This window comes from Mytilus californianus, unplaced genomic scaffold (genome assembly GCF_021869535.1).
Source record: "Mytilus californianus isolate M0D057914Y unplaced genomic scaffold, xbMytCali1.0.p SCAF_2, whole genome shotgun sequence".
In the NCBI taxonomy this organism is placed as follows: domain Eukaryota; kingdom Metazoa; phylum Mollusca; class Bivalvia; order Mytilida; family Mytilidae; genus Mytilus; species Mytilus californianus.
The window spans coordinates 126,876,643-126,987,266 of record NW_026262668.1 but is presented as its reverse complement, the minus strand read 5'-3'; the positions used below and the strand labels follow the sequence as shown (position 1 = coordinate 126,987,266).

Sequence of the window (110,624 nt, the reverse complement as noted above, 5' to 3'; positions counted from 1 at the left end):
CATTTTATTTTTTTATGAATTAAGTACTCACTACCCTACTGGGGAATTTCTACTTTGCATAATTATAGTAAACAATCTTATATTTTATTAGCATATAATATTTCATAACTTGCATCAAGATTACAAATTAAGATGTGGTGTTATATGTTTTCATGATAACTGGATGAAATATCATTGGTTGGTAGAGTTAAATGGGAGAAGGCTATGTAGTGGAGTGTTTTTGAAGATTGTTTATGTTGTTCCATTTTATAAAACATTTGTGTTTTTTGTTGCATTGATGACATATTGTCCAGTTAATTTGTATGGTCAAATTATTGTTATGGACGTCACCATAGAACAAACACTTTAATATGTGAGATATGCCCATTGATACCATTTCCTGTAAGAATGTGTTTACAGATAAATTTGTGTTAGTGTATAAATTAGTCAATTAAACTGGGCATGCCTATATAAGGTCTTTTAATGAATTTAAAGCAGTTAATGGTATTTCACTAATATTTTTTAAATCTTCATACTTTTTTCGATTACCAGTCTGCATAAATTAATTTACTGAAAGTAAATAACTTCAACAGAGACATTCATGAAAAGTAAAAGAACATATGCAACAGTTTTTAAGTAGCCTATTATTTATTTGCTTAAAGGAATATAAATTTCTTATTTCTTTCAGTAGTTGTTGGTAATTGGTTTTAATGGCAGTATTTTATATTCTTTTTTAAAGGAGTATGTTGGGTAAGTGCCATATTTGGCCCTGAATATAAAGTACATTGTAATCTAATAAAAATGTTTCAAGTTGATGAAAAGACGTAAGAATGTAAGAAAGGGAAATAGAATTTTTCTTATAAAGTTTCGACATTTACTCCCCAAATAGGTAAAAATAAATAGAGTTTGGTGAATGTTGACTAAATCATCCAAATTAGGCCAAATTGAGCACAGGCTTTGACAAATTAAATATTTAAATCAGATATGCAAGTAAAAACAAGCATATTAAAAGAGATTTTTTATTGACACATTTGCTATATGTTTCCGTTCCTTAAAATAAATGTTAATTAATCTGTTTTCATTGAAATTTTGTGGAAATCTAAATTTGTGCTGTTTGTGATGTCATGAAAAGAATGCTTATACATAAATTTTCAATAAAAATACCTATTTCCTATCTAGTCATAGTTTAAGCTACGATTTGATGAGATATTGGTCAATAAATCCTAATCTTAAATTTGAGTTAAAACGAGAGGCCATATTAGGGCTTTATCCAATCTACTCCTTTATTCACTACCTTTCTTGATGGGGGCAATCAAGCTTGACATATTATATAGACAACAGTTTATTGTTGAACTCTAGATTTCTTTTGAATTGTTTGTATTGTTGGGTATGGTCAGTGATAATTTGAAACCAGACACAGAAAATATTTCATTCTCATCTGCTCCAGTATCTCTTATTTATGGTTTGAGGCCTATTTTGTTTGTCAACATTGTAGCTAAATGTTTGCTGCTTTTGCAAGAAAACTAAACCTACTGTCTCTATCATTATTGTGGTTTTTAAGAACTTCTCACTTCTCTCAATGAGAAAAAATTGTTTTGTTTGTGATTTTGGTTGAAGAGCACTCAAATGATGTCGTACAAAGAGTGGTTTTAGGTGACATAATTTTTTCAATCCAACCATATTACTTTTCATTAGTTAAACCAAGGAAATTAAAATTTATAATTGTGAAACTATTTTAAGAAGGTACTCTTTGAAATAAGTAAATAAATGTATGTTGAAAAAATGGTTGCATATGACCTTTGAGCTTATTCTAAAAGTTACAAAGGTAAATTTTCTTACAGGAATTTGTAGTACAATAGAGGGTGGAAATCCCCTGTAAGTCACATGACAACACTGGAATTTGTAGTACAATAAAGGGTGGAAATCCCCTGTAAGTCACACAAGACAATAGTGTTAAATGGATTTCTTTAATTACTGACAATTTTTCCTACCAAAAGCAAAACAAGATTGTTGGATAGTTGTCTCATTGGCAGTCATACAACATCTCGTTATTTTTATATATAGAAAATTAATCTCTACTTTTTTTTTAGGAATTCATTCCAAATTAATAGGACATTTTTTTACTGTTTATATTGGATAAGACTTTTTTCTACTGTTAAAACACAATTATTTATTGGTAGTTCATATTACACCAACAAAACAGTCTTTCATACAATGTATAATAAATATTTGACAATTTACAATAGTGTTTCTTCATTAATTTGCCATAATAATGTCCATCAGTTCTCCAAATTAGAGAAAGAAAATTATTTATAAAAGTTATCACAGATGTAGCACAAACTGGTCAATATGGTCAGTAGTCCCTCTCTGGTAGCCAAACTGGTCCATATGGTCAGAAGTCCCTCTCTAGTAACGAGAAATCTGAAATACAATTACAATTCATCATTAAACAAGGACACAAAGCAGAAAACATAAAATCTTAGAATGCTCCAATGTTCATTAAGTAAAGTCTGTCAGTTACTTTAGGTATAGTGTGTAGAATGAATGCTGCCCAGGATATAACATAATAAACTGTAGTAAGCTTTAAATAGTGCTAGACTACAGATACATGCATTATTTTGCATACTATGGTCTGATGATTCATTGTGGTTTTTAACCGAATTTCCAAAGGAAAATATCAGTGAATAATTTGGTGATGTACAGCGGCCAGGTAGTCGGCTGCCAAACAGTGTCTGTGCAATAACTTGATAACGCTTTGACGAAATCTTTTAAAATTTAGATATGTTGTTTCCTATGACCAAAAAAAGGGTCAAGTTCGAATTTCAAGATTTAGCTTTTATTGTTGATGAGTTATAGACCTTTAAGTAGCGTAAAGAGATACTTAGAGTGTTGTCCATGTGATAACTTGAAAAGGCTTCGATGAAAATCTTGTGATACTTTGAAGAAACAAGACAATAACTTTTTGAAAGTGGGTTTCTAGAAATCTATTGGAGTGACCACAAGATTCTAGAGTTTTATATTAAATAAGGTTGCAATCTCATATACATATTTCTTTCAGTATTGAATTTATGATTTCTGTCTACCCACCGGGCCTGAACAAATGTGTGTGTACTTATATACTCTCCAATATTATGTCACTTAAGATTAATAGGTCAAGATTGATTTTGGCCTTTCCATTTCTGAACCCTATAAAAATTCATTTATTATGCCCCCGCAACTAAAAGTGGGGGGCATATTGTCTTACCCCTGTCCGTCCATCTGTCCCATTATGGGTATATAGTTATCCACATAACTTCTCCTACAGTTTGAATGCTAGGAAGTTTTCACTTTGCTGGCTGTTTGTACTTATATTGAAGGTGTGCATGTGGTCAGGGTTTTGATTTTTATTAATATTTGCTCTTTTGGGAGATAGTTGAACTTTGTCACTTTTATGCCGCCGCCATAGCGGAGGGGGCATTAAGTTTTACACATGTCCGTCTGTACCTCTGTACGTCCCAAAATTGGTTTCCGTTCTCTAACTTAAGTTTGCCTCAACCAAATGTTATGAAACTTATACACAATGCTTATTACCACAAAACACAGATCAAGTTTGAATTTTGGTGATGTCACTTTAACCGTTCTAGATACCGGTATATGCCCCTTAACAAATGGAAAAATTGCTGAATTTTTCGTTTCCGTTCTCTAACTTAGTTTGCCTTAACCAAATGTTATGAAACTTATACACAATGCTTAATACCACAAAACACAGATCAAGTTTGAATTTTTGTGGTGTCATTTTTAACGTTCTAGAGTTATGCCCCTTTACAAATGGAAAAAATGCTGAATTTTTAGTTTCCGTTCTCTAACTTAAGTTTGCCTCAACCAAATGTTATGAAACTTATAAACAATGCTTATTACCACAAAACTCAGATCAAGTACAAATTTGGGTAGCGTCACTTTTACAGTTCTTGAGTTATGTCCCTTTATAAGGTTATATGCAGTGGGGGCATCATCTGTGTCCCATGGACACATTCCTCATTTATTTGTATTTTAAAATAATACTTTGCATCTGCAGGGGCATCATTTGTGTCTCCCAGAAACAATAATATCTCAAAGAAAGTCCTACATTGGCTTTGTTATAATACAGTTACTTCAGAATGGAGTGCGGGGGCATCACTTTGTCTAGTTTTTTTTTACTGATCCTGTTAAGGAGTCTAGATTTGCAAATATCATTTTCATGCAGGAAAATCTGGTTTGCTGTCAATCTGACAGCCTCTTGTTTGTGATTCCACAAGTTTCTATAAAACATGTTATAGTGTATATATTTGGTTAAAAGATTCATTGTTGTGTGTGCATGCCTGTATGAACCTTTATTTCCATTGTTCATTCATTCCTATTTAGTTTTCAAAAGATCAGTATTTCAGTTATTGTAAGTGAAACATTAACAGGTCCTAGTTGTACATGGCTAGATAACATTGGTCACATCAACATATATATAGATAAATAGAGAGGTGGAGTATATTTTAATGCGACAGCAGCCTGGCAACACAAAAATCCTAATGACAGCTAGAGGTTAAAATGACCTCAGTTTTATGTTGAATGATTTTTCTAATTTTAATGCCAAATTAGAGTTTTGACCCCAATTTCATGGTCCACTGAAAATAGAAAATGATAGCATCCGTGTACTATGGACACATTCTTGTTTTCTGTGATATCATTATATAGGTCCCTATTCAGTAATTGATCTTGTAAATCTTCCTGATGCTGTCATATTAACTAAATGTATAACATTGATCCATCAAAATATCAAAATAGGTTTATGTCAATAAAAGTTTCCATACTTACACTACTGAGATTACTGGGTGCCTTCATAGCTTTCCTGTCCCTCAGGGTACCAGTTTTTGGATCATACTTTGCAAATGGACCACCAGTCAGATTATGTGAAGTACTCTCTACATCAACAGATTTTCCACAGAAAGTCTTAAATAAAAGAAAACTGCATTATTTAAGTCTTGTAGAACAGAAAGTCTAAAATAAAAGAAAACTGATTTCTTCGACAGTCTTGTAAATAGAAAGTCTTCAATGAAAGAACACTGCTTTATTCAACAGTCTTGTAGAATAGAAAGTCAACAATAAAAAGAACACTGCATTATTCAACAGTCTTGTAGAATAGATTTAGAAAGTCCACAATGAAAGATCACTGCCTGTTTTATTCGACAGTCTTGTAGAATAGAAAGTCTACAATGAAAGAACACTTTCTACTGTAATTTCAGAAATTATTGCGTGCATTTATTATTGCGATTTTTAGAGAATGGCCAAGAATGCAAGATTAATAATTGCAATTTCAGGAAAATCTTCATACAACTATATGTATCATATATCAGAATGTGAGTTCTTATTATTGCGATTTTCTTCCAGTCGCATTATTCGCATTAATAAAAACCTCGCAATAATTTCTGAATTTACAGTATATCTTTGATAATATATCAATCTTGATATTTAAATTTTTATTATCTTAAAATAAATATCATAATCAGTGGGTTATTACGGTATAATCTATTTTAAATAAACTTTGATTCACAAATTATAACTTAGTGTTAGCCTTACTCTATTATTCATTCTTAATTCTTCACAAAAGTGCATTGATCTTACTTTTCTTAGACTTTTTCAAAAATTGTCAGAATGAACACATTAACTAATTGTTTGAATTTGAATAATAATGGAAACTTGCCATTACTAGAAACTAAAAAGGATAAATCAATTGGTGAAATAAAACTGATGACTCAGCACAAATCAAATCTTGATGCCAAATAAGCATCAAAGTCAAATGCAGATCTATAGCTAAGTAAAACTGTGGTGATTTATAATCATGAAATCGTTGAAACATAATATAAATGTAAAACTTGTGCTCCCAAATACATGTATAAATAAGATTGATTACTATTAATGCTAGTGAGTCATCAGCATGTAGGATAGGAAATACTTACACAGAATATACAGTCTCAAGAGATGACTTGATTTTAGTTTTTTGTCGAGCCTGCGACTTTTGTCGCAGAAAGCTCGACATAGGGATAGCGATCCGGCGGCGGCGGCTACGGCGGCGGCGGCGGCGTTAGCTAACTTTTTAAAAGCTTTATATTTTAGAAGATGGAAGACCTGGATGCTTCATACTTTGTATATGGATGCCTCATGTTACGAAGTTTCCGTCAGTCACATGTCCAATGTCCTTGACCTCATTTTCATGGTTCAGTGACTACTTGAAAAAAAAGTTCAGATTTTTTGTAATGTTAAATTCTCTCTTATTATAAGTAATAGGATAACTATATTTGGTATGTGCGTACCTTGCAAGGTCCTCATGCCCGTCAGACAGTTTTCACTTGACCTCGACCTCATTTCATGGATCAGTGAACAAGGTTAAGTTTTCGTGGTCAAGTCCATATCTCAGATACTACAAGCAATAGGTCTAGTATATTCGGTGTATGGAAGGACTGTAAGGTGTACATGTCCAACTGGCAGGTGTCATCTGACCTTGACCTCATTTTCATGGTTCAGTGGTTATAGTTAAGTTTTTGTGTTTTGGTCTGTTTTTCTTATACTGTATGCAATAGGTCTACTATATTTGGTGTATGGAATGATTGTAAGGTGTACATGTCTAGCTGGCAGGTGTCATCTGACCTTGACCTCATTTTCATGGTTCAGTGGTCAAAGTTAAGTTTTTGAGTTTTGGTCTTTTTTTCTAATACTGCATGCAATAGGTCAGCTATATTTGGTGTATGGAATGATTGTAAGGTGTACATGTCTAGCTGGCAGGTGTCATATTACCTTGACCTCATTTTCATGGTTCAGTGGTCAAAGTTAAGTTTTTGAGTTTTGGTCTTTTTTTCTAATACTATATGCAATAGTTCAACTATATTTGGTGTATGGAAATATTTTATGATCTATATGTCAGTCACGCAGGTTTTATTTGACCTTGACCTCATTTTCAAGGTTCATTGCTCAGTGTTAAGTTTTTGTGTTTTCGTCTGTTTTTCTTAAACTATAAGCAATAGGTCAACTATATTTGTTGTATGGAAGAATTGTTAGCTGTACATGCCTGCCTAGCATGGTTCATCTGACCTTGACCTCATTTTCATGGTTCATTGGTCAATGTTTAGTTTACTTGGTTAATGTTAAGTTTATGTGACAGTTGTAATAAAGCTTTACATTTAGGACTATCAACATAATATCAATGATTAGTAAAGAAGGCGAGACATTTCAGCGTGTGCACTCTTGTTTATATATTGTCTTAAAAACTATAGATATGTAATGAAATAATGTAAGGATCTAATGTTGCTTTATGTTTAATTCTGTGAGTGTCTTATATGCAAAATATATTGCAATTTAATATCAATACTATTACGAGGAGCATACAATGTCATCATTATGGATTAAAAAAAAATCTGGGCTAAATGTCAATGTGAAAAGAACCAAATGTCGCCCAAAAAAGTCTGGGTAGTTGTCGATGTGAAAAGAACCAAACATCGCATAAAAAATCTGGACTAGATGTCAATGTGAAAGCAACCAAACATTGCTAAAAAAATCTGGGGTAGATGTCAATGTAAAAAAAAACAAACATCGCCAAAAAAATCTGGGGTAGATGTCAATGTGAAAAGAACCAAACATCGCAAAAAAATCTGGGGTAGATGTCAATTCAAAAAGAACCAAACATCGCCAAAAAAATCTGGAGTAGATGTCAATGTGAAAAGAACCAAACATCGCCAAAAAAATCTGGGGTAGATGTCAATGTAAAAAGAACCAAACATCGCCAAAAAAATCTGGGGTAGATGTCAATTCAAACATCGCCAAAAAAATCTGGGGTAGATGTCAATGTGAAAAGAACCAAACATCGCAAAAAAAATCTGGGGTAGATGTCAATTCAAAAAGAACCAAACATCGCCAAAAAAATCTGGAGTAGATGTCAATGTGAAAGCAACCAAACATCGCCAAAAAAATCTGGGGTAGATGTCAATGTGAAAAGAACCAAACATCGCAAAAAAAATCTGGGGTAGATGTCAATGTGAAAGCAACCAAACATCGCCAAAAAAATCTGGGGTAGATGTCAATGTGAAAAGAACCAAACATCGCCAAAAATCTGGGGTAGATGTCAATGTGAAAGCAACCAAACACCGCAAAAAAAATCTGGGGTAGATGTCAATGTGAAAAGAACCAAACATCGCCAAAAAAATCTGGGGTAGATGTCAATGTGAAAAGAACTAAACAATGCCAAAAAAATCTGGGTAATCAGGTTCTCAGAGGATTTGAGTTCACATAAAAAAAAAGAGGCATAAGATACAAAGGGAAATTCGTCATAAGTCATAAGAGACTGACAAAATCATGGCAAAAATGGAAAATAACAAAGACAAACAACCACCTACAAAACACTACATAAAAAACTAAGACTGAGCAACACAAACCACATCAAAGATCAGGGGTGATCTCAGGTAAGCATATCCTGCTCCACATGTGGCACCTGCCATGTTGCTCACATTCAAATTAAGGGTCAGTGGTACAACAGTTAAAAAAAAAGTCAAGTCTCATGACTCCAATTAAAAACGATTGAATCAAAATAACAGTACAATATGGTAAACTATACATGATAACAAACAATCCTACCAAGAATGAGAGCTTTCTGTCAAATGGTCTCAGATGAGTTGTGTTCAAAAGGGTCCTTGGGGTACAATAGTAAATAATATGATAAATGTCACACAAGTCCTATACAAGAGGCTGTCAGAGTGACAGCAAACCAGATTTTCCTGCAGAGGGCGAACCCTGAACAGTTGAGCAAGTATGGACACAACATTTAATCTGAATTTGGATTGTGATTGAATGTTTGACACAGCATAGGTTTGTGACACAAAATGAATGTGGTCAAAGAACTGAAAAATTTGAAATCGGACATTTACCTATTATGGTCCAATATCCAAAATCTAAGTACATTGTTAGAATCAGCATATCAAAGAACCCAAAGAATTCAATTTTTGATGAAATCAAACAAAAGTTTAATTTAGGACCCTTTGGACCTCAATGTGGTATTATATAATTAATAATGCAAATAAATACAGGTTTAGATTCAGCATTTCAAAGAACCCGATATATATATATTCAATTTATGTTGAAATCAATCACAGTTTAATTTTGGACCCCAATTTGGACCAACTTGAAAACTGGGCCCAAAATCAGAAATCTATATATATTTTTATTAATAGACAATATTAGCTTAGTTTTTAAAGGAGTTCGCTTCATCAAAAAAAAAATATATATATAGCATTAAGAAAATTAAGTTTATACAGAATAACAAACAAACCTACCACAAAATTCTTCAAACAATTTACCAAAGAAAAGAAAAAAAAATCCATAATGTCATTTATAATTAATACAATGTCTTTTAAAAATCTATAAAACTATCTGTAATTATCTTCAAAATGTCTAATAATGAACAGTAAATTTCAAACTATATTTATACAGTACTAAAGCTTATCATCATCAACACTTAGGAAACAGAAAATTTTCAAATAAATCTGTCACTCCAATTATATAATTGTGTAATTGATATATATCACATGCTTTCTTATCTGATAACAGGTGAAAATTATTTAAAAACACTTAGTGTAATCAAACTTTATATATATAATTAATAGTTCCCAATATTTTTTCTTTCATTTGTCACAAACTAATATAGATCTGCAACTTATCTATCAATGTCAACAACTTTTTTTTTATCTACACAATGTAATGTAATGAAAATTATCCTTTAATAAAAATAGATTATTATCTATTGAAAATGATATTTGCAAATCTGGACCCCCAAACAGGATCAAGTAAAAATAAAACATTAACACACACAACAAAAATAAAATAACATAACAACTGTCACATCTACCTTCAAAACACACATGACTTAAAAGAAATAGTTATAATTTAAAGAAATTTTTGACAGCTCCTGACTAAAATAAATTGAACAGATACAATCATTGATAGACTATCTATGCATAAACTTATTAATTACACCATTTCTGTTCAAAGGGAAATAACTCAGTCATATAATAAATATCACTTTTGGCTACTGAAAGGTCTACAACTCAACAAAGAAAAAGCTTAAATCGTGAAAATTGAACATGACCTTCATTTAGTCACAGGAAACAAAATATCTAAATTTGAAAAAATTTCGTCAAAGCGTTTTAATGTTAATGAACGGACAGTGTTTGGCAGCCGCCCGCCTGCCTGCCATACATCCCCAAATCAATAACCGATTTTTCCTTCGAAAATCCGGTTAAAAATGACGAGACTATATGGTCTGTCTATGGAGCTTTCTGTCAACTGGTTTCAGAGGAATTGGGTTGGCCAGGTGTCATTGTGGTTTGTGACCAATGGACACATGCAAGAACAGACAGACAAGCTAATTACTATATGCCTTCTGCTGATTGTTCTGCAGGGCCCTAATAAAATATGTCAACCTAAATTTTGTGATTGCTATCATTCCTTATGTAAACGTGAACATGCCTTAATTGTGTTATGTCCCCTGTCATGGTGATGTGATCACCCACCATTTCTATTCTATTTTTATTTCACTAGTATGACAATTCTTGAATGGCTTTATTTCATAAAAATATTAGAAAAATTTATTACCAAATTTATTTAGTGGACATCTACCTTAAAAACAAGTAAAAGAGGAATGTGTCTGAGGACACGAATGCCCTTGCTCAAGCTTTGCAACGAAAATGGGATAGAGGGAAAGATGGAAGGACAGACGTCAAGGGTAACACTTAATGCCCCTGTCGCCTACGGCAGGGACATAAATATCAGCAAAATTAATGGTCTTTAAACTCGATTTTAGAGACTAATGAAGCTTAGTTAAGTTGAAATTTTAAATATCAGCTTTAAATACAGTAGGAATGAAAACAGGACCTTGAAGTAATTTTTTCATTTTTTTTATTCACCTAAAAATATCAGTGGTTCAGTTTTAAATTAAATTTTGATGTAAATATAAAATTGAGAATGGAAATGGGGAATGTGTCAAAGAGACAACAACCCGACCATAGAGCAGACAACAGCCGAAGGCCACCAATGGGTCTTCAATGCAGCGAGAAACTCCCGCACCCGGAGGCGTCCTTCAGCTAGCCCCTAAACAAATATGTATACTAGTTCAGTGATAATGGACGTCATACTAAACTCCAAATTATACACAAGAAACTAAAATTAAAAATGATACAAGACTAACAAAGGCCAGAGGCTCCTGACTTGGGACAGGCGCAAAAATGCGGCAGGGTTAAACATGTTTTTTGAGATCTCAACCCTCCCCTATACCTCTAGCCAATGTAGAAAAAACAAACGTACAACAGTACGCACAGTAAAACTCAGTTTAAGAGAAGTCCGAGTATGTAACATATTGTAGACAGATATTTTAACTTACTGTTGTATGTAAATCTTTCAGTTCAGTATCATGATAGGATTCACTGTAAAACAAATTATTATATGATGAGTACTTATTATTATATGATGAGTACTTATTATTATATGATGAGTACTTATTATTATATGATGAGTACTTATTATTATATGATGAGTACTTATTATTATATGATGAGTACTTATTATTATATGATGAGTACTTATTATTATATGATGAGTACTTATTATTATATGATGAGTACTTATGCTCCAACATTGTAGTTAATATCTGTCATCTTTTTTATATACTTGATATGGTTTTACTTCAACAATCACAATTAGTTTCTTAAATAGTAATACAATGGCTATTAACCTGAATAAAAGAAAATCATTTTCCAAAACCAATATAACTATTAATACAAAATTATTTGAATACAAATTACATAATTGAAAATATCGCTTTACTTTTCTTTTGTTGTAAATGACTAAAAATGAGTCCAATCACATTAATTTCCCAGTTCAAAGGAATTAAATTATCTTTTTATTCTTGCACCAGCATGACAAACAATGACAAAATTATTTTACGATAAATTACACCAAATCAATTACCACAAATGACTACAAAGCTTTCTAATACAAACAGTCAAATATTGAAACAACCTACTACAAAAAATATCTTGTTTATTTTTATTGAAAATAATATCTCCTTTACAACAAAGTGAAACAAAAAAACCTGTTAATTACAAAAAGGACATTGCCCTATAAATACCAGAAGCACTTATACTGAGTTTAATCATCAAATGATTAAAAATAAGACTGCATCCAAATTATACCGTTTTCTTTATGCTGAAGTGCATAAAAAGCTGTTAATTTAAGGAAAAATGATCTGCTTGTGACCTACCATTATAGAATATGGTTATTTATTGAAGGTTTTACAAACTTTACGTAATGGATGAGACGGAAGTCCTGTCAGTTTTTCAATCCACAAGAGATTACGTTGATTAATGACGGGAAATAGACACGATACTTGTGGTATCAGTTTTCCCATTGTTTAGGTTTTTTATGACATCGTTGATTTCCTTCGGTTGTAATGTTTTTTTATCAATCTGCTATGGGTCTCTGGTACCAGTAGATTACCATATTAATATCTAACATTAATATGAACTGTAACATCATCATCTGTCATTTCTAACCTTTTATTCTTATTTAATGACTAAATGAGTCACACCTAAATATGTAATTAATAAAAAAAACTTCTCTTTTATATTCGTATTGTGGGACAACAAATAAACCACAAAAATAAACAAAACTTATAATATAATAGGAACTGACTTCGTAAAAATACTAAAAAAAATATTTTGGAGCATTTTCTTTTTCTTTAGACATGAAACTTTGTGAGCTTTGATTCTGATCTTCTCTTGATTATTTTTTGGGAAAAGTTGACAATTCCCAGAAATTCATATATTGCAGCACTCAGTAAAATAAAATTTTATTTTCCAGAGCTTTAAAAAAATGCATTCACAGTTAAAAAAAAAGGTGGATTAGTTTTTAAATACAGTGACTGAATCACTGCCTTTATGGACTTTATACTTACAGTTCCCTATAATTATTCTGTACTCTTGAAGCATCAACAGACAACTTCTGTCTTTCTTTAGCAGCCTGAAAATAAATATTTACAAATTGGCAATACTAAGAAAATTTAGTCTCCATGAAAATTTAAGCTAAAATTTAAAAAAAATCCTGATATACACATATAGGGCTACACAGATTCAGCATCATTCTACATATGTACAAACATTCTAAAAAGATTGAGGTTTGTGGTTGAAATTTGAAGGAGAAATTTCATAATACAAAATAGGTTCCACATACAATATGTATGAAAATTGACTACAGCTTCACACATCTAAATCTGTGAATTTGAGAAAAAATTTCTTAAAATGCTTACACAAGATAAATTGCATATCTTTAATGTATTATCAATTATTCCAAAAATTTGATGGATGTGATCAAAACTGTAGGACAAGTTGTTTTCACAAAAAGGGGATTGAGAATGTAGCTGATAACTGATTAGGTTCACAATTTAGACAATCTGCAATAATTCTACAATACAATGAGAGGTGTAAATGTTCAATGTATTTACACCAAGATGTTGTTAAATGAAATTGGATACCCTGCATTTATCATGCTTTCCAATAACACATGGTCAAATCGCTGAAAGACACCCTCCTAAATTATTGAAAACTATCATTCTGTATTGACAATAATATTAGATACATTTGTACATCCATTTAGGCTAAAGCCCTAAAGGTGTATCTGATACATTCAAACATTCTAAGGATTGAAAACAGTAGGAGGAGCTGATTAGACAAAAAACAGGAACCCTTTTGTCATCCCAGGCATTATTCACTATACAATGTGACAATTTGTCATCCCAAGCATTATTCACCATACAATGTGACAATTTGTCATCCCAGGCATTATTCACTATACAATGTGACAATTTGTCATCCCAGGCATTATTCACCATACAATGTGACAATTTGTCATCCCAGGCATTATTCACCATACAATGTGACAATTTGTCATCCCAGGCATTATTCACCATACAATGTGACAATTTGTCATCCCAGGCATTATTCACTATACAATGTGACAATTTGTAATCCCAGGCATTATACACTATACAAAATTCGTCATCCCAGGCATTATTCACTATACAAAATTCGTCATCCCAGGCATTATTCACTATACAATGTGACAATTTGTCATCCCAAGCATTATTCACTGTACAATGTGACAATTTGCACTTCATGTTACCCAGTCATAAGTAATCAAGTAATCATTGAAGAACAGGTTAAAATCCAGCTAAAAGAAGGACAAGATTGCAGATTGTAAGGTTTATTAAGACAATCTGCTAATTCTATTTACATGCCCCATACTTCTTCTGTATTACAGACCTATTTCAAGCTGACAAGGAAAGTCATCACTCGACCAACAAAAAATCATTTACAACCTAGTTGTCTGAGTGGTCTGCTGAAATTACAATGTTTACACAGAAGTCTGGGATCTAATATTGCTGACAAAAATTTGCCATCACAAATTTGCATATCTAACATTGTTGGGCTAAATTTCAGACAAAGTACATGTATATATTTATACAGATCTGCTTTTATTTTTTTCTGACAGTTGTGAGACAAATTAAGAAAAATCCATGTAGAAATAAAAAGAACATTGAATGGATATAAAACAAAATATATAGTACTGAAAAACTGTTTTAACATGCAGAACATTTTACAATTCTGTCACATGTCAAAGAAGCAGTGCCAACTGAGGTCTGGGGTTCATTGTTTTGCTGTCTACAACAAGTGCCAAATGCCATAAGTAATTGAGGTAGAAATCATTATCTATTTAAGTTAATCCCCACAAAACACATATAAATAAGCTTGAATTGGACAGAAATGATATATTAATGGAAATGACATGATATTTGCCAAGTTTTTTCTAGTACAAGTTTTGCACAAAAGTTGACTTAAAAAAAATGTTTAAGCTATACAAAAAGAGAGGCGAAAAATACCAAAGTGACATTCAAACTCATAAGTTAAAAATAAACTGACAATGCCATGACTAAAAAAAAAAGACAAACAGACATACAACAGTACACAAAACACAACATAGAAAATTAAAGACTGATCAACATGAACCCCACCAAAAACTAGGGGTTATCTTAGGTGCTCCGGAAGGGTTAAACATTAATGAGACAGCAACAAAACAAACCAAAATAGACATCAAGGATGCAATCCTCAGTGAAAAGCCTCCATTTTAATAGGCCTATATTGTAGTAGTCCAAATAAGTATTACTGTTGAACACAAAAAACCTGTAAAAACTTTGGAAGTCTGATTACTAGTACTTTAAAAAAAATGTTAAATGTCAAGGTTCAACTATGTTAAATGTCAAGGTTCAACTAGGTTAAATGTCAAGGTTGAACTAAGTTAAATGTTAAGGTTCAACTGTCTATTTATGCTGTTGTTGGTACAAATGTATTATGTTTTTATTTCTATACTTATAAATTACTGCGACATAAAAATAATGCAATTTGATTGGTGCAGTACATTGTGTTTCAAGTTTTTTGTACTTGCTTCATGTAATTGTATTTCTAAACATATATCCCTAGAAATTCATGAAAATATCAAGCACCCTAAAGGCAATTTTTTGGTTTCTCACATTGTTTAATTATTCTCACTATGATCTATTGAGGACACTGAACAATAGAGGGAGCAGTAATTATTCCATATGGTCCGAGTACACAGTTATTTCGTAGTGCATTTCTTTTAGAGAATAAATGAAAATTAAAAAAATCCCACCTGCGCTTTCTCAATAATATTTTTACAGTGTGTTGTACTACTTTTGGGACAAATTATATCAAAATTATAGAAAACTTCATCGGCTCTAACTCAAAATATGGACAATTTCATGTTAAGGGGGTCTTCAAATCTTTTGACAGCTTCCGAAGTGCTAATTTTTAACATTTTTCAGCTGGACCAAATCACTACTTTACTTTAAAATTCATGACCCAAATTTTTTTACAGTGTCATTTCACCCCCCTACTTACTATTTGAGTCATAAAACATGGAGAAATAAATTTGGAAGGGGTATAAAAAAAATCGACAAGTAACACACTGTCCACACTAGGGACTATATTCGTGGACAACGAAAATCAAAGGACGATAACTGTGAACCCGGACCTATTAGGGTAGAAAAAGTTGACCAATCTTAATGAAACTTGGTATGACCAAAGCTTATTAAATTATAAGACTGCTTACAAAGTTTCATGGCAATAGGATATATATTAAAGACAATATGACTAATTCTATATTCAACTTTGCGTGTTAAATTTAGACGTTAAAATTGAAAATTTTCAACTATCAACATTTGGGGCTTAAAAAAATTAAATATTGCAAAAAAATACCTTTGAAATGCCTTAATATATAATATATTATATATTAAAAGCAATAGAGTACTCATTTGATTTATCAGACTTATCATAATTATTAAAAAGTCAAATTTATATGAGCCTGTGGCTAAAAATGGAGGTTTTCCAATGAAGGGGGGCCTTACTTGAAGATGTAATATTTTCCAGCAATTTTAAATTTGTAAAGCTTTTTGGTTATAAATAATCCTTACATATGTATTTAATGTACTATAAATGGAAAGAAAACTTACAAATAACATATCACATTAGTTTAAAAGGGTCTTAGGCCAAGTAAGACTGAAAATAATTTAGGGTCCATTTAGGCCGTATCACATATTTACATTTAAAAATGCATATTGAAGCTATAGGAAATAAAATTTTGTGTCTTTTCTATCATTTTTATACTCAAGTGACATGATACAATAAATCTGAGCACAAAAAGACTCTTGCATTCAACTTTTTTTGCAGACAGTATGGTCTGATACAAAGATTTTTCACTTTTTAGTGAAAAACATGCATGCAATTTTAGTCTCAACAGGCTTATATTTGAACCACTTGCTATCCTACAGAAGAAAAGAAAGACATTATGTGACATAAAACAGGTACAAAAGACATTGTTAAGTGCTTTTTATACAAATTTAGTGAGGTCTTTATAATGGACTTCAACTTTTATGTTCCAAGCTCCTCACATTTAACTTGATCCAAACAGGGCGTTAGACGAGGATCATATATACAACACATTTTGCACATATTGTCCGAGGTAATCTTCTTTTCGGTAGATTCAGAGTTCACAAATGAGTAATACAACTGGATTGAAGCATAGAAACACAAATATTGACACATAAAAACCTGTCAGATAGAAAGTCAGAATGCCACTTATGCATCAAAATTGAAAAAGCTTTGAAATGCTTATTTTGACCATAAAATGCCAAAATTGGTCATTTTTGCAGAAAATCTATCAAATAAAAGTTTAAATCCTTTAGTTTTATGCTATTTGATAAATTGACACCATCAAATCATTCAGGGAAGTTGCCAAAGTACAGATTCTATATTTCCTGATTTCACCTCTTAGGTCCGAGTACACAGTTATTTCGTAGTGCATTTCTTTTAGAGAATGAAAATTAAAAAAATCCCACCTGCGCTTTCTCAATAATATTTTTACAGTGTGTTGTACTACTTTTGGGACAAATTATATCAAAATTATAGAAAACTTCATCGGCTCTAACTCAAAATATGGACAATTTCATGTTAAGGGGGTCTTCAAATCTTTTGACAGCTTCTGAAGTGCTAATTTTTAACATTTTTCAGCTGGACCAAATCACTACTTTACTTTAAAATTCATGACCCAAATTTTTTTACAGTGTCATTTCACCCCCCTACTTACTATTTGAGTCATAAAACATGGAGAAATAAATTTGGAAGGGGTATAAAAAAAATCGACAAGTAACACACTGTCCACACTAGGGACTATATTCGTGGACAACAAAAATCAAAGGACGATAACTGTGAACCCGGACCATATTTCTGAAATAACCCTAGAAAGCACAACCTAGTCAACATCAGAGCAAAATCATAAGAGATGCTGAAAGTGAAGGAAATTAAGAAACCAAACATGAATGTAAACAAATAGATGCATACTTTGTAGTGCTTGGCATCCTCCCACTCATAATTCAAAATATTGGAAAACCAGAAGTACATGTCGGTCAAATCAAAAAGTCATCACACATTACAACTCATCACCGTCATGCCACTGATCAATTATGGAGATATTCTGTTCAGTAGTCCTCAAGAAAAGTGTGAAGAAAAGTCATTCTGTTAAGTAGTTCCTATAGTTCCCACTGATTATGACTTAAAACTAGATTCTGACCTGGGCATAAAAAGATTCACCTCAAAACACAAAGAAGCAGCCTCCCAACAAAACAAAATAATAACAAAGACTTCTAGTGGTCACAAAGATTCAATGACGGACAAGTACCCAAACTATTTTACCATCCCTAAATTCCTATTGGTCTTGATGTAAAAAGAAATGAACTTGTATCTAAAATTAAAACAGTACCAAATTTGAAGCATACATTATAAAGGTACATTTAAACTTTATAATGTACCATCCATCATCATCTTATATCTTGATAAGGTTCAGGTTATTCTCTTTAAAGAATCATAAATATGAACATAAGAAAGTTATAAATAGAAGCTTTATGAAAAAAAAATCTTTTAGGGTCCAGATCAATGACCTTTGGTGCTGGACAACTCTACTCTGCACTGGTCATTCAATCTTCTCTGTTTTCCTCTTTGACATAGTAAATAATGATAACCTACCCCTAATTTTGGGAATATTGAAAGAGTATCTTATGTCCAAATTATGGTAAATGGAATTTACAGTCAGAATGGTTTGATATACTCTGACTGGAGTTTATCACTTGGTAAATCTTTAGCTAATTCTTAAGTTCCTATGTGTAGACAATTAACATGGTTAATGAGAAAAGCCCATTATATAATAATTATAAAGAACACCAACATAGATACCTGTCAAACAAAGCTTATTCATGAATATGAAATAATTTTTTGTAGCATGAAACATGACATTATTTGTTGTGAGTATTTGCAAGATTTTATCATTCAATGATCTGGATAAATTTGAGTATAAAGAGATCAAATGTATTCTTCATATGAAAATAAGTGTGAACACATAAAAATGTGACTCCTGCATACAAACTATGTTATCATTTTAAAAATCTTAGTGAAGAGAGTAAAAAGACAAATTCTATACTTAAAACAAGAATAAGTGTCCATAGGACACAATGCCCAACTCGCACTATCACATCTACATGTTCAGTGATCCAAGAATTCAAGAAACCCTAATTTGGCATAAAATTTTAAATAAGTTCAGAACAAAATAAACCTGTTTTTTAGTTTCAGGTTGATGTGACCACAACTTCATGTTATACTACCTTCAACCAAAACTTAGCCTAATATTGGATATACAAAGGGGTAAAAGGGTGGAGGACATAATAAAGACCAGACAAACTAACAGATGGAAAGAAACAAACATCAGAAAAAAATAAACCCCCATACTGATATAGACAGGGTTAAAAAAAAAACCCAGACTAAATCATTGATATATCACACTTACTATTAAAAATATCACGCTATCAAAATGAGAATAGATTTTCAATTTCCTCTAGGGGGGCATTTTTATTATTAAATCCTGACAATTAATGTGTTTCCTTGAAAAAATAAGAAACAAACCTTTAATAATTGGAAGTTTGAAGTCCTGGCCACAAAATCTGTCCAGTCACTCAACTGTTTCTCCTTCTGTCTGTAATTTTCTCGAATCTGAAATAAATTAACCCTATTATAATAACCTCCTTGTCACAAAAGTAATAAAATAGAGAAAAAAATACGATAGTACCGATTCCTTTTATTTTAGCACAAGTACTATTACAAGAACAGACCACCAAAGTTCTACATGTAAGAAATCCATTTTATATAAGGTGTATAAAGTCATGCATTTCAAGCTAGCTTTGATTTAATAATACGTTAACAAACTTTCCATTAGATATATAAAACCATGTATTTCTGCAGGCATGTGAGAAATTAGTGATTTTGTGTTCTCTTATCATTAATGATTCCAATGAATTTTACTTTTAAGTAACAATCTTACCTCTGCATAGAATTCCTGTTCATCAAGGACATCTTGATTTTGTTGTGCTTCCAGTAACTCTATCTGAGTACCACAGACAATCTGAGCTCTCTCCTCTATACCTCTAGATATTGCCTCTATAGCCTCCATGTCCGGGGTGACTGGACGTACACCTTCCATCTGTAGTTCTGATATCACCTCAGTCCATACCTCTCCAAGCTGAAATATTCAGTAATTTATACTTTTTAATTACAATATTTTAACTGATTACCTGTCTAATGGCATACCAGTAAGCAAATAGATGTAAAATGGAAATATCATGTCCTATGATTATGGTTACAGCTTTAGGGTAACAGTGACCCCGTTCTTTGTCTTCAATCACATAAGTTCTCCATTCAAATGAAATATTTTGCCTTACTCCACTGGTAAAGGAGCAGTTACCATCACCTAGCACCAGGGTTGGCAAAAACCCGGGTTTTATGAGTATTGCCCAGCCAAGTGAGAAATACTGGGAAAACCTGGGTTTTACTGGGTTTTACTGGGTAATAGGGGGCAATACTGGGTAGTATGAAATACTGGCCTGAATTTTTAAGAGGATTCATTGATTAATCACGAATGCAATACATAAAAGTCGAAGAATTCAATTTTTTTTTTAATAAATATAACTAATATTAAGAATTAACAATTCTATGTAAGGAAAATTACTTTTAAACATTTTTTGTTCATTACTAAAAATGTTTACTAAGTTTTAGGATATGTTTATGTACATCACTAATTAATAAGTAATTATTCAGATTATAACACAGATTTGTTTATATAACAATAATCAGCCTTGTGATTTCTATAAGTGTTCATGGCCTGTTCCCTGAGGATGTTTATTTAGCAATATGATTGTATAACAATTAAAATTTACAAATTTTTTTCACTTAAACACTGCAATAAAATGCATTTTTCAACTTGGATTTGATATTGAAACAAAGCTTGGAAATTAACAAGGTATCCTGAAATGTCCAAAACTTGTATTCTGCCTGCATAGAATTAGTGGAGAAAAGGAAGAAATTGAATTTTCAATCTTCAGGACTGACTCTCAATGGTTATCTGTATTAAATGTATATATTTAGCTATAATACTATTTAACTACAACAAGTCTGTACTATTTTGTATAAAAATAAGCTTGAAAAATCATATTACCCAGTATTGCCCAGTATAACCCGTTTCTAGGAGTATTGCCCAGCCTGGGAAATACTTTGCCAACCCTGCCTAGCACTTTATGTAATAACAGGCACCTTGTGTAAATAAGGTATACTGCTGTTATCTTAAGATAAATATTTCTATTTCATTTGAAAAAAAAACTGTTTTGTTTAATCTGATCGTTGTAGTAAAATGCCTAGTTTTCTGGGGATTTTAAAATGTCTGTCAAAAGAATAAAGGTTCATGAATTTTAAAATGTACCCCCATCCACCTCTTCCATACTATGTATAATTTGTTGATTTCCAGTGATAGATAGTTTCAGATGTAGAATAAGGAAAAAAAGCTTTACAATTTAATAGGGAATTAGCTGTAAAATTTGATCATTAAGTGCACGTGGCTAGATTCATTAGGGATGGTATCTGTTCCTTTCACCCATGAAATATCACACAAAAATCACCTACTCTTTTGCAACATGTTTTTCAAATACTTTATAGTTGGAAGTATTGATATAGGCCTGTAGTTTTCTGGTATGTTTTTATCTCCACTTTTAAATATTGGATTCACTTTGGCTATTTTTAGATTTTCTGGGAATACACCTTTTAATATACTTAAGTTAGTTAAATATGTTATACTTGGTGCTACAGCTTCTGTTGATATCTTAAGGAAAAATTCGTAAGGGTTCCGCGGAACCCAGTGTCTCGCCTACTTTTCTGTTAATCGCAGGCTCAACAAAAATGAGGAAGTAAATCAATAAAAATATTCCCCTTGATACTATCTTCTGATTGTAAGAAGCTTCTGTCCAAGTTTGGTAAAAATCCAGGAGAGTTTATGAATCTAATAAATGTTTAAAAACTTTAACTGCAGACTGAATGTAATGTTAATTGGAAGAAAACAAATTTCCTTCTAGATACTAGCATTTGATCATAAACAAGCTTCTGTCCAAGTTTGGTTCAAATCCAAAATAGTATAAGAAAGTTATTAAAATTTTAAAAACTTTAACCACAGAGTGAATATGTTGTTTCCTGGCAGAAAATCTAAGTCCATTTAAAAGTAAAATACGGAAAAAATGGATTTATTTTTTTACAAAATTTCCTTCTAGATACTAGCTTTTGATCATAAGCAAGCTTCTGTCCAAGTTTGGTACAAATCCAAAATAGTATAAGAAAGTTATTAAAATTTTAAAAACTTTAACCACAGAGTAAATATGTTGTTTCCTGGCAGAAAATCTAAGTCCATTTAAAAGTAAAATAAGGAAAAAATGGATTTATTTTTTTACAAAATTTACTTCTAGATACTATCTTATGATCATAAACAAGCTTCTGTCCAAGTTTGGTACAAATCCAGGATAGTTTAAGAAAGTTATTAAAATTTTAAAAACTTTAACCACAGAGTGAATGTAATATTTCCCGGCAGAAAAACTAAGTCCATTTATAAGTAAAATACGGAAAAAATGGAATTTTATTTTTACAAAATTTACTTCTGGATACTATCTTATGATCATAAACAAGCTTCTGTCCAAGTTTGGTAGAAATCCAGGATAGTTTAAGAAAGTTATTAAAATTTCAAAAACTTTAACCACAGAGTGAATATTTGTGGACGCCGCTGACGACGACGACGCCGACGGAATGTAGGATCGCTATGTCTCGCTTTTTCGACTAAAGTCGAAGGCTCGACAAAAATGGGCCAACATCATCTAGGCCAGTTGCTTTGGACATTTCAAACTTAGAAAGTAATTTCTTAGTTTCATCTATTTTGATAAATGGAATCTTAAATTTAACATTCTGAGGGATTTTATCTTGCACGAAATTATTTAATTCATCTGCTTGAAAGGATGTATTAGTTGTAATATATTTATCTCCTATTGTTGTAAAGTATGTGTTAAAGTTGTTTACTATATCTTGTATATTATCATATTTCTTATTGCTGAAAGTCATGGTAGTAGATTTCATTTTGAACTTTAGGTTTTAAATCTTTAGAGGATTGTTTTATTTAAATCCTCCAAAAAATTTTTTCATCAATGTAGAGATGTACTGTAAAACAGATTCAACTGCTTACCTTCAAATCCATGAATTTTTCGATGACAACCAAAGTCACGTGATCTTCAACAGTCAACCCAGGTAAATCTGTGAAACCTTAATTAGAAGATTTTTAAATAAAATCAAAAGAACTTCATGAGAGTGAAATAAATTGGAAAGTAGTTCCATAGCTTCTGGAGACTAAATGACTCTAAATTTTGTTAAATTCTCTTGCATAAAAAAGCATTCATATAAAGGGAGAAGGTATAATAAAAGCCACTATCTGGTTCCTGAAATTGCAAAAATTTCAATTATTCAATCCTTTCAAAATATGATAATTTTGTTGAAAATGAATAGGATTGTATAGTCTTGTCCCTTTTGTACATTAATGTCATTTGTGACATACCTGTGATGTCTATAACTTGTCATAACTGACAATGAGCAAAATTTATCATTTAACAAAGAGTTTTCTGGAAAATTAAATGTGAGCAACAGCCTCAATTCATACAATGCAGTTTTTTCCATAATTGCAAGTGGTTTAAAGGCCTAAATGAAATATGTAAATCAAAGTTCGAATATACAATTACTGATATCTGACAAACAATTGATGTTTCTTTTTTCAATATTCAAAAATCTTCAACCTTTCGTAATGTTAGATGCACAACTTCAATGTGTATGAAACCATGCTGTGAACTTTCAAGGATCCAGAATAAAAAGGGAAGCTGGAAATATTTACACCAAGTTAGCTTCTACATTTTCCACGTCCACTCAACTACCATATTATAATCCATATTACAAAATAAGAACTTCTAAATGTTGTAATTTAATGCTAAATGAAATTCATGTAGTTTAACTAGAAGATCAGATATGAACTGGTTTTGAAAAGTGTTGGCTTTATTTACTTACACAGTCCATCTTATATAAATATGAATAAAAAGAGATATATGTACATATTAATGAGACAGCAATCTGACAACATAATAAAATCTAATAAAATATCTTCAAATTTGAACTGAACCATATTCATATACCTACCAATTTTACAGAAAATAGAGTAGAGTTTTGCCCTCATGTTTTCTGACACATCTACTATTGATTGACTTGGGATTGTAGCAGGTAATGATACAATTCCTTGTTGTTCCTGCAGTATTCCCATCAATGGCCTGCTAATGTTCTTAATGGAGCCATCTGATGCTCTCTGAACACCCATGTCTTTCTCCTCATTTCTCCAGATTTCACAAAACAGATGAGCAGCAGTACAATTTCCTTTTCCTCTCCATGACAGAACATGATGTTGTGTTTTAGGGTTCTCACACAAGTCTAGCAGACAGCCCAAGATGATGTTATGCATGTTTTTAGGACATACCTTTAAAAAAAATAATATCATTTAGAATGATGAGATCTTTGCTTGTTTGTCCCAATATTGGTCAGTATATACATATATAGCTATTGATTTTTTACTGTAATATACATAGATGTTTAAAACATTTGTTATTTCTTATTCTTTGCCTTGCACAGCTATAACTACAAATATGTAAATGAAGACAAATAATTGTTATGTTCAATACTTTAAGTATTTCCTTTTTAAATGTGATAAGTAATTCTTTCAACTTCACTGTGAGATATTATTCAAGTTTTTTGCATATTTTTTCACAAATTTCAAGGATTTATTATCATAAAATTTTTTTATATTTCCTATGCCCTTAAGGTACAGTTGAAACCTGTCTCCAGTAAAATGTTAGTGTCAACCCAATCTTTTTTCTATATGCATAAAATTGACATAATTTGGTACAATACCAGTAAAAGATCAAAAGTATCAATAATATTTACATACCTCTAATAAGTCAATCAGTAAAAATACACCTTCTAATTCCATGAAAAATTCTTCTGTTGTGTAACAGCCAATTATTGAACACCTGTTCAGGTAAAATTTAAACATTTGAATTAGTCCCAAACATTTACCATTTAAACAAACTCCTTAAAAAAAAGCCAATGCCTAAGTTTTTCTTTGAAAATAAAACGAAAGTCAAACATATAACACTTTATGTTTATTTCTTGAATTGTTTCCCGATGTGAAAGTATCATTTAGTGGGTTTAATCCCTGTTTTTCATCAAACCAAAGACTTCATATATAGTGTATTGTGATTCTAGGCCAATATAAAATAGGATTTCTAACAAATGTTAATTCAAGTATTTCAGTTTAAACTGATGCAATTGTTCTATGCAATGACTGTGTACTTTCTCTCAAATAATAATAAATATGATTTCCCCTCAACTCTTAATAATCATCTTTTTCATTTTGTTAGAATTTAGATGTAGGGGAGATCACTCCCAACTAAAATATTGATATAAAGTAGAATAAAACAGTCCATGCTTACCATACACAATCTACAGCAGCTAATAACAATCGATGGTGACCTAATCCACTGTTTAACTGTCGACTGTCTGTTCTCAGATAATGTATACAAACTTCCACACCTTGTGTACCTAGAAGTTCCTGTTGAAGTACAAAAGTAAATATATAACTCATATTGGAACATTCAAACCATTTAAAATTACTTATCATGATATGCACCTTTCTCTCTGAAAGTAAAAATGAACATGTGATATCTGTATGCTATACGATGTAAGTGTTGTAGCAGTGAATGCATCACAACTGATAAAATCCTGCTCTGTCACAGTTAGCCAGTAAACATTGACAATTCAGTGATATCTGTATGCTATACGATGTAAGTGTTGTAGCAGTGAATGCATCACAACTGATAAAATCCTGCTCTGTCACAGTTAGCCAGTAAACATTGACAATTCAGTGATATCTGTATGCTATACGATGTAAGTGTTGTAGCAGTGAATGCATCACAACTGATAAAATCCTGCTCTGTCACAGTTAGCCAGTAAAATTGACAATTCAGTGATATCTGTATGATATACGATGTAAGTGTTGTAGCAGTGAATGCATCACAACTGATAAAATCCTGCTCTGTCACAGTTAGCCAGTAAAATTGACAATTCAGTGATATCTGTATGATATACGATGTAAGTGTTGTAGCAGTGAATGTATCACAACTGATAAAATCCTGCTCTGTCACAGTTAGCCAGTAAAATTGACAATTCAGTGATATCTGTATGATATACGATGTAAGTGTTGTAGCAGTGAATGTATCACAACTGATAAAATCCTGCTCTGTCACAGTTAGCCAGTAAACATTGACAATTCAGTGATATCTGTATGCTATACGATGTAAGTGTTGTAGCAGTGAATGCATCACAACTGATAAAATCCTGCTCTGTCACAGTTAGCCAGTAAACATTGACAATTCAGTGATATCTGTATGCTATACGATGTAAGTGTTGTAGCAGTGAATGCATCACAACTGATAAAATCCTGCTCTGTCACAGTTAGCCAGTAAAATTGACAATTCAGTGATATCTGTATGATATACGATGTAAGTGTTGTAGCAGTGAATGCATCACAACTGATAAAATCCTGCTCTGTCACAGTTAGCCAGTAAACATTGACAATTCAGTGATATCTGTATGCTATACGATGTAAGTGTTGTAGCAGTGAATGCATCACAACTGATAAAATCCTGCTCTGTCACAGTTAGCCAGTAAAATTGACAATTCAGTGATATCTGTATGATATACGATGTAAGTGTTGTAGCAGTGAATGCATCACAACTGATAAAATCCTGCTCTGTCACAGTTAGCCAGTAAAATTGACAATTCAGTGATATCTGTATGATATACGATGTAAGTGTTGTAGCAGTGAATGTATCACAACTGATAAAATCCTGCTCTGTCACAGTTAGCCAGTAAAATTGACAATTCAGTGATATCTGTATGATATACGATGTAAGTGTTGTAGCAGTGAATGTATCACAACTGATAAAATCCTGCTCTGTCACAGTTAGCCAGTAAACATTGACAATTCAGTGATATCTGTATGCTATACGATGTAAGTGTTGTAGCAGTGAATGCATCACAACTGATAAAATCCTGCTCTGTCACAGTTAGCCAGTAAAATTGACAATTCAGTGATATCTGTATGATATACGATGTAAGTGTTGTAGATGTGAATGCATCACAACTGATAAAATCCTGCTCTGTCACAGTTAGCCAGTAAAATTGACAATTCAGTGATATCTGTATGATATACGATGTAAGTGTTGTAGCAGTGAATGTATCACAACTGATAAAATCCTGCTCTGTCACAGTTAGCCAGTAAAATTGACAATTCAGTGATATCTGTATGATATACGATGTAAGTGTTGTAGCAGTGAATGTATCACAACTGATAAAATCCTGCTCTGTCACAGTTAGCCAGTAAACATTGACAATTCAGTGATATCTGTATGCTATAGGATGTAAGTGTTGTAGCAGTGAATGTATCACAACTGATAAAATCCTGCTCTGTCACAGTTAGCCAGTAAAATTGACAATTCAGTGATATCTGTATGATATACGATGTAAGTGTTGTAGCAGTGAATGTATCACAACTGATAAAATCCTGCTCTGTCACAGTTAGCCAGTAAAATTGACAATTCAGTGATATCTGTATGATATAGGATGTAAGTATTGTAGCAGTAAATGTATCACAACTGATAAAATCCTGCTCTGTCGCAGTTAAGGATGTTTGCTACTCTTATTTTTTAATTTTTGCCAGATTTTCGGAATCCTCTGGTTTTTACCATGTATTGCCATTTAAAAATTTTGCCCGCTAACCCCTACTTTTATTTTCATAATTTTATTACATATAGTTAAACAAGTCATATTTGAAAATCTTATAAAACCCTTGTTATTATTTCATAGTTTTTGAATCAATTATAGGTCTCCCTTTAGATTATGAAAGTTGTAATTTTGGGGGTAGAGAATTTTTAATATAGACAATCAATATCTAATACATCTTTTCTGTTAGTTGAATGAAAAGACAACACATCATCAACCTCAAGACTATTGATTGTTTAATGGACATTGGAAGAAAATTTATGACAGTTTTATAAACATTTGACATACCTTTCTGTGCATATCACCTTCACACAAACAAGATAAAATAAACAACATGTCTGACTGCATCTCAATATCTATAGCATCGTCACTATCTTTACTTTGTGTGGCGTTGTGGAGTATAGCTGAAATAAAATGGAAAGCATGTTACTTTGTGACATATTCAGAATGTGGTATATCATATTTTTTTTCATTTTTGTTTAGACACACTCATATGGCAAAACATTTTATTTCATTAGTTTTTTCTTAGAATAATAGATTTTACATCAAATTTATTTAGCTATTGTTAAGAATTCAATGGTCTTTAAAAAAAAATGTAAGAATTATATTTGAATTCACTTCCTTTATTGCACTGTGATGTTTTTTCCTATAATTCAATAACAGTAATCACTTTTGGGCGATGCTGAAATTAAGTGGTAAGTTAATGCTTACAAATATTTTGAAACATAACTTTCATCTATACCTATGTATGCCTTTTATTTTCTTGTCCTACAGTTTTTTACAACATGAAAAGATTGAATATGATATATTCATGATTTTTTGGTCAATCACAAATTCTAACTCTATAAATGAATAAAGTGAATAGTTACATACTGGAAATCTGATTAATGGCTCCTTGGTCAGCCAGATCTTGGAGAACTGTTTCTTGTCCGGTAGAAACAATACTTCGGATCAGACGTAAACAATATCTCATCTGAGCTCTTTTGTTACCACGACCACCAGTTCCATGGTAACTGTTACCATGACCACCAAAATCCTCTGTAATATCAAATTAGATAATTTAAATAAAAGAAATTTAAAAAAAGAAAAACAGAACTATGTCATCTGTAAATCATATATTGGGAAATATCCTTGTGTGTCTAATTTTATCTATTATTGTGATGGACATTTTACCCTGAAAATTATCCTACACAAACATTTCACTTTTCTTTTAAATGCATTACACAAGGCTGTGATTCTGAATAAAGAACACAGGGAATATTTAACTCCCAAAGCTGTGATTTTGAATAAAGAACACAGGGAATATTTAAATCCCCAATCTGTGAATCTGAATAAAAAACACAGGGAATATTTAATTCCCCAAGCTGTAAATCTGAATAAAGAACACAAGGAATATTTAAATCCCCAATCTGTGAATCTGAATAAAGAACACATGGAATATTTAACTCCCCAAGCTGTGATTCTGAATAAAGAACACAGGGAATATTTAAATCCCCAATCTGTGAATCTGAATAAAAAACACAGGGAATATTTAAATCCTCAAGCTGTGAATCTGAATAAAGAACACAGGGAATATTTAACTCCCCAATCTGTGAATCTGAATAAAGAACACAGGGAGTATTTAACTCCCAAAGCTGTGATTCTGAATAAAGAACACAGGGAATATTTAACTCCCAATCTGTGAATCTGAATAAAAAACACAGGGAATATTCAAATCCCCAAGCTGTGAATCTGAATAAAGAACACAGTGAATATTTAACTCCCCAATCTGTGAATCTGAATAAAGAACACAAGGAATATTAACTCCCCAAGCTGTGATTCTGAATAAAGAACACAAGGAATATTTAAATCCCCAATCTGTGAATCTGAATAAAAAAACACAGGGAATATTACAATTCCCAAGCTGTGAATCTGAATAAAAACACAGGGAATATTTAACTCCCCAATCTGTGAATCTGAATAAAGAACACAGGGAATATTTAACTCCCCAATCTGTGAATCTGAATAAAGAACGCAGGGAATATTTAACTCCCTAAGCTGTGAATCTGAATAAATAACACAGGGAATATTTAACTCCCCAGTCTAAATCTAAAGACACAAAAAATAAACTGATATACATTAATTTATGTTATACATATCAAAAGTGTATATGGTTCTGTTGGTAAAAGTGCCACACCTAAGAAAATTGAATTATATTGCATGATGATGGAATCAATGGTCTCCTATTGTCTTCAGGGTTCAGTAATAATAAATATATAATCTTTTGAAAGTAATGTACCTTTTCATAAATAAAAATATTAAAATTAATAAATTGTACTAAATCATGACTCATTCCCCTTTTTATGCAAAGTCAAATATGTTCTGAATAAACTACATCTACATATTTTGTCCAATTACATGTCTTGATAAATAATGCAAAGGGCTCTGTGGGAAAATTTTAATGGTCATCTTAATTGCAAATGAAATCTCTTGCCAAAGACCAGACAAAACAATTTTCATTCAGTAAAAACTGCACTGAAGGTTGTTTTTCACCTAACTTTTCACCAAGTTAAAGGTTTATGCCAAATGAAGTATTCCTACCTCGTCACATTTGCAGATGCATCTAATAAGCCTACGTAGCTCTTTTATTATGTAGAAGAGCAAATGTTAGTTAAAGTCAATTTTTTTAGTATACCAAATGTTTTCAATGAATCCTGACTCAGATTTTTTTAATATTGGGTATTCACAATTTGGAAACATTTGAGATGAACATCAATTATGTAAACCTATAATGTGAGGAATATTACACATTAGGGTAACTAAATTTCATTGTAAAAATAATATGTGGTAATATGTTTGTTTGTTGGTGTTAAATTCCAATTTCAGCACTCTTTGCAATATCCTGGCATTCAGTTTTTTATTGGTGGAGGAAGCCAGGATACCCAAGGATAACCACCAACCTCTGGCTGGTAAAGTGGTAATCCTTGTTAATTAGATCAGAGTCAAAGGCACCTACCCACAAGTGTTGGTTAGCATTTACTTAAATTAATTTGGTTCTATATTTTCTCTCATGTATTAATAAGTTGTCTTACCTGGTCCAGTACACCATTCTAATAATAACAGCAATCTGGTACTCCCTTGACAAATCATATAATCCTCCAACATCAGTGGACACAGTGAACAGAGGGTTCCTAAAGCATGAAGCTGTATCTCCTCAAACTGTGCTTGAGACCAATCTCTTGGACCAGAAGTTTTCTCGTTGGCCCGTACATAAGACATCAGAGCCAACATCAGATGTCCTTCTGATAAAACCTAGGTGCATAAAAGACAATATCTTAAAAAGATTTGTTAAATTCTGGGTCAACAAACCATGCACACCTAATACAAAAATTATCTAATTTATTTTCTTCAGTGTGTTAAAAATCATACAGTTAGGAAAATCAGCCATATGCCTAAATGAGGAGAAACATTATTGTTTCAATACTTTTTTACAGGCATTTCTTCGGTTGGAGGTAACAATGCCTTGTTGACTCCAAATAAATTTCTGTAAACTTACCGTAGTAATGAAATCTGAAAAAATGTTTTCCTATAAATATTTTCACTTTTTTTTTAAATAAACTACATATCAAAATTTTTTTGATCAGAATTAAGATGTACTTGCATACTTATAAGAACTAGTATTTATCTTTTTCTTTACTTTGTGTGGAAGATTTATCATTTTGAGGAAATAGCTTCTGTGCAGAGGTACATAGATTGATTTTGTCTAATGCTATACAGAAATGGCTGTATATAAACTCTGCATAGAGATTGTTTGTCCATTGTCATAGAACTAGCAGTAACCAGAACCTGCATAGAGATTGTTTGTACACTGTTATAGAACTAGCTGTAAACAGAACCTGTATAGAGATTGTTTGTCCACTGAACTAACTGCAAACAGACTCTGTATAGAGATTATTCGTCCATTGCACTAACTGTAAACAGACTCTGTATAGAGATTGTGTTTCCACTGTTACAGAACCAGCTGTAAACAGACTCTGTATAGAGATTGTGTGTCCACTGTTACCGAACCAGCTGTAAACACACTCTGTATAGAGATTGTTTGTCCACTGAACTAACTGTTAACAAACTCTGTATAGAGATTGTGTGTCCACTGTTACAGAACCAGCTGTAAACACACTCTGTATAGAGATTGTTTGTCCACTGAACTAACTGTTAACAGACTCTGTATAGAGATTGTGTGTCCACTGTCATAGAACTAGCTGTAAACAGACTCTGTATAGAGATTGTTTGTCCACTGAACTAACTGTAAACACACTCTTTACAGAGACTTTTTGTGTGCTGTTACTTACAGGAATGGCTGTTGTGTCTTTACTGAGAGATATCAGGATGTTAAACAATAACTTCTTCAATTCAAAGTCTTCATGGTTCTGCATCAACTTCAAATGTTTTACCAGAGCATTGTGGCTCTTCACTGAAATAAGATAAACAAACACTTTACCAGAGTATTGTGGCATCACTAAAATAAAATAAACGGATGTTTTACCCGAACATTGTGGCTCTTAACTGAAATTATATAAACAAATGTTTTGACCAGAGCATTGTGGCTTATCGCTTAAATTAGATAAACAAATGCTTTACCAGAACATTGTCGCATCACTAACATTAGATAAACAGATCTTTTACCAGAGCATTGTGGCTCTACTTTTAAATTAAACAAATGATACCAAAAAAAAATGATAAAACATTTGTATCAAGGTTTTTATTTTGAAGTTGAAGTGTATCAACCACTTGTGAACACAAGACTCCTATCTAAAGCTGAAGTATGTTTTCTTTTTATAAGAGTATAGTGTCATCAACAAGATTTGTTATTAAATGGTGATTGAAAGATTGAAAATAAATGTATTTTCCCTTATCACCATTGCATCAACAATTAAACTATATGATAATACCTTCTTGAAATGTTGCAAATAAAGTAAGTTGTTTGGCAAATCCAGTCTCTATAAATGGAGCATTAGGGCAGTGTGTGGCTACCAGGGAAGATAGAACTAGTAAATCATTCCTCAGCTGTCTGTCATAATGGCTGTAGCCTTGTGTTAGCTGGTAGATAAATGCATCTCTTAATTGGCTGTAATACAAAACAGAAAAATAAATCATTAATATTTTAGCATTTAAAGGACTGCATCATTTATGTGAAAATATTGGTATCAGGTGAGAGTTGACATCTCACAATAAGAAAATGAATGCCTTGAAACTCATGTCAGTTTGATTCTAAAATAATTATTTAAGGTCAATATTTGAAGAAACAATTTGCATGCAATAATCATAGTGCGATAATCATTATATTAGTGACAACGTCCCTATGCAAAGTAAAATTCTACTAGATGAACGTGGTCTCAGTCACATAAACTTTTATTTATATGACAAAAAAGTACCTGATATAAGAAAAGAATATCGAACATATAAACATTCCTTTAGTATGTACTTGTATAACTTTTGCTCAATTCACCAAGAATAAGGAATATAGAAGAATATATGTCGTCTATAAGATATAAGATTAAACTAATAAGACTTATATGCATGCAAAAGAAGATCATTATCAAAAATGGTTCTGGAGATATGCATCTAGTTTTTGTATGCATAACATGGTAATTTGAAAAGTCTGTCCCAACATCAATAAGGTGAACTCTAAATGGAGAACAAGGTCTGAATTATTTCCTAAAATGTCAATAAAATATGAAACCAATAAACCTAAAAGTGGTATTAGCAATTAGCCATACCTGATACAAACAAAATTATTCAGTTGTGCCGACAATGGCGCTGGATCCCCAGTTTCCAATAGATTCCATAAAATATTGACAGATCTAAACAACAATTGTCCTGAGGGATCCGGATCCATCATACGTGAACAGATACGGTTTGCTGCACCTGCTCGTAACATCTGATCACAATTTTTTGCTGAAAATTAATATGAAATTAACAATGCAATGTGTAATCTAAATACTGTAGATGTAAGACCATATATGAATTACATTCAAAATTTTAATCTTTTGTTATTTTCAGATTTGTATGTGAAATTCCTTACACATAATATTGAAATTTAGTTAATACTGGATTTGATAAATTGATGTATATATAACACAGTTAAACTTATAAATATCTCTAAATTATTCTTCAATCTTGACTAGTATTAATTTGTCAAATCTTAAATTATTATTTGATGTGTTAAAACAGTGACAAGGGACCATCATTTTTTTTCTCATAATGCTATTTATTGCTAAAAACCATAAAAATAATATTTTTATACATAAACCTTATCTATCTATATCACTCAATTTACAGGCCTGTTAAATTTAGAATGTGATAGAACAAATTACCTGATTTGTTTGAAAATTTCTGGAGTACAGTTAGAATACCAAGCTTCATGTCCAACTCATTCTCTATTAAAGCTAGAGACTGTAAATACAAAAATTTTATATTGCAAATTGTGAACGTGGATGGTTTCACCATCATATATTCAGTTCTAAAAACAAATGAGTTAATATTGTTATGGTGTAAATTAGAAATTAACCCTAAACATGATAGAAATTTACATTCATGATTAAATGTCCAGCTGTAATTAAATCTATCACTTAGGGCAAATTTTTGTTTGTTTGAAATAAGGTGTTACAGCTGGTGTAAATGTATATAGAAACCAGAACAACTAGACTGTTAAGAAGAGTTCTCTTTTGCAGAGTTGTCTCATTGGCAATCATACCACATCTTCTTTTCTATATAATTGCTGGTCAAGCTACAAATACCAGTCTGTTAGTTTTTACCTGGCAGACTTAAAGTAAAATTTACCTTTACTAATGTTTCTGATACATCACTGTTCTCTATAATGTTCTGATTGTAAGTTAGAGACGTAGCCTTGTGTTCTGTAAAATAAAGATTAAACCTGTATTCAAAGGGAGATAACTGAATGTATTATCAAAACTTAGAATAAAATAAAGTGCATCATGATGACCTACAACATTCAATGTGCTAATAAAAATAATAAAGATTACCAAGTTTCCATTATTAAATTATTCATTTACACCTCTGCAATCTTACAGATTTATGCTAATATACCATAACACAACCACTTCCAATCAACAAATACACAGCTTGGTTTTACTAAATGTATATGTTAAATGTAATACATCATTTCGTAGTATTTGGACCATGCCACTGTATAAAACTCTGTTTAATTTTCCATCCTACTTTCTATGTGTTCACATGTTTTTGTATGATTCAAAACTTACTCTGAACATTCTGATTCTTTGGTTTTTCACTGTAGAAATTTAATAGTGTAGAACAAATCTGTTTCCTGATATCTCGACTGGATACTCTCATCATATAACCTGTTAATATAGATTTACATATATATATCAATACACTATAAAATTACAATACTCTGTTGTCACAGAAATATGTCTCATCTGTATGTTAATTTGTTAGTAAAAGCAAATGTTGAAGTAAAAATAGGAATTCCTTAATATGTGAATTATGCCAAATATATAAAGTCAATGAACAATGACTAAAGGCAGAGGGCCAAAAAACTACTATGGAAATAAGATATGCCAATGCTACATTTGTAATACAACTGCTTACTAAATATCATTAACTTATCATAAGTGGTTCCCCTAATTCCTTAAACTGTCCTAATCACAAACTTTAACATGTTAACTATGCAAAAGTTTCAAAGTTTATTGATCATGTTAGAATTAAAGTGTGAATATTTGTACATATAATATATGCAAAACATTCAGTCAATGAACCATGACTTAGGGGGCAGGGCCAACTAATCTCAATGGAACTGAGATGTGCCAATGCTTATACAACTCTATACAAAATATCATTGACTTACCATAAGTGGTTCCACTTGAACCGACCTAATCACTAACATCAATATTTGAATTATGAAAATGTTTTAAAGTCAATAGACCATGACTGAGGGGGCAGGGCATAATAATCGCCATGGAAATGGGATGTGCCAATATTTATACAACTGCATACCAAATTACATTGACTTATTATAAATGGTTCCCCCTAAATTAACCTAATATCAACCTTTAACGTAAACTATGTAATCATTTAAAAAATTAGAACTTACAGTTTTCATAAAGAGCAGATCTTTACAAAGATAACATTTTTCTTTGCAGTACACAAGTTGATGTATGTTATGTAAATGCAAGTGCAAGAGCGTGTGTGATTGTTCTTTTCCCCTTTTTATTATAATGTTGATATTATCAGTGATCTGGAAGGATTTTTTCTCTATGGGCCCAGGGCCCCCCAAAAATAAATTCAATGGGCCATTTTTAGAATTAATGGGACATGTTGTCAAATGAGTGGGCCATTCGTTTACAATAAAAAAAAAGTAAAAAAAGTGTATATTTCACTGTACTTACAAGTATGATTCTAATTAATATCATGGATATTGTTCCTGTGATTTTGTAATTTAAATTTCAATGAATATACAATAACTTCTTCCAAACCGGGCAATATTTACGATAACCTTTATTTACAATGTTAAAACTGGTACTGTTCCCTTGTTCATGTTCATGTTTTTTTTTACATTAAAATTGGGTCTTCGTCGATACCATACTTATTCCAGACGTTCCGTATTAGAGGACGTTTATGGCATTTTTTCTGCACTTGTATTATTATTACTTCATCACGATGACAAGAATAACAGTAGAGAGCAACGTTAATTGATAAGACACAACAACAATTCGCTGAAGGCATGTTTACAAAATGTCAAAACGAGCCAAAGACCAAAAAAATTGACAAGGACAGTTAAGCCCCTTTTATGGAGACAAATACTATGCTATTCATAAAAAGCTTTTGGATTTTTCAATCGAAACAATAGCAAGCTTACTTAAAAGATTATAATTAGAGAAGAATTCTCGCCTGTACTAGCCAATTTTCACAAATTTAAAGTTGTTTATAAAAAATTATATCATGAATGATGGTTAATTACGTTTTTTGGGTAATCAGTCATACCGCATGTTGCTATTATTACCATAGGAAAAACACCCGAGACGTCCCAAAAATATATAGGTGCTCCTATCATTGGAGTAAACACTACACAGTTGTGTACTCACACATGGCGGCACAAAATACGATCGGAAATCCATTTGACGATATCTCAACGTTTCAAAACGAAGTGAAAAATATCATGCGCCACGCGGGCACTTACATTTGTCACTCTATGCGCCATTTCTGGTCGATAAGCGCAATTGGTGCAAGGCGCACGTCCTTCCCGATCACTGATGATATTCATATAATATATATTCACAGTAGTAAAAATAAACTGCTTCACCGAGCGCAGCTGGATACACCCACAGTGGTCCAACCCTGAACAGTTGGGGCAAAAATGGACACAATATTCAAGCTTGATACAGGTCTGAATTTGGATTGTAATTAAATATTTGACACATTAAAGGTTTCTGACACAGAATAAATGTGTCAAAGAACTTGAAATTGGTTATATGATTTGAATTTAATTTCAACTGAAGATTTCTTGCTGTTGTGCAATACACTGTGCTGTTGCGCAATACTTAGTAAATCTGTTTTCAGACTATATACAAAGAATTAGTAGAATAAATTGTGACCCCCAATTGTTTTCTTTGGAAAATTGACAATTTCTTAAATTTTGAGGGGGAAAAAATCCCCCCCCCCCTTTTCCAAAAAAATTGCCCACCCCCAAAAATTTTTTTTACCCCCCCTTTCCAAAAAAATTAATTTTGAAAAAATTTTCTTTTTGTAAAATGTGGTACAAATTAAGAGACATCCATACAATTAAACACAATTTATTATCTGAAAACTAGAATAAATGCTTATTTTAGACCCTTTTTGGCCCCTAATTCCTGAACGGTTTGGGCAATTACCCCCAAAATGAATCCCAACATTCTACTTGTGGTATTGAACCTTGTGGTACAATTTCAGAGCAATCAAAATACTTATACACAAGTTATTGTCCTGAAACTAGAAAAATGCTTGTTTTGGCCCCTTTTTGGCCCTTAATTCCTAAACGGTTGGGACCATCACCCCAAAAAAACAATCCCAACCTTCCTTTTGTGGTATTGAACCTTTTGGTTAAATTTCATAGAGATCCATACACTTAAACTTAAGTTATTGTCTGGAAACCAAATGTCTTCGGAAAACGCTGACACGGACGACGACGTGATACCAAATTTTTTGCCTTCGTATAAAAATGTAGTCAATTATTTAAATTTTGTTTTATTCATCAAAACCTTTAACACCATAGTCAGGTGGTGCTGTACAGTGGTTGTAAAAGACTAAATACTGAACAACAAATAAAAAAAAAAGTTTCAAAGTCAATAGACCATGACTGAGGGGACAGGGCCAAATAATCTCCGTGGAAGTGAGATTTGCCAATGCTGCTTCAAATGCATACCAAATATCATTGACATACCATTAGTGGTTCTCTTCAAACTGACCTAGTCACGAACCTTATCAAATTGTTGACACTGTTGCTGCTGGAAACAACATACCTAAGTCTTGCTTTTTGACTTGTCAAGGCAAGACAAAAATCATATAAGATCCTTGACTATGAAAAGCAGGCATCATTATCATACAAAATATAAAACAATAATATGTTCTTTTATAGCTTACACAGATGTTCACAAATAAACAGATGCTAGACATCAGTAATTGAGATTGATACCTTATTAATACCCATATTTAAATTCAATTAGTCATGAGCATCTCATTTCAAAGGAAATCAACCGATTTTAATTTCCTTGATGAAATTATCATTGAAGATGTGATAATTATATATAGTTATAAGAAAAACTTAAGCTTTTATCTTTCAAAAATGTGTTAAACAAGACATTATTTTTTTAAAAGAAAACACTGTTACTGTATATATGTGACAACTTTTTCCGATATTTTTTATTGTAAATGATTTGAAATAGAATAAAACAATGGTAAATGTGTAGGATGTAAATATAGTTTGCCCACCTAGTTGTGATACAGATTCTGTAACTATTTGTTCATACACCAACTCATCTGATGATTTCTCCTTTAGGAAGGGGTAACTACAAATCTTTAATATATCCACAATCAACTGTTCATATAATGGTTGGTCAGGCATTCTGTCAGCACAAGTATTCAATATCTTACAAACCTGTACCAAGTCCTTCATAGGCTGTTAGAAAGTTAAGGACTCGTACAAAATACAAAAAATGCACAGAAAATCTACATTCCAAAAAATGTATACCACCAGAACAAAGAATTTTACTTTCTTTTTTGTTAAAATGGAAATATATTTATATATAGTGAATATAACCCTATGATGTTCCAAGATATATCAACAAGTAATACTTATCACTACTTTCATGTGTGCTATTCTATATCTTGACCTTTCGATTCAACATGTGTATGTTATTCATTATATATTGAATATATATTTTTCTTGTTGTTTTAGGGCCTTGGAGGCTAAGTGGTCTAAGTAGTAGAACTACTACCAGTATATCACTAGCCTGTCAACACTGAGGTTGTGAGTTTGAATCCTGCATGTGGCAGGTGTGCTCAACTCCAATCTTAATTGACTAGGCTTGTCAGTTTTTCTACCTCTGGGCATTCTGATTACCTCCACCAAAAAAACTGACTGCCATGAAATACCACAATAGTGCTGAAAGTGGCATTAAACACCAATCAATCAATCTTCTTGATTTATTTTATAAAATAAGGAAATGGGGTATGATTGCCAATGAGACAACTTTCCAACAGAGTTCAATTGGAGCGATTTAAGCAAATTATCATTGAAGATGTGATACATATATAGTTATAAGGAAAACTTAACTTTTATCTTTCAAAAATGTGGTTAATAAAACATTATTTTTTTTAGAGTCTGTCTATCTACATTGTTTGTACAAATAAATTCCAAAAAGGATACAAATCCCTTCTGATAGTGTCTGACTAATCTCTGTAATGCATTGACATGTCGGTCATACAGCATAACCTACAAGTAAAAAGAATATGTAACAGTGTTATATGTGTATGTACCAGTATTCAGTAACAATATGTTACAGTGTTATATGTGTATGTACCAGTATTCTGTAACAATATGTTACAGTGTTATATGTGTATGTACCAGTATTCAATAACAATATGTTACAGTGTTATATGTGTATGTACCAGTATTCTGTAACAATATGTTACAGTGTTATATGTGTATGTACCGGTATTCTGTAACAATATGTTACAGTGTTATATGTGTATGTACCGGTATTCTGTAACAATATGTTACAGTGTTATATGTGTATGTAGTGGTATTCTGTAACAATATGTTACAGTGTTATATGTGTATGTACCGGTATTCTGTAACAAAATGTTACAGTGTTATATGTGTATGTACTGGTATTCAGTAACAATATGTTACAGTGTTATATGTGTATGTACCGGTATTCTGTAACAATATGTTACAGTGTTATAAGTGTATGTACCGGTATTCTGTAACAATATGTTACAGTGTTATATGTGTATGTACCTGTATTCTGTAACAATATGTTACAGTGTTATATGTGTATGTACCGGTATTCTGTAACAATATGATACAGTGTTATATGTGTATGTACCGGTATTCTGTAACAATATGTTACAGTGTTATATGTGTATGTACCGGTATTCTGTAACAATATGTTACAGTGTTATATGCGAATGTACCAGTATTCAGTAACAATATGTTACAGTGTTATATGTGTATGTACCGGTATTAATTCTGTAACAATATGTTACAGTGTTATAATGTGTATGTACCAGTATTAATTCTGTAACAATATGTTACAGTGTTATATGTGTATGTACCAGTATTAATTCTGTAACAATATGTTACAGTGTTATATGTGTATGTATCGGTATTCTGTAACAATATGTTACAGTGCTATATGTGTATGTACCAGTATTTTGTAACAATATGTTACAGTGTTATATGTGTATGTACCAGTATTTTGTAACAATATGTTACAGTGTTATATGCGTATGTACCATTATTCAGGAACAATATGTTACAGTGTTATATGTGTATATATCAGTATTCAATAACAATATGTTACAGTGTTATATGCGTATGTACCAGTATTCAATAACAATATGTTACAGTGTTATATGTGTATGTACCAGTATTCAGTACCAATATGTTAGTGTTATATGGTTCATAAGTGTTTCTCGTTTCTTGTTTTTTATATAGATTAGACTGTTGGTTTTCCCGTTTTAATGGTTTTACACTAGTAATTTTTGGGGCCCTTTATAGCTTGCTGTTCGGTGTGAGCCAAGGCTCCGTGTTGAAGACAGTACTTTGACCTATAATGGTTTACTTTTATAAATTTTGACTTGTATGGAGAGTTGTCTCATTGGCACTCATACCACATCTTCTTATATCTATGTACCAGTATTCTGTAATAATATGTTACAGTGTTATATGTGTATGTACCAGTATTCAGTAACAATATGTTACAGTGTTATATGTGTATGTACCAGTATTGAATAACAATACAATAGGTAATCTTATGAAAAAAGAAAAATAATTATATGACAAAGCACCAGTATAATTCAATGTGTCAAAAAATCATCAAACTGTTAAGATAAATACAGAAAAATTTGGTTCATATAGAAGAAATAGCTACAAACAAATGTATATTTGTAATAAACAGTGAATAAAAGGAGGAAAAGAATAGTCCATTAAAACGTTTAAACCCGCTGCATTTGTTTGCACCTGTCCTAAGTCAGGAATCTGATGTTCAGTAGTTGTTGTTTGTTGATGTGGTTACCAAGAGTTTCTCATTTCTTGTTTTTTATATAGATTAGACCGTTGGTTTTCCCGTTTGAATGGTTTTACACTAGTCATTTTTGGGGCCCTTTATAGCTTGCTGTTCGGTGTGAGCCAAGGCTCCATGTTGAAGACCGTACTTTGACCTATAATGGTTTACTTTTTACAAATTGTGACTTGGATGGAGAGTTGTCTCATTGGCACTCATACCACATCTTCTTATATCCATTATCTGTTTAACAGATCATCTTAAGGAATTCATTTCAAAAACAATGTGTTATCATTAAAAAATGATGTGGAATAGATTTAGCAATATTTCAGTCATACGAGACAGATTGACAAATGTAAAGATTTCAATAAATTAGTGGAAAATCATTAAAATTCTGACTAAACCTACAGAATGTGGATCTGTGAGAAGTTTCACCACTCTGTTCAAATTGATAGGCTGTAGTTTAGCACCCTGAAATAAAAAATTATCAGATTACATTAAACTATGCTTAACGAACATGTACATTTGTACTAAGTTAATATGAACATTTAATATTTCAATTCAATGTAAAAAAAAAAAAAGTTTTTTTACAAAATCATAGTGTATTGTTTTGTGTGAATAAATGTCATGCTACCCATCAAGTGCCCTTAATTGGACCAAAAATATTCTTCTTCTTATTCTAATGATTAAAATCACCAGAAAAAAATCAGAAAGCATTTAAAATGAAATTTTTCAAAGATTACTTATTTGGTCTGCTTAGAAAACACATTATAGCTTCAAAATAAAAGTTACCATTAAAATACTTTTCACTTCATAGACTAGAAGACTTCTATAAAAGTGTGGACATGTGAATTAGATTATCATGATATCTTTTCAAAATTCATACTGTCACAAAGAAACAGATTGACCTGTTATACAAAGGATTCTCCCCATGACCTTTGGATAGCATCATGTGGCAAAAAATAGGTTCTAGTACAAGTCGAACATAGTTTGCATTACATTTCCTAATTCCTCAACCCTTATGGACAGTTCCCATGAAGTTTCTTTTTTTGTTTTGTTGTTTGAGTGCCATTCAGCACCATTTACATAAGAAGAAATTTGTCATCAGGAAGTCAATCATAAAAAAAAAAAAAACTTGCAGAGAAAAAAGGTGATGGCAGTTACTAGCAACTGGAAAAAGGTTACTTTCTCCGATGAGAGTAAATTCATGATTATCAACTTCTTTATACATGTATGGCTTTATGTATGGCGAAACATGGACAAGAGGTGAATACCAGACCTTGTTCAATCGTTGACATCACAAAAAAGTCATGATTAGGGGGTGTGTTTATGTCAATGGTGTCAGTACACTAGCTTGTTCCTGTAGAGAGCATTATTATTAAATGCTGTTAAATATCAAGAAATACTTGAAGAACATTTGTGGCAAGAGATAAGTTCACATTTTCCTGGAGGTAATTTTTTTTCAAAGATGGCAACATGCCTGTCCATTGTGCATGGTCCACCCAAAATTTTGTAGCCCAGAACAGAATTAATAGTCCATAGCAGGGTTTCTGCTGGCTGTTGCCATTTTCGCATTTTGTGAAAAAATAAAAATAGTGGCGATTAAAATTCATCATTGGCAAAAGAATTTGGCGAAAGAAATATAACGATTCGATTTCATCCATCTTGTTTACTCTTTTCAGGTTTCTCAGACTTAACCTGATCAGACAATACTGGGAATTCACCTTGAACTCGTTACGATTTTGACAGAAAATCAATAATCAGCTGATTGCATTTTATAGCTATAGGCAACAATGGACTAATTATTAAAGGTGATGATTGTATTATTTAATGAAATGGTGTGGTTAAATGGCGTCACATGTCACCTAAAGGATTTATTTACAACTTTGATAAAAATAATTGTTTTGAGGTGGGTACTCCACAATCGTTTTAGCAACGCACGTGTTTGAAGCATCGTTTTACGTCTCCTCTTTTTCTTTTATCGATGGTCTAGAAAAGAAAACTTTTGTTTTGACCAAAAATGTTCAAAAGTAAGAACAATCTCTGACTTTAGTCTTTATCCTTAAACTAGACAGGAAGTATATAACCGATAAACTTAATTGAAGATGAATTATGTGTTCCAAGAGGTCAAAAATTACGTTTTCATGATCTATATTGCAATTTTACAGTATCTTTTAAAAAGTAAATGTTTAGTGTTTTTTTATTACAATGTAGATTAATATATAGATTTGTAGAATTATCATGGACAACAATGTGGCAAAATGATTTTTTTTTTGTAAGAAAGAAGGAAAATTTTAAATAAAAATTATGTTAATGTTAGTTTGCGAAAAAAAATTGAAAATGGCGAAAAATATATTGTTTTTTGGCAAAAGAGGTGACCCAGTGGAAACCCAGGTCCAAAGTGTTCAGACCTTAATGTGATTGAAAATGTTTGGTTATTAACAAACCCTTACTGGGATGATTTAATCTAAAAATTATTTGTTCCAAGAAATCTACCGTATTTGGGTCAGTATTACGCCTGCCTACATTCAGTGTTTGTACAAATTTCAATTCCAAAAAGGATATTAAATGTAATCAAGCTAAAAAGACACCTTACAAAATATTAAAGGTAAGCTTTAATTTTGATGTATTTTGTTGCTTTATTTAGTTACAGCACTTTGAACTTTGCAACTTTCTTTTTCATATGTAAACATGCTGCCATTGTGATCAAAAATTCTTTCAGCAAGGTATCGGGTCTGTTCGCTCCCAATACATGTTCGCCCCCTGGGTCCGTTCGCACCCTATTTTTATTCAAAAACCGATTGAATTATTAGATGTTTTTTTAGATGTATAGATCAAATTATTTATATTTTCATTAATAAAAATTCGGGAATTTCAAAATGAAATATTTTTTGGGGGATTTGATTTGATGAAGACTGTATTGACCATCAGACAAACCAGTTGATGATTTTCCACCACAGGAGACTTTGAACTTTGATTACAATATTGACTCTTATTTGAATTGATACATTAATTCTTAAATAAACTGTTTTATATTAGTGCATATAAGATAGTATTGGTGTGTGAATGGTGTATAATGTCATTTTTCAGGGTTTTTAAAAAATATTTAGTGCTCTTTTAAATTTTATAAAGCAGTTACTCTAAACATTTTAGTGCTGTTTTTTTTTATGAAATAATTCATGATTTGAATGATTGTGTGCAGTTAAAGTGCATGAAGTAGGAAACATGTTTATGTTTTTAGAATGTCACTTTAAAATTGAGAATGAAAATGGGGAATGTGTCAAAGAGACAACAACCCGACCAAAGAGCAGAAAACAGCAGAAGGCCACTAATGGGTCTTTAACACAGTGGGAAAATCCCGCACCCGGAGGCGGGCTTCAGCTGGCCCCTAAAAAAAAAAAAAAATTTACTTTGATACAATAAAAATGTTGTTTACAGCAATACCATAACTAAAACACGAGTAAAAAATTATTGAACACAAAACCAATAAAGGGTGCGAACGTTTGGGGTGGGAACGTGAATGGGAGCAAACGTGATTTTGGGCGAATGGACTCAGATTCTTTCAACACGTCTCTGTAAGTTCACAAAACACAGTAAATTTGTATATACCTGGAGTAATCCAATATCATCATCAGTGATTACATGGGCAACTAATGGAATACGTGGCTTATCCACAATGTTTTCAGTCATCATAATATTTGATTTGGGTGTTAGCCCAGTTCTTTGCATGTGTGATGTCGCCATTGTTGCTAAGTTGCACTTTGCACAAGCAAATTAATTTCAAATGTATTTTTTAAAGTTTTTCTTTTAAATGATTTAATGCACTGATTTGATCCACTATATTTTGTTCATCTATTTAACTATCCGTCTGAAAACATAGTCATTGTCCAAATTCTCTTCGCCATATTGAAGGTTGCTAGGTAAACAGGAAGTTCTCTAAAACGCAAAGTGGTTCCTAAAAAAATAGTTATTTTGGCGGGCAAATTTGAAGGAAGGGGAATGGGAAATTATGGTATTAACCTAAGAAATTGTTAAAAATCCTCGTATTCATTTCTTTAAATATAAATTATATTTTGTTTTCTTTAATTTAAGAGAGTACCCATTACTACTCTCATCAAGTTACTTGTTAAGTCAAAATAACAAAACTTTTCCCAATTTTTCCTCAATTCATTCGGAACATTTCTAAATTTTCTGTAGCTTCTTCGGAGGCTACATAAAATGTATATTCATCAGGCGGATTTTAGTCCAACGAGTGTTAACAGAACATTGAAGGTAGAAGAGTAAACAAAGTTTATATCAGGTAACGAAATTAAGTCCACTTTGACTAGAAAATTGACGAAAGCCCTATCGGATTTTGAAGCTGACAGTGACCGATCATGCCTAATTTTCATGAACATTATTTTATTGTTGATAAATGCATAACATTGGATAAAACATATATCAACGCGGAGTTCGTAATGTGATAAAATGTATTTTCAATGCCGAGAAAAATGACGTTGGTGTAATGTATCATGTTATAGTTTCGATTTTCAATAAACAATGATAAAATATTTTTCAAAATGGCTGCTTCACTATCAGGTGATCTTACCGTTTACCGCTGAATCTTTCTCCGTCCTTCAGGACAACCTCTTAGTAGAGTGCATTAGTACATACGACCCTCCACCATCCAGAATATCATACAAATATATATATACAGTTTATATACAGGTCCGCAATTGTTTGTTTAATTGCTGTCACTAGTTCTGTTGAATCAGTTAATACTCAATCAGTATACACTTATTTTGAGTGTTTCTTCTGCATACTTATGGTTCTAGCTCTTATACTATGCAGTGCATAGCACAACTTTCTGGAAATTAGTTCACATAGTTGTTCTGTTTTTCTATCCAATAATAAATCTGGTTTCTGATGTCTAAGTTTAGTACAGTCCATAATTAATTGTGTCTGAGTATTTGCAGACAATTTGTAAAAGGAAATGGACGCATCTTTAAGTATATTATCTTCAATTTGATTTATGAAGGGACTTCTTATAGGTTCTAGAACCTTACATTTTAATAGTAGATGTTCAATATCTTCATCTTCATCGTCACAGAGTTTACATAAAGGAGATTCACTTTTTGTAAAGCTAGCACGTTTGATTTGTGTCATAAAAGTTCCAGTGACTAATTTAAGTTTAATCGCAATCGATAGCGCACCTTTTGACGGATTGTTGTCAATATTGAGATCAATAATTGGATGATTTTTTCTTGGTAAAAATATATCACAATTTAAATATGTCAACGTTGGATATGATCTACTGTTTTGAATTATTTTATGGATCCAATACAGATCTACTTTTTTCTGTATGATATTTTTCCATTCAAGTTTCTTCGGTGGATTATCAAGGAATTGAATGATATCAGAAAAGTCATATTTATATAATAATTTCTTGATGGCTATATACCAACTATTGCTATTGTCTGGTTTGATAAGCAGCTGTCTATATGCAAGTTGTTTTTCTTTTGATCTATCATTTTGTCTGCATATGTTATTAAATAAGGTTAGACTTTTTGTGTCAATTTGTGCTTCTATAGGAAGTAAACCTGAGATAACGTAGATTGCTGGATCTGGGGTATTTGGAGGTAATGACAAAATTTTCTTCAATATTGTTTTTTGAAACAGCTCTAATTTTTGCATATTTGTTGAGTTCGGAAGTACTACTTCTAGACCGTACGTTAAGACAGGTTGGATGTATGTCTTATATATTGATACAGATGTTATCGGATCTAGACCGTTATTCCCATGAAAACCGGCTGATAGTAAACTGTATGCTGTTCTGCGAGCTTTTGTGATATTTTGTTCTATATTGTGATTATCTGATTTTGACTTAGTTGTTGAACGAATTATTCCTAAATGTGTGGATTTGTCCAAATTTGGCATTTCTTTGTTATCAAGATTAAAATTCCAATTATGATTAGCTGTTTTCTTTGCTTTGTTCTCTACTTGGATAATGACACTTTTTTGAGGTTGTAGAGTATAATGATGGAGTTGACTGTATTGTAAGGCATGGTTAACCAAAATTTGTAGGTCATAAGGATTATCACTGAGTAGTGCAATGTCATCTGCGCATGCAACAGCATTGATATTGATGTTACCTATCTTACAGCCTAGTGTTGAGTTTTCATATAATGATAACAAGTCTTCTATGTATAGTTTATACAGGTCAGCACTTAACAATCCACCTTGTTTGACCCCTTGATATACTTTGAATTCCTGGGATAGTTGATTCTTCCATTTGATACTACAGCTTGTATTTTTATGAAGTTCGTCAATTATGGACCAAGTTGCTGGGTCTATATCTAGTAAAAATAACTTTCTCATCAGCATATTTATGATGACGACATCAAATGCCGACTTAGCATCGAGTAGCGCAATGTAAAAAGGACTATTACAGTCGGTGTACTCTCTGTATATTTCTTCAAATATAATTGCTGCATTTAATGGGGAAGTATTTGGTGTAAATCCTCTTTGTAGTGGGGATTGTTTTTCAAGTAATATTGGTCTAAAGTCTATTCTGGCGATATATTCAATGATTTTACATAGAATGGGTAACACAACAATTCCTCTATAGTTCTTAGAGTCATTCTTACTTCCTTTGTTTTTAAATATAGGAGATAATAGTCCTAATTTAATTATTTCAGGATCATGACCCCTCAGGGAAATTCCCAATGGGAATACCCATGAAAGCCCAACCCAGGAGAAAAGTATTCTAAAGTTGAAATTTATATGTGTTTTAGTTAATCATTGTAAGTAAATACACATTATTTTCATTTTTTTGGTAATTTTGTTAATGCCAATAATGGGAAGGTTTATAGATTAATGTATATGAAATTGAACGAAGATATTGCACAACTTTACATTAGATAGAAACTTCCTGGTTGTTGGAGAACATTTATTTGTACATTTCTTGGTATTGTTATCGTTGCAAAGTTTGCTGATGATATTCAGTTAGTCACTCAGGGGAAACATAAAAGACTAATTCCCCTTATTTTTTTCCCTTATAAAAACAGATTGGGGATTTATTACTGAAATCTGTGTTCATTCACCATACTTCCTTTAACAAAATTCAAAAAGCTTTATTTAATGTCAGACGTTAAATGTAGCATAGGCAAACAAGCTCTACTGATATTTTATTCCCAGGGGTCCACCTGAATATGCATGTGCATGCATATTTTTTTGCTGCAGGATGTTAATCAGCAATCAATCATTCTTATTTTCCTTTTATACATGGAGTATGGCTCACCATCAAGTAAGAGCTCAAGTTGCGTTCTGAGTTACAGTTCCAGTAATTTCAAGTTCTTATTTCTCAAAAATTCACTCACAAATAAAATGGGGCAGAGGGGTCAGCTCTAAATTAGGGGACCTGCAACCAAGAATGAGAAACAAGGTTGTGTGGTAAATACCGCCCTTGGTATAAACTGCCCGTACAATACTCCTCTAGTGACAATACTGGAAAATACTAGTCGATTGAAATTTTCATGGTTCTTTAGTCAGACTTGACTATCAATTCTAGTAAAACATTGGTTGCTGAAGGAAATTATTTTAACTTTATTCCTTTGACATGATTCAGTATATAAAAATTAATAATAAAGGTATGTTTTATTAACTATTACAACATGAATAAGAATAATTTAGTTCTTGTATGTATGTTAGGTATATAAAAAAAATTGCCATTAATTATTTCAACATGTGTAAATCGTGATATTTTTTCTTGAAAAAGATTGAATTTTAAACATGTTAAATAGAATAACAGGTTACTAGATTATGAGAGCATTACTACACATGTCAAAAGTTTTAAGTACTGTAACAACTGCCCCTAATATAAAATGTTGACACACATGTAACGAGAAAAAAGTAATAAAATTTATTTTTGGAAGACTTATTAAAGCAGTAAATTAATTCTTGACTATTCAATAGCAGGACAAAAATATATCTTCTTAATGCTGCAAAGACTTGCCTCATTGAAAACCCTGATCATATTGTTTCTAGAAATTATACCATCACATCCATAACAGAATCTATCAGAAAATCCTTTCAGATACATTTTTTTTTTGTGGAGAAGACGTTCAAGTCTTCTGAAATCCAATACTGCTGGCTATTCAAGTTTAAACTTAGAACTGTTTCCAGGAGTGTTTCTGTATCCCTTTGTGTGCTTTACAAATTTGTAACTTCCATGCCTCATCTAACCCTTGTTTAAATTCTTGATTTCATTGAAAATTCAGAGACATCTTTTTGTATTTAAACAACTGAAGCTTCAAGTGCAGGGTGTAAATTGCAGAATAAAAACAATATACATTGTTGGAAATATAAAATGTGTTTGTTCTCGCTTCGAAACAAGAGAAAAGCTCAGTAAGCATTGCTTTTTCGTCAGTTTTTTTTACAGTACCATGATATTAAAAGGCTTAGGGGAAAACACATACTGCATATGTGTCTGTTTTATTTCAAATCAAAAGTGCTACATTACATGTAGTAGTGAAAAAGTACATACACATGTATGTATGATATCAGACAATTAAAAAAAAAACAGTTTGTGTTAGTAAAATTTCCTCTCTTTTTTGAAGGGGAAGTGACATGGATCTTGCTGTACAAGGTTCAAAAGGAAACACACTAATGGTGGTTGATAATGGCAACACATCAAATGTTCATGATGACGACAGAAATGTCCGAACTACAGGTAAATTATTTACAAAACTATAAATATATCTAACATATTGTAATATATATGTAGGACTCAAATCTATGGTGGGTTCCAGATCTATGGCAGATTCCTAATCTATGGTAAATATGACGTCATGCCATCCCCAATCTATGGCAGATTTTTTAGAATCCTAATCTATGGCAACTTTTTAGTTTTCTTATCTATGGCGGATTTCTAGATTTCAAATCTATGACAGATTTTCTGCAAAGGTCGGACCAGTCAGTACATATCTTAACAATGATTTCGAGGTCGAAATGTCCAAAGGTAGCGAAAATATAAAAAAGAAGATGTGGTATGATTGCCAATGAGACAACTCTCCACAAGAGACCAAATGACACAGAAATTAACAACTATAGGTCACCGTACGGCCTTCAACAATGAGCAAAGCCCATACCGCACAGTCAGCTACAAAAGGCCCCGAAATGACAATGTAAAACAGTTCAAACGAGAAAACTAACGGCCTAATTTATGTACAAAAAATGAACGAAAAACAAATATGTAACACATAAACAAACGACAACCACTGAATTACAGGCTCCTGACTTGTGACAGGCACATAAATACAGAATGTGGCGGGGTTAAACATGTTAGCGGGATCCCAACCCTCCCCTAACCTGGGACAGTGATGTAACAGTACAACATAAGAACGAACTATAAAAATCAGTTGAAAGAGGCTTAACTCATCAGATGGATAAAAATACAAATAATACAAATACAAGTGGACGTGGCCGGGTACTTTTACATCCAAACAACAAAAAGACACTAAATACAGATCTGAGAGTACTCGCAGTTACTGACAGCTAGTTAAACTGTGATTCATAACAGTACAAAAACAAGTCTGCTATTAAAAAAGCTGCTTTAAAGTAAAACCAGTATAAGAAAAACAAATTAGGACTATTACTAGGAAGCATATCCATAACCTTTGTAAAATGAACACAGACTTTAGGGTTGAAATCATGTGCCCCGGAAGAATAAGTATTCCCTACTCTGTGCATAGTACCTGTTTGACCCTTCATTTAACCTTTAACAACACCAGCAACACGAGAAGATGAAAACAAGTGTAGGAACAAAAACAATTCTGAATTATAATTTATTTATTAATTTGGATCCTTGAAACTAGCTTATCGATCTTTTTCTTTTCCTTTTGTATAACAAAACCGTCGTTGTCAGCGACAGCTTCGACATTACATGACATTATCTAATTGTGACGGAAAATTACGTAGTATCCAAATCTGCCATAGATTTGTAGAAAACAAAATACTGCCATAGATTTGTGATTTGTTTGGCGTTTGTGACATCATATTTACCATAGATTAGGAATTTGCAGAAATTTGCCATAGATCTGGAACCCACCATAGATTTGAGTCCTACATATATGTTAGAATGCAATTACAGATAACTTTTAGTTTTAATTTTTGGACTGAAATATTTGCAATGCTGCAGATGATTCTTAAATTTTTATTTTTTATGTCCCCGCTGTAGCGGAGGGGCATTAAGTTTTACCGTGTCCGTACGTAGGTCCCAAAGTTGGTTTCCATTCTCTAGCTTAAGTTTGCCTAAACCAAATGTTATGAAACTTATACACAATGCTTATTACAACAAAACACAGATCAAATTTGAATTTTGGTGGCATCACTTATTGACACTTAAACCATTCTAGAGTTATGCCCCTTTACAAATGGAAAAATTGATGAATTTTTCGTTTCCGTTCTCTAACTTTAGTTTGCCTCAACCAAATGTTAAGAAACCTTTTACACAATGCTTATTACCACAAAATACAGATCAAGTTTGAATTTTGGTGACTTCACATCAACCGTTCTAGAGGTATGCCCCTTTACAAATGGAAAAATTGCGGAATTTTTCGTTTCCTTATTTTAATTTTAGTTTGTCTCAACTAAATGTTATGAAACTTATACACAATGCTTATTACCACAAAATACAGATCAAGTTTGAACTTTGGTGATGTCACGTTAACCGTTCTAGAGTAATGCCCCTTTACAAATGGAAAAATTGCTGAATTTTTTGTTTCTGTTCTCTAACCTAAGTTTGCCTCTACCAAATGTTATGAAACTTATACACAGTACTTATTACCACAAAACTCGGATTAAGTATAAATTTGAGTAGCATTACTTTTACCGTTCTTCAGTTATGTCCCTTTATAACTTTATATGATATGCAAGCGGGGGCATCATCTGTGCCCCATGGACACATTCCCCATTTATATTACTTTAAATTGAATTTAAATGAAAAAACTAAACAACATAAACTTATGCATGTATGTCTGCAAAAGAATAACATTTTCTAACATTTCACAAATGAATATATATATTATATAAAATTGCATGTTTTTTCATTTACTTTCAGAACTTGATGTCTTGACTCATAGGAATCACTTTTCTGGTGGAAAATCCCTACAGTTATCCTGTGCAGAAGCCCGTGTAGTTGCTCCCCGAGATGATGACGATGTGCAGAGACTTGAAAGAGATTTTGCAAATCTGAATCCAAAAAGCCCACTTAGTCCTCCTAATCTAGATGTCCAAAAGGAGTTTTCTAATCCATTTCAAGTCCCAGACCAGCTTGATGGGAAACCTATGAACGATGCAAGGTGTGACCCAAGATACATTCCACAGACTACAACAAAAGCTTATCAGCCAACAGACTCTCAATCAAGAGTTCGACAGCCTAGTGATGCCCGCCAATCACATGGTATGGTTGCACAAGCTTCTGGTGGTATCAGACAACCATCAAAAGTCCAGGTTGTAGGCAATCAGAAAGAACTCAGTCAGAAAATTGTTGCTGCTCAAATACAGCAGCTGGCACAGAGTCACAAAGAGCCATGGAAGGTAGATCTGATTAAAAAGATTGTCAGACAGTATCAGAAAGCAAACCGATGTGTCCCTGTTTCACCAGACACAGATATAGAAAATACTTTCGAAGCACCAAAGGAGAAACAGTTCCAATTGCATGTTGTTCCTGATGAAATACCAGAAGAGGATATGACCATCACAATCAGTGATGACAGTTCATATCACGACATCCGCCCAGAAAGTAAACCATCTATTGGAAATGTACAACCGCAACCAGAGTTGAGAACCTTAAGTTGTCAGCCCTCGAGTGCTGATACAAATGACATTCACCCTAGCAAAATGGCCATAGAACTATTAAATGGTTCTAATTACTTCAGAAAGCATGAATTCATGAAAGGGTATGTAATTGTGTTAAAACATTACAGTGCCATCTTTTTCTTACAGCATTATTCAAAGTGATGAACTGGCACAATTTCTTTAATACTTAACATTTGTATTAAATCCATATTATAAAAAAATAATAGAAATAAAACTCCTTGACAATTACATCTTATAGGTCTCACTGAACAAAAGTTCTGAATACATGTCATACAAGAAAACAACAAAAAAATGACCTTATCATACGTCTCCTTTTCAGTCAAATTAGTCCGTTTAGATTTCACTGTCAATTTGTTCATTATATTTTCAACACCATTCTGTGATATAGTAAAAGCATTTCTGAATTTGAATCAACAATTGATAGTGGTCAGGCCAAAAAAACCAATGCTTGTTTCCTGTCACCCAACCGACCCTTAGTTTGATCACAGACCATGCTGACCCTGAAATATTTTATTGCCTATCAAAAAATTTATTCAAGAATAAGCGTTGAGATCCTTTTTATTTGACTACAAATTCAATTTCAGCTTGATTATTCACTCGCACATCAAGACTGACAAGAGTAGAACTTGTTAAACCATTGAAAATTATCAATGTATCAACATGCATGTGCAAATTACCGGATTTATAAGTGTAAAACAGGATCAAACTGGGAGAAACATGAAAAAAAATAAAATAATATGAAAAAATAAAATAAAATACCGACCGACCCTATTTTATAATTTTTGGAGACAGGAAACAAACGTATATTATTTTTGTTATGCCTCACTAGCAAAATTGATAAATAAATCAGAAATGTGTAAATGAGAAAAACATCAAAGATGAAATTTCAATCTGATTTAAACACAATTAATTTGCTTGAATATTATGACAATTGTTTGTCCCCTTGAACTTGTGAAAGCAATATCTTTGGTCACATATATTCAGTTTTAGATCACATGACAGTAACATGAAATTGACTTTCAATTGTTAGACATATTGATTCCAAAGACTGATTTAAATTGAAGCTGGTATGCCTGAATTTCCACATTATGCAACAAAATTTTATCAGCTTCTTTGGCATAAAAAATACAACAATAATTTGGCATTAAAATTAGAAATATCATATCATAGGGAACATGTGTACTAAGTTTCAAGTTGATTGGACTTCAACTTCATCAAAAACTACCTTGACCAAAAACTTTAACCTGAAGCGGGACAGACGGACTTACGAACGTACAGACCGGAAAACATAATGCCCCTAGGTGTGGCATCAAAATATAAATGATTATTGTGTTATCAGACTTTTTTCATTTGATTTTTATACGACCGCAAAAAATTTTTTGTGGTCGTATATTGGTATGACGTTGGCGTCGTCGTCGTCGTCGTCCGGCGTCGTCGTCCGAGACGCATTAGTTTTCGCACTCTAACTTTAGTTAAAGTGAATGGATCTCTATGAAATTTTACCATAAGGTTCAATACAACAAAAGGAAGGTGGGGATTGATTTTGGGGGTTATGGTACCAACAGTTAAGGAATTAGGGGCCAAAAAGGGGCCAAAAATAAGCATTTTCTAGTTTCCAGACAATAACTGTGGAACGGTGTATGGATCTCTCTGAAATTATACTACAAGTTTCCATACCACAAAGGGATGGTTAGGATTTGCTTTGGGGGGTTATGGCTCAAACCGTTTAAGAATTAGGGGCAAAAAAGGGGGAAAACAAGGTTGTCCTGGTTAATGGACAAATACTTTAGTACAAAACATAATTTAAAGCAGTGTAAGGGAGATAAATCAAATACATCATTGAAATTATCTCCCTTACACTGCTTTTAAATTATGTATAAAGTAATGGTTAATGAACAATTAAGATAATTTAAAACAGTGTAAGGGAGGTAATCCAAATACAACGTTTTGGTTACTTCCCTTACACTGCTTTTAAATTATGTTTAAAGAAATGCATATTTATAAAGGAAGACCAGTAAAAATATCTGCAAATGTTGCATCTTTTTTTTTTTACAAAAAAATCCATATGAAAGATTTGACACTATATTTTAAATTCTATTATAAAATAGATTAAGTTAGCACTATGGTAAATTTAAATGGGTAATTATGGTTTGGGGGAAAAAAGGGGGGGGGGGGGTAAAAAGTAATTGTGGGGGGTCAATTTTTTCTCATTTCAGAATTCAGAAATTAAAAAGAATTATTCTTCAAATATTATTTTTTTTTCAAATTTCAAATATTGAAAAATTTCCAAGAAGTAATCTTTAATTGCACAGTATGGCGCATTAGATTTGTAAATCTTTGACCACATTTATTTATTTGTTATGCCGAATCTAACCGTGTATTTAGATTTTTAATTTTGGATCCAGTTTTCAAATTGGTCTACATTAAGGTCCAAAGGGTCCAAAATTAAACTTTGTTTGATTTTAACAAAAATTGAATATATGGGGTTCTTTGATATGCTGAATCTAAACATGTATTTAGATTTTTGATTTTTGGCCCAGTTTTCAAGTTGGTCCAAATTGGGGTCCAAAATTAAACTTTGTTTGATTTCAACAAAAATTGAATATATGGGGTTCTTTGATATGCTGAATCTAACCATGTATTTAGATTTTTTATTTGTGGACCCCGCTATCAAATTGGTTCATATTGAGGTCAAAAGGGTCCAAAATTAAACTTTGTTTGATTTCATCAAAAATTTAATTATTGGGGTTCTTTGATATGCCAAATCTAACCGTGTATTTAGATTTTTAATTTTGGGTCCCGTTTTTTAAATTGGTCTACATTAAGGTCCAAAGGGTCCAAAATGAAACTTAGTTTGATTTTAACAAAAATTGAATTCTTGGGGTTCTTTGATATGCTGAATCTAAACATGTGTTTAGATTTTTGATTATGGGCCCAGTTTTCAAGTTGGTCCAAGTTGGGGTCCAAAATAAAACTTTGTTTGATTTCAACAAAAATTGAATATATGGGGTTCTTTGATATGCTGAATCTAAACATGTATTTAGATTTTAGATTTTTGGCCCAGTTTTCAAGTTGGTCCAAACTGGGGTCCAAAATAAAACTTTGTTTGATTTCAACAAAAATTGAATATATGGGGTTCTTTGATATGCTGAATCTTACCATGTATTTAGATTTTTTATTTGTGGGCCCGCTATCAAATTGGTTCATATTGAGGTCAAAAGGGTCCAAAATTAAACTTTGTTTGATTTCATCAAAAATTTAATTATTGGGGTTCTTTGATATGCCAAATCTAACCGTGTATTTAGATTTTTAATTTTGGGTCCCGTTTTTTAAATTGGTCTACATTAAGGTCCAAAGGGTCCAAAATTAAACTTAGTTTGATTTTAACAAAAATTGAATTCTTGGGGTTCTTTGATATGCTGAATCTAAACATGTGTTTAGATTTTTGATTATGGGCCCAGTTTTCAAGTTGGTCCAAGTTGGGGTCCAAAATTAAACTTTGTTTGATTTCAACAAAAATTGAATATATGGGGTTCTTTGATATGCTGAATCTAACCATGTATTTTGATTTTGGACATTGGACCATAATAGGTAAATTTAAAAAATTGAAGTTCTTAGACCACATTGTTTCTGTGTCAGAAACCTATGCTGTGTCAAATATTTAATCACAATCCAAATTCAGAGCTGTATCAAGCTTGAATGTTGTGTCCATACTTGCCCCAACTGTTCAGGGTTCGACCTCTGCGGTCGTATCAAGCTGCGCCCAGCGAAGCATTTTATTAATGTATCTATCAGTTATAACTAGTAAACAATCAATTAAAATAAATCACTTTCTACAAAGTTACGGTTGTTTTTACTTCAAAGGTTTCCATTGGTTAATAATTTCCTGGTTATAGTTAACCACAATAAAATAAGTACAAAATGAAAATAGCCAATATATATATATACAAGCCAGGATAACTGAAAGTTGTGCACTGACAACTTCTACTAACATCAAAAAGAAAATATTTTTGTTGACCTCCAACAATATACTCTAGAAAAAAGTGTAATTAAAGAATATGTGTCCATAGGACATCATGTCCTACTCTCACTGTCATCTGTCCTTGTTAAGTGTACTGTGAAAACAGTGATCATTTAATTTTGAAATGCAAGGACACCAGAAAGGAGACATTTATGGTTAATCCTGTAAAGAGTAAGACTTGATAGCTGCAGATATTAAATAGGTTAAGTAGGGTTAAGGAGTTGACGTCAGGCATGCATATAAGTATAGGTTAGATATACAGGCTCTTTGGAATTATTTGAAAATTTCTTTTTTCGAAAATGTTCACCAACCTAACAAACTAAATATATATTATATTTTTATTTATAGGTATGTATTACCCGGTACACAGCAATCCTTGTCACACCTGTTGAGAGTTTATACAACACAGCCTGCAGAGTTAGCTATTGGTTGTCATGGTATTCTGACAACTCGAGTAAGACTTTATACCAGTGTAACATGCCACACAGTGCTTTACCTCCACTTCCGGACATGCTATAAATGAAAATATCACTTTAAAATTATTTGCATCTGAAGCACTTTTCTAAATTTACCTTCGTCAGAACACTTGAACCTTAAAAAATAACATTGAAAACCAGGGATGTATAAATAAGTAGAAACGTTAGGAGTTGTATGTTCATAAGAAACCAAAAAAGAATAGCCAAATTAATCTAAGGTCAACTTTGCCTGAGGGAGTTTGAATAATGATATAAAAGTGTAAGTGAACTTATGATAGTAATTAACCTTGAGAAGTATAACATAAAACTGAAATTTCCATTGATTACTAATCATATAGTTTCTTTACTGCCACTTATGTTTATTGAACTAAGATGGGGTTTGTTAGTCCATGTCCATTGGAGATGATTTCTGCACATAATTTATGCAAATAAAAATAAATATTATTGTCTCGAGTTTTCTAATATCTTGTTATATATTTTGACTTTCAAATTGTTTAAGTTTACATATCTATAACAGTCATAAAAGTTGTGTTTATTTTATTTATAGAACAACCAGCCAACTGAGTTAGGAGAATATGAGGAATTAGAAGGTCCTGGCAATGGTCATAAGTTTATCAAAATTGCTGGTCGTGGATCATATGGCTGTGTCAAACTTTTTCAAGACAACATGACCAGAATGGAATTTGTTAAGAAAGAGGTCAGTAAAATACTCATAATTAATAACTTCTCTATATAAGGCTCACCTGGTTTAAAAATCCATTACTTGAGATATTTTGAACATTCTGCTTCAAGATCAGACGATATCAAAATTAGTCTTTAGCTCTCTAGTTTAAAAATAATGTGTAATATGGAAGTAGGACGGGAGCCAAAGATCAATATCTTTTTTTATGCAAGGATGTTCATGTAGCATGTTAGTAAATATTGTTGCAGAAACAATTCTATAGTTGTACACTTTTGAAAAAAAATAAAGGTTTTGTGCATTGAAACTGATAAGGTATATAAATTTAGGAAAAATAATATATCCTAAAGAAAAGAAATATTTTTGTGTAATAAATGACTTGTCTGGTACGGGTCTTCTTTCACATCTTATATATATATATATAGTCACAAATATGGATCATTTTACAGATATTCAAGCAAGATAATATCTTTCTGTATGAAGTAAGAATACTTAGTGAGATCCACCACATGAACATTGCTGAATTGTATGGCTTTGTTTTGAGAGATGGTGTACCAGAAATACTTATGGAATATGCAGGTTTGTAATCTACAGTCAAAATTAAAAAGACTTTCTGTATACATATATATTTATTGTAGTTCAACAGATAAAATTCCACATATCACTGATTCATTTTTTTACGACCGCAAAAAATGCGGTCATATATTGGTATGACGTTGGCGGCGTCGTCGTCCGAAGACACGTTGGTTTTCACACAATAACTTTTAAGTGAATGGATCTCTATGAAATTTTACCATAAGGTTCAATATCACAAAAGGAAGGTTGGGATTGATTTTGGGGGTTATGGTACCAACAGTTAAGGAAAAAGGGGCCAAAAATAAGCATTTTTGTAACTTCCAGACAATAACTTGTGTGTTAGTGTATGGATCTCTCTGACATTGTACCACAAGGTTCCATATCACAAAGGGAATGCTGGGATTGATTTGGGGGTAATTGCAGCAAAATTTTAGGAATTAGGGGCAAAAAACAGGCATTTTTCTAGTTTCATGATAATAACTTGTGTGTAAGTTTAGGGATCTTTCTAAAATTGTACTACAAGGTTCCATATCACAAATGGAAAGCTGGAATTGAGTTTGGGGGTAATTGCCCAAAACGTTTAGGAAAAAGGGGCCAAAAATAAGCATTTTTCTAGTTTCCAGACAATAACTTGTGTTCAAGTGGATGGATCTCTCTGAAATTGTAATGCAAGGTACCATACCACAAAGGGAAGGCTGGGATGGATTTTTAGGGGGTAATTGCCTCAAAATTTTAGGAATTAGGGGCCAAAAAGGGGTAAAAAACAAGCATTTTTCTAGTTTCAGGACAATAACTTGTGTGTAAGAGTATGGATCTTTATGAAATTGTACTACAAGGTTCCATATTACAAAGGGAAAGCTGGGTTTGAGTTTGGGGGTAATTGCCCTAAACGTGTAGGAATTTGGGGCCAAAAATAAGCATGTTTCTGGTTTCCAGGCAATAACTTGTGTTCGTGTGTATGGATCTCTCTGAAATTGTACTACAAGGTACCATACCACAAAGGGAAGGCTGGGATTGAGTTTGGGGGTGATGAATCATAAGGGGGTTCCAAAAATATGGGGGGGGGGGGAATTCTTTTTTTCTATTTTAAGACTTTTATGATGTATTTAAATTGGTAATTATGGTTGCAAACTCCATTGGAAATTTGAATTGAGATTATGACCATATCTTGAGGGAAAGAATTTTTTTTTAGAAAAGGGGGAAGGGGGAGTTGAAAAAAAATTTAGGGGGAAGGGGGTTAAAAAAGAAATTGTGGGGGCAATTTTTTTTTTCATATCAGATTTCAGATATTAAAAAGAAAATTTCTTCAAATATTATTTCTTTTTGCCAAAAAAGGTGGGGGGGGGGGGGGGGGGGGGAGGTGTAAACATTTTTTTTTGGGGGGGGGGGTCAATAGGCAACAGCATAGTGTATTTCACAAAAGCCAAAGAAAAGGGGGGTAAATTTTTTTTTTTTTGGAGGGGGGGGAGGGTCAATTTTACAACAGCATAGTGTATTGCACAAAAGCAAATAATTGAATATAAATTCAAATCATATAACCAATTCTAAGTTCTTTGACTACAGTTATTCGGTGTCAGAAACCTATTATGTGTCAAATATTAAATTACAATCCAAATTCAGACCTGTATCAAGCGCGAATATTGTGTCCATTTTTGCCCCAACTGTTCAGGGTTGGACCTCTGCGATCGTATCCAGCTGCGCTCAGCAAAGCATTTTATTATCAATATATTATGCCATGATTCTTTTAAAATCTTACTCAGGGTGGTGTTCTTCCCATACTTTTTATCAGAAAGAAGCTTTTAGTCAAAACTTGTAAATGCTTGTAAAATTTCAGGAAAAAGCTTTTTGCTGAAATGGAAATGTAAGAAATTCCAGATCCAATGTACATGTATGTGTTTCAAGTATGAATTTAATTGATAAAATATACTTGTTAGAAAAACAAGTTGGTGTGTTAATATTTACACCTGTAAGATAAATAAGGTCGTAAAAAGATCTCTGTTAGAAAAATTAGTAAAACAAATTCATGTCTTTATTACCTTTCCTTGGTTTCTGTAGTCAGATTATAATTCTGGCCAAAAGATGTAAGGAATACATGTATGTTCATAGAAACATCAACTACTTGAAATTCATTCAATATTTTGTTAAATCTTGTGTGTTTTGATCTTGCTTTCTGTTCTCTAACTTTAGTTTGCCTCAACCAAATGTTATGTCTTTTCCTCAAGTTAAGTGCCAAATATAAAACAGGTATTCAAGTGTGTTCCTGTAGAATAACAGTTTAAATTTATTTCAGGAATTAGCCTGATTGAGTACACCACAACAGCAGACCCGTCTTCTGATGATCTGAAAGAAGACAAGATCATTGATATGTTATACCAAGGATTGTCTGCTCTTGAGTATCTAGACAGCAAGGGGGTCATTCATTATGATATTAAACGTAAGTTTAAAAACAAATAAAATCAATGAGAAATATGATTGCCACTTTTTGTACTTCAGTCCATTAACTCTTTCAGCACTGTGACCCGGTTTACCGGGAAATCCATTTTACTTTCGTAAACACTATAGCACACTATAGCCTGGTAAAACGGGCTGCGCATGTTACTTTTTTTAAACCAAGATTTCCATTAGTCGGTTGTTGGGAAACCCCTCTAAATTAACATACTAGCGTCATATATATTCATTCGAGTTTCTCTGGCTTTTCCAGTACTTTAAACGGGAAACAAAGAAAATATTTGTCTATTATTAGCGATGAAAATTTTTGGAATTTTTGTATACAAAATGGCGGCTAGCGATAGTGAAAACGAACTGTCAGGAGACGAAATAATTGATGATGTCGGCTAATTTGACTTAATAAATGTTGATCAAGCTGACAGAAATGAATAAGAAAGGCAATGGAGAAATATAGAAGGGGACAGTGATGATGAAGATGTCTTTGAGGGGTTTGAAGACGCGGACATTTATGTTGATAAACATTTTGACACTTGGAGTAAAACAGAAAGTCAAAGAAACAATGGTGAATTTAGGGAACGTGTGGGCCCAGTAAGAAATTTTGACACATCAGCATCTGCCTTGAACTATTTTCAATGTTTTTATACCGAAGAAGTCTTCACTTCTATCGTGAATTTTACAAATTTGAACGCCACCCGTAAGTGTGAGGCAGATGCCATTGACGTAACAGTTCCTGAAATGAAGGCATTTTACGGACTTTCTATCTTGATGACAATTATGAAATTCGAAAGGGATGAACTTTATTGGGCTGACAACAAAGAATTTCGACTTGTAGGGTCTAAATTTGGTGATATAATGCCCAGGGACCGATTTGTCCAGATCAAAAGCTACCTGCACTTTAGTGACGATACAGGTGACAAATTGCACAAAGTTAGATACATTTTAGATAGTTGTAGGGAAAACTTTCAGGATGAATACTTCCCAAACAGAGAAATCAGTGTTGTTGAGGCTATGATTCCTTTCAAAGGACGCTTAGGAATGAAACAGTACATGAAAGATAAACCAGTAAAATTCGGAATCAAATTATGGGTCGCTACTGATGCAATTTCTGCCTATTGTGTAAACTTTGAAGTCTATGTAGGGAAAAATGACACTGTTGTAAACCGTATGTTTGGACTCTCATCAAAAGTAGTGATTGAACTGACAAAATTCCTAGAAAAAAAAGGACATGTCATCTACACAGATAATTTTTATACAAGTCCGCAATTGGCTAACTAACTTTACATGCGCGACTCCTACATCTGCGGTACAATCAGCACGAATCGTAAGGGGTATCCAAAGGAATTGGTCAAATCCCCTGCTGAACAAAGAAGACTCAATAGAGGTGAATATGATTGGCTAATGTGTGGACCTTTGCTAGCATCATTTTGGAAAGATAATAGAATTGTCTACTATTTGTCAACATTTCATGCACCTGAAGATCCACAGCTTACCACAATCCGTAAAAACAAAGATGGGACACAAAATCAGTTATCTGCAACTCCAACACAGCAGGCTTTAATATGCTAAATACATGGGAGGAGTTGATAGACTAGATCAAATGACAAGAGTAAGCAAGGAGAAGAAAAGCATGAGGTGGTACAGGAAAATCGAGTTCAAACTCTGAGCGATTTCTTTTTACAACGCCTTTGTCTTAGAAGGTTATGTCAGTGGTCACGAAAGACCAAATAAAAGGAAGAGAGATCTATGGCTTGTCAAAAGTGTGATGTTCCTCTGTGCTGCAATGCTAGAAACACTTGCTTCGTTGATTACCACACAAAGGAGTACTATTGGCAATGATCTCCGATGTTACCTGAGCTTACCTATACGGATAACTTGAACTTTCAGACTATTCTTTCTTTAAATAATGATGAACAATGATTGGAAAACAATAATGTGGCAAACAATTCAGAAATAACAACACTACATGCTGATCTTTTGTATTTTTTATTTATTACATATAGAAAATCATACATGAAAATTTACACATTTACCTGTGCTAACGAAGTACAAATACCTTGTCAATTGAGACAATATCACATTTTTTTTCTTTTAATATTCATAAACTTTTAAATCAATATAAATTCAAACAAAATAAAAGTCATTTCATAGTAACAACACCAGTTTATCAAAATTACCTGATTTACCTGTATTTTTACCTGTATCTCACCTGTATGTCACCACAAGTCACAATAAGACAAACAGGTACAGCAAGTACAAAGTATGCTGATTATTTTGATACCTCATATGATGGAATTGGACCACTGAGTACAAATATACATCAGTTTAAAAGTACCTACCCTAAATCAATGAAATTCTCAAAGTTACTTAGTGTTGAATGGTATTATACATTGAAAGTTATGCAGTGTTGAAAGAGTAAAAATTAAAAAAACTGTGTGAATATTTGAATATGATGATAAATGTTCTCTCATCTATCCAACCAAAGCATCTTGACTTGTCTAAAAACCAGGGGGGGGGGAAGTGTTTGGACGAGCTAGGATATAAAAATTTTGTAATATTCAATTGACTATGAATTCACTTATGCAATTATAAAAAGCATCAATATAGAAATTATAGCCATTTGGATACAACAGTTTACAGATGATAACTGGAGCATGCTTTTAAAACTAACTAAGAATTTAAATCTAAAAAAAGATTCCTAATATATTATCCTGACCTTTACACCAAAAATCGGGCTTTTTATATTAGTCTTTGTTGGGTTTTTATTTTTTTGAGGAGAGCAACCTAACATTAACTTGTGTTTGCATTATGGAGCTTGTATTATTAAATGTCTATATGGTGTAAATGAAGTTGTCAGGTGAAACCTGGCACACAAAGAGAAAGACAAAAGTTATATGTTACTCATCTGTTATCAGTTAATCTGGGTTAAGAATTAAAAATCAGCAACAGTTATTGTTTAGGACAATTTTTTGGAAAGAAACCTTGATTTGTTTTTTTGAAATGTTTTGTTTCCTCAGATAGATTTTTATGATTTTTATTAAATTTATTTTTTTAAATATCTGTTTCAGCTGAGAATATCTGCATTCTTAAGAGAGAGAGTGACATCTGCCTTAAAATAACTGATTTTGGATCAGCCAAGAAAGTTACAGAACCACCTGACTTCATGGGGTGTACAGTGGAGTACTTATCTCCAGAACTGGGAATCCAGTTAATTGCCTCCAAGTATCAGTCAGGAGTGATGAATCTATTCAACTTTGATACAGCAGATTTTGTTATGTCTACCAAGTCAGATATTTTCTCCTTGGCATTGTCAATTATGTTTGTCTACAGAAGGGGACATGTGGTTATCTCCCTTTTCAACAATGGGAATATGTCATACAATGGCCTAGATGCTGGCACTATTAATAAACTCAGACAGACCATACTTGTTTCTGTAAGTCTAGTATATGTATTATTAGAATTGCCTGCTTTATTTTGTTTATAAATTTGTAGTTCATACAATAAAGTTTTTTTTTGGGGAAAGGAGCTGTATCCCGTAACCCATCCTGCAGCGTTTGTCTACATTCCACAACAAGTTCCCAGAAACTTAGACATATAGCCATATATTTTGTGTGCAAATGCAATTTAGAGAAAATGCCATCATGCCATATAATGAAGGTAGCAGCCCTATATATCTGGGTTAGGTTGCTCCTAAATTTTTTATTTGTTAATAGAAATAAGAAGATGTGGTATGAGTGCCAATGAGACAACTGTCCAAGTCACAAGTTGTATTTATTGCATCATCTAAATTTTCTTTGACCAGTTTTTCCATCTTCCTTCTCTCCTTTCTTTTGGAGGGGATATTTAGCCATACTTCAGTTTCATATGATAAATAGAAATGGTAGTTGATTAGTTACAAAACTGCAGTAAATTTGAAGAATATAAAATTCATTTTCATTTCAGTTGGCAAAAAATCCGTCATTAGTAAAAACTTGTTTGATACCTGATGCTTGCTGTAGTGAAATGAAAAGCATCCTTAAAGATATGGTGGCAGAAATCCCACAACGAAGACCTACAGCTACACAACTTAAAAACACAATGGATGGTAAGTCGTGTAATAGGTTTATCATTTTTGTATCATTAGGTTTGCTGTCTCATTGATGATTACCCCACATCTTCTTTTATTCATGTTCATAAAAGTAAAAAATGATAAATAAATAGAATTATGACAATACCATTGATATCTGTCACTTGATGATACAGTTATGTACCATACATGGCAATAGTTAGATTTATTTAAACATATCGCTTAAAACTACAGGTTGCATAGATGCCACAACCATTGTATATGTATGAATTAACATACTTGTAATATAGAAAGTTACAAAAAAGTAATCTTTAAAACAACCATGTTTTATAATACTGTACATAACATTGTCAGTGTTACTCAGCTAAAGTATTGTGTTTGTTCTTCCCATTATATGCATCCATGCTATAACTTTAAGCTTAAATATAGGTAAGATGTGAACTACAGTTTTTATTTGACAATTTTATACATAAGTACTGTGGATTCCTTTATGTTTGTAGGTACCAAAGTCTACATACAAGGCTATAGACAATTTATGTTTGTAGGTACCAAAGTCTACATACAAGTCTATAGACAATTTAATGTTTGTAGGTACCAAAGTCTACATACAAGGCTATAGACAATTTATGTTTGTAGGTACCAAAGTCTACATACAAGGCTATAGACAATTTATGTTTGTAGGTACCAAAGTCTACATACAAGGCTATAGACAATTTATGTTTGTAGGTACCAAAGTCTACATACAAGGCTATAGACAATTTAAGTTTGTAGGTACCAAAGTCTACATACAAGGCTATAGACAATTTATGTTTGTAGGTACCAAAGTCTACATGCAAGGCTATAGACAATTTAAGTTTGTAGGTACCAAAGTCTACATACAAGGCTATAGACAATTTAAGTTTGTAGGTACCAAAGTCTACATACAAGGCTATAGACAATTTAAGTTTGTAGGAACCAAAGTCTACATACAAGGCTATAGACAATTTATGTTTGTAGGTACCAAAGTCTACATGCAAGGCTATAGACAATTTTAGTTTGTAGGTACCAAAGTCTACATACAAGGCTATAGACAATTTAAGTTTGTAGGTACCAAAGTCTACATACAAGGCTATAGACAATTTATGTTTGTAGGTACCAAAGTCTACATACAAGGCTATAGACAATTTATGTTTGTAGGTACCAAAGTCTACATACAAGGCTATAGACAATTTATGTTTGTAGTACCAAAGTCTACATACAAGGCTATAGACAATTTATGTTTGTAGGTACCAAAGTCTACATACAAGTCTAAAGACAATTTATGTTTGTAGGTACCAAAGTCTACATACAAGTCTATAGACAATTTATGTTTGTAGGTACCAAAGTCTACATACAAGGCTATACAAGCTTAAGTCTATAGACAATTTATGTTTGTAGGTACCAAAGTCTACATACAAGGCTATAGACAATTTATGTTTGTAGGTACCAAAGTCTACATACAAGGCTATAGACAATTTAAGTTTGTAGGTACCAAAGTCTACATACAAGGCTATAGACAATTTATGTTTGTAGGTACCAAAGTCTACATGCAAGGCTATAGACAATTTAAGTTTGTAGGTACCAAAGTCTACATACAAGGCTATAGACAATTTAAGTTTGTAGGTACCAAAGTCTACATACAAGGCTATAGACAATTTAAGTTTGTAGGAACCAAAGTCTACATACAAGGCTATAGACAATTTATGTTTGTAGGTACCAAAGTCTACATGCAAGGCTATAGACAATTTTAGTTTGTAGGTACCAAAGTCTACATACAAGGCTATAGACAATTTAAGTTTGTAGGTACCAAAGTCTACATACAAGGCTATAGACAATTTATGTTTGTAGGTACCAAAGTCTACATACAAGGCTATAGACAATTTATGTTTGTAGGTACCAAAGTCTACATACAAGGCTATAGACAATTTATGTTTGTAGTACCAAAGTCTACATACAAGGCTATAGACAATTTATGTTTGTAGGTACCAAAGTCTACATACAAGTCTAAAGACAATTTATGTTTGTAGGTACCAAAGTCTACATACAAGTCTATAGACAATTTATGTTTGTAGGTACCAAAGTCTACATACAAGGCTATACAAGCTTAAGTCTATAGACAATTTATGTTTGTAGGTACCAAAGTCTACATACAAGGCTATACAAGGCTATAGACAATTTATGTTTGTAGTACCAAAGTCTACATACAAGGCTATAGACAATTTATGTTTGTAGGTACCAAAGTCTACATACAAGTCTATAGACAATTTGTTCTTCATTGAAAGTTCATGGTTCACTTACACCCATGAATTCCCTAAAAACTGGTACCCCAGGAAAAATACTGAAACCACAGTATTTAATTGTCCATAGGTTGATTATAACATTAATTCTGAAGTTTGAATCACTTCGACTAGAGGAACATTATTACAAGATAGAATTATTTCTGATTTCAGATGTACTAAACAGGAAGAAGACCCCAACAGACATGCCATTTTTCATTAGTTATGGATCTTTTAATGAAGACAGACATCTGAGCCTCACAAGACAACTTAGTTCTAAGAGTGCAGTAGGACAGAATACCAGTTACACAGGAGCTATTAGAGGAAACAGCATGACTTTCAAAAGAAGAATATCCCGAGATCAGAGTTCTCTCCCTTATGGCTATACTACACCACAGAAAATGGAGACGAATGATGTTGAAGTTTTGTCTTATCTTCAGGAAGTTGTTCCCAAGTTTACACAGATTTGAATGAAATGATTTATCACAAGATGATTGTTTTTTTAAATAGTAATAAAGCATAAACTTTGTTAATGAATTTTTACCAAAAAATATAGAGTATAAAATTAAGAAGAATTGATAAAAAGCATAAACAAAGAATTTTAAAAAAAACAATTAAAAGGAATGGGAATTATAAAGTTGTATTAAATTTTATATATAAACAAGACCAATACCAGGTCTGGACCTGTGTCTCTGCATGCAATTGATTGAGGTAACATGTATACTGGAGCATGACTGATCATTCCCTTTCACTGAAGCCAAGAAAACTAGTCAAAATTTTCCATGTACAATGAGTGATGTAATATTTCAAAAACAATTGAATATATATTTAAATCTGTTGACTTTTTTACTTTTTGAAAAAAAAATTTCATCTTGTGATAAAAGAAGGGGAGACAATCAGTAGAATATTATATTATGATAGTGTGTTAGTGGAAAAATTATGTGACACAGAACTGAATATGTAAAATGTAAATACAGATTTTCTTACCATTTTCATATTTTCAGCAACACAAGTTTTGAGACGAACAGTTTGATGGGTTTCTGTTTGTCTTGACCTGTGTTTGCTTTGAGATAATGCTTATTGGTAAATATTTACCATTATTTTATGTATTCATATGAAAGACCTTTCAAAAATGTTTTTATTCTGACAATTAGTTTTAGAGTTTACAAATATAATAATTTAGTTTTTTATTTGAAATTGAGAAAAAAAAATGAAAATGCTTTAAAAATAGCAGAAAATAAATCTAGAATGAAGAACAAAATTTGTTTAAATTGTGATTTTTGTCAGTATTTTTGAAAAGTTTTCTTTAAGTATATGATAATCATGTTATCACATTATAATAATACATTGTTATAGTTGTTATTCATACATTGTCTTTTTCTTTGGTCTCACAGTATCACACTTGAACCTATTGATTATCACAAAGTTAAATTTGCTTACAAAGGAAACAATCTAAGATATGTATGGGTAGTTTCCAACAACAAAAAATTAATGTAACCAGAGGAATCCAGAAATTCAGACCAATAAAGTGCACCTTAATATTTGTTACCATGCATTAATATTTCATCAATAAAAATCATTGAATCCAGAATTTTATTTTTATCTCATACATATTAGTATTCCAGGAAATATGACAATTACGAAACATTACCCCTTGGTTATTCATATGGACAGGTATAGAACACCTGCTCATCTTAAAAACTAGCAACTTGACAGGGTTAGACATTAACATTACCTGGAACAATCAAAAGTCACATTCAGACAACCAAAAGCAATACACTATTAGAATTAGACTCAAACTTTAAACTAAATAGGAATACCAAATCTCTCCTAAACACTTTGTTTCTAATCAATGATTGATATTGCTAATACATCATCTTCCATCACAAAGAAAATATCTTAACTGCACAATATGACGCGTTGGGGCCACTTTATTTGATGAATTGTGTACAATTCCAACTGGCAGCATCTGACCTTGACCTTATTTTCATGTTCATTATACAATGTTTAGTTTTTGTGGTTTGGTCTATTTTTCAGATACTATAAGAAATAGGTCAATTAGATTTGGTGTATGGAATGATTGTAAGGTGTACATGTCTGTCTGGCAGGTTTCATATGACCTTGACCACATTTTCATGGTTCATTGGTCAATGAGAAGTTTCTGCGGTTTGTCAGTTTATCCGATACTATAAGCAATAGGTCAACTATATTTGGTGTATGGAATGATAGTAGGTGTACATGTCTGTCTGGTAGGGTTCATATTACCTTGACCTAATTTTCATGATTCATTGGTCAATTTTTAAATTTTGTGGTTTCATCTTTTTCTCAGGTACTTTAAGCAAAAGGACCACTTTATTTGGTGTTTGGAATGATTGTAAGGTGTATATGTCTGTCTGGCATGGTTTATCTCACCGTGACCCCATTGTCATACAACATTGATAATGTTAAGTTTATGTGATACTTGTAGTACCTTCATATTACAGACTTGCAACATAAATTCAATCATAAGTAAAATAGGCGAGATATTTTAGCGTGTGCACTCTTGTCTTTACAAAAATTGAGAATCAGAATATAATACTATGAAATGTCCCTTTATTGAAGGGATCATTTAACAGAACTCATTATTTGTGTTTAAAAGTTAAACTGCATGTTTTATACATCTTCTGTTACTAGTATTTCAATCTAATAAATGGAGAAATGGATTGTTTCTGCCCAAAACCTTTAAATAATATTTACGATGGAAAATGTTTTGACAACCTGTAGTATGCAATTTAACCGGGGTTAATAATGACCTCAAGCAAGTCATTATTTTATGCCTTAAAGCACATTTTATTGAAACTTGATATCGTCTGGTTTGTTTCTTCAAAAGAATGACCTACCGTTCTGAAAGGAAATAACTTCATATAGGTAAAACAATAATAACAATAACTTAATGTGCACATTACACTCAAATGGGTCACGCAAAACAACTTAAATATATAACACAATTTAGAATTGCAAGAATAAGCATTAAACAACAAAGTCATGATAATATAACTTTTGATGGACGTGGACCTCATTTTCGCAACTCTAAATATTGCTTTATAAAGTCACCAAAAGTTCAACTTCATTATTAGCTTGAAAGGTGGTTGATGGTTTGTACAACCAGCCTCGATGTTTTTATTATTAATTTTTGAAAATAAGTGATCTCTTAAAAGTTGAAAGCAGTTAATCAGCTATGTTAAACTGTGGACTACAATTAGCTTTTAGCTGAAAAGGTTCATGTCAGTGTCTTCTACATAAACATTCCTTCCTACAATCAAAAAAGAATCTTGCACGGAAGATCAGATTACGTTGATGAGTTGTGTAACAATACAATACATGGAAACTAATTTCTGGAGAAAACCATTGATCAACTCGTAGTACGGTTACATGTCTTGAGTCTGCTAAACAAAAGGTTATATAGGAAATACGTATGAGAAAACTATAACGCAACGTATGATAATATCAAAGTTTGTGGTTTTGGTAAATATTTTGAATAATAGGTTGCTAATAATAAGAAAATTTATTGTTTCAATTAAGAACCCTTGATGGGCAGCATGACATTCACGTTAGTACACAAACATTACACTATGATTTCGTAAACATTATCACATTGAAAGGAAATATTAAATGTTCATATAATTATAAAACTTACAACCAGAACGACCTCTAACATGAATAAGGTAATACAAAAAGGGCACATAGTTGGAAAGCAGGGTCAACATGTTCTTTCTGCTATAGGAAGATACCTTAGGTACATACAGCTGTTGGCTGGATACTGCAACTATAAAAAGAAAAAATCAGAAACAACACGCCTAAAAGGTTACATCAAGTCTTGTCGTTTGTTGATGTGGCTCGTCTCTCGTTTTTTATATATATTAGACCGTTGGTTTTCCTGTTTGAATGGTTTTACACTAGTCATTTTTGGGGCCCTCTATAGCTTGCTGTTCGGTGTGAACCAAGGCTCCGTTTTGAAGGCCGGACTTTGACCTATAATGGTTTACTTTTACAAGTTGTGACTTGGATGGAGAGTTGTCTCATTGGCACTCATACCACATCTTCTTATATCTATTATCATAACATTTGATTTAAATCCGCAGTATTTGTGAGAGACCAGTCAGTATCCAAAACCGGCCGAATATAGGAAGAAACAACATGTTCAATTCAAAAAAGTAAAATAACAAAAATACCGAACTCCAAGGAAAATTCAAAACGGGAAATCCCTTATGAAATGGCAAAATCAAAAGCTCAACCACATCAAACGAATGGAAAAAAACTGTATTCCTGACTTGGTACAGGCATTTTCTTATGTAGAAAATGTTGAATTTAACCTGGTTTTATAGCTAGCTAAACCTCTCACTTGTATGACAGTTGTATAGAATTCGATCCATTATATTGACAACAATTTGTGACCAGAACTAACAGATATAATAAGTAAAATATCAAAAATTGGGTACAGCAGTCAATATTGTATTATGATTTTAATCACTATAAATACAAAAAACTATGTCAACAAAGAAAAACAAAATGGCATATAGACACACTATAGACAAAGCACATAAGCAAAAATGAAAGACAAGAATACAAAAAATGAACATAGCACATTAACACAATGGCGGGATGTATAAATACCGAGCCACGCCAAAAGGGTATTAACATGAATGGAATAAACAGTAAAGGTTAAAAATGTACAAAGCAAATAAAAAGAACACTATAAAACGTAATGATAATGATAAACAACGCCAGTACCTACAATCTATACTTCAAGACCATCAAGTATTATTTGTGAAGTTGATACGGAATATTTATCAACAAGGTCTTGGTATCTTCCGATGAACTTTTTTAGAAAAAGAACGAGACCAGTGGCGTAGCTAGGCGGAAGCTCGGAAGCTAAGGCTTCAACGTCGTTTTGTCAAAAAAAAAAATAATAATAAAAAATAAAATAAAAAGGAGCTAGAGGGATGAGAGAGAAGGAGGAGTGAGAGAGAGTGAAGAGGAAGAGAAATGGGCGCTGTGCGGTTAAATAAAATAAAGTTGTAGAAGTCAACGAGTCGATATAGGGAGACGGATTTATATAAGTTCTTCTTGTTTCCGAATCCCTGTATTTCTATTGTATAATTGTAATTTGTGCTCTTTTGAAAATAAAATATTGTTTAAACTAACGAGTCGATATCACTTCTCAGACTCCCGGCGTTCGTTCCCATCACCTGCGCTTTATTTCAGCTCTTTTTATAGCAGACGAATATTGTGTCTGCGGGGTGTTCTGCTAGTTACAATGCAACGCAGAATTGACAATGCCTGTGACCAATGCCACAGCTGAACGCAGTTTCAGTGTCATGCGACGGGTTAAACATATCTGAGTTCTACGATGACAATCGAACGACTTTCGGGGCTATGTATCCTTCACGCATACAAGGAGACGCCCATTGATTAAGTATTTGACTGTTATGCAACCAAAAAGGACAGGAGGCTTGCTTTTTTTGTTTAAAGTCACTGGTGAGAGAGATTGACTCTGACTCTTTGAATAATTCATATCCATACATAAGGTTTCGACCGGCTGTATCTACAAAGTGAAATGTTCCTCGAACAATCACCCTACTGAGTTTGTATTTTTAAAATAAAACCAGACATTTTTTTTTAGTTTATTCACTGACAAAACATGGCAGGAAACTTAGAATCATGTATAATGTTGTATCATAAATATTGCCCAGCTTTAATACAACCAAAGTCAAAGATGAGCCATCACCTTTGTTTATTTTTATTTAGTTGACCTCGTAAGTTGTATTCCGCTGCCCATCAATATAAAAAAATAAGATGTGGCAATGATTGCCAATAAGACAACTCTTCACAAGAGACCAAATGACACAGAAATTAACAACTATAGATCACCGTACGGCCTTCGACATTGAGTAAAACCCATACCACATAGTCAGCTCAAAAGGGCCCCGAAATGCCAAATGTAAAACAATTCAAACGAGAAAACTAACGGCCTGATTTATGTACAAAATAATGAAAGAAAAACAAATATGATACACAGCAACAAACGACAACCATTACACTGAATTACATGCTCCTGACTTGGGACAGGCACATACCGAATGAGGCGGGGTTAAACTAATTTGAAGGCGCCAACCCTGTCCTTACCTGGGTACCCACTATATTAAACTGAATATATTGTGTACATTACATCTCCAAACTACGAAAGCCTATTAGGGTCACAAAAATATCTCGTAATTACGAGAAAACGATCGCGTAATTACGAGATAATTATCGCGTAATTACGAGAAAACTATCGCGTAATTACGAGAAAACTATCGCGTAATTACGAGATATTCATTTTTTAACTCGTAATTACGCGATAATTATCGCTTAATTACGAGAAAACTATCTCGTAATTACGAGATATTCATCGCGTAAAAACGAGAGAACTCTCGCGTAATTACGAGATAAGAAGTTTTTTATCTCGTTATTACGAGATAATTATCGCGTAATTACGAGAAAACTATCTCGTAATTACGAGATAATCATCGCGTAAAAACGAGAGAACTCTCGCGTAATTACGAGATAAGAAGTTTTTTATCTCGTTATTACGAGATAATTATCGCGTAATTACGAGATAATTATCGCGTAATTACGAGAAAACTATCTCGTAATTACGAGATAATCATTTTTTTTATCTCGTAAATTACGAGACAATCATCGCGTAATTACGAGAAAATTATCGCGTAATTACGAGAAAACTATCGCGTAATTACCAGATAAAATAAACTGCTTCGCTGAGCGCAGCTGGATACGCCCGCAGAGGTCCAACCCTGAACAGTTGGGGCAAACATGGACACAATATTCAAGCTTGATACCGGTCTGAATTTGGATTGTAATTAAATATTTGACATATTTTAGGTTTCTGAATAAATGTAGTCAAAGAACTTGAAATTGGTTATATGAATTGAATTTATATTCAATTAAAGATTTCTTGCTGTTGTGCAATACACTGTGCTGTTGCGCAATACTTAGTAAATCTGTTGTTAGACTATAAACAAATAAAATTCAATTAATTCTCAATTTCATATTAGAAATTTATGAAAATGTAAAGGGAACTTACATCAATAGATATAAACTATTCACCAAAGTTTCATGAGAATTGCTGACAGCATTTTTGAGTTTTTGTCCGAAAACTGGAAAATCATCTCCTTTTTAATGAATAAAACCCAATAATTCAGAAATGATAAATGAAAAACTTATAAAATTCTAAACAGAGCTTACATCAATAGATATAAACAATTCACCAAAGTTTTATAAGAACTGCTGAAAGCATTTTTTATTTTTTGTCCGAAAAATGGAAAATTCCCCTTTTTTAAGAATAAAACCCTGTAACTCGGAAACGTAAAATCTAAAATATATAAAAATCGAAAGGCAGCTCATGTCAATAGATATAAACAATTCACCACAATTTCTTGCAAGTTGGTGAAAGCATTCTTGAGTTATTGTCCGAAAACTGGAAAATCTCCTTTTTTTAATGAATAAAACCCCATAACTCGGAAACGTAAAATCTAAAATTTATAAAAAACGAAAGAGAGCTCACGTCAATAGACATAAACAATTAACCAAAGTTTTATGCAAATTAGTTGAAGCGTTTTTGAGTTAATGTCCGACATGTTGACGACGGACGGACAGACGGACAACGGTATATCATAATACGTCCCGTAAACGGGCGTATAAAAATGATTATCTGGTAATTACGCGATGATTATCTCGTAATGATTATCTCGTTATTACGCGATAGTTTTCTCGTAATTACGCGATGATTATCTCGTAATTACGAGATAAAAAATGATTATCTCGTAATTACGCGATAGTTTTCCTCGTAATTACGCGATGATTATCTGGTAATAAAAAGATTAAAAACTTCTTATCTCATAATTACGCGATGATTATCACGTGATTACGAGATAAAAAAATGATTATCTCGTAATTACGCGATAGTTTTCTCGTAATTACGCGATGATGATCTCGTAATTACGAGATAATTATCTCGTAATTACGTGATGATTATCTCGTAATTACGAGATAGAAATTATTATCTCGTAATTACGAGATAAAAAATGATTATCTCGTAATAACGCGATAGTTTTCTCGTAATTACGCGATAATTATCTCGTAATTACGCGATAAATATTTTTTGTTTGTGACCCTAATAGGCTTTCGTACCAAACAATTCATAATGGTGTGGTTTTTATTATACTGGTCTTAGTAAACATAACATTTTTCCCCTCTGGAATCTCCTGGTTTTTACAGTTTCTTTGAGGAACAATATATATTTTTTCACAAAATTATCTGACTTGTATCAAACAAAAATGCTTTTGACTACACCTTAACATTCAATATTTTCAGTTAATATTTGTGGGTCTGAAACCCTAAAATCCAGGATATATTAATGGAACCCAAACAGAAAAGTTAGGATTGTTAATGGAAAGAACATGAAGTTTATCACTTGCAGTTATTTCACCGAGTTTACATAATCCTTTGTCAGTACTTATTTTTATTAACGACATTACAATAAGATGTTCGATGAGAAAGAACGACTAATATTATTTTTTACAAGAAGCATTATATTTACAGATAAGATGCTGATTTATAGGGCTGTATTGTTTTTAGTATTCAAAGTCTGTGGTCTGTGGTATCTGTAACCCTGTAAAAGTTTCATTTGTGATGATGCACGACTACCAGCAGCCCAGTAAAACATATTCTAGCAAATCGTACAAGTTATGAAATGTTCATGCCATAGAATCGACAATAGGACTTCGACGTCCTTAAAAGGTAACTTTGTGATAATAGTGCATATTTATATTTAAGTCTTTTGGTTTTATTAGATCTAATTGTAGGTACAGAGAGTGTTCGTTTTTCATTCTCTGACAAGTTAAATTGATAATAGTGATCTACGTTTGTCAACGATGTATATACATTACTCTATACTTTTGAATTTATTTAAAGAGAAGTCTGTTTGTTGCCATGTCTTTTTTCTTTTTATTTTTTCCGTTGGGTTGCTGTCTCATTGACATACACTCCACATCTCCTTTCATTCATAAACACAGATTAGAAAACACCCCCAATCAAGACCTTTATGAAGTAGAGTCAAAGAAATAAAACCGAACCAGTTCAAAATATGACGTTTGCATGATAATTGAAATTTAGGATACTAAAGATTTTATTAATAAGTTAATTTGATAAAAAAAATTCTCTTCATTATAATGCAGAACTCTCGGTTATGATATCACAATTTTTCTCTCAGTTTTTGCAGTTTTTCTCAAATGCTAGAAGTTCGAAAGCCTAAAGTAACCATATGCAACACAGAAGTCAAAAGTGTAAATATTGGCAGTTTGTACATATAATGTGGTAGATTGATAATACAATTTTGTTTTTCGAAAAAAAAAAAACATAATTTCAGGGACTACCATGTTACATATAATGAAAATGAATATTTTGCCCAACAAAATGCAGGATATGATTGTGTACACCTGAGACTATAGTAGTCTCAGTATACACACACACAAAAATACTCAGATATTTTGTGGAGAGAATTTAATTTTCTATTGATTTAGCTGTTCATGCAATTTCTATTTGAAGACTCCCTAATTTCGTAAAGTTTTTCTGTTGTTTTAAATTGTTTTCTTCCAGTGACACATGATTATTGTTAAAAATTATACACCAAGTTAAAAAAGATGAGGATGGCAATTTGTTGGGATTGGATATTAATATTGAAGACACAAGAGATTTACTCTGATAAATGTGTACGGGCCGAATACTGATACTCCTTGCTTCTATGACAAACTAACAGAAATCATAGACTTTTTTGATAATCAACTGTGTCTGATCTGTGGGGACTTTAATCCTGTTCAAAATTTTGACCTAGATACCCATAACTATAAACATATAAATAATCCAAAATCAAGGGATAAAATTTTAGAAATTATAGAATATAAGACTCTTGTGGATCCATTTAGAGAGAGATACCCTGATCTTAAACGATTTACATGGAGAAAAAAAAATCCATTTAAACAATCACGGTTAGATTTCTTTTTGATCTCTGAAAGCCTTATAGATGACATATGTGATATAAACATTGGCAATAGCTACAGATCAGACCATTCACCAGTAATTTTGACTTTAAAGATACTGAATATGTAAAATTAATTAAAAAAACAATTATTAGCACAGTTGAGCAATATGCAGTGCTAGGTTATAGCAGAGATGCTTTAAACAATATTATTGATGATTTTGATATACAATTTACAATCAGTGACCAATTATTTTTTGAAACCCTTCTCAATGAGATCAGAGGTAAGACTATTTCATATTCGACATATATAAAAAGGGAAAGAGTAAAACAGGAAAAAAAACTTACAGAAGAGATACAAAAACTAGAACAAAATACAATCACTGAGGACAATATAAATGTAATAGAGATTAAAAAATGTGAACTTAGAATTTTGCGACAAAACAAGGTTAAAGGTCAATATGTTAGGTCAAGAACTCGGTGGATTGAAGAAGGAGAGAGACCAACTAATTATTTTTATAACCTAGAAACCCAAAATTTTATAAATAAAACTATTAAAAAAATTATTATTAATGATAACACTGTAGTAGAAAATCAAAAAGAAATCTTGAAGCAAACAAAATTATTTTATGAGAACCTTTACAGAAGACAAGAGTGTATAAAAGATGTCAATCTATCAGAGGAAATACCATTTCAAACACCTAAATCAAAAGATAATGAAAAAGATTCATTAAAAGGTAATATAACCTTTACTGAACTAACACAAGCATTGAAAAGGATGAAAAATAATAAAAGCCCCGGTTCAGATGGCTTCACAGCAGAATTTTTCAAAGTGTTTTGGATAGATATCGGAAAATTTGTCTTCAGGTCAATAAATGATGCATATGAAATAGGGGAAATGTCTGTCACACAGAAGCAGGGAGTAATCACATGTATCCCAAAGGAAGGTAAATCAAGACAGTTTTTAAAAAATTGGCCTCCAATTACCCTCTTAAACTCAACTTATAAATTAGCATCTAGCTGTATAGCAGAGAGAATAAAGTCAATTCTTAACAAACTAATTAATTCTGACCAAACAGGCTTTATTCCGGGGAGATTTATTGGGGAGAACTGTAGGCTTATATACGATATTTTACATTCCACGGAAGAAAATGACATCCCTGGTATATTACTCTTGATTGATTTTGAAAAAGCATTCGACTCTATCTCCTGGTCATTTTTATTTGAGACACTTAATTATCTTAATTTTGGAGAATCCATCATGAACTGGATAAAAACATTTTATAATAATATTTCTTCAACAGTAACTCAAAATTGTTGTCTGTCAGATTTTTTTCGTGTGGAAAGAGGCTGTAGACAAGGAGACTCTTTGTCTCCTTACCTTTTCTTGCTATGTGCAGAAATACTTGGCATTTTAGTCAGAAATAGTAATGAGATAAAGGGTATCACGATAGATGATACAGAGTTTATATTGTCTCAATATGCTGATGACACATCACTTATATTAGATGGATCTCCTTCCTCTTTAGATACATCCCTCCGTATTTTACAATTCTATGCCGAGATATCAGGACTGAAAATTAACTTAGATAAAACAAATGTTATATGGATAGGAAGTAAAAAACATAGTCAAGATAAAATATGTGTAAAGTGGGGATTGAAATGGGGTTCCAGTACCTTTAAATTATTGGGTATCACTTTTTGTGTTGATTTGAATAGAATGTTAAAGCTAAATTATGCTCCTCGAATTCAAGAAATAGAAAATATTATACAAAAATGGTCAAAACAGTCGCTTACTCCATTTGGTAAAATAACTATTATAAAATCTTTAATCATATCAAAATTGAATCATCTGTTCTTATCCATCCCAAGTCCAGATGAAAATGTACTACGACAACTCAATAGTAAAATTTATGCTTTCATTTGGGATGGTAAACCCGACAAGGTAAATCGGGAGCTTTTATGTCAAGAATACTGCAGAGGTGGTTTAAAAATGATTAATTTGAGAAATTTTATACAAGGGCTAAAATTGACCTGGGTTAGAAGATTATTTACTGCTACACAAAATATAAATTTTACAGAGTTGGCTTATTTTGGAACAACTAAAAAATTAGATAACGTTTTTTGGAAAGAAGTTATTTGTACCTGGAAAAATTTGTCGAGACTCCGACATCCTCGCTACTTTGAGGAAGTCATATCTTCATCTATATGGAATAATGAGAACATTAAAATTGATAACGCCATTGTTTATTATAGAAGTTGGGCACAAAACGGGGTATGGACTGTGAATGACCTTCTAGATGAGCAAGGAAATATATTGTCCTATCAAAATTTTGAACGGCTATATACTTTTAAACCCACATTTTTACAATTTTATGGTATTAAAGTAGCATTAAAAAAATGGTTACAATCTATGGGAATCAACACTGAAAGGGAAAAAAAACAACAAGCTTTGTTACCCTTTAATATTAACATTTTTTTCAAGTCAAACAAAGGTTCAAAAGACATGTATAATATTTTAAACCAAGGTGAAATACCAGTTGTTATTGCAGCTGAGCGAAAATGGGAAGGTATATTGAATAACGTTGTAGGAGATTGGAAAAAAATCCATAATTATGTCACTAAAATTTAAAAAATACCAAGCTCTGTTGGTTTCAATACCGAATTATTCACCGTATTTTAGGTACTAATACTTTACTTTAGAAAATGAACCTTGTACAGTGTAATTTATGTACATTTTGCAAGGAAGAACCAGAAAGCATAGAACACTTATTATGGGGCTGTCATATTGTAGCAGATATTTGGCACCATCTGAATGCTTGGATTTTTGAAACAACACATATTGAAATTCCACTAAATATGGGTATAGTCATGTTTGGTCTTTATGATAACTATATACTAAATTTTATAAAGAATAAAGTTATTTTACTAGTAAAATATTTCATTTACAGATCTAAGATGCAAGAGGAAAAACCCCATATTGAGGGACTTAAAAACTATATCAAAGAAAACTTAATTTTAGAAAAGCATATTTCCTCAAAAAATATGAGTGCGAAAGATTATAACATGTACTGGAACCCCTGGGATAAAGTCATTAATTAATTTAATAGTGAATTATTATGTATCACTATATTATTTGATGAAAATGTTATACTTTGTCCATATATATATTGTATTCTGTGATATTATATGGTATTATTATTACTAATTTTGTTTACTCTTATTTGCTTGATTATGCTTATTTTTCTTGCTTGCTTTATTATGTGCCACTATAGATAATATATGTAAATGCCTGTCAATCCATGATGAATAAAAAAAAAATTATAAAAAAAAAATAAAAAATATTTAATTACACTTATTAATGATAATTTATACTAGTTAAAAGTTGTTTAATTACTAGTTAAAAGTTATTTAATTACACTTATTAATGATAATTTATACTAGTTAAAAGTTATTTAATTACACTTTTTAATGATAATTTATACTAGTTAAAAGTTATTTAAGTACACTTATTAATGATAATTTATACTAGTTAAAAGTTATTTAATTACACTTATTAATGATAATTTATACTAGTTAAAAGTTATTTAATTACACTTTTTAATGATAATTTATACTAGTTAAAAGTTATTTAATTACACTTATTAATGATAATTTATACTAGTTAAAATTTATTTAATTACACTTATTAATGATAATTTATACTTGTTAAAAGTTATTTAAATACACTTATTTATGATGTTCTAGTTGAAAGATATTTAAATACACTTATTTATGATGTTCTAGTTGAAAGTTATTTAAATACACTTATTTATGATATACTAGTAAGTCCGTTTTTTCGACATGGTGTCCGACTCGAAGGCCAAAGTGTCCGTCTTTTAAAAAGCTAATTCAGAACAGCAATCAAATACGTTATCAGGAACTAATTGGTATCTGGAAAATTTATTTACTTCTGAGGAATTTCGAACTTGTGAAAATACTCTTCCGGTCCAGGTAAGTTACAACGAGCGATGCAGAGTAAAAGGTGTCCGACTTATGGGTAAGTTATAATATACAACCATTTCCTTCTTTTTATTTGAGTTGGACTACAGAAGTGTAAGATACAAACCTAATATTCCATGGAAAGACAAAGGGGAACAAGCCATGGGAATTAAATCAGATAAACAGACACGATTACTCCTGTTACACAATAATAGTTGATCGACTATGACCATGTGACAATTCCAATATTGTATATTATCACAGCCATAACATCGTGGACATGTCCACTCATTGGCTGGGTCAGATCAGGTAAACGTTCATCAGTTATGTCCACCTATTACGTTGTTTTCACAATGGATATTATGAGACGAATACTTTACATTTTTCCAAGATTTGACATCTACAAATTTGGATGGGTAGACAGTTTCGTTTCTTAGCTCACCTGGCCCAAAAGGGCCACGTGAGCTTTTCTCATCACTTGGCGTCCGTCGTCGTCGTCCACTACTAGGCCAAATAAAACCAAACTTGGCATAAAACATCCTTAGGGTATCTAGTTTTAAAAATGTATCCGACGACCCCGCCCATCAACCAAGATGGCCGCCATGGCTAAAAATAGAACATGGGGGTAAAATGCAGTTTTTGGCTTATATCTCTGAAACTAAAGCATTTAGAGCAAATCTGACATGGGGTAAAAATGTTCATCAGGTCATGATCTATCTGCTCTTCAGACGCATCAGACTACCCTTTGTTGGGTTGCTGCCTCTGAATTTGTAATTTTAAGGAAATTTTGCAGTTTTTGGTTATTATCTTGAATATTATAATAGATAGAGATAAACTGTAAACAGCAAAATTGTTCAGCAAAGTAAGATTAACAAATAAGTTAACATGACAAAAATTGCCCAGCCCCTTAAATAAGGATTTATTTTACCCTCTTTTGTGTTTTGAGCAAAAACTAAAGAAGCTAGGGAGAAACTAAACAGACTAAATGATCAGCAATACAAGATCAACAAAGCAGAGATTTTTCTTATGAATTCTATTCTTGTCTTCGATGTTGTAGAGTGTCCTTTGTTGAATATGCACATATATATAGACCAAGGTGAGCGACACAGGCTCTTTAGAGCCTCTAGTTTTATATATTACCCCCCCCCCCCCCTCTCTCTCTCTCTCTCTCTCTCTCTCTCGCGGGAGAACAAAACTGTGCATTTCTCAATATATGGAAAATATTTCAAACATTAACTTAATATCTTTGCAAATAAGAGAATTGGTTAAAGCTTATGTTCTATGATTGTTGGAAGGTAAGGGAATTCCTCCTTTTAAATCTTGTCATAGATCATAGACACACGCTTCTGGGGATCTTTTCATGGAAAATCTTATGACAAAAATGATCGTAGTTTAAACTGAAATGTTCATGACTTGCGAGTATTTTTTTTCTCGGAAAATTTGTTGTGAAAATGAGTGGCTGTACCGTTAGGTTACATCATGTTACCGCTTGAATAACCGTGTAGGAGCATTTTTCATTCTTTCCTATATATGTTTTGATTTATGGAACACATTTTTTTAATTCAATAAATTTTAATTCAAGGGTTATCTTTTCTGTCGAAATTTCAACCGGAAACTCTTTATTTTGAATCCTGGTTAGGTTTGGATGTCTTGATTTTTGGACGTCACAAGAGTATGTCATTAAAATGAACCTATGTGCGATGTAACCAATTTTTAGGTGCACAACAAAATAAAGACAGAATATTGTTTTGCTATGTCTGCGGTGTCCGTAAGCAAAAGTTCTGTGCAACACTATAACTTTCATCTCTGTGATCATAAGATCGCTTCTTTTCGTTTGTTCGTGGTTGCACCAACATGTGTCTCTCATTGAAACAAAAATGTTTACCCCTTATTTTACAAAATACTTACACATAACAATTTCGTGTGCATGAAAATTAAAAGAATGAGCACATAAAAGAAAAAAAAACCTAAATTTGTGAATTTTTTAATTTTTTTATTTTGTTCTTCGTTAATTAAAGCTATACATCAAGAGGACCTCATTGGAAATAAGCGCTTTCATGGGCAATTCTTGGAAAGATATCAATTTATAAGTGCATTTCAAATTAAGGCTTGTTTGCATAATTTTAGCTAATATCTTTTATGTTTCATATTTTTGATAACACTTGTAAATATTTGTATCAATCCTAAACGAATTTTATCTTTTTGACTTTAACCTTTTTCAGAAAGGGGATGTATACCTCTTTACATCTTCCAATCCGTTTGTGATTAAGTCCATCCCATGAAATTTTCGTCGCATTTTTCTACACACCAGACTCTTTCTGGAATTTGAAGTGAAATTTAATGTGAGCATGCTTTACCGTGTTATGTGATTTCTGACCCATCGCTCACCAACTTACTGTTTAATAATTACATTTGTTGTACTTTTGTATATTCTTACACATAATGGCCATGAATGCAATTTTCTTCGTATTTTTTCCTGAAACTGCAACCAGCGCTGACTGAAAGGACCAACTAACTACAAGGGTAATTAACGACGATTACATCCTGGTTTGCCCACTTTTAATTACCGCAATTATGAAATGGTTATATAAACAAAAAAGACAAAAGGTTTACTGATTGGAAAATGGTATAGTCTTTTCCAGTTAACATATGTTGCTATTTTATATGTACATATATCTCTGTAAAATTCTATAGGATAAGTTTGTATGCAATTGATGCATATTAAAACGTATTTTTTTCTTCATACATTTGGGAAATTGTGAAATTTAAGTATTCCTTAGTTAAGTGAAGACATAAGTAATTTTATGCATACGACTTACGAAATTTACTTAACCAAAGTAATTCATACTGAAATCTAAGTTTAAGGAACACTTAGGTTAAGATGTTTATGCATACGGGCCTTGATATCCTGTTTCGGTTGTGATCGTACGGTATTATCAAAATTACTGTTTACGTCACCTTTCAATTTGGGGTCCTCATCGCGGTCCGCGTTTACGTCATGTTGATTTCAATAAAAAACAAATTTAACAGTTGGGAAGTAAAATGCTAGTTAATTTGTAAAAGACAAATATTCTATTTGTACATTGTAGGAAAAATAAAATGTATTTGTAATAGCTACAAAACAAGAGAATACTCAGTTCGAAGAGCCTCGCTTTTCTCTCTGTTTCTAAAGCTCGTACAAATAAGTTTATATTTCCTTACAATTTACGAGTATTGTAAATGTAAACAAGAAGTTTTATTCATATTTTATTATTTGTATTCGTAAAAAAAGATAAAGACAGTCATACAGGTCATACAGGTCAAATTATATGCATCTAGTATATTTCTCATCCCCATGAGATACATTTTAGACATATTTAAGATTATTTCAGTACAGTACTGAAATCTTCACATCACGAGCCTCAACTACTTTGTGTATCATAAGTGAAACAGGTGATTATCGTATCCACTCATTCATACATACATATATATAGGTGTTATATTTACTTGTATACACTTACAGACTGATATGTCCGTCAATATATATAAATACATATACTAGGTCAAGCTGGTTTATACAACCAATAAATAATATTGTTGTGTGTTTGTTTAGTTGACAATATTGATTTACTGTTACAAGAAGATTAACATTCACGACTGCAGCGAATTGTGGGTAGATAACTCTTGTTGACAAATGGAACCATTTTTCGCAGAAGAATGTGAACAAAAGGTCGCCTGCCATGCATTCCAGCATCAAGTTGGTGGACACAAATGTGTACTGCAAATTACTGATAATTTGATTTGCAAGCCTTGTGAAGAAGCCGAAAGAATTTTTTACAACAGCACCCCTGAGGAGCTTAAACCATATGTTCCTTGCTATCGAGGTTGGTTCATTTTAATTATGTTATCATTTAAGTTATTATATATCGAAAAAAATATTGCTTTACTCATTGTCGGGCATTTATCTGTTCATTATATAATAGTATTGGAGAAATATATTTGGAACACAAGGATCTCACTTGGCCCTGGGCTACAGTACCATCTCCAAAATCGTAAATAATGCCACTGAATAATATGAAAATGTTTAGTTTGGAAGATTTTAGAGTCAAAATGAATTGAACAGTACTGAATTGATAGGTTATGAGGTTATAATACAGTCGTATTTACGACTACCGTGTATAAAACATGTCAAAAGTATTGAGGTTAGCAATTAATGTACATTTATTTCATAATTGATGTGTTCGCCGATAGGTAAAAAGATAAAAACATTTTGTTTATGTGAAGTATCCGTGTTCGTCATTAAGAGTGATAATTGGGTGACGACATAATTTTTAAGGCAGTTTAACATTTCGATAACTTAAAACCACGATAAGTAACTTGATGGGCACGAGGGATTTTTTATTTTTGAGGAGACAAAAGTAACTTGTAAGTGAAGTGGACGAATTGAAATAGCTTAAATTGTGTCCGCATTAATTTACGATTAAGTGGAAGTAGGAAAGGACTTTCCCGGTGTTAATATGTTTGTCTTGTTGATATTAAACAAACAAAAATGTTAAAACGCACTTTTATAAGCCCTCTTATATCAAAGAAATTGTTCCTTGTCATAACTTACAACTTATTTCTGTGATATAAACGTCTTATTCTATGCATTTAGTCGTGATCTTATTTTCTCATCAAACGATGACATTGTGAACAATCTACTTCCTTATAAAGTTTAATATTTCTTAAAAATATAGTATAATCTTGTTTGTTCCAATATTTATTATTTAATTTCAGTTGTCGCGATTGTGATTTATAGAATACAAAAATGTCCACCAATCTCCTGGTTTAGCATTTATGCTACTTATGTTTAATTTAACAGTCAGGCTTTTCTTTATATACACTCAGTTCTGTTTAAAAAAATCAAACTTGCTATATTAAATGCGAATAAAGTAAAACCATCTGAAAATAACATCTCAAACCCCTAAACATCTGACACTTTACAATGCTTTATGTGCAGTTAGCCGACAGTATTTAATAGTTTTTTTTTATCATTGAAAACTATCCGTCAACATAGAAAAAAAATCAATCACCTTATACAGTAAAAAAAACTAATCACCTTATTCAATAACTTTTTTTATCTTATGCAGGAAAAAGCTATCACCTTATACAGTAAAAAAATGCATGCTAGATATATATGTTAAGAATCATTGCTTGGCTTGAAGTCGTGAATTTATTTTCTTTACAGGAGAAATTTTCGTTTATTGTGAGGGAGACGAAAGTAAGCACACTCTTTATGCCAAAGTTCCAAGATCTATTTTAAGAAATCAGCGACTTAATGTTGGTAATGACAGGTATGACCAAATAGATGATTAAATCAAAACGTCATATGACCTTGGCCTCATTTCCATGAATCTTTTATTTGATAATCAGTAAAACCAGTATCTTAGATCGAAGTTGTTTTATACAATGTTATGTAATATAGGATGTTAATGAGAAATATATATTTCACAGTCTCTCATAATGCTAAATAGAATGGCACTTATAATTTTATATATCTTTGTAGATTGTTAATTTTATATTGTGTATATACTTTGTATACACTGTTTATGCATTACAAGTGATGAGACAATTAAAATATTGAATCTAAGTAAATACCAGAGTATGTTCTAGGGAAGAACTATCAGAATATGTTCTAGGGTAGAACTGTCAGAATATGTTCTAGGGTAGAACTGTCAGAATATGTTCTAGGGTAGAACTGTCAGAATATGTTCTAGGATAGAACTGTCAGAATATGTTCTAGGGAAGAACTATCAGAATATGTTCTAGGGTAGAACTGTCAGAATATGTTCTAGGGTAGAACTGTCAGAATATGTTCTAATGTAGAACTGTCAGAATATGTTCTAGGGTAGAACTGTCAGAATATGTTCTAGGGTAGAACTGTCAGAATATGTTCTAGGATAGAACTGTCAGAATATGTTCTAGGGTAGAACTGTCAGAATATGTTCTAGGGTAGAACTGTCAGAATATGTTCTAGGGTAGAACTGTCAGAATATGTTCTAGGGTAGAACTGTCAGAATATGTTCTAGGATAGAACTGTCAGAATATGTTCTAGGGAAGAACTATCAGAATATGTTCTAGGGTAGAACTGTCAGAATATGTTCTAGGGTAGAACTGTCAGAATATGTTCTAGGGTAGAACTGTCAGAATATGTTCTAGGATAGAACTGTCAGAATATGTTCTAGGGTAGAACTGTCAGAATATGTTCTAGGGTAGAACTGTCAGAATATGTTGGGTAGAACTGTCAGAATATGTTCTAGGATAGAACTGTCAGAATATGTTCAAGGGTAGAACTGTCAGAATATGTTCTTTCTTTTGACCATGATGTTGTCTGTCTTTCTTTTGACCATGATGATGTCTGTCTTTCTTTTGACCATGACGTTGTCTGTCTTTCTTTTGACCATGATGTTGTCTGTCTTTCTTTTGACCATGATGTTGTCTGTCTTTCTTTTGACCATGATTTTGTCCGTCTTTCTTCCTTTTCACCATAATGTTATCTGTCTATCTTTTGACCATGACGTTGTCTGTCTTTCTTTTGACCATGATGTTGTCTGTCTTTCTTTTGACCATGATGTTGTCTGTCTTTCTTTTGACCATGATGATGTCTGTCTTTCTTTTGACCATGACGTTGTCTGTCTTTCTTTTGACCATGATGTTGTCTGTTGTTTGTCTTTCTTTGACCATGATGTTGTCTGTCTTTCTTTTGACCATGATGTTCTCTGTCTTTCTTTTGACCATGGTGATGTCTGTCTTTTTTTTTACCATGGTGATGTCTGTCTTTCTTTTGACCATGACGTTGTCTGTCTTTCTTTTGACCATGATGTTGTCTGTCTTTCTTTTGACCATGACGTTGTCTTTCTTTTGACCATGATGTTGTCTGTCTTTCTTTTGACCATGATGTTGTCTGTCTTCTTTTGACCATGATGATGTCTGTCTTTCTTTTGACCATGACGTTGTCTGTCTTTTCTTTTGACCATGATGTTGTCTGTCTTTCTTTTGACCATGATGTCTGTCTGTCATTCTTTTGACCATGATGTTGTCTATCTTCCTTTTGGCCATGATGTTGTCTGTCTTCCTTTTGACCATGATGTCTGTCTTTCTTTTGACCATGATGTTGTCTGTCTTTCTTTTGACCATGATGTTGTCTGTCTTTCTTCCTTTTGACCATGATGTTGTTTGTCTTTCTTTTGACCATGATGTTGTCTGTCTTTCTTTTGACCATGATGTTGTCTGTTTTTCTTCCTTTTGACCATGATGTTGTCTGTCTTTCTTTTCACCATGATGTTGTCTGTCTTTTTTTGACCATGATGTTGTCTGTCTTCTTTTGACCATGATGCTGTTTGTCTTTCTTTTGACCATGATGTTGTCTGTCTTTCTTTTGACTATGATAGTGTCTGTCTTTCTTTTGACCATGATGTCTTTGGCTATACGTTTTTGTCCTTTTTGATTTCTGGCTCTTCATCTTTTTAACAAGCTTTGGATTTTCAAATATTTTGGCCTCGAGCATCACTGAAGAAACATTGATTGTCAAAATGCGCATCTAGTGCAGAAAAATTGGTACCATTTATGTAATTCCTTTTGACCATGATGCTGTTTGTCTTTCTTTTGACCATGATGGTGTCTGTCTTTCTTTTGACCATGATTTTGTCCGTCTTTCTTCCTTTTCACCATGATGTTATCTGTCTTTTTTTTTTACCATGATGTTGTCTGTCTTTCTTTTGACCATGATGTTGTCTGTCTTCTTTTGACCATGATGTTGTCTGTCTTCTTTTGACCATGATGATGTCTGTCTTTCTTTTGACCATGACGTTGTCTGTCTTTCTTTTGACCATGATGTTGTCTGTCTTCTTTTGACCAAGACGTTGTCTGTCTTTCTTTTGACCATGATGTTGTCTGTCTTTCTTTTGACCATGATGTTGTCTGTATTCTTTTGACCATGATGTTGTTTGTCTTTCTTTTGACCATGATGTTGTCTTTCTTTTTTTCAGTCCCCTACCGACGAAGTTGAAGTGGACTTTAGGTTTGCACTCTGCCTGTCTGTCAGTCCGGCAAATCAGTTTTCCACACTTTTTTTCTTCCTGCTTGAAGATATTGATTTGATGTTTGGTATATAGTTTTATCATGACTAGTTACAGATCAAGTGTAAATTTTGTTTCGGTCTGATGATTTTGGGAAGAGTTATGGTCCTTGGACTAGAAAATTCACGCAAATAATCAGTTTTCTACCCTTTTTTTGTCATGCTTAAAGATATTGATTTGATATTTGGTATACACTTTTATCATGACTAGTTACAGATCAAGTTCGAATTTTGTTCCGGTCTGATGATTCTGTGCGGAGTTATGGTCCTTGGACTTAAAAAATTCACGCAAGTTATCTGTTTTCTGCACTTTTTTTGTCATTCTTAAAGATATTAATATGATATTTGGTATATACTTTTATCATGACTAGTTACAGATCAAGTTCAACTTTTGTTCCGGTCTGATGATTTTGAGCAGAGTTATGGTCCTTGGACTTTAAAAAATCAAGAAAGTAAACAGTTTTCCACATTACTTTTCAACATGCTTGAAGATATTGATTTGGTATATAGTTTTACCATGACAAGTTACAGATCAAGTTCAAATTTGGTTCAGTTGGGATGATTTTCTTTGGCAGAGTAATGGTCCTTGGACTTAGAAAGTTCACTCAAATAATCTGTTTTCCACACTTTTGTTTTGTTATGCTTGAACATGTTGAAGATATTGAATTGATATTTGATATAAAGTTTACACCATGACAAGCTATAGATCAAGTTAGCATTTTGTTCAAGTACAATAGACTTTTAACCGGTAGGGGACTATAAATTGACATGCAATACTCTCAGAATACTCGTTGACCATGATGTTGTTTGTCTTTCTTTGACCGTGATGTTGTCTGTCTTTCTTTTGAACATGATGTTGTGTGTCTTTCTTTTGACCATGATGATGTCTATCTTTCTTTTGACCATGATGTTGCCTGTCTTTCTTTTGTCCATGAGGGTATCTGTCTTTCTTCCTTTTGTCCATGATGTTGTCCGTCTTTCTTTTGACCATGATGTTGTCTGTCTTTCTTTTGACCATGATGTTGTCTGTCTTTCTTTTGACCATGATGTTGTCTTTCTTCCTTTTGACCATGATGTTGTTTGTCTTTCTTTCGACCATGATGTTGTCTGTCTTTGTTTTGTCCATGAGGGTGTCCGTCTTTCTTTTGACCATGATGTTGTCTGTCTTTCTTTTGACCATGATGTTGTCTGTCTTTCTTTTGACCATGATGTCTGTCTGTCTTCCTTTTGACCATGATGTTGTCTGTCTTTCTTTTTTGACCATGATGTTGTCTGTCTTTCTTTTGACCATGATGTTGTCTTTCTTCCTTTTGACCATGATGTTGTTTGTCTTTCTTTCGACCATGATGTTGTCTGTCTTTGTTTTGTCCATGAGGGTGTCCGTCTTTCTTTTGACCATGATGTTGTCTGTCTTTCTTTTGACCATGATGTTGTCTGTCTTTCTTTTGACCATGATGTTGTCTGTCTTTCTTCTGACCATGATGTTGTTAGTCTTCCTTTTGACCATGATGTTGTCTATCTTTCTTTTGACCATGATGTCTGTCTATCTTTCTTTTGACCATGATGTTGTCTGTCTTTCTTTTGTCCATGAGGGTGTCTGTCTTTCTTTTGACCATGATGTTGTCTGTCTGTCTTTCTTTTGACCATGATGTCTGTCTGTCTTCCTTTTGTCCATGATGATGTCTGTCTTTCTTCCTTTCGTCCATGATGTTGTCTGTCTTCCTTTTGACCATGACGTCTGTCTGTCTCTCTTTTGACCATGATGTTGTCTGTCTGTCTTCTTTTTGACCATGATGTCTGTCTGTCTTCCTTTTGACCATGATGTCTGTCTATCTTTCTTTTGACCATGATGTTGTCTGTCTTTCTTTTGACCATGATGTCTGTCTGTCTCTCTTTTGACCATGATGTTGTCTGTCTTTCTTTTGTCCATGATGTCTGTCTGTCTTCCTTTTGACCATGATGTTGTCTATCTTCCTTTTGACCATGATGTTGTTTGTCTTCCTTTTGACCATGATGTCTGTCTGTCTTCCTTTTGACCATGATGTCTGTCTATCTTTCTTTTGACCATGATGTTGTCTGTCTTTCTTTTGTCCATGATGTTGCCTATCTTCCTTTTGACCATGATGTTGCCTATCTTCCTTTTTACCATGATGTTGTCTGTCTTCCTTTCGACCATGATGGTGTCTGTCTTTCTTTTGTTCATGATGTTGTCTGTCTTTCTTTTGACCATGATGTCTGTCTGTCATTCTTTTGACCATGATGTCTGTCTGTCTTTCTTTTGTCCATGATGGTGTCTGTCTTTCTTCTGACCATGATGTCTGTCTGTCATTCTTTTGTCCATGATGGTGTGTCTTTCTTCTGACCATGATGTTGTCTGTCTTTCTTTTGTCCATGATGTTGCCTATCTTCCTTTTGACCATGATGTTGCCTATCTTCCTTTTGACCATGATGTTGTCTGTCTTCCTTTCGACCATGATGGTGTCTGTCTTTCTTTTGTTCATGATGTTGTCTGTCTTTCTTTTGTTCATGATGTTGTCTGTCTTTCTTTTGACCATGATGTCTGTCTGTCATTCTTTTGACCATGATGTTGTCTGTCTTCCTTTTGACCATGATGTCTGTCTATCTTTCTTTTGACCATGATGTTGTCTGTCTTTCTTTTGTCCATGATGTTGCCTATCTTTCTTTTGACCATGATGTTGCCTATCTTCCTTTTGACCATGATGCTGTCTGTCTTTCTTTTGACCATGATGTTGTTTGTCTTTCTTTTGACCATGATGGTGTCTATCTTCCTTTTGATCATGATGTTGTCTATCTTCCTTTTGACCATGATGTTGTCTGTCTTTCTTTTGTCCATGATGGTGTGTCTTTCTTCTGACCATGATGTTGTCTGTCTTTCTCTTGACCATGATGTCTGTCTGTCTTTCTTCTGTCCATGGTGGTGTCTGTCTTTCTTCTGACCATGATGTTGTTTGTCTTCATTTTGACCATGATGTTGTCTATCTTTCTTTTGACCATGATGTTGTCTGTCTTTCTTTTTTCAATGAGGGTGTCTGTCTTTCTTTTGTCCATGATGGTGTGTCTTTCTTCTGACCATGATGTTGTCTGTCTTTCTCTTGACCATGATGTCTGTCTGTCTTTCTTTTGTCCATGATGGTGTCTGTCTTTCTTTTGACCATCATGTCTGTCCGTCATTCTTTTGACCATGATGTCTGTCTGTCATTCTTTTGACCATGACGTCTGTCTGTCTTTCTTTTGACCATGATGTTGTCTGTCTTTCTTTTGACCATGCTGTTGTCTATCTTCCTTTTGACCATGATGGTGTCTGTCTTTCTTTTGTCCATGATGGTGTCTGTCTTTCTTTTGACCATGATGTTGTTTGTCGTCCTTTTGACCATTATGTAACTTTTGTTGTCTGTCTTTCTTTTGACCATGATGTTGTCTGTCTTTCTTTTGTCCATGATGTCTGTCTGTCTTCCTTTTGACCATGATGTTGTCTGTGTTTCTTTTGACCATGATGTTGTCTGTCTTTCTTTTGACCATGTTGTTTGTCTTTCTTTTGACCATGATGTCTGTTTGTCTTTCTGTTGACCATGATGTTGTCTATCTTCCTTTTGACCATGATGTTGTCTGTCTTTCTTTTGACCATGATGTTGTTTGTCTTTCTTTTCACCATGATGTCTGTCTGTCTTGATTTTGTCCATGATGTTGTCTGTCTTTCTTCCTTTTGACCATAATGTTGTCTATCTTCCTTTTGACCATGATGTTGTCTGTCTTTTTTTTTACCATGATGTCTGTCTGTCTTTCTTTTGACCATGATGTTGCCTATCTTCCTTTTGACCATGATGTTGTATGTCTTCCTTTTGACCATGATGTTGTTAGTCTTCCTTTTGACCATGATGCTGTCTGTCTTTCTTTTGACCATGATGTCTGTCTGTCTTTCTTTTGACCATGATGTTGCCTATCTTCCTTTTGATCATGATGTTGTCTGTCTTTCTTTTGACCATGATGTCTGTCTGTTTTTCTTTTGACCATGATGTCTGTCTGTCTTGATTTTGTCCATGATGTTGTCTGTCTTTCTTCCTTTTGACCATAATGTTGTCTATCTTCCTTTTGACCATGATGTTGTCTGTCTTTTTTTTTACCATGATGTCTGTCTGTCATTCTTTTGACCATGACGTCTGTCTGTCTTTCTTTTGACCATGATGTTGTCTGTCTTTCTTTTGACCATGATGTTGTCTATCTTCCTTTTGACCATGATGGTGTCTGTCTTTCTTTTGTCCATGATGGTGTCTGTCTTTCTTTTGACCATGATGTTGCCTATCTTCCTTTTGACCATGACGTTGTCTGTCTTCCTTTTGACCATGATGTTGTCTGTCTTCCTTTTGACCATGATGGTGTGTCTTTCTTCTGACCATGATGTTGTCTGTCTTTCTTTTGACCATGATGTTGCCTATCTTCCTTTTGACCATGATGTTGTCTATCTTCCTTTTGACCATGATGTCTGTCTGTCTTCCTTTTGATCATGATGTTGTCTGTCTTTCTTTTGACCATGATGGTGTCTATCTTCCTTTTGATCATGATGTTGTCTATCTTCCTTTTGACCATGATGTCTGTCTGTTTTTCTTTTGACCATGATGTCTGTCTGTCTTGATTTTGTCCATGATGTTGTCTGTCTTTCTTCCTTTTAACCATAATGTTGTCTATCTTCCTTTTGACCATGATGTTGTCTGTCTTTCTTTTGACCATGATGTCTGTCTGTCTTTCTTTTGACCATGATGTTGCCTATCTTCCTTTTGACCATGATGTTGTCTGTCTTTCTTTTGACCATGATGCTGTCTATCTTCCTTTTGACCATGATGTTGTCTATCTTCCTTTTGACCATGAAGTCTGTCTGTCTTTCTTTTGACCATGATGTTGTCTATCTTTCTTTTGACCATGATGTTGTCTATCTTCCTTTTGACCATGATGTTGTTTGTGTTCCTTTTGACCATTATGTTACTTTTGTTGTCTGTCTTTCTTTTTACCATGATATTGTCTGTCTTTCTTTTGTCCGTGATGTTGTCTATCTTCCTTTTGACCATGATGTTGTTTGTCTTCCTTTTGACCATGATGTTGTCTGTCTTTCTTTTGACCATGATGTCTGTCTGTCTTTCTTTTGACCATGATGTCTGTCTGTCTCTCTTTTGACCATGATGTCTGTATGTCTTTCTGTTGACCATGATGTTGTCTATCTTCCTTTTGACCATGATGTTGTCTGTCTTTCTTTTGACCATGATGTTGTCTATCTTCTTTTTTACCATGATGTTGTCTGTCTTTCTTTTGACCATGATGTCTGTCTGTCTTTCTTTTGACCATGATGTCTGTCTGTCTTTATTCTGACCATGATGTTGTCTGTCTTTCTTCCTTTTGACCATGATGTTGTCTATCTTCCTTTTGACCATGATGTTGTCTGTCTTTCTTTTGACCATGATGTTGTCCATCTTCCTTTTGACCATGATGTCTGTCTGTCTTTCTTTTGACCATGATGTTGTGTGTCTTTCTTTTGACCATGATGATGTCTATCTTCCTTTTGACCATGATGTTGTCTGTCTTCCTTTTGACCATGATGTTGTCTATCTTCCTTTTGACCATGATGTTGTCTATCTTCCTTTTGACCATGATGTCTGTCTGTCTTTCTTTTGACCATGATGTTGTCTATCTTTCTTTTGACCATGATTTTGTCTATCTTCCTTTTGACCATGATGTTGTCTATCTTCCTTTTGACCATGATGTTGTCTATCTTCCTTTTGACCATGATATCTGTCTGTCTTTCTTTTGACCATGATGTTGTCTATCTTTCTTTTGGCCATGATGTTGTCTATCTTCCTTTTGACCATGATGTTGTCTATCTTCCTTTTGACCATGATGTTATTTGTCTTTCTTTTGACCATGATGTTGTCTGTTTTTCTTCCTTTTGACCATGATGTTGTTTGTCTTTCTTTTGACCATGATGTTGTCTGTCTTTCTTTTGACCATGATGTTGTCTGTCTTTCTTTTGACCATGATGTTGTCTATCTTCCTTTTGACCATGATGTTGTCTGTCTTTCTTTTGTCCATGATGGTGTCTGTCTTCCTTTTGACCATGATGTTGTCTATCTTCCTTTTGACCATGATGTTGTCTATCTTCCTTTTGACCATGATGTCTGTCTGTCTTTCTTTTGACCATGATGTTGTCTATCTTTCTTTTGACCATGATTTTGTCTGTCTTCCTTTTGACCATGATGTTGTCTATCTTCCTTTTGACCATGATGTTGTCTATCTTCCTTTTGACCATGATGTCTGTCTGTCTTTCTTTTGACCATGATGTTGTCTATCTTTCTTTTGACCATGATTTTGTCTGTCTTCCTTTTGACCATGATGTTGTCTATCTTCCTTTTGACCATGATGTTGTCTATCTTCCTTTTGACCATGATGTCTGTCTGTCTTTCTTTTGACCATGATGTTGTCTATCTTTCTTTTGACCATGATTTTGTCTGTCTTCCTTTTGACCATGATGTTGTCTGTCTTTCTTTTGACCATGATGTTGTCTATCTTCCTTTTGACCATGATGTTGTCTGTCTTTCTTTTGTCCATGATGGTGTCTGTCTTTCTTTTGACCATGATGCTGTCTGTCTTTCTTTTGTCCATGATGGTGTCTGTCTTTCTTTTGACCATGATGCTGTCTGTCTTTCTTTTGACCATGATGCTGTCTGTCTTGCTTTTGACTATGATGTTGTCTGTCTTTCTTTTGACCATGATGTTGTCTGTCTTTCTTGACTATGACTTAGATTACCCATTTGTATACCTTTCTTGTTTAATACAATATGTAGAAAAGATTATTCAATCCCGTAGAAGTTTAAAAAAATCCAAACTACCAAATTTATAATTTTAATGTTCTAATTTACAACTATTCTCTATAAAGTTGACAATGTAGGAGCAAAGATCGATCTTTGCATATGAGTTAGTCCTTCGAATTTCGCTGTAAATAAAATTGTCAGTAATATAACTATGACATTTTATTTTATTCAGTGGCATTGGTGAAGGAAGTTGGAGTCAGTCACGTCTGAATCATTGTATTGAAGGAGGGGCTTTATGGAAGGATAACAAAAATGAAAGTATCCTTTAGTATGATTTAAGAAAAGTAAATCTGTACCAAAAGTGTTGATGTATCGCTGGATCTACCAAAAATAACATGCACCTGAACATGATTGTAAGTAATGGAGCAAGTTAATGCAAACTGAGAAAAAAACTTTCTTTGTGATTGCCCAAATTTTTGGAGCAAGATATATACAAAGTCGACAAGTATCAAAGTTAATAGACCTAAACAGTACACAAAAACCGTCTGATATCGAATTTGTCCGATGAAATTGCAATCCTAGTTTAGTACAATAACATAATTTATATACTAAAGATCAGTATATTTGGTGAAATGTTTTTCTCCGGAATATAAATACAATATCCCCATCTGAATATACTAACGATTAGCATATTTGCTGACATGTTTTTCTGTGGGATATAAATACCACATCCCCGTCTGAATACACTAACGATTAGTATATTTGCTGAAATGTTTTTCTCCGGGATATAAATACCATATCCCCATCTGAATACAACTAGTTCTCTTTACAGACTAACTTCACTACAATGTGCTGTGCTTCAGTGCGAGATCATGTCACAAGAAATACAAAATGCACCGACAAATAAAACTCTAATTATTATCACTTCCTTCTCTGGCGTATATTTTTATTGTTGTAATCATTAAAAACGAGAAGAATTTTAAGAAATGAAATTAAGGATCTTGTTCGGAAGCCATTTAAAAATTACAATGTAAATAAATTACAAACTGCTTCTCATCAGCTGTAAACATATAAGTCAATTTCTGTTTTTCAATTTGAGGATAACAATTGTAAGAACAATGGACTTAGATGATAAATACAAAAATGGGACTTGAATGAAGTGGATGTCCCCAATTCAGACCCTTAATTATTAAACCAGTCCATCATTGACTCTTAATTCAGACAAGATATAGAAAGGTTGGGGTAGAGTTACTTTTGAGCTTGAACTTGGTTACATGTTGAACGGGTAGTATAAAATAGTAACATTTTTCAAATGTTCCCAATTTTCTAACACCGACCGAAACCCAAACCTACTGTTACTTGATGAACTTTCAATCAGAAAATTTAGAAACAAATGTGAAACATCTTGGTGACTTATCTTTTAAGCTAATGTTACCAGTAGCAGGAACCAAATGCATTATTATAAAAACGTTATTAAAAATTAATTTAGGTATATAAAAATAAAGGTTTTTTTCATACTAATTATTTTTAAGTTCTTGAAAAAAATCACGGTGTCTGATTAATAATCTATTTCAATGTCCAATAAAAGTGACCTAGTATATGGAAAGCAAATACTAACGTTCTTTCTATAATAAGTGACATTTATAAAAAGAGCATGAAATTTCATATAATTATCGCATTAAAAAAATAAAAAGTTTTTTTTCTGCCTTTTCAATTTCAACTGGCTTTTGTCAAACTTCAAAGTGATCCCGAAGAAAAGAGCCTCCATTGCAAGAGGCACGGGTATGTTGAATAATAAACATTTTTTAGCAAGCGAGTTTTTCAATTTGTCAAAAAATAAATCATTTTTTCTACACATGCATTATAAAACATGAAAACCCCCCAAATACCCACATTATAAAACATACCCCCCCCCCACCAAACAAAAAAACAACTCACATTCCAGGTTATCTCTTGCATTTAGAAACGTTGGCAAATATCACATAAACTTTGCGGTTGTTTAAAAAGTTGAAGTTCGTATGAAGTTTGTATGTTTGTAATTCAAAGTGGTCTTGGTCCTTAGGGATGACGTACAAGAAAACAATCAGTCATATGTAGAAAAGGAACGGATAGCACAATGACTTGAGAAAAAAAGACTTCCAACTGACCAAACAACACTATCAGAAAAATTATATAATGCATCATCATGAAGCCCATTAAAATAGTTAAATATCGTACAATTAAAAATAATAAGTCGACAATGTATGGAGAAGACATTGATTTTAGAAATAAGTAAAACCATGAACATGTGTCCGTAGAACACTATCACATTTCCATGTTATCTGAACAGTGAAATCTTCGTCCAAACCCTGATTTGATATATATATATATTTAAAAGTTCATTTCATAATGAAAGAGAGGCGAAATATGCCAAAGGGACATTCGAACTCATAAGTTGAAAATAAACTGACAGGGCCATGGCTAAAAAAGAAAAAGACAAACAGACAAACAACAGTACACAAAACACAACATAGAAAACTAAAGACTGAGCAACACGAACCCCACCAAAAACTGGGGGTGATCGCAGGTGCTCCGGAAGGGTAAGCAGATTCTGCTCCACATGTGGCACCCGTCATGTGTATATGTAAATGCTCTTTTGTTCCGACGTTGGAAAGTTCCTGGCGGAAAGAACTAACTAGCCGAAAAGTTCCGGAGGAACTTATTAACTAGTTACTTTGTTCTTCCTCTGGTTTAAAAGTTCCACCGGAACAAAGTGACTAGATGAAAAGTTCCAACGGAACATATCAACTAGTTAGAAAGTTCCTTTTTGCCAAATTAGTCAAAACCGGAACTAACAAACTAGCCCAAAAGTTCCAACGGAACTTATCAACCAGGCAGAAAGTTCCATTTGGAGAATTGATGCAAAGTAAAAGCGCAACATATTATCTTTGAACCTTTTGAAAGGGGATCAAAGATACTAGCCACAAAAGTCAAACGGAACTTATCAACTAGTCACAAAGTTCCTCTTTGTTAGGGTTAGAGTTAGGTTAGGGTTAGGGTTAGGGTTACGGTTAACTATTCAACTAGCTACATTGTTCTGGGACTTTACAACTAGCTACTTTTTTCCGGAACTTTTCGACTGCACTCGGAATAAAACAACTAGTTGGAAAGTTCCATCGGAACGAAATAACTAGTTGAAAAGTTCCGCCGGAACAAAGTAACTGACGGAACATAGTGGCTGTTACAAATACTAAGTTTCAAGCTGCCACAACTTCGCAGTAAACTACCTCAGACCAAAATTTTAACCTACCTTAAACCGACATTTAACCTGATACAGAACGGACGGAAGGAGGGAAGAACAGACCAGTAAAAACATAATGCTCCTTTCTATTCGTATAGGCGGGACATACAATCCCTTTTAGCTAAGGAAGTGTTATAATTATTTTTTTTTTATTTCCAACGTGGATATGAAACACTAAATGCTTTCCTCTTTGTACATTTAGTTTGTCATTGTCACAAATCGTACTTTCATTAGTTTCCTTAACATTAAGAATTCCTTATGTTCGATAACCTGGTGGCAGATTTTGAACGACCTTGTGCCTTAGACATTAAATTATGTAGATATTATCACGGACAATGCGAAGATGAACATAAAAGAAAGAAACTGGAACAAAAGAGCAACAACTCAACGAGTTTGAGTATGGGGTTTCGGATATGTGGAATGCAGGTATACATGTATATTTATGTCTATCATACTTATATTTATATCCATGCATTAGTAAGTTTAAACATATTTTATTGCGAGTTACACAAAAGAATCGGACACAAATTGATCCAACTTACAAAGGTCTTCTTCATTTAATAAACAAACATTATAATAAATACCCGTGCATCAGCAATAAATTTAAAAAAGAAATAGCTTAAATGTAAAAGCAAACGAAATCAGTTGTATGAATTGAAAAGGAAATTCTTGACGGAGTTGTCTTCTGAAGTATACTCCAGGAAAAGAGAAAAAAATGACAATCAAAATGAAAAAGATCAAACAGAGAGAAGGGGAATAATTAGGAATAAAAGTAAAGAATTGAATCCATTCATCAGTTTCATATTCAGAAATGGTAAACCCAGAAATGGTTGCTTGGTGTAAACGAACCGATAAAATGCCTTATTGGTGTTCCGTTATGTTATGTAAAAAAAACACATTTATTGAGTTCGTATACATCTGTCAACATGTTTGTTCTTTCCGTATATTTTATCTATGCAAGATAATTGTGCACTCTCTGCGATTATGTTAGAAATTTCTGCAGAGATGCTCGAGTCATAAATGTGAATGTTTTTTTATGTAGTATTTTACAATACAAATATGAAAATAAAAAAAGACCAATATATATTGTTTGACTTTTAAGCGATTTCTGGGACCAGTAGATACATGTATAAGTCACAGGTGACGTATCCATTAGAACTGTCAAATGAAACATAAATTTGATATATTATTATCGCATGCGGATTCCAAGAATTCGAAAAAAAGCCTGTTTGCCATTTCTTTGAAAAAAAAATCCTTTTCATTTATGATATTCTAGTACTCGTTCAACAGTTAAAAGTTTGCTGTGTTTATGACTGCATAAGTAAGAATTGATATAACGAAAAGGACATTTGATTATATCATATGGAAGCTTCATTTTTCGTCAAAAATAAAATAGACTTCCATACAGGAAATGGAATTATCAAGCTCACGCTTAAGACCATTTCCGAACTAGACCAAACAATATACCCTCCCGTTCTCTCTAACCTTTACACACTAACTCACACTAAATGTTCACTTAAAAGCTGCACTGATCATAGAAGAAAGGAAAACGTAGATAACGTTAAGTACAATTATTTTGTGTTGTTTCAGGTGTATCACCGGGAAACCGGAAAACTGGAGAAATACAACAAGTACTTTGGAATGTCCATCAATGACAATCAGGCAGTAGAAGTACTAAGAACTTTCTTCGGAAACAGTTCCAACACAAACCTACACAATATATCTAACACAGTTAGAAATATACATACTGCAATTTTAAATCAAACAGACTTCGTGTTTCTTTCCATTTCACTTTTTTTCTTTTACGACTGTAAGAAAACAGACGTCGCATCATCGATACAGAAGACGGATATAGACGACCAGAATGTTCAAGCAGGTTTTAAAGTACGTTTAATAGATTTCGAAAAAGCGATCGCAAGTTCAGATAACAAAATCCACCAGCTTCCGCAACGTATCAAAGACAATATTAACTATGGAATGGTAAACTTGGCTAACATAATTGACAGTTTTGTGATAGAAAAGTGAGAATAAGTGCAGTTTTACTAAAATTTTAAATTATGCAATAACTATAAAATGACAAATTATGCTTTTAGTATAGGAAATTTTATACATGGATCAGTAAATTGAAATCAATAGACATTCGCATCTTTTTTTCTGTGAATGGTGTACCCTTGAAAAAGTTGCAAATGTATCGGAGCCTGGTATGTCAGTTTTCAAGGTAACGTATTTTTTTCCGTCAAGACATTTGTAAAATTCTCGTCTATGTCAGTTCCTTGAATGTTCTGTTCAACTGATCTTCCCCCTTACACGAGGAACAACTGATCTTCCCCCTTACATGAGGAACAATTGATCTTCCCCCGTACATGAGGAACAGCTGATCTTCTCCCTTACATGAGGAACAACTAATCTTCTCTCTTACACAAGGAACAACTGATCTTCCCCCTTACATGAGGAACAACTGATCTTCCCCCTTACATGAGGAAGAAATTCTAATCTTTGTCTATACAAGACTCGTATCATCGATTGAAGACATTTTTTTTACTATGGTGGATGACGTTATTGAGCGTATGGAACGTTTACAAAATGGACACAACAGACATCATCCTATGGCGAATTTTTAATCCTACAAATCTCATTGCTTATGAGCATTACAGTGATAATACACTAAGTCTTTTGAATATGAATGAAATTTGGCATACGGATATTTGGCGGCGGAAATTGTGTTGTTTTATTCTGTAGCAAGTGCCTCTTCAAAGAAGCTCAATGGACACATGTTTCAAAAGCAACATAACTTTCGTTTAATGTTATGAGATTTCTTGCAGGTCAGATATGTTGATCATTATTGATATTGCAATACAAGTATTACATATTGATTAAACTGAACTTAAAAGAAACTATGGACTAACATAAACTATATTGCAACCATTGAACAGCAGACTTGGTCCTGTATTGTTATGAATCACAGTGTATGACCAAAGTTATTAAAAACCCATCTAAACTCCGTTTAAATGAAGATAAATTAAAGAACATCTTTCGTTATCTTAATGATATTTTTTGTCAAATTATCAAGATTTCTTTCAAAAATACTGCCGAAATTTAACCACAGGAACTTACCTTAAATATATCAAATATTAACAGCAATAACTGCCCTTTCCTAGACTTAGGTATTTCAGTTTCACATGAGAAACTCTATACAAAAAATTACAACAAAAGGGACAGTTTTCGTTCTCTATTGTTTATTGTTTATTTTACTTTTTTGGACCGTGATGTTCCTTTTTCCTTCTTACGGTATTCATATACCAACTGGTTCGCTATACTCGTGTCTGTAGTCAAGTTGAAGATTTCAATGAACATAATCTATGAACAAGTTTTAGCTTTCAAAAAAGCTTTGGAGTGCGTCGCTTTATCATAATTTCAAGTAAGATGTGGCTAATGTGATTGCTTAAGTAGGAGAAAGGTGTTATTTATCCCTTTTGTGCATATTCTCATAAGTGTGGTCTTATATAAACCGTCTAGATAGGTGTGTTGTGGTATACTGTAATTTGTCCATGAATACTTCCTACAAAAGCTTTAACTTGATTTAACCAATTCCCACGAAACTAAAACGGAACATTAGGATTGATAGACGCAAACTTCCTTATGATTTTAAAATTCGTATGTTTCGTCATGCCAGAGATACCGTTTGATTTTTTAAATTTATGATTTGTCATTCCACAGTTATGGAACTTATGGTATTATTCTACATGGCATACTCTTTGATCTAGAAAGTTTCGATTAACTACAAACTTTACACTGTTGTTAGTATTTGACGAATCTAGACTCGCTTATATAGTTTGTCGTTCCATAAAGTTATGGGACTTTAAACAATCAATTTTGACGCAATATTTATTTGCATATGATATCCTTGTGCATGTTTTCTTTCACAGCAATGTTACTTAGTTGTTATTATGTGCATATATATTTCAGATCTTCTCACAATAATTCTAATGCACAATTCGGGGATGTAGCTGTTTTTTAAATTTTTATATATAATTTTGTTTCATAACATGCAATACACGTATTCTGACAATTTTTTTGAAGATCACTGGCGGTTCTATGTAATTTGAGTGTTGGTGTATGTGCATATATAGTCAGATGAGCACTCAGAAACTTGTTTATCTTTGTCCCTCTTCTAATTTATCAACACGAATTGATCCGACATTATATAGCAAGGTAAACCAGTAAAGGCAAAATTATTCATTTATCGGATATCAGATCGGAACTTGAATACGCATACTGTAACTATGACCGTATTTAATATCTTCTCCTGTCTGTGACATGTTCCCAATTCTATATCTCATTCTAGCCAATAGAATCTTTCCCTCACCCACAGGCAACCAATGAGAACCGATATTTGTTACGTAATAATTTCAAGATGGCATGAATACCGAATGAAAATAATAGCTTCGCACGGTGAGGCGAAGCAAATAGTTACACCAGGTCATGCGTTTTTCAGACTGATTATGACGTCTTTTCACTTAATCCGTTTTATGTGTACTGATTGATACTTTAGTCTGTGAGAAATTTATTTATTTATTAGTAATAATTAGCTTTGAACTAGCTTCCAGTAACTGCGATTACTCTTATATCGGTGCTTAGTGTCTATGGTTTTTATATTTATTGTGCTTCGTCCCGATCTATTGAGTCAAGCCATTTGAAAAGTATTTTACAGTTTGGTCCTATGTTGTTCTGCTACATCATTGTAGCAGATTAGGGAGAGGACTGAGCGCTCACAGAACATTGATTGTTAACCCTGCCACTTGTTTATGTGCATGTTCCAAGTCAGGAGCCTGTAAATCAGTGGTTGTCGTTGGTTTATGTCTATCATATTTGTTTTTCTTAAGTATTGTTATTGCCTGTTAGTTTTCTCGTTTTAATTGTTTCACATTTTTTCATGTCTTAGCCTTTTACAACTGACTATGCGGTGTGGGTTTTTCTCATTGTTGAAGGCCGTACGGTAAACTATAGTTACTAATATCGACGTCATTTGAACTCTTGTGAATAGTTTGTATCGTTGGCAATCATACACTATCTCATTTTTTTTAGACGAATTTAAAAAAAATGTAACTGAATATTTTTTAGTTGTTGTGAAAAGAGCTTTTTTGGGGTAAAGGTTACGTCAATTCTACCAAAACCATTATGTGGTTGGATAGATAGTTAATAATTTTCCCGGCTTTATCACTACTTTTGAGATTAAAAAAAAACATTTCATTGAGCACAACATTCTATATACATCCTATCTATGAACATTTCAAGAAATTTATTAATATGTTCTCAGATATTAAAGCTATACAATTACGTGTATGTCTAAATCCGTTCTTATAATCAAGAAACTAAGATAAGTTATGCATAGTGCATGAATCTAGTATTTGATCTAAATAACATTAACGGTACCAATTTTACTGCACGCGAAAATAACAATGATGTCTTTGTTAAAGTAATATTTAAAATTGGATTCATCTTCCTTTGTCCATAATTATAGTTATAGAGTCATGTGCATAACAGTGTAGACGAGACCATTGATTGGCGCGCTAAAATATCCCATTGACTGGGTCATATTAGGTGAACGTTCGTCTGTAACGCCCACTGCTCACGACGTACTTATTATTGACATTTAAACTGTGGGGTCACCGAAGGGTCTCAACGCCTAAATAAAATAATTTGAAAAAACTAATCAGGAATAACCTTTGTGTTTTGATTTATATTGAATACTTAAACGTTCTTTACATGTGTTTTTGTTATGTTTTGATAATCAATTTTTATGATATCGCACGTTCTTTCAGCAACAGAATAAGGATTTAACTGGCTTTAAAAGTTACAATGCTTGTGTTGATTATTATCTTTTTTAGGACGTCAAAGCGATTTAACAATTGCTGTTGTCCAAATATGTAATCTTTTAACTTTTATCTGGTAAAAATTCTATTTTAGAACGAATGCATGATCAACTTTAAAAAGTGTGCAAATGCAAAACATATAGACGAACATTTGTTTTTCGTTAATTGTTTTGTTGTAGATTAGGCCGTAGGCTTTCTCAATTGAATTGTTTCATATTTTTCATGTCAGGGACTGTTGCAGCCGACTATACGGTATGGGTTTTTCTCATTGCTGAAGGCCGTACGGTTGCCTATAATTGCTTACATCCACTTCATTTGAACTTTTGTGGATAGTTGTCTTATTAGCAATCATACCACATCTCCTTATTTTTATATAAAGTTGTATCAATTGTGACTTTAGATACATTGGTGTATTGATTTTTGTTTGCGTTACGTCTAGTGTCAAATTTGTCATGCATGTTTAGGACTATTAAATATATTGCAGATAGTTTCGTAATTAAACGGCTTTAGATCTGTTATACGACAGTAATACATAAAAAGATAAAAGGTAGGAAAATTAAAAGAGACCACAACAACAAAGACCATCGAGTCCTGTCAATAGTAAAAAAAGACGTTTAATCAACAATGAACAACACAAAACCCGGATAGCCGGACGTTTGGCTAAAAATTTAGTGGGGCTAATCCAGTTTAACATGCAATCCCTCCCTGGACAGACTTGGTGCAGACACACAATCCAGTGGGTTAAATCAGTATAACATGCACTCTCCCCAGCCCGACTTTGGCACAATATGTAGCGGTGTATTGCTGTGTGTTTTTTTAATCTACATTGTCTAGAGTTATAGGGGGAGGGTTGAAATCTCACTAAACATGTTTAACCCCGCCGCATTTTTTGCTCCTGTCCCAAGTCAGGAGCCTCTGGCCTTTGTTAGCCTTCAAGTTGTATGTTTTTTTAATTTTAGTTCATTTATTTGTTTAGGAGTTTAGTATGACGTCCATTTTCACTGAACTAGTACACATTTTTGTTAAGGGGCCAGCTGAAGTGCGCCTTCGGGTACGGGATTTTCTCGCTGTGTTGAAGACCCATTGGTGGCCTTCGGCTGTTTTATTTACTCTTTGGTTGGGTTGTTGTCTCTTTGAAACATTCCCCATTTCCATTCTGTATTTTAACATGTAACTTTCCAACTTTTTTTGTCTGTCTTGACTATATTTGGCATTAAACAATACAAGAAAAATATACTACACAGCGCAGCTTCCAACAGGATTACAACAAGAAAATCAATTTTTAAAATGCGGTCAAAAGTCAAAATTTGCTCGCAGCAGAAAAATGCAGCAGCTTGATATTCATTTGAAATAAAATAATTGTAATGATTTACACAACGTTACTTTTTCCAATATAAACATTCAAATTAGTTTGTTTTTTGTTGTTTTTGATTAATTTACAACATCTTTACAAAGACCACATTCTGACTTCGATATTAAGTAGACCATAAAAGCGATGTTCATTATCTTTCTTTTGTTGTAAGTTTAACTTAGTTATTTTGTGTCATGAATTGGTATTGATGTCATCTCGTATGTTTTTAAATATGAAGAAAGGGGTAGTCCGGTTGTCTTATACGTCAATGAGACACACAAAAACAAACAAAAAAACGACAAAAAATAAAAAAAGGGGCAACATTTATTCTTCAAAAAAAGAAAACATGAAAAGAATATAAGTTTTGTAAGAAAAAGACCAAATTCGTGAGACGTTGTGTAGGACTTGATTGAATGAATGAATCGATTTATGTAAAAAAAATCAAGGTATTAAACAAAAAAGATAAAATGAATTTTTAATTATCCGGAACTCTTCACAAACAAAACCTACATGTATGCATTGAATAAATAGTAGGCCACTCTTTTAAAATGATTACAACGTAGAAGTACTTATTCTCGTAATCAATAAGATATTTTGTGAATTAACCCCATCAACTTAAAGTTTTTTACAATGAATAAACGTATTTTTGGATTATTTAATGAAATCAGCTCTGAACATTATTATTCTTTAAGATGAAATTGTTGTATGTGATGGTATAAAAAATATTTAAAACAAATCTTTTAAAGTTTTGTGAAAAGAAAGTTTCATTTTATGTATCGAAATGTGTAACAAGTGATCGTTATTTAAATTCCCACTGGAAGGCCTCTGATAGACTGAGTGAGCATAAAATCATTGTTATCGATAGCCGATGGCAAACAAGTTAAAGGTAAATTATTAACGTCTCCGAGTAGACGTTATTAAGAGTTGAACGATGGACAGTCTGCGGGCTGAATGCTTCTTACTATATGATTGGAAGATATTGCTGACTCTATACCGGAACGTATATACTGTTCCCAGCTCTATCATAGCTAACTTGTGTTGATTGGTTGGGACAATTCGAAACCTAGTAAATGTCTTTTGATCCCGTAAAGTGTCGGAATTGAACTCTCTATTTTAGCAATTATATTTTGCCTGGTTATCAATCATGCAAATCGGTACACAAGTAACACTTATCTATAAATAGCCGAAACTCCTGAAATATTGTAAACACAACGTTCTATCCAGTCGCTCACTGTTACGTACATCTTGTACACGAAAATATACTTATGAAAACATGTGCTTTTTTCTTAGCCTAGATTATAAATATTTATACTTAGTAAGATAATCCAAAAGAAATAATCAAAAGATGACTAAAAGGGAGATATGTTCGATTAAATATTAATTTAACTTGACGGGAATTTTTATCTCGGAAAGGGGGGTGCGACCTTTTTATGGTAAAAAGATATAAGAAGATGTGGTATGAGTGCCAATGAGACAACTCTCCATTCAAGTCACAATTTATAAAAGTAAACCATTATAGGTCAAAGTACGGTCTTGAACACGGAGCCTTATTGGCTCACACCGCACAGCAAGCTATAAAGGGCCCCAAAAATTACTAGTGTAAAACCATTCAAACGGGAAAACCAACGGTCTAATCTATATAAAAAACGAGAAACACTTATCAACCATATCAACAAAAAAGCACATATATGTCTCAGTCTGGTAAAAGGAAAATACCCTAGCGATCAAATATTTTTTTTACAATTAGTATGTCTACACATAGCTATGATGCATGGTTACGCTATTTCATCTGAGGGAATACATTGCTTGATAAATATATAAAGCATTTACTACAGTGATTTTAATTGCATTTGGAAAAAAGTATCGACATCTCATGATCTGTTTAGTTTCAGAATCAATCTTCAACCTTGACTTAGTTTAAATATCACCTAAATTTCTCGACCTCATCAAATATCATGAAGCTTAAAATAGGCCTATTCTAGTGGCTCATCCCTACCTCTCACTACAAATGATAAGTATGATAAGTGTTTCCCCTCCCCCCGATCTTTAGGGTAGGGTTTGGGCTGGGTTGAACGTTTTCTAGCTCTCCCTATCTATCAAAATATCAGACGACGAAGAACAGAAGGCTAAAAAAATCGAAAGGGAAATATATATATAAGAAGAATATAAAACTACTCTCAGACGATGAAAGAAATTATACATGTATTCTATCATATTTCAGCAATGCTTAATTTCTATGAATGATTTTAAAGGAGATATGAAGTATACGTAATTAGTTTAGACAGCAACCCAATTGAACAACAAACAAAACAATTTACTTCTAAAATTCAACCTACGGTCTTATACAATGGACATGTCATTACAATATTTAAAGTTTTTAATCCTCCCAAGTCTAGCTATGATATATAGAATAGTTGTGAATACATGTAAAAAAAATATCTTAATAGCAAACAGTGAATATTACTTAAAACAATGAGGACGGTCAAGAACAAACTTCTAGTAGTCTTTATAGGTATTTATTTTTATGTGTATTTAATACTTCTGTCTGTTTTATCATGATCGTATATTTTTGTAATCTATATTTAGTATATATATTAATTATACATGTACCTATATGTTGTAAAACATTTGGTTAATAAAGAATTGAATAGTTATTTTGAGGTTTATTGACCATTTATACTATATATATATGCTATATGAGAGAAAGAGAAATAAAAGAAAATTATAAATTTCAAATACGAAAATACTGTTGGCATTTTAAAAGAACGGTCTCTCACAAAAGATTATGTCAATCCAGTATGTTAAGCTTTGAAGGATTAGTACGATAAGAATCTTATTTGACATCCAACATTGAACGGTATACTGCTTCATAACGTGTTTGGTAAAATTTGTTGATTTATATGCAAGGCTATTCTGAATGAATTAATCTACAAAGCGAGAACACTTTCCACTTTCATCAGCTAAGAGACGGCTAGCTTTTTTAGAAAAGCTATTACTTGTTCAGTAATATTACCAAACAAAAGTT

At 32.7% G+C, this 110,624-nt stretch overlaps 3 protein-coding genes and 1 long non-coding RNA gene across 12 annotated transcripts; 3 read left to right on the top strand and 1 right to left on the bottom strand.

The window, feature by feature from the left end:
- Positions 1-2,122: 2,122 nt before the first annotated feature.
- LOC127730943 (cilia- and flagella-associated protein 69-like) lies at positions 2,123-45,652 on the bottom strand. The gene is made up of 23 exons (XM_052239571.1): positions 45,323-45,652; positions 42,122-42,184; positions 39,853-39,918; positions 38,916-39,102; positions 35,192-35,290; positions 34,752-34,825; positions 34,286-34,364; positions 33,689-33,866; positions 32,861-33,036; positions 32,261-32,382; positions 31,004-31,223; positions 28,806-28,970; positions 28,221-28,336; positions 25,583-25,701; positions 25,039-25,120; positions 24,240-24,570; positions 23,245-23,321; positions 20,020-20,217; positions 19,605-19,691; positions 12,980-13,044; positions 11,408-11,450; positions 4,804-4,938; positions 2,123-2,400 (listed from the first exon to the last, which is right to left on the bottom strand). The coding sequence occupies exons 1-23, from the start codon at positions 45,455-45,457 to the stop codon at positions 2,386-2,388; spliced, it is 2,832 nt and encodes a 943-aa protein (XP_052095531.1). The 5' UTR covers positions 45,458-45,652; the 3' UTR covers positions 2,123-2,385.
- A 212-nt stretch (positions 45,653-45,864) lies between these two features.
- Positions 45,865-69,720, top strand: LOC127730945 (cAMP-dependent protein kinase catalytic subunit-like). Of its 2 annotated transcripts, none has more exons than XM_052239577.1 (10): positions 45,865-46,013; positions 50,311-50,423; positions 52,812-53,652; positions 57,942-58,047; positions 58,617-58,766; positions 59,198-59,327; positions 61,615-61,758; positions 64,838-65,202; positions 65,712-65,853; positions 68,304-69,720. In XM_052239577.1, the coding sequence occupies exons 2-10, from the start codon at positions 50,321-50,323 to the stop codon at positions 68,597-68,599; spliced, it is 2,277 nt and encodes a 758-aa protein (XP_052095537.1). In that variant the 5' UTR covers positions 45,865-46,013; positions 50,311-50,320; the 3' UTR covers positions 68,600-69,720. The 2 variants fall into 2 exon arrangements, with proteins under 2 accessions (XP_052095537.1, XP_052095538.1); XM_052239578.1 differs by lacking the exon at positions 45,865-46,013 and adding an exon at positions 48,422-48,495.
- On the top strand, positions 66,285-67,951 carry LOC127730949 (uncharacterized). 6 transcript variants are annotated; one of them, XR_007995386.1, is made up of 6 exons: positions 66,285-66,380; positions 66,427-66,561; positions 66,607-66,651; positions 66,922-67,100; positions 67,342-67,386; positions 67,657-67,951. It is a non-coding gene; the product is annotated as an uncharacterized LOC127730949 (long non-coding RNA). The 6 variants fall into 6 exon arrangements; XR_007995388.1 differs by lacking the exon at positions 66,427-66,561; XR_007995390.1 differs by lacking the exon at positions 66,607-66,651.
- A 12,259-nt stretch (positions 69,721-81,979) lies between the features above and the next one.
- LOC127730947 (inositol hexakisphosphate kinase 1-like) lies at positions 81,980-103,093 on the top strand. Of its 3 annotated transcripts, none has more exons than XM_052239583.1 (6): positions 81,980-82,197; positions 85,778-86,048; positions 87,392-87,497; positions 97,328-97,413; positions 100,626-100,801; positions 101,966-103,093. In XM_052239583.1, exons 2-6 carry the CDS (start codon positions 85,859-85,861, stop codon positions 102,398-102,400), a joined length of 993 nt encoding a protein of 330 aa, XP_052095543.1. In that variant the 5' UTR covers positions 81,980-82,197; positions 85,778-85,858; the 3' UTR covers positions 102,401-103,093. The 3 variants fall into 3 exon arrangements, with proteins under 3 accessions (XP_052095543.1, XP_052095541.1, XP_052095542.1); XM_052239581.1 differs by having other exon boundaries at positions 81,980-82,243; XM_052239582.1 differs by lacking the exon at positions 81,980-82,197 and having other exon boundaries at positions 84,953-86,048.
- The last annotated feature ends 7,531 nt before the right edge of the window (positions 103,094-110,624 follow it).

What these genes read in the sequence shown, in the direction of transcription:
- LOC127730945 (XM_052239577.1), top strand. Translation starts at nt 50,321, where the DNA reads ATGGATCTTGCTGTACAAGGTTCAAAAGGAAACACACTAATGGTGGTT. An exon ending in AAGCATGAATTCATGAAAGG is followed by an intron (nt 53,653 to 57,941) that starts GTATGTAATTGT and finishes TTTTATTTATAG; the next exon opens with GTATGTATTACCCGGTACAC. An exon ending in ACTTAAAAACACAATGGATG is followed by an intron (nt 65,854 to 68,303) that starts GTAAGTCGTGTA and finishes TTCTGATTTCAG; the next exon opens with ATGTACTAAACAGGAAGAAG.
- LOC127730947 (XM_052239583.1), top strand. Translation starts at nt 85,859, where the DNA reads ATGGAACCATTTTTCGCAGAAGAATGTGAACAAAAGGTCGCCTGCCAT. An exon ending in CTTAATGTTGGTAATGACAG is followed by an intron (nt 87,498 to 97,327) that starts GTATGACCAAAT and finishes TATTTTATTCAG; the next exon opens with TGGCATTGGTGAAGGAAGTT. An exon ending in GAAGGATAACAAAAATGAAA is followed by an intron (nt 97,414 to 100,625) that starts GTATCCTTTAGT and finishes CTTAACATTAAG; the next exon opens with AATTCCTTATGTTCGATAAC.
- LOC127730943 (XM_052239571.1), bottom strand. Translation starts at nt 45,457, where the DNA reads ATGGCGACATCACACATGCAAAGAACTGGGCTAACACCCAAATCAAAT. An exon ending in ATGATATTGGATTACTCCAG is followed by an intron (nt 42,185 to 45,322) that starts GTATATACAAAT and finishes TTTTTATTTCAG; the next exon opens with GGTGCTAAACTACAGCCTAT. An exon ending in TATCAGAAACATTAGTAAAG is followed by an intron (nt 34,365 to 34,751) that starts GTAAATTTTACT and finishes TTGTATTTACAG; the next exon opens with TCTCTAGCTTTAATAGAGAA.